The sequence below is a fragment of the Xenopus laevis genome, chromosome 4L, assembly GCF_017654675.1.
Source record: "Xenopus laevis strain J_2021 chromosome 4L, Xenopus_laevis_v10.1, whole genome shotgun sequence".
Classification (NCBI taxonomy): Eukaryota; Metazoa; Chordata; class Amphibia; order Anura; family Pipidae; genus Xenopus; species Xenopus laevis.
Window position 1 is genome coordinate 58,093,152 of NC_054377.1, and position 122,470 is coordinate 58,215,621.

At 38.3% G+C, this 122,470-nt stretch overlaps 1 protein-coding gene across 4 annotated transcripts; it reads right to left on the minus strand.

Moving 5' to 3' along the window:
• Positions 1–3,706: 3,706 nt before the first annotated feature.
• plcg2.L (phospholipase C gamma 2 L homeolog) lies at positions 3,707–92,412 on the minus strand. 4 transcript variants are annotated; one of them, XM_018257967.2, is made up of 33 exons: positions 92,174–92,410; positions 76,020–76,276; positions 63,968–64,111; positions 62,165–62,258; positions 60,908–60,955; positions 56,368–56,452; positions 56,201–56,284; positions 55,458–55,501; positions 52,156–52,228; positions 48,574–48,675; positions 46,151–46,269; positions 44,511–44,596; positions 41,584–41,704; positions 40,010–40,178; positions 36,881–36,982; positions 36,704–36,793; positions 35,527–35,699; positions 34,235–34,435; positions 33,134–33,253; positions 30,680–30,860; positions 29,285–29,359; positions 27,174–27,283; positions 24,722–24,818; positions 23,373–23,439; positions 22,573–22,730; positions 21,561–21,663; positions 19,282–19,491; positions 18,230–18,369; positions 16,878–16,992; positions 16,365–16,532; positions 14,224–14,312; positions 6,856–7,025; positions 3,707–5,555 (listed from the first exon to the last, which is right to left on the minus strand). In XM_018257967.2, the coding sequence occupies exons 2-33, from the start codon at positions 76,216–76,218 to the stop codon at positions 5,513–5,515; spliced, it is 3,780 nt and encodes a 1,259-aa protein (XP_018113456.1). In that variant the 5' UTR covers positions 76,219–76,276; positions 92,174–92,410; the 3' UTR covers positions 3,707–5,512. The 4 variants fall into 4 exon arrangements, with proteins under 4 accessions (XP_018113456.1, XP_018113454.1, XP_018113455.1 ...); XM_018257965.2 differs by lacking the exon at positions 3,707–5,555 and having other exon boundaries at positions 6,795–7,025; positions 92,174–92,411; XM_018257966.2 differs by lacking the exons at positions 3,707–5,555; positions 92,174–92,410 and adding an exon at positions 79,014–79,120 and having other exon boundaries at positions 6,795–7,025.
• Positions 92,413–122,470: the final 30,058 nt, after the last annotated feature.

Genomic DNA, 122,470 nt, shown 5'->3' on the forward strand with positions numbered 1-122,470 from the left:
GCCACAGTGGAACCGTTTTCCCACATTAGAAATGTCTGTGTTAATAAGTCACTCTTTTCCTTTGAACAGTTCAATGCAAACAATTAGAAAGACATTCTTAATTCAGGCAAGAGATTTGGGACCAAACTGCCTTGTTTGCATTTGAAATCCTTTCGCCTGACCTTAATTTTTAAGTAGGTTAATTATACTTAGGCCAATGACAGACCTGATGCAGTTCAGATGGATAAAGAGCATCAGTAACCAAACATATTTGTTGTCTGATTAACCTGTTTATTTATTTATTTTTCTATATATGAATTTATTCCAGGAAATAGAAAACCTTTGGCCCGCCCACTGTTGCAGAACTAGAACACCCTGCATTCCTCCTTCACTATAACTGGGTATAGTTTTGTGACCTGTGGCATTCTGAGCGTTGCTTATCCCTCATTCATCCTATGCAATTAATCATTCAACACTGGAAGTATTGGCCATGTCTATTTATGCTGCATAAACTCCTTATATAACCAAATATATTATTTTTCTAAACAATGGTAATGGTGTTTAACATTTTTGTATTTACATTGTGTGGACTGATAACCAATAAACCATGGTGCATCTGCACTGCTTTTCAACAAGTCAAATGTTTGTTGGCTCATTTCTTGTTATACAAAGATAGATGAAACCTCATTTTATGCAGCTACAAATAGCAGATACTATCTCCCATAATGTGAGGGTGTTCTGTTGAAGTGGTGCTTTGTGTGTCCCATTTAATGCTGGCTGTTTGTCATTTTTCCCCATATACAGTAGAAAAGGCTTATTTACAAAGCAGAATGCAATGGTGCAAAGTGCGAAAAATACTTTTTTTCACTGCATTCTGAAGGTCACAGACCTCCACACTCTGTACGTCAAATACAGGATAGGATTTTATAACTGTAAAAGGAGGCAGGACTGTTATGGCTATTAGTGTAGAGAAGCCCGTAACTGCCAGGACCTACCCCTTATGTGTAGCAGGAGAGCTCTACCAGCTACCGTCTTCACCGACACCCTTTTGGGGCCCCGGAACTTTCTGCTGCAAAGCAGGCATGGATCCTGCAAATGGCAAAGGTAGTCAGAAGCGTGGTACCAAAGGGATCAGGCAAGGTCAGAGTCGTGTCCAGGCAAGGGTCAGTGACAGGCAGCAAGATTTAGAAGTCAGTTACCAGGCAAGGAGGAAAGATAGAGGGTATATAGGGCAGGTGCTTTAATCCAAGGCGCCTCCCCCATACTAGAACCCACTTGCAAACCAGTGCCTGAGGAAGCCGTCTGCACGGCGAAACGTGTAGGGCAGCATAGGTGGACGGTGGGAGATCTAGCTCCCATCCGCTCCCCATGTAGACAGGCAGAATTGGGCCTAAGGGAATGGAGTTGGAGGGGGAGGGTGATTTGGCAACACATTTACTAAGCCTTTACCCATTTATGGTGACCTTCTCCATTTTGAAATAGCACTTTCTTTTCTAGTGGCTATTTCTCATTCTCACCGTCCACTTTGCTATTGGCTTTTATTTTTTAATGTTTTTTTAAGGCTAATGTCCTGCACTGATCACATGGTTTGTGATGCAGTGAGTCTGGTCCTGTGAGTGTGTTGTGTGCAGTGTGGGCTTGGCCCAGTGATTTGTAGTGTTTAATACTATATATTAAAGGTGAAGTTTTAATGTAGTTCTTTATTGTGTTTTATGTTACATAATTCCACTCTATAGCCTGAACTGGTTTGCAAGTGGGTTCTAGTATGGGGGAGGCACCTTGGATTAAAGCACCTGCCCTATATACAGTACCCTCTATCTTTCGTAGTTGTTTATAATTATTTTAAACCTGCGGGCAGATCACTATTAACCTTTATGGTTTTTCACTTTGCTCCACTTCCTTAATATACCAGGCAGGAGTCAAAACCAAATAGAGATGCAGAAAAAAACTTGAGCAGGATCAGAATACTGAAAATCAGCTTGGGCCTAAAAGTGACTTTTATTTAGAATTTTGCATGTCAGCATGTTTGGTGACGTCATGGCGCGCTTCGTCAATCCCGTCGCGAATGTGCGCGTCCAACTGCAATGACTTACGCCACCTTCCGGTCGTGCCTTCAGAGGAAGCCCTGGAACCGGCCTCCCGGGGCTTCTTACAAAGACAAGACTAGAACAAGATGAATTATGCTTATTTCGAACAACCAATAATGTACTGGTTCAGAAAATGCTCTCAGTAATCAGCAGAAATGTCCTTGCCAGTGCTATACCAGTACTACATCAACTTGATGGCAGTTATTTAATGAGATGCACATCACAAGGATATAAGTAGAAGATAGCCCCTGTTCCAAATGTACATGGTCATTTTACAGCATGCTTAAACCCCAAGTGATTGTAGCCTACTGCAAATGAATATTCAGATTGGATATATATATATATATTTATTAGGGATGCACCAAATCCAGGATTCGGTTCAGGATTCTCCTTTCCAGCAGAATTAGGCCGAATCCTTGTGCCTGGCCAAACCGAATCAGGGGCGGGAAGGGAAATCACATGACTTTTCGTCACAAAACAATGAAGTGAAAAAATGTTCCCACTTTTTCCTTTCCCACCCCTAATTTGTATATGCAAATTCAGATTTGGTTCAGTATTCTGTCTTTCTAATTTTGGTTCTGTACATTGCCACAATGAATTTTAAATGAAACAACTCAGATGCAGTTGAACTGCAGATTTTCAGCTTTAATTCAGTGGGTTAAACAAAATGATTGCATAAAAATGTGAGGGACTAAAGCCTTTTTTTAACACAATCACTTAATTTCAGGGGCTCAAAAACAAATTGGAGAAATAAAAAAACTGAAAATAAAATGTTCATTTCTAATACTTGGTTGAAAACCCTTTGCTGGCAATGACAGCCTGAAGTCTTAAACTTATGGACATCACCAGATTCTGAGTTCAACTGCATCTGAGTTGTTTCATTTAAAATTCACTTTGGTAATGTACAGAACCAAAATTAGAAAAAAGTTGTTTTTGTCCAAATATTTATGGACCTAACTGTATATCTATCTATCTATCTATCTATCTATCTATCAGGGATGCTCTGAATCCAGGATTTGGTTCAGAATTCGGCATTTTTCAGCATGATTCGGATTCAGCCAAATCCTTCTGCCTGGCCGAACCAAATCCTAATTTGCATATGCAAATTAGGGGCGGGGAGGGAAATCGCGCAACTTTTTGTCACAAAACAAGGAAGTAAAAAATGTTTTCCCACCCCAAATTTGCATTGAGCAATCTTTTGCGAAGGATTCAGGGGTTTGGCCGAATCAGATCTTTGCGTCTATGGCCAGCTTTATGCTGCAGCATTAATCTCAACAGGGGATATTACCAATGAAGTCTGCTCCCCAAAATGACATTACAGCACCCCCTGCCTCTATTATGGTGCAGGCTTGATCTAATGTTTAATTTGATCAGTATCAAGACAGTAATGGAAACAAGTGTCTCTGTTTTGGCCCTCTTTGACCAGCACAATGTAAGCACAACAGAAATATTCCAACAAACTGTTTCAGAATTGTTACATTAAAAATAATTAAATTAGGGGGCTGATTTACTAAAACTAATTTAGCATTTTTTGGCAACCTAACTCCATTCTACGAGCTGAACTCATTTATCAATACTTTTTCTTGAAGAAATAGAAGCAACAAAACGTCACCAAAAAAAATTTGTTTCGTACAACCGACTCTCCAAAAACGTGATTTTATCGTCTTTTCCGGATTATCGGACGAAACTCCCGGATTATTCAGTGCAAAACACGATGTGGAGAAACAACTTCAGGGACATGTGCCATTGACTTCTACATTACCTCGACAGGTTTGAGATGGCTGATTTTTACCAGCTTTGGAGTATAATAAATCTTCAGAAATTTTAGGTATTGCCCCTAAAAACCTCGACCAGAAAAAAAAATCAAGTTTTAATAAATGGGCCCCTACATGTTCATGATCGCTCCAGCTTGGATGAAATGGGACATGTGGGGTGCACAGATAATAAGGGGGTGAATAGACTTGTTGTGATGACAAGCATAGGGCACAGCTACAAGTAGCACAGACAAGAGGGCATGAAGATTTTCTCTCTACCACCCTCTATACCAGAATTAGCTGTAAATTTGGCCCCTTAAACTGTCAGATCTGAGTTTTGTTTAACCAATAACAATTTATTGAATTCCTGAAGTGTGAATTACACCGTTTTGAAAAAGACATTCTGCTATATTAAGCACACTCATTTTACACACACTGCAATTGCCTGTTGATTTCATGTGATACAAAACAAACACACACACACACAGATGCATAGGTAAAATTGTCCAAACATTTGAATAATTAATAGTCTAGAATAACATTAAAATGAGAACTGCAAGAGATTCCTTGTCCATGCTGCATTCAAACTAAACTTGGAGAGCACATACCGAGTCCTTTACACATTTCACGTGTTTTTGTTGATGCTTAAATCAATGTTGTGACGTGTCTTTCATTCTACTACAATGCATTTACACAGGCTCCTATATTTACTTTCTTCCCCTACCCCATGTGCATTGGGTTAGGAAGTAACAGTGAAATAACCAGTGTGTGGCGGCCCCAGAAAATCCTTAATCACACCCCAATAATGGGGTTGGCAGCCATTCAGCTGTACTTGTTGGGGTAGGGGGGATTGATAAGGTCTGAATTGTAAAACACAGTTACTTGTGTAGGTTGGCAGGTCTAGACTGCAGCTAAGTATCATGTAAAACAGTCTAGAATATAAATTCTTGCCCACTAACCTCATGGTTTCTCCTTGTAATGTCAGTGATATGTGCATATAAGAAGAATGGCATTCGAATGCAGACCAGTAAATGTACTATTTTCATTATCACTCATTTAGATCTGACGCTTAATTCAGACGTACCCTATGTTATGAATACATTTCAGGGGACACAACTGAATTATCTTTCAAAAGGCAATTTCCAATGTCACCCTGTTGGTTGTCGATGAAAATAAATATATCCTAGAGTGACCATGTACAAGGCTATTTGGATGAATATGAAGATAACACAAATCCTAATATCGATACCAGTGGAGAACATTTTATCATTGTAAGCTGCTAACAATGCTTGGCCTAGTAATGTAAGTAGGACGCATAACTAAGCTTATCAATAATGGTTACCGCTCCTTAAAATTGTAGCACCGGGAACAATGTAGAAAATGGAGATAATCCAGTGACTATGGTGACTACCTCATTGACTGTTGCTGATATATGTAAATTAAAAAGGCACCTGTCTAAACATAGGGTAAACAAGCCAGCCTGTATTCCAGCATTTTCTCAAGTAAGTTCTCAACTTAGAATGAACTTCAGAGGAAGGGCAGCAAAGCATTCCTCTGTGAATTCTGCACTCCAATTGTCCATAGAAATTGTAGAAAATCAGTATGAATCGGTAAACATCTTTATGAATTGTCAAATGGAAACTGCTCATTTACAAGGTGCTTACTGCAAAAAGACTTTCCATATACGTTCCCTTATGAGTAGAATTTGCTGTTACTGATCTGTCTTTCCTTTAATCTAAAGAAGAAAAATAAAACAAAATGAGTGACACCGAAACCAGATATTATACTAATAAATATCTGCACAGAGGAAATGAATACATACTTGAAAATCAATGCAATGCAATTATCAAACACTTTCACCAAAAGTCAAGGATATTTAATTCTGCCTTAAACCAATATATGATAATTGTATGGGCAGTAGTAGGCATTTGCCGGTTCGGATCTACTGCTCATGCGCCGAAAGTCACGAAGTTTCCAATTTGTTTTTCGGAAACTTCATGACTTTCGGCGCATGCGCAGTAGATCCGAACCGGCAACTGCCTCCTACTGCGCATGCACCACCAAATGCCGATGACTACAGGAAGAAGAGCGCTCGGGAGAAGATGGCTGCCGTGAACTCCACTGGAGAGGACCTAGAAGAAGGGGTAAGTAACAAGTTAGGGGCATTTGCCCGGGGGGGAGGTAGGCCGAGGGGAGGGGGCCTACGCAGGGGAGAGGGGAGGGATTTTTGCGCCTAGGGGGTTGAATTATCCTTTAAGATGGGTAGTAAAAACCTTCTGACACTGCTCTCTGCACCAATCACCAGATTTTTTTTATCCAGTGCCAGGTGCAGAGAGAATCATTTCCCGGAGTGAAAGTGCTAGTTAGGTTTTGCTTTTTGTACTTGCACCCTTGCTTAATGACATCTATGGTTGAAGTTGACTGCAGAAACTTAGCAAAAAAGAGGACTTTCCACATTTCCAGGCAACTATCGTCCGACAATGATTAAGTGCCTACAGGCACAAAATGCATAAGGCTATGTATTAATTTACTTTGTGGCCTAATATAAAGTTCTCTGTTCTTTTACAAGCCTGTCTGTGGGATCTGAGAGTACCTGCCATCTTCTGTTTTGGTTGGATACCTCCACCTTGAGCTGTAGGTTTGGGGCATGTGCACCCAGACCCCACATACTGCTGCTGGTGATACAAAAAACCTATTGGCCTTACTTTGGGATTTTTCCTTTTTAAATGCATTATCGTCTGACAATGCCTTGCAGGAAATTGGCATGCAAGTTAATAGGAACATTATGGATCTGTGATATAGGGTGCATAAAGCCACCAAACATAGTCCTCCATGTGGCACTACAAAAAGTTATCTTTTTATTTGTTCCTCAATGTAATACCAAGAACTTTAGACCAACACTAAAATGACTAGGATGACTAAAAGAAGACTTAGGTATACAGAGGAAGGCTTCTGTTTATACAGGCAGAACACTAAACTTGCCTCTGTATTAGATATGGATCATATATTCAACGTGATCTTTTCTCATGTTATACCTCCTGTTAGACACCTCTGGACTGGCATTCCCTCTACTGTCATTCAGCAGTGCCTCACGACTGGGGTGTCGCATGTTTTGGTGAGTGTCGTAAAGAAACAGTTCATTGCTCAGGTCTGCCTGGCGCTTGCGGAGTTGCTTTGATGAGGAATACAGTTCTTCTACTTTTTCCTAAAATATCAAAATATGAATCAAATGTTACAGTTTCCTTTCCATGTTTCAATAGCGATTATTGACTTTATCTCAATATAACAATATCACAAATATCCCATGCTTGACAATTCAAGCACAGACATTTCGTCTAATATATGGGAATAACTTCTTAAGATTGTTTTTGTCACTATGGTAAAAAGAAACAGATGCAAACAAACAAGGGAAGTCAACCAGTTAAAAAAATAATCAAAAGAAAACCCTTCTATAAAGATTTCTATAAAGATTATCCAGTTTTCCGTACGACATACTAAGAAGTGTAATTTAGACTTTGGCTATTGGCTAAAACAGCTTCCTGTTATTGAGACCCACAAAAGTTTTATGACCAGCTGCGTCCCTTTACGCTTTTATATTTCTCAGTGCCTGCAGATGTGATTTTTAGCAAAACAGACTTACTATAAAATTAGAGAACTTTATTGAGGATTTTTCAAGTCACAGAGCAGATGGATGGGCTTTGGCTTTCATTCCACATTTATATTAGACTGGCAAGCAGCCTTAATATGGTTTTATCATACTAATACATGGTTCAGTATACATGCGGCAACATAAAAACAGATTGCATTCTATTAAATAAATATATAAAAACATAACCCTAAAGAGAAAATACAAATATACTGTATATTTTATTAATAACATATTTATGCAGTGCCACCATATTCCAAAGCAATTTACAGTTTTCTGTTTTCATTCACATATACGTTTTAATGAATTAAAGGGGACCTGTCACCCAGATATAAAATATGTATAATAAAAGTACTTTTCAAATTAAACATGAAACCAAAATATATATTTTTTTTAATAAACACATCCATACCTGTTATAAAGGGATTTAAAAATCTCAGCTGTCAATCATATATTGCCTGCCCCGCCTCAGGTATAGAGGTGGGACAGGCAATTACTTTCACTTTCATTCTGCACTTCCTAGATGTCACTACACTCCTCACATTCCCCCTCCCTTCTCACTGTGGGGAGGAGCACGTGCATCAGGCCCCCCATTGTAGCACATAAACAAGATTTGGGATGATGCAAAGCTTCCCTTAATAATAGTGTCCACAAAATGTATCTCAACTATGTGCTTTAATTGTGGTTTCTAGAACAATGAAGGAAAGAAGATTATACATTTATAGTGTAGGTAAAGTATATTTTTCTTAACAAACACCATAGAATCACAATAGAAAAGAATTTGGAAATATATATTAGGGTGACGGATCTCCTTTAATGTCTACAGAAGAGCTTCTGTAATATGGCGTATTCATATACATTTCCAAGGTGTGTGCTGAAGTCTAAAGGTCTACATGAGTCTTATATACTGGAATTGTTCCAGAATATTACCCAAGATGACCAACTACCCCATCTCAATTCACAGCTGCTTTGCCAGAACTGAAAAAATGAACATACATTATGCTCGGAGAAGGCCATAAGGGCTGTTAATTTAACCAGTAGCCTACACACACCACTACCTAACAGTAGTGAGTAAATGAGAGAAAACAAAGTTGATCCAGAGACTCATTGAATTCCTTCCTCCAAGAAGGAAAGTACATTGTTTTTTTTTTTTAATCTCCTCTGGATCATGTAAAATCCCCAGCCCTGCTGATATAAAGCATGTGAAAAGGTAGCAACTTGTTTCTGCCCAGTGCTATACCAGCAGTTACAAGGCCTTTTCTTGAAGCCTATTTGTATGATTTTCATTTAGTCTAGACCTTTTTCAAAATCATTATTTATGTCTAAAGTAAAAATCTCCTTAAAACATGTTGGTGATATTGAAAGTCAAGTGGAGATACACAAATACCATCTTATTAAACGCTTTTAAAATCAAAACAGGAATCTTTACATATACTGTACATGGAAAGGTCACACAGTAAACATAATAAATTAGATTTTTTATTACATGTAATTTTCTTGAAATATATATATTTATATATCTATATATAACTCTGTATATGTGCATTGTGTTTCATCAGAATACTCATAATTTGGCAGAAGTATTGGAAAAGAAAGAATACCCCAATCATCAAAACTAAAAAATAGACACCAAGGAGATGATTCATCCAATTCTTAATTCAATGAAGATTACATGAATGTGCATGATACATTTATTACTCATGTACCAATGTATCAATACAAAGTTGTTTTCTGATAGAAGGGGTAAGTAAACCAAGATAAAAAAAATATGTGCAAAGAATGCACTTTAAATTCTGAGCAATGTTCAGTATACAGCGGTGCTTAAAATGTCATAAACTCTTGAATTTTCAATAAAATATCAAAAATGTGATCTGTTTATTATGCAAGTCCTAAAACCAGATAATAAAAACCCTAATTAAACAAATTAGTAAAAAACATATACTTTATTGAAATGAAAGACCCAAAGCTTCATATCTTAGTATGGGAGGCCCTTACTGAATAATAAGAGAAAGCTCCATCAGCCCACTGTCAGTCAGATTGTATATAAATGGAGACAATTTAACACCACTGTTACCCTACCCAGAAGTGTCAGCTAACAAAGATCTCACCAACAGCATGTAAACCCCAGGCTAATGTCTAAAGAACTAAAGGTTTCTCACCATCAGAAGAACATCAAATAATAGTGTTCATGGCAGGGTTGTAAGGGAAATCTACTAATATCCATATAGAACTTTGCTGGCCATCTATAGTTTGCTAAAGACCGTGTGGATAAGTTTGAAGGTCATAGGGAGACCAAAATAGAACTCAAGCTCAAGCGACAGCAAATGTATTGTATTGGCCAAAACTTCTAACCTTGATTCTATACAGCATAATATCCTATAGAAATGTTGTGCAAGGAGCTGAGGCTGGCAGTTCATGCAAGGGAGCCCACAAACATTCAGTTGAAGCTGTTCTATGGGAAGGATTAGGCTAAAAAAAATGACTGGAAACAGCAGTTACTGAAAGAACGGCTTCACATACTTTTGCCGCACGCAGATATGAAGCTCTGGATCTCAATTTTTCTAAATAATTAAATGAAACATTATGCTTTTGACTCATTTGTTTAACTGAGTTCTCATTATCTAGTTTGTGAAAAACAGATCATGTTTTAGGGCATGTTTTTGCAGAAGTATTAAAAACAATCTTTCAGGCAACACTTGTACATTCATTAAAAATGTCCAATGTCCTTCAAGTTAGTTCTAAATGTAACTGCAATTGAAAGCAGTATCTGTCTATCAAATGAATCTGAAGTGAGTTAGAGACTCACAATGCAATAGAATTACCAAGACAATGTTAATGTACAAAAGTTGTAATTGTACAAAAGTAGACATGCAGAACACAAGCAAGCCAGCAATGTAAAGCGTCAAGCTGCTTTTAGTGACGGGGCAGACAATCATTATCAGGAACAGCTGGTGGCCTGGGACAGAAGCAAGTCAGCGGTGAATGGGACTTAGCCTGGTAGGGCATGCAGCAAGCAAGAGTGTTATGAATTGCCACGATGAGAACAAGCATTTCATGGATGTTGACCGTGTCACCAGTACTGCAGCGTGTAAGCAGAATGAGGAAGAGCGGTAGCACAAACTTGTCAGCGATATTTTGTACGTGGGCGAGTCTGCAGCAAAAACAAACATATTTCAGTATATGAACTCCAACTCGCTAAACTCTAATGGGCTTCTATTTTGATACTACTTAACTCATAATACAACTTGTTATCCAGAATGCTTGGGGCATTGGATTTTCCGGATAAAGGGTCTTTCAGTATTTTGAATCACCATATCTTAAAGGAGAATTGAACCTGTGGGGAAAAAAACCTGTTCCCCCCACCCCAGGTAGACCTCCCTCCCTCCCTCCTCCCCCTCAGGCTAACTACCCCCCCCGGGAAATGCCCCATATTTTGTACTTACCCCTCAGCGCAGATTCTTCCAGCGGAGTTGCATGCATCCATCTTCCGGCTCCTCGGTAAGCTGACTGAGAGATTGGCAATTTCCGTGTAATTCCACGCATACGAAGTTGTCGCAAACCGGCAAACTGCAGAGATACCGATCTCCCAGTCAGCTGACAGAGGACACGGAAGATGGATGTGTGGAACTCCGCTGGAAGGATCTGCGGCGAGGGGTAAGTATGGGGCATTTCCCCGGGGGGTAGTTAGCCTGGGGGGAGGAGGGAGGGGGGTCTACCTGGGGTGGGGGGGGTACGGGATTTATTCCCCACAGGTTGAATTTTCCTTTAAGTCTCATTTCAGGCATTATGGACAGAAGCAGAATGCCCAGGACTTAAAGGAAAAGGAAAGGTTAAAACTAAGTAAGGCTTATCAGAAAGGTCCACCTAAATATACCAATAAACCCTCAAAGTAGTGCTGCTCTGAGTCTTCTGTCAAAAGAAACACTGCATTTCTTTCCTTCTATTGTGTTCACATGGGCTTCTGTATCAGACTTCCTGCCTTCAGCTTAAACCTCCTTGCCCCGGGCGTGAGCATGCTCAGTTTGCGCCTCTCCCCCCCCTCTTCTGTAATCTGAGCCCAGAGCTATAAGTGAGCAGGGAGATACTCAGGCAGGAAGTGATGTCACACCAACCTAATACTGCAGCTGCTATCCTAAACAAACACTCAGGTATGGTAACATTCTACAGAATAAATATAGCATTCTAGCTTGCACTATTGCAGCTTATCTATTGGCAATAAAATGCCTCAGTAGATTTTCCTCTCCTTTAACTTAATTTTAGATTATGTTTTTAATGAAAGATTGGGCAAATTGTATTGTAAATGGTTGTGGACATTTTTAATTAATAAAATGTTCCACTAGTGTTAATAAAAGTACTGAAGGATCCATTCAAAATTATATGGTTCATAGTTTACAAAGGTACAGCATAAGCCTCCAAGCTATCTATTGAATGTTTGATTTTGATTTGATTTAATCTTTGGCAGGCACTTACTGGAAGAGCTCACAGGCAGGCCACCATTAAATAGTAGCCCTTTATCCAGCAAACATGTCCAAAACATGAAGCAGTGATTATAGGCAAGGGTTGGAAAAAGAGAAGAAGCTGAATGGTACAATTTAAAAGATGAGGAGGAAAGCAGATGAAGAAATGCATTGTTGAAAGAAGAGGAGTTGGGGCTTGGAAAGCAAATGGAGAAAGGAAAGAGATGTAAAGTGCATGTTTGCCTTGTCAGTCAGCCAATGTGGAAACTGAACTGATTTAATCATAATTTGAGCATTATTTTTGCCTTGACAAACATGCACACATGCCACACCACACTGCGTGTCCAGGCAGCTGGGATCCCCACAGCAGTAACCCAGTCATGTCTCGTGCAACCCTGGTCTGGGCACTGATTGAAGAGTCACCTAGAAAGTCTCTGATGGACACTATCTTACCCAAAAAATTGCTAAAATATCAAACATGCAAATACAACAAAATGTCTGCAATAGTTAATACATTATTATCTAATTTATTTTAAAGAAGAAGTAAAAGTATAATCACTGGAGGGTGCCAAAATGTTAGGCAAGAGCAAAGGCAAGATTCTCAACTTGTCTCATGGCAGTACTGCCCCTGCCTGAGACAAGGATCTGGTGCTACTGCTAGGTAAAAACTGCACTGGCCCAAAGTCCTACTGCATAATGATACAACGTAGTCATCTTCTTTCTAAATCTTTTCTCCAATCTGGTCCAGGTGCACATGTGCAGTAGAGTAAAAAGCTTTTCACTTTACTGCACATAGAGGGCCTAAAGAAGGATTAAGAAGTGGATGAAGATCAAAATTATGTTCCTCCTACAGAAGTATCCTGGGCCAGTGCAGTTTAAAAAAAGGAGCACTAGCAGCTAAAAGGAGCACTAGCCTGAGGTCTCAGGTAATCAAAGAATGTGTAAGCAATAGCAGCATGGGCAACCGGACACTCCAAAGGATTCACAGAGAGTTACAAAAATATAAAGGTAAAATTATTTAATCAAAGTTGCATTAAAAAATCTCTTTCCAACCTAAGCGTTTCATGTGCCAGGGACACTTAGGGCAGATTTTCAAGGGTCGAATTGAAAAGGGTCAAAACTATCAAATTCGACTAGGGAGTTATTCAAATTCCCTTGGCCTTTTAAGAACTCGAATTCGACTATTCGCCAACTAAAACCTGCCGAATGGCTGTTTAAGTCAACAAGAGCTTTGTTTGCAGTCTTCCTGATATTCAATTTTTTTATTCGGAGAAAAAACTCGAATCGAATTTTTAAAATTCAAATCGGATTCCATTCAAATTCGATTTGCGTTTTCGGGTCAATTGAATTCATTCGAGTTTGAAAATTTAGATTTTTTTTATTTTTTAAATAAATTTCAATTGTTTTATTGGAGTTATGGGGAGTTTTTAAAAGCTCACATGAATTCGAAATTTGAACTTTAATAAATGTGCTTATGACCGTGCCCGTTTGGCACTGCTGCTATTGCTTACGGTTTGCCGCTCCCTATCGGGATCTGGCAGGTGCACCTGGACCATATTTCCTAATTGGCGAGTGCCTGTGAGCTCTCTCTCGTTATTTGGTGTATATAAGCAAAGAACATGCCCAGCATTTTAGCAGCCCCTCTTCCTCCGGTGATAATAAGGGATCCATAAAAGTGAACTTAAAAGTCTAATTTAAATCTGCTCAATGCAGGTTTACAGGCCTACAACTAAAATTTTGATTTTGCCTGGCAAATTCTGATAACATTTAATTTTGAAAAGGCTTCCATGGAAATTAAAGCATTTTATGGAGAATTCTAGAAGGGACCTGAGAGATACTGTCAGGATAGACTACCCTAACAGGTTGGGTTATGGAACAAGGAAGGAAGTTGCAGAAATAGGGCACTGTTCTGGAACAGTCCAGGAAGCAAGCCAGTAGAGTAATTAGAAGTAATCTAGAGTAATCAGAATGCAATGGAGCATTTGATAAAGGGTGGAGATGTATGAAGAAGTTATGATGAGAAATGATTTGAATGTAAGTAGTAGTATTTTAAATTTAATTTCTAGAAGTAACAGTGAACCAGTGGGGGCAATACATGCTTGTCTAATAAGGTTTTTTCTACAGGGTAAGGCAAGTATTAAATAAAATGAAAGGAAATAAGGCATCAAGTTCAGTATTTCTTTAGTACAAATAAAATATGTGACACTAATATGGTAGTTATGACATTCAATGGATGTGTATAACATTGGGTCCCTAACAAATACAAAGTCTTACGCTGCCAAATGTCTCTCTGCACTTACCAGATCTTTTTGTATTTGGCAGTAAACCAACAGAGAAGCAAGCTCTAGGTTTTCACTGTAACCATTTTTTAGTGGAACTGATCTGTAGCCTAAAAAGTAAACAACGATAAAGTATTAAATTGCAGATGCATATGGTGCATATGAGGCGCATGTCATTTTTTTTGCCACAAATAAAACATTTACTGTTAAAGTTTTTCAGCAACTATAACTGCAGGTTATGTGATTTTAACATTTATATCATCGACTGTAGTGTTATGGTAAATAAAAGACATATAAACAAAATATAAAAGTGATTAAAGGTTAGTAAAAAAAAAAAAATAATAAAATGAAAAGAACTAGGGACAGCCTTCCTATAGTCCCTCAGCAGTGCCATCCAACTGTGTGACCAAACCAGTTGTATTAAAAACGAAGGAAGGTTTTTTTTATCACGGAAAAACAATCAGTTTCAGTTTCAAGGGGCTAATGTACAATCAAATATAAAGGGGAATGCTGAAATTGGTTTAAAATCAGGGGGGTGAGGATAGGGAATGTTTGTTAGCAGGTGACAAAATGTGATCAAAGGATAAATAAACACATACAGTAGGACCCATGTTTCTCTGTCTTACTCCTGAATGAAGCCTACCCTACATAAGTGCTCTCATCACACAATGATATTTAAGGGTTCAAGCACACGGGCAGATGCGGGGAGATTTAGTCACCTGGCAACTAATCGCCTCTTCTGCAGGGCGACACTCTCCCCGAACTGCCTTCCCCCTGCTATAATGAGAAAACACCAGCGCCAATGAACTAGCAGCGCTTCGATTTCCAAAGTTGCCTTAAGTTTGGGCGAATTTGGAAGTCGAATCGCCGCAAGTGCATTGGCGCTGGTGTTTTCGCATTATAGCAGGGGGAAGGCAATTCGGGAAGATTGTCGCCCTGCAGAAGAGGCGATTAGTCGCCAGGCGCCCAGTCGTATCTACCATACATACACCTATATTTAAAGTCTTGTTAAGTTGGTTCTTTCTGCACTGGTTAATGCAACAGTGCTGAAAATTAGTTACAGGTACATCAGTTAAAGCATGAGATACTAAGGGGCAGATTTATCAAAATGTGAGATTTTACTTACTATTCATTGCTATGAGATTTTTAAAAATTATTAATCAAACAGTAAATTCTAACTTTCACCCATTGATAAATACACATTCCACAGGAATGAATAGAAAGTAGGTAACATTTTTCTGTGGTAAACGCTAATCCCACATTTCATAAATCTGCCCCTTGGCCTCATTTACAAATGCAAAGCACTAAACTGGATGTAAAATGTAACATTTGATGCTATTCAGAAAGGTAAGCTGCATCCAACATGCTCCTTTGCAACTTGCAGTGAGAGCCAATGCAACTCTTCAGTCAGCTCTGATGAATTAAGTGCATATGCATGCAATAGAACCCTGGGATTCTCCATTGTGTCCATATTGGTACATCACATGCAAGTTGCAGGGAACTGGGGGGTATTTATTAAAATCTGAATGCCAAAAACACAGAAAAAAAAACATTTTTTTTTTTTGAATCCAAATTTTTAGTGGAAAAATACCTCTAATTTTCTAAAATTACTGTATTATACCCTGAGGCTGCAAAAACTCAGAATCTGAAAATCTGCCATCTCAGACCTGCCGAGGTTGTATATAAGTCAGTGGTAGAGGTCATGATCCTATTTGGAAGTTTCTGTGGTCTGTGCTGGAATTAGCCCCAAAATTAGAATATGTCTGGCAAAAATCAGAAAAAAGTGGACTTTTCTGGGAAAATCAGAAAAAATTGTACGATTAGGATTTTCGCTAAATTTTATCATGTTTTTCTCCGATCTGATAAAATCTAGCTTTTTTTTGATAATAAACAAGGTCAAATTGTGAATTCTAGTTTGGTTGGAATTTTTTTAATAAAATAAGAGAAATTTGGATTTTGATAAATAACCCCCCCATGTGTCTACAATTATGCCGGAATTTAAAAAAAAAAATGCTGCAATGTAAATAAAAACATGGCAATTTAAATACAAATTTTGCACTCTGCAAACTGCACTGCATTCATAAATGAGGCTTATATCCAAAAAACTCAAAATAGAACAAAAGGTTTTTGCACAGCATTTGCATGACATAATTCATATTTACCTGTTTTCAAACATTTAACTGGAATGGAGCACTGAGCTAAGAAGTTGGGGTCACTGAACATATCTTCTTCATATACCACAAACCTCAGAAAGGCAAGCTCGGGCTCATGGATCTCAAATTCTGCCTGCTGAGGATTTGATGACCATACAGGGTTAAGGCCATTATCATCTGCAATTATTAACATGACAAAATGAAGTTAAAAAATCCATGATTGCTACAGAAGAACAGAATTCAGCAGAATATGTGATCTGATTAGTGTGGTAAGACGTTTGTTTACAGACCATTATTTAAGTCAGATGGACGTGATGTATGAAATAGGCACAAGAGCTTTCAAGCTTTTACACAAGTTACATCCTCAGTGTGCTGTTTTCTTTGTTGTTTAGTGAGGATTATAGCAGACAACTGGTTGGAAGGTTAATAGACATAACACCAAGTAGCACTGAAATAAAGTGTGCATAAGACTTTCTGTCCCTTCAGAAATATGGCATAAATGGCTGAAATTGTAATACTTACTCACAACAATCGTTCTGAACTTATTGTTGTCATATTCCCCACCGCATACCTCTACTTCTACAAAAGGGCATGCAATACCTCGCCCTGGTTTTGGCAAATGTCGAGCGCCTAAGATCTGGAAACAGAATCATTTTCAGGATTCACACTGATGAAGGGCATATTCAATAGACATTCGATCTACTTTTTAAATCTTTTATTTATTTTTCAAGCAAAGAAATACAATAATTAAGCATGCGGTAGTAATATTGTCATAGAAAAATAAATTCTTGCAATAGATTTGACCCAAAGTGCAATTGATATTTTAAAGATGTCTTGTATCATCTGGAAAATATATTTCCAATACTTAACAACCACGGGGCATGTCCACCAAATATGTTTAAAGTCTCTGCTGTGCAATCTCGAAAACATGTTGAAGGAGAGGGATCAAATCTGTGTTTGACATTGAGGGGCAGGTTTATTAAGGTTCGAGTTGTGTTTTCCACGAAAATTCGAGTTTTCAAGTTGCTCTTTTTTTGGTCAAAACTAATATTCTGGTTAAAAAAACTTGAATTTTTTGAGATTTATTATACCCTGACCCTGGAAATAGCTTGAATCCGAAAAAAAAATATCACCAAAACCTATCGAGCTCATGTAGGAGCCCTTGAATCATGTGAAGATGTTAACAGTCTGTATGGTGTTCAAGTTGATTCAAGCGATTGAAATTTTTTTCCCGCTGAAAACTCGATCGATTCAAGTTTTCGGGTTTCGCAACTCAAACTCACAGAATCAACTTTTTTTCCATTCAAGTTTTTTCTAAAATAAGATACCATTTGAGTTGTGAGTTCATTTTAATTCATTCGAGGTATAAAAATTCTCAACATTCGAACTTTGATAAATAACCCACTTGAAACTCGAATGGTATAAAAAACTCGAATGACAAAAACCCCGATTCTGCAAGTTCAAGTCATGCAACCCAAACACTCGAATTGATTGACTTTTCGAGGGAAAAAAACTCAAAACAATCGAATCAAGATCTCGATTCGAGTTTTTGGCAAAAACCCTCAGAAAAAACTTGAACATCAAGCAGACTGTTAACCTCTTTAAATGGTTCCACTGACTTCTACAGAACCACGACAGGTTTTAGGTGGTGTATTTTCAGATTTGAGCTATTTCCAGGGTAGGGGTATAATAAATCTTGAATATTCAAATTTTATTTAAAAAACATGATTGATTTGAGTTTTTCTTTAACCTGAAAATTTTAGTTTTGACCAAAAAATCAAGTCGAATACTCGTATATTCGTGGAAAAAACAACTTGAATCTTAATACATCTGCCCCTTAATCATGCATGTTATTTCGTAGTAAATATTCTAACCTTAATGGTCACAATCATTTGGAGCGGTCGCCTAGATTCACTGGCGTCATACGACTCTTCCCTCATACATTCTGGCTGCAAGATGTAGCCGCACTGTCCGTTGTAAGCGAACATTGCATTATTTATTTGCATGTGCCTGTCTGAAAATACAGTAAAAGGGAGGAATTTTATAGTTGCTTTAGAAGGTGAAAAATTACACTTTAAACTTCAATATTAGAAAAACAGTCACATAGAAAATAGTAAGTAATTGGAAAAAGTCTTTATTTCTGATAAACTACTGAAACCAACTGAACTGAAAAAGTGTTGGAAGTTGAACAACCAGTGGGCCAAAGAGAAACATCTCATTGGTGGGACCCAGAACAAGAAATGTGTGCCAGAACTATCCTAAAACAGAAGAACTGACATAAAAAACCTGATGTTCTTATATTTTGCTTATTGCAGGAAAACAAAAACAAACAAGCAGAGCTTCAGAACCTCACAACCCACCTCTAAAAGTTATTATAAATGGAAGGTCTAGTGGAGGGCCCCAGTCCTGGCTGGCCCTGGACAAAACAACCCTTGTGTTTATTTTTAAAAACACCACTGGTGATAGATTGGTGTGATTGAAACCTGATTTACAATCCTCACTTTTTTATTAAGGATAACAGGTTACATAGCAAACATATAGGCGTACATATTTGTGTGTAAAAGCAGCAGTAAAACATACATTTATTCTGACAATTTCTGTGGCTAGAGTCTCATTATAAGGGGAGGGGGGAGGAAGGACAACCCCCACTTAAACTGTGGTGTTTGACTGGCCTCTAATATATCTTTACTTTACCTTAGGATTCCAACCCAAAGTTGTTGTTTTTTAATAAAGGCATTACTTGTGCAACTGCTATGTATATTACTGTGCACTCCTATGTAGCAGGCACCCGTACAAAAATCTTTGTGCCTCTAATCCATTGTGGGCAAAAATATTGTGCCTTGTGTCTGTCTTTTGCATTTTGTCCACTTTATAAATGAGCCCTGTAATCTGGGCATGTGATTGATGCCGGCCAAAGCATGCTTACCTGGAGTCTGGTAATTAAGTGCAACCATCTGATCTCCACAGAGCCACAGAGGTAGAGGGTCATAGTTTGAAGAGTCAACTCTTGAGGACTTAGGGTAAATTCGTGTGAAGGATTTTCGGTTATAACGCAACAGCTCGTTGGGTTTTTGTCGAGCAATACTCTCTCCCTTATTCTCTGCAAATGACCGAATTTCCCGAAAATCTGGCGAATCTGTAATCAACAATGAATGTGTACTGTTTGTGTAAACAAAATGGGCAACCTATTAAAAACAGCAGTTAGCAGGAACAATAAGCAAATAATGTCCATTTTATCAGCCATGGCTTTCTTTCATTGTCCAGTCAATATAAGAGAAGCCTTCTGAGGAATATTGCCTGCTAGGCTATTATATTCTAAAACAGTTCAGATTGCACTGTGCAAGTGATAGACACAACCGCTTGAGCATGGCAATCTAACCCCATGATTTTTTCTTTGCTAGTAAAAGAGCAATATTATTATGACTTTAATGACTTATTAACCCTCGAAATTCGACCCTTGATAAATCTGCCCCTATGTGTCTATGCAATAGTGCACTGACATCCACATTCAAATTTAAAGTTTTGTGATTTATCACATCTATTAAATGAAGTTCATGTACACTGCTCATATAGTTTATTTGTGGAAAGGAGTTTCCCAGAGCTACACAGAGAAACTATTTTGACAATGAAGTCCATGTATGCTTGTAAACTGGCTTCTTCCTTCTAGCTGCTATACACACAAGTCACCAGTCATACACCACATCTGTCTCATTAATGCATTTTGTTAGGGGACAAGCAGGAAAATTATGCTTTTTGCTACATGTTGCTGAATGGAGCAATATGCATTCCTTAAAGGATAGTTACATAAAAAATAGAAGAGTTTGGTATGAATTTGAATATAATGCACCTTAACCATAGGCTAATAATTATGTACCTTCTTTAGGAGCTCTGATATAACTAGCAGGTCCACATTTGCATTAATAGATAACAGATCAGCTGTTTAGAATACAATAATTTAATAGTGACGATAATTAGGGACCATATGCCCAAAACCCTGCTTGGGCCTGTGGGTTTACACCTGGGTCTTGTGGGTTCAGGCTGAAATTTGGGTGACCATTGTGGGTTTAGTTGGGTGCAAGTCAAAGGATTTCCTCTCTTGGGGGCAAATTCCCTAACTGGGGAAAATCCGTTAGCAACGGCTTCGTAGCCATCGCAACACTTCACCAGGCGTAAATTCGCTAGGACAACGGTAATTCACTAAAGTGTGAAGTTGCGTCCAGGGCGCGGAACGCTGGCGAAGATGCGCTAGTGTTGCCTAATTTGCATACGGTGGGAAATGATAAAGTTACATGGACGTATATGTTGCAGCAAATACATTACATTACACAAGTCCAGGGAACCTTAATAAATAAAATAAGAGTCGTTATAATGCCCTACACATGAGCCCACTGTATAGTTTATGTTCCATATGTTAGAAAATGAACCCGGTTACCCAAAAAAGTTTTTATGGACCTTTGCAGGCTATCACTCTGAAAAAAGGAAAAGACGCCAGCCTTTTTTGGGACTTTTTTGCACTAAAAATTGAGGAAGTCCTATGCACTCAATTGCACTTCGCCTGGTCTGAGGTGGCGAAGGCAAGTCTGGCGAAAGAGGTAACGTTCAGTAAAATCCGCATCTTAGTGAATTTGCAGTTACGTCCATTCGCCAGATCGAAAATTCGCCTGGCGATAGAGTGCGAATGATCACTAGTGTCTGTCTCTTTCGCTAGCGAAGTTATGCCTGCGCCCATTAGGGATTCTGTGAAGCTAATAAATGACGTCACGCTGGCAAATTTTCACTAGCGTTAGTCACTTCGACCCTTTAGGGAATCTGCCCCCTGGAATCAAAACCGGCGTATAGGCAAAAAGTATTGGGGGTGTGGGTTGTACACTGGATGCATTTTGCAGGTGCGGGTTGATTTTTTCCTGACCCATAAATCACTACTTTGAATGCTCTTTGTACACAAAACGGCAACAAACAATAAGGACAGCTGTTAAGGACAACTGCTATTACTACAATATAATTGTATATTGTATTAGCTCCATCATTTGAATGTTTTAACTAATTCGCTCTCCACTTAATTACCCAGTGTGTTTTAAGAAAACAACACACAGCAATCCTACAATGTCACTTTCCTCTGCCTAGTTTATTGTTGTGATGAGCTACACAATATTCATCTCTAGCAGGAGACAGTAACATGCAGAAAATACTTATTATTAACAGTACCTAATTTTTCCTTCGCTTCACTTCTGGGCTTACAGTAAATAACCAGATCAGATAATTCTCGGGCAATCTCCTGTTGCTTCTCCAGTGTTCCCTTTTCAAAGTCCTGTTAAAACGGAAACCACATCAGGTATAGGTATCTTTAATTTTACTTAAAGAAAATAGAAGGAAAATTGTATACATTATTATGAAATGTAGCGACTGACATTAATAAATGTAGTTATTGTACATTTGTACCTTCTTAAGATACAAGCATTATCATGTACAGTAGGAAGAAGAGGGTATGTAACAGTGGGCCAGACAGGAACACAGTGAATAATGTTGTTTTACAGGTTCTTATAAAAAACTGAACATCGGGAGCTCTACTACATAGAAGTAAATACACATTTACAGACTCTGCTTCTTCTTTAAAAATACTGTCTCTAGTTTTCTCCTACGGTATACTATATTGCCACATCACCATCTTAATCATTGGTGGGACTAATAATGAACCATCTGTTCTGGCCCACAGTATGGCCCAGTTACAGTATATCTCTACCACAGTGAGACACCTTTCTTATGTAGCTATCTCTATTGAGAAGCTGCAATATAATCGTATCTCCTTTATTCAATTTACCCTTATACGGTTTTGAAGATCCAGTTCTCTGCTTCATTTATGTTACATTTGAAATGCGAGGATTTCCCTTTTTATTTACTCAGTGTTGTTTGCTTTGTGCAATTTTGGGAGTTAAACATAATTTTGATCAAAAGGCTCAATTGCTTTTTAAATTGTTTGTATTTGAAATAAATCTTATAATGGCCAACAACTACTGCTGTATGAACTGTAAATGAAAGAAACGACCATGATTGTCAATCATTTATTGAATTACAGCTAGTAAAACTATGCATAATTCCTATATAACAGTTGGCTCTTAACCTAGCTATACACATTGGTAATTGGTTTTAAATCCATTGCCACGTGGAGCCAAAGCTATCATACCGTATTAGAGCTTTGTGTGTGTAAATATAGACTTACCTCTGCTCCCTTTTTCTGTTCAATCTGTTGGATGTGTTTGTACCAAACAAAAAACTCTTCCAGTGTGTCTGCTGCAAAATCTACTGTTGGCTCTTCTGGATTCTTGGATTCCAGGGACAGAACAAACTGTTTGTTATATTTTCCATTAAGCAACTTCCCTGAAGTAAAAAAAATATTTTTTAAAAAAGTGCATTTAACCATAATTAATATTAGTTTGGCCTGGAGTCTTCCTAGGAGAAAGTCTCCAAGACAAGACACCAAGAAGAGTCTCTGACAATTTTTCATGAGAAAATCACTTTTACTTTTAATAAACAGGTAAGACATAATAACAGACTGTGATACAAATATGATGTGTGATCCAGTGTATCCAAAATTGCTCTTTAGTTGTTATATGGATGTATTAGCATTAGTTGGAGACAAGGGAACAGCAGGAGTTGAGTTAATTAACTCGTAAACATATAAACATGGTCATTCTCATGGTCACAGTTCTGGGCATGTAGCCATCTATTACTTTGTTATTATTTCAATATAATAACAAACAATATAATAAATAACTCAGTGAAGGGCGCTTCGGGACTTCATCTACAAGCAGACATATTGTGTAGAACCTTGCCCGATTGATCTGACTTTGAGAGTTTGCTGTACCAGGCCCGGGCTTAAGTTCCTCTCAAAGGTCTGCCAAGGAAAGCTCGGCTAGACGTTGCGTTGTGTTCAATCAGTGATATATTAATTTTATTACTTTATATATTATTCTTATCTAATATTGATTATTGTGTATATATTTGAAGGCATGTACTTACTGATATTATATGATCCCATTTCCAGGATACCTCTGCACATGGAGCCCAATGGACTGTCTTCAATAAGCTGTGCAGTGCAAAGGCAGTACAAAGGTAAATACAACTGATAATAAGTATTGATAATAAGATTAAAATACAGTCTTTCAGCTTTTAGCCTCTACTTTTCAAATGTACACAAAACTATTTCACTGGAATATCACATGTTTTAAATGGCACATGCAAAATAAATATCTGTACAATTCTACATTTTAATAATTATGATGTGCAAAACTTCTTAGGTAACCACAGGGGAGAAATGAAACAGAAGTTGCCCCTTTATGTTTGCTAAGCACAGGCAGAACTGCTGTTGTCAAAAAATGTTCCAAAAAATGTGAAGAATACAAGAAAAGAGCACAAACAATTGTTATAAGTTTGAACCAACTATTCTATATCCAGGATACAAAAAATATTTGCTAGGCTTCTTACTAAAATAGTTCTCTTTAATTTCCTATGAGATTTGGCAAGGGCTAAGCAAATATACATAAAGCTTTACATTTTTCCTGCAGTTATACCAGGTTATGTCAGGGCATGACCAGTCTAGGAAAAGAATTCCCTGAGGCAAGGAGAGGTTACGTCAAAGTTAAGAAAGCAAAGCTTTCAGTCAATAATATTCAAGATTTAAGATACTAAAATAAGGAACATTAAAAAAAACTTAAGCAATACACTCCCACAGGAGATTCACATTTCTTTTTTTTTTAAAAAAAAAAAAAAAAGAAAAGAGATCATTCTAATCTTCTTCAATGTCAATGTAACACTCTGTGGACTCTAAGGGGGTTATGTGCTAAAACTCTAATTTATCTTATATTTTTATTAAACTAAGCTTGACCAAACTGCAATCCACGGTTTTATCTTATTTATCAAGTCCAGTCGGGAAAAAAGTCAAGGAAATCGAGCGAAAATCTAAATTGTACACATTTTTCATATTTGACCCCAAAATTGCTCGATTTTGTTCAGGTTATCGCCCGAAACCTCCAAATTTTTCTACTTAGATAAAACCAAGAGCAGATCACAATATCTCCAAATTGTAAAAGGGACATCTCCCATTGACTTATACATGACCTCAACAGGTTTGAGATGGTGGATTTTCAGACTTTTTGCAGCTTCGGGGTATAATAAATCTTGGAAAATTCAAGGTTTTTTTCCTCTAAAACTTCAAGTTTGTGCCCAAAAAACCTCGACCAGAAAAAACCGAGTTTAGTAAATAACCCCCTAAGTAAATCCAGTTCCCTTTAGGATGCATTTAAGTATTACAGTATATACATTTAAGTATTACAGTGTATACATTTAATAGAATAAAGAGGAAAACATACCTGATTTGCAATTATTTCAGAAGCATTCATTGATATGTCCTCCACATAATTTGAGGGGAAAAAATATTGTACCTTGTCTCCATAATCTCCTTTCCACCTACAGAATTAATGATATTTTAACTGTGTATAAAGTGTTCAAACTGTTGTTAAAAAGGCTTACTAAGATATACTTTGTATTTACTCCTTGACACAGTATATGGATATATATGCCAGAAAAAGTTTTTATCTGACTATTGTCAGAGATAATAGTCAGATAAAAACTATTTTCAATAACATTTACAAATAAATCAAAGAATATTGGAAAGTTGATTGGAATTACATTTTCTAGCATTATGTATAAAACCCTTTACCACACTGTATTTTAGCATTTATCCTACAAGAAGGCAATACCATGTTATTTTAAACTTGTCCCCTGGTGGTATTGTGACTTTGAAATGGGTTCTGTTGTTGCTGGAAATTTCTCCCGTATAAAAATCTACAATAGGGGAGGAGCAGCCATTGAGACCAATTCTTTAGACATTATTCCTAAAATAATTTAACCAAGCAAAAATGGGACCAGTATATGAAAAATAAGACCAGAGATAAATAGTTATGGAATTTACCTTGACGTATTATGGTTGGCTACTAACTTTGCCAATTACAGGTAGGAACCACTGTTTTTTACGGTATGGGATCTATTATCCAGAAACCCGTTATCCAGAAAGTTCCGAATTATCCAAATAATCTAAATATTGAAAAAACTATTTCCTTTTTCTATGTCATAATAAAACAGTACTTGAACCCAACAAAGATAATTAATGCTTATTGGATACGAAACCAGGCTACTGGGTTTATTTAATGTTTACATGATTTTCTAGTAGACTTAAGATATGAAAATCCAAATTACAGAAAGATCAGTTATCTGAAAACCCCCAGATCCCAAGCATTAAAGGGATACTGTCATTGGAAAACATGTTTTTTTCAAAACACATTAGTTAATAGTGCTGTTCCAGCAGAATTCTTCACTGAGATCTGTTTCTCAAAACAGCAAACAGATTTTTTTTTTATTTAATTTTGAAATCGGACATGGGACTAGACATATTGTCAGTTTCCCAGCTGCCCCTGAGTCATGTAAATTGTGCTCTTATAAACTCCAGTCACTCTTTGCTGCTGTACTGCTAGTTGGAGTGATATCACCCCTCCCTTCTCCCCCACAGCAGCCTAACAACAGAAAAATGGGAAGGTAACCAGATAACAGCTCCCTAACACAAGATAAAAGCTCACTGGTAGATCTAAGAACAGTACTCAATAGTAAAAAGTCAAGTCCCACTGAGACACATTCAGTTACACTGAGTTGGAGAAACAACAGCCTGCCAGAAAGCAGTTCCATCCTAAAGTGCACGCTCTTTTTGAAAGCACATGACCAGGCAAAATGACCTGAGATGGCTGCCTACACACCAATATTATAAATTAAAATAAATACACTTGCTGGTGAATTATGTGCAGATAAACAGTGTAATTTAGAAATAAAAACTACACCATAAAAATCATGACAGAATCCCTTTAAGGATAACAGGTCCCATACCTGTATTAGTAAACCACAGGGTCGAGAAATCTGCATCTATTGATCCCTCTTTTGCATGTAGTTAAAAAGTGTACATGTTTAGATGTTTCAGTTATTGATGCAGTTAAAACCATAACTGGAAATCAAGTATACCATATCGAGTTAGTCCTTGTTCATAAAAGCAGAGGGAAGGTAGATGCATTGAAGAATTTTATAAAGGTTCCAGGGCAACATAATAGGCTGATCTCATTCTTTATTGATCTTTCAGTTATTTGATTTAGTGATCACTGGAAAAAGTTAACTGTTTTTTTTTTTAACAGGACACCAGAATTAAAATGTATTGCATTTCACATTAATATTTTAGTCATGTCCACCTATTTATCAGAGAGGATTGCCAAAACCTTATTTGTTCAGTCATACTAAATCTGAAACTTCAACTTGCTAGGCCCTGAATCGCAACTACTTATTTTTTTTTTTTTTAAATGGTTCACTTTGCACAAATTTGAATATATAATTTAGAATTCAGAATCTGCTTGGTATCTGAAAGCAATTTAAAATAAAACCATAACATATAGACATATTACTCAATGTAGTACTTTTTGAAAAAAAATCCATACTGTGTAAATTGAGCTGACTATCAAAAGATCTGGCCAATTTCTAAAAATAAGTATTTACTACATCCCTTGCATTTTGTGCAATTCATTGATATATAGGGTTTAAAAAAAAAACTAAGGTGTAGGTTAAACAAAACAAAGCATTACCAGTTTAAGTTGAATATAGGTATAATTTTGTAGGATTAATATTTAAGGATATAATTCCCTAGATTTACAGACATTTAGGAACGAGTGCAAAATACAAAATAAAAACTTAAGTTGCATAAGTTAAAATACACACTCGATGTGTTCTTACCATCCTTCAGAGACCCTTGAGACATTATGAATCAGGGCACCTGTACAGAAGCTCAGCTCATCTGATCTTACTGCTGTATAGTTGTACAAAGCTTTTACTGTTCCTTGAGGCTTTAAGGGAAAAGAAGAAAAAATAAACTTGGTAATGCAAAACAAATACAAAAACACAATTGTTATGTAATTATCACCTTTATATTTAAAACTTAACTTAGACTGGAAAAGTAGTACACATTTTTTTCAAACATTTTTCATATTCACACATTTTGAAGAGAAAGAAAAGTGCTATAACTAACATTTACCTGGCCTATGTGTAAAGCAATTCCATTTATCCTAAAGGGATACTGTCATGGGAAAAAACTTTTTTTTCAAAATGAATAGTGCTGCTCCAGCAGAATTTTGCACTGAAATCCATTTCTCAAAAGAGCAAACAGATTTTTTTATATTCAATTTTGAAACCTGACATGGGGCTAGACATTTTGTCAATTTCCCAGCTGCCCCAAGTCATGTAACTTGTGCTCTGATAAACTTCAATCACTCGTTACTGCTGTACTGCAAGTTGGAGTGATATCACCCGCTTCCTCCCCCCCCCCCAGCAGCCAAACAAAAGAACAATGGGAAGGTAACAAGATAACAGCTCCCCTAACACAAGATAACAACTGCCTGGTAGATCTAAGAACAACACTCAATAGTAAAAACCCATGTCCCACTGAGACACATTCAGTTACATTGAGATGGAAAAACAGCAGCCTGCCAGAAAGCATTTCTCTCCTAAAGTGCAGGCACAAGTCACATGACCAGGGGCAGCTGGGAAATTGACAAAATGTCTAGCCCCATGTCAGATTTCAAAATTGAATATAAAAAAATCTGTTTGCTCTTTTGAGAAATGGATTTCAGTGCAGAATTCTGCTGGAGCAGCGCTATTAACTGGTTCATTTTGAAAAAAAAATTTTTCCCTATGACAGTATCCCTTAAAGGGGAAGGAAACCTAGTCGGCACAAAAACCCTCCCCCCCTCCCGTGTGTTGCCCATCCTCCCTCCTCCCCCCTGGCCTACCCGCCCCGCTGGGCAAATGCCCCTAACTTGTTACTTACCCTTCTGCGCAGGTCCAGTCCAGGGAGTTCACAGACGACATCTTCTTACAAGCTATCTTCTTCCTGCTTTGAACGGCGTTTTGGCGCATGCGCAGTAGGAGCATTTCGCCGGTACGCATCTACTGCGCTTGCGCCAAAAGTCACAAAGTACTTTTGGTGCATGCGCAGTAGATCGTACCGACGAAATGCTCCTACTGCGCATGCGCCGGTCAAAGCAGGAAGAAGATCGCATGGAAGAAGATATCGTCTGTGAACTCCCTGGACTGGACCTGCGCAGAAGGGTAAGTAACAAGTTAGGGGCATTTGCCCAGTGGGACGGGTAGGCCAGGGGGGAGGAGGGAGGGTGGGCAACACACGGGAGGGGGGAGGGTTTTTGTGCCAACTAGGTTTCCTTCCCCTTTAAACTACCAAAGGATTGTAGGGCTCATTTACTAGCACAATGGTGTGAATGAATAGTACCAGTATAGTTATTAATAGCAGGTTATTACCTTGTAAAATATTACCGATCCTGCTAGATTCATGACTTTTTTTTCTTTACTTAAAGAATTCAGCACAGTTCAAAAAAGAGCTGTCCAAATCATTGGTTCCCTTTTGAGATTTGCATCAGGGATTAAGGATTTGGAGGGGTGTTTGAGGTGAGTGCTGCCACTGAGCTCCAATTTATTACTGAACAGAATGGTGTTCAACTTCTTAAAGCTTCTGACAAAATTTCACATTGATTATTAATCTGTATAAAAGTGATCTCAAACATTTCCTTACTCTCTACTCAGTACAGTGTAAACAATCCCAAAAATAGCACAAATCACACTAGATTGAGTTAAATGTTACGTAAAGTTACCCCATTGTTTTAGGGGCATATAACGTGGAGTTATATGCCCCTAAAACAACATAAAATACATTAACATTGTTATTGGATTAAAAAAAGCATTTATTTTGCACACAATCATGAATCAGTAAATTATGGAACCATACACCATACATAGGTGGTAGCTTGTCTGCCTAAAAACATACTGTTTCATACCATAGCTGGAGAAATTTCTTCAGGATTGACATACAGTTTACCCTTCACGTCATAAATGACACTTAAATCTTTTTCCTAAAAAAAAACACAAGTTGATTTTTAGCAATTAAAAAAACACGTGAATGAACATTAAAGGCTGCACTAAATAATACTTTTAATTCATAAGTATTATACTGTATTTTGTATGATATATTTTGTATATTTGTGTGTATTTCATGTCCTGACACACCAAAATTGTTAGTATTGTATGTGGTGTTTTAAGCAGCCAGGGGAACAAAGTTTTTATTTGCTTCTTGCCCTTTAGTGTTTAGTTAGTTTCATTGGCTCTGTGTTTGCACCCTTCAGAAAGTCAAGATATTAAACTAGTGATCTCCAACAGTGGCCTCAAAGCAGGTGCTCATTTTTGAGTTTCTGACATGAGGCATGTTTTGGAGGCATGTTTTGGAGGCATAAAGAACATGGGGCAGATTTACTAAAGGGCAAAGTGGCTGTCACTAGTGAAAATTGGCCAGAAATCCTATCTGCAGGGACATCTCCAATTTACTAACAGGCATAGAGGACAATTTGTTAGCGAAAGAGACCATCGATAGCACAGTTTTGTGCCCTATCGCCAGGTGCATTTCCGATCTGGCAAACGATCGTTACTCAGCAAATTCGCTGTGCGAATTTTACAGAATGTTACCTCTTTCGCCAGAATTTCCTTCGCCATGATAGACCTAGTGAACTGATAAGATGAAGCTACATCCTCCTCAGTCTTATGTCAGTGACATCATATCCTGTGTGCCGAAAAGTCATAAAAGTTCCATAAAACGCTGGAATTTTTTCATATTTTAGAGCAGGATTTCCTTCAAAAGTTCTAACTATTAAAGATTTTTGTGTTAACATTTTTTTTCCAACCATTTGAGGGGCATGCCACATTTGTTTTTAGGGTGGGCTCATGTCTAGGGCATTAGAGGATCTCTTTTGTCTTTATTTTGCTTCCTTGGACATTTGTCATAATAAGTGGCCACTTCAAGCATTTGCACCAACATCTCTAATAAAGACGTCTATAGGATTTAAACTGACCTAAGTGTAAGAGTACTAACGAAGTTTCGCTAGGCAGTTTGCCTGTGTTTGTCTGTGTTGCTCCCCAATTCTTTTTATATTTGAATGTGGCTCGTGGATCGTTGGGGATCCCTGTGTTAAGGGAATAGCAAATGGCCCATTTATGTTTTTCTATATAATGTAATGTCTATCCCATAGAAAATCAACAAAACATGTCATATGGCGAGAGTTGCTCTTGCCTTTGAACTCAACTTTATAAAGAAGCACAGTCAGGGACAGGGTAATGCATTTCATTAAGAGACAAATTACATTTATGATATGCATTAGAAGAAGAAATAAATAGAAACATACTGTGCTATATCTCTGGAGTAACCCTTCTGTAACTGGATAGCGTAGTTTCATTTTACGGTAAAGTGGGTGCTTCTGGTAATAGCTGACAAGTTCCACAAGATTTTCAAAGTATGCAGAAGTTCCTAGCACAAACATGCGGCCATCCCTTTGTATTCTGCAGTGCTTTACTTTCCCTTCCGCTCTAGGAAAAAAAGTCATTTGAAAGTCAAATTGAAATCTTCTTAAGTCTCATATAAATTTCTATATTTCTATTTGGTTGAAGTATAGCACTACATATATAACATAATGCAGTCATATGAGTTTATAATAAATCTCCTGAAATGCAAAAAATACAGATGCTTTTCTATGTTTCGTCCTTGAGAGGAAGATAATTAGATTACCAATGCACAGATAAAAAGAAGTCCAATATGCAGGGGGTTTATCTATGTTCTGTAATATAATTTTATACCTCACAAGGACCAAACTTGCCCTGTTTAGCTTGTGAAATAACAAAAAACATACATTTTTCGTCTTGAAAACAATAAGCAAAAAATATTCTCAGCACAAGCCCTATTAATTGTACTTGTGCTGAACAAGGTACTATATACTGCAGCTTTAACATTTAGGGGCCCATTTACTTAGCTCGAGTGAAGGAATAGAGAAAAAAAAATTTGAATTTTTTTTTGGCTTCTTCGACCATCGAATGGGCTACTTTGACTTCGACCTTCGAATCGAACGATTCGAACTAAAAATCCTATTCGATAGTCGCAGTACTGTCTCTTTAAGAAAAAACTTCGACCCCCTAGTTCGCCACCTAAAAGCTACCGAAGTCAATGTTAGCCTATGGGGAAGGTCCCCATAGGCTTTGGTAGCTTTTTTTGGTCGAAGAAAAATCGTTCGATCGATGGATTAAAATCCTTCGAATCGAACGATTCAAAGGATTTAATCGTTCGATCGAACGATTTTTGTTTGATCGTTTGATCTAACAAATATCGCTAAATCCTTCGACTTCGATATTCGAAGTCGAAGCATTTAACTTCGACAGTCGAATATCGAGGGTTAATTAACCCTCGATATTCGACCTTAAGTAAATTTGCCCCTCAATATCATATGGTGATTTTGAATATAGTAAGCGTTAGGTGGGAGGTGCTGCATGCATTTATTATTACTAAGTTAACTTGCTGTTAGTTTACTCTTGTATATTGTGATGTATTTTAAAGCGAACATTTACTGTTCAGCTCTTTAAAAACATACATCTGATTGTTATAGGTTACCAGTCCCATGTTAAATTTGCACCTTTAATTAGAGTACTCTGTTAGTCAAGAAATGGGATGTCAACAATATTGCCACTGCAATCTATGAATCCACCTTTCTTTGTCCTTTTTTCCCCTCCAATCCAGAGTTTACTGCACCAACCCGGGGGGAAACTAACAGACCTTCATTTTAGTTTACATACATTTTCCGAGAGTCTACAGCACTGTCAGAAACTCACGGATGCACAGTAGAACAAAATTGGATTGGGTTTCCTAGGAAAGATGGTGAACTATGTTGTTCGTTATTTCCCCAGGATGGTGCTATTTTTTCCTAAAAGCACTGGCCCTGGGAGAAAAATTAGCAATAATATTCACAGGAGGCTGCTTAACATTTTAGGTTATCCCAAGCAAATTCACCTTTTCTTTTTCCGATATACAGGATCAGGTTTTTTTCAATAAGTAAAAAGTTTGCCACGTAAAAACTTGGTCTTGGTGGGGAACAATTGACACCAGAAAAAGTGAGTAAGATTAAGATCGTTCTAACATTTTCTGACTTTGATATGCGTGAACCTGACGGTAACTAATAATTATAAATCTGCCACATATGATGACATATTCACACTGAAATTCACACTGAATTTCATATAGCTGTGCCAGTGCAGTTGTGAGGACATCATTGCTATGATTCCATCCTGGTTTGTTACATTGATCCAATTACAATTGAATTCATGCAACTGCAAGCATAAACAGTAATGGAGACAAAACATACTACTTACAGTGGAACTGTCAATATAATTTAAAAAATAAACACTAATTTGTTGATGTTGTTAAATAAGTCTGCTTTGGTATTTGCCTTTTTTTACTATTATTTTTCCATATAGTAAGAATGATAGTGAGCACTTGCAAACAAGAATTTGTTTTCCAGCTCTAAAAATTCAATCCTGCTTTGAGCCCCAGACTGACAGTAGGAGTAATTTATCAGTGAAGTAAGATAATGTAAATATTTCTGGCAAAAAGTATTCATACCGATAAACACTTTTTTATATTCAATATTTCAAAATCTATAATAAAAAAGATATTATGTATGAAACAATTTTATTACCTACAACAAGTTGTGTGAATTTTTAGGTAAAATGGAGGTCTAGGTTGAACGAGTGCCACAGGATAACAAATAACCAACTAAGGAGAAACAACATTTGCTTACAGTCATGTTTTACTCTACCTGAAAGTAATCGCATAAGAATCTTGTTCCTCTCTTCTTCGTATTAAAAAGGCCCCATCCCGAGGGATTCTCATTAACATATCTTCTGCCTCTCCTCTGCTCAGGTTATCATAGTACCAGCTGCAATGAAAAAAAATAACGCAGTTTGCATTAAAATGTCATAAAAATAAGTGATATATATAATGGAACAACAATGTCCGCACTCTCAGGTCTTTTTATTTATTGAAAGGTTGTTTATTGAAAAGAGCCGTCGTTTAGGCTATCACTCTAGTTTGATGTTATATATACATACATATACACACACACACACACATATACAGTATATATATATATATAAATATATATATATATATACACAGTATATATATATATATATATATATATATATATATATATATATATATATATATATATATATATATATATATATATATATATATATATATAGTGAATAAATACCCCTCTTGTAAAATATAAGGATATTATAAGTTACCGAGGAGTTTCATGACCATATAAAAACACGAGGCCGAAGGCCGAGTGTTTTTATACAGGTCATGGAACTCCGAGGTAAGTTCTAATACCTTCATATTTTACAACTAAGGGTTGCTAAAGACAACATGCTCAAAACTATTTGATGACAGGTTACCACTCTTGCACAGTAGTCAATGCTTGAGGATCAAAACGGCAGCAACAACAAAGGCTGAGTTGCCTAGGATCTTTAAATGAGCATTAATTAAATTGTGATAAAAATTATTGTAAATCGTTTGTGAAACGTAAGAAAAACACAAATAAATATTAGATTGGAAGGTCCATTTGGCTTTTACCAATTCATTTTAGGTTTTACCTGATTCATTGAAGGACATTATCTTGGCCTTCAACTATAGGTTAAGATTCGAGACCATATCTATAAGTCATAACTACATTTGACCAATGTTCTAAGCTTCTGCAAAGTTTCTTAGAATTTACAGCATAATAATTCTTTAAAATATAAAGACTTTTGTGACTAAAAACATTTGAACCCTTCTTATAAACATATTTTGTATTTCCTACAATACAATCGCTTTGAATAAAAATACAAGTTTTTATTTGCATTGTACATACTCTTTTAATAAGTGAGGGTTGGGCTGAGGAACAGCATCTGTTAATCGCAGCTCAAATTCTGCACAGCGCAATGAGTACTCTTTGTAGTGATGAATAAGATCATAGATACTATCAAACATTAGGTTGTCGGTCAGGAAATACTTGATGGTCTCTCCATCTGTGCTGGAACGGATACGGCAGTGTTGGACCCTGCCTGACCTCCTATCAAGGGAAAGCAAAGAAAAACACAATAGAGAGTCCATATAATTTAAGGATGAGTGGTTTATATATTGTTAATATTTCCCTATTAAATACAACAGTATTTGAAGCCCTAAGCAGTTTAGCTTGAAGCCCTAAGCATCTACATTTTACTCCATTATAATTCTTAAAGGGACACAATCAGAATATAACTTTTGCATATGTGCCTGAATATAATAATTAGCTTAATAATAAAGCATAGAAATAAATTTTACGGTGTTGAAAAGTGAGAAAAGAGTATTTAAGTGCATCAGCTTGTCAACATATGTGTCAGAATATGTTTACCTGGTTATAGCCAGTGCTAACCTCTGAATTATTAACACCCTAAGATTAACTACCTTTGCATTAAAATGAATGCATTGCAAGTTAACAGACCAGAAACACCTTTCTAACTGCGTTCTGTCAGTGGAGTTGTGGGGAGAGACCTGCCCAACTTTTTGTGTCACCCCCATCTCTGCCATATTTACATACCTTGTGTCCGGGGGCCGGAACTAGGAGTAGGCAGAAGAGTCATGTGCCTAGGGCACAACAGACCAATCTCTTTCTACACCTGGTTCATTTTGGGCCCTTCTGCACATCACCCAGCCAACTAAAGGTAAAGGTGTCATTTTTCACACAAAGCTAGGGAGTGCTGCAGAGTGGGGGTGGGGGATTGGTTTGAAGATTGGAAGGGCCTGCCTTGGACACCCTTGTTTGCTTGTCCAGGACTACTTGTAACCCCTCAAGCTCCAGCATACTCACTTTGAAGGCCAGCTGAAATGTTCATAAGAACAGGATATTTTATGATTTATTAAAAATTAACTTATAGGTGACCTATCCCTTTAAGAGATACAAGAGAATGGAGGAGAATCCAATCTTTTTTTTACAGATTTATTTTTTCTCTGTAATTAATACACTTGACCATGTACTTGATGATAATTAAGATAGCATAAATTTATACTGATGGCAAAATAATACATTTTTAAAAAATGTTGTAGCCAGAAAACCCCAGTTTCCATAAAATTCTGGATCAGTAATCCCAAAGATGGATATATATTTCAAAAATGCAATTTTACCAGAAAGAGAGCGTGTAGTCATTTCGAAAAGATTCACTTTGTCGTACTAAGAAAGTCCCATCTTTGCCTCCCACTTCTGCACAATACTCTTGAAGTAGCTTTTCTGCCATGAAACGCCCATTAGTCATTCTTCCATGGAACCATTTCTCTTGTAAATGTAAATCCAATGTCTTCTGATTTGCAGAATTTTTTTAAAAAAAAAACAGCATGAGCATAAGTGGGGCATAATTCTTCTACACTTTTTCTATTACATATAAAATTGAAAAATGAATACACCACCACAGGTAACACTATAAGGGGGTTAATTATCAATGGTCGAATGTTAGAGCTATGTGAGCTTTTTTAAACCTCAATTGATCTCACAACTCAAATGGTTTTCTTTAAGAAAAAACTTCATTGGAAAAATCGAGTTCAAGATTCAGAACCCGAAAACGTGAGTTTTCCACGGGGAAAAAAAACTTGAACATCATGAAGGCTATTCACATCTTCAAATGGTTCAAGGGACCTTTGCCATTGACTTTTACATGACCTTGCTAGATTTTAGATGGTGTATTTTCAGACTTCAACTATTTCCAGGGTCGGGGAATAATAAATCTAGAAAAATTCTAGTTATTTTTAACCAAAAAATAACCTCAAAAACTCACATTTTTCGTGGAAAACATAACTGAACTTTTGATAAATAACCCCCTAAATGTAAGGAGCACAGTTATCAAAACAGGCTCTGCTGTAGTAAAAAAGATTGCATATATTTGCAGTTAATCTTCATGACAACTATCTCAATGTGCTTATTTAAGAAAAATCACAAATGGGCGAATCCCGACTGCATTTTCACAGAAAATATTTACAGTAATTTTTTGCGAATCAAATTTTCCATGGATTTTCAGCCATTTAAAGATGATGATTTTTCACTTATTGCAGGGAATTATCCCCATAATTTACAATTGAGTTTTGAGGTATTTAAGGTCAAGCTTTTTCACACTTTTTTTATAATGCAAAAAAATGGGTATTTGGAATTAGGAAAATAAAAACTGTGATGCTTACATTTACATGTTACTTTTCTTACATTTACAATATACCTACAAGTTTAAGTCATTTGTGGCCATTGATAAATGTGCCCCTAAGTGTATCTACTATGTTGTTTTTGCTTGAACTGTTTATGAAAATAAGTCAAGGATACCTTAGGTTCTGAACTATCTTCACTCTGTTCAATTTCATCTCCATAAGATAATTTATCACCAGCAATCGCACAGTAACGAGAAGACCATTTCTACAAAGCAATAGTTCAAACATTAAATTTCAGCAAATTAAGTTATTACTGTATGTTCATTCTGATGTAATTAATAAGACAATTTACCTGGTCAATAGCATCCCACATGTACAGTTCACCCTGCAGATTTTGTTCTTCTTTATGGTTTTCAGTCTTTGTTATAGAATTCTTTGCTTCAAGTTTTTTATGCTATAAAGATAAATGTAACATTAATTGAAATAATTCATATTGGACAGAGATGACATAAAACCTTATTAAAACAGTCTCATAATTCTCAGATTTTAAGCCCTCTCATGAAGGCCCTCTTTACCTCCTGTACATTTCATCCAAATGCATGCAAGTAATCTTTTATTATCCACTTGTGTTACAGTCTGGTTTCTTTACTTTCCATACTATAATTCTGTAGATTTTTTAGACTTTAATTTCTTTTGGGCAGGGACCACTTTACCTCTTGTACCAGTTACTGCTTGATTTTGTTTGTACATATATATGTTCATTGTACACACCTATTTATTGTACAGCACTGTGAATTAGGTTTAAGCTTTATAAAATAATAATAATAATTCTGTAGCCAGTCTTAGGAGACAGCAAAGGAGAAATGCTGATAAGACTGCTACTTTTGTATCAGACCTGTGCCCCTATTTCTTTTTTGGGGGTTGAAGACAGGTTTTCAGATTTGGTTGACTACTTTTGAGGAACCATTACACAATGATAGATACACAGGTATCTTTGTAGATACACAAGTATCTAAGGGGACTATTTACTAAAATATTTACTCATATTTTTATTAAACCAAGCTTGACCAAACTTCCATCCACAATTTTATCTTATTTATTAATAAAATAACTTGAAAAAGTCGGGTCAGGACAAAACTCTATAAAATCAAGCGAAAACATGAATTGTACACATTTTTGTATGCCTGAAACGCTAGATTTTTTTCTGGTTTTTACCTGGGAAGAAACCCAGGCCAAATCACGAAATTTTCAAATTGTAAAAAGGACATCTGCCAATGGCTTATACGTGTCCTCAACAGGTTTGAGATAGTGGATTTTCAGATTCAGACTTTTTGCAGCTTCGTGTATAATAAACCTCTTTCTTTCCCACAAAAAATTTGAGTTTTTGCCCAAAAAACCCCTACCAGAAAAAAAAATAGATTTTCGGTTTAGTAAATAACCCCCTTAGATTGTAAACTGCACTGGGGCAGAAACCGATGTGAATGAAGAACAGTCTCACTTAAAGTGGACCTGTCACCCAGACATAAAAATCTGTATAATAAAAGTTCTTTTCAAATTAAACATGAAATCCAAATTATTTTTTTTATTAAACAGTTCATATCTATTGTAAACGCATTTAAATATCTCAGCTGTCAATCAAATCTATGCCTTCACTTTCCATTCAGCACTTACCAGATGTCACTGCTCTCCCCACATTCCCCCCTCTCTCGTTACCATTTAATCGTGTAACCAGTGCATGGGGATGTACATCAGATCCCCCATTCTAGTGCACAAGCAAGATTTTGAGATGATGCAAGGCTTGTCTTAATAACAGTGTCCACAAAATGGCTCCTGCCTGTTTGCTATAATTATGAATTCCCAGACTGAAGGAAACAAGCTTCAAATAATTTATATAGTGTAATTAAAGTTTATTTTGCTTGAGTAATTTAATAAAATAGGATTTGGAATATTTTTGCAGGTGACAGGTCCCCTTTAACACTGTTACATGGAACTATGATAATAATACACAAACCCATGCATCCAGCATAAACTGCTTAAGTTGTGGCATATTACAGACTTACAAACACAACATGTTTCGAGCCGCTTAGTGCCTATTTTTAAGGGGCCTGCAACATGTTTTGTTTCTCTGTAATAAGAACAGCACATTTTATAACATACTAAAAATTAACTTAAAGGTGGCCTACCCCTTTAAGTGCTAAGAGACACAAGAGACTGTAGTAGGACCCAAGTAATTCTTATTATTTTTATGGATTCATTTTTTCTCTGTAATAAGCTTTAACTTAAGCAGTTTATATTGTGTGATTTGTGCTTTCCTCCTTATTGAGCCAGTATTGCGTTTAAGTAGCTACCCTTTCAAGGACCGATGCATCAGGCCTAAATCAGCTTAGCCTTTGTGCCTAAGCACACTGTGATTCAACAAAATTTTATATAGCCTGCAGTATATTTCTAGATATTTTGCAAATGTTCAACACAAAAGGCAACATACTAAGGGGTTATTTATTAAACCAAGCTTGAGCAAACTCCCATCCATGATTTTAACTTTTTTATCAATAAAAACTCGAAAAATTTAGTGCAGGAAAAAAATCGAGTGAAAACTCGAATTGTACACATTTTTGGGATTTGACACCCAAATTGCTTCATTTTGTCAGGTTATCGCCCGAAAACCCTGAATTTTTATGATTAGCAGACGAAACCCAGCACAGATCACTATATCTCCCTTTGACTTCTGCATGACCTCGGCAGGTTTGAGATGGCAGATTTTCAGATTCAGACTTCAGACAGCTTCAGGGTATAATATATAAATTTTAAAACATTGAGTTTTGTTCCCCAGAAAAAAAATCAAGGTTTGGTAAATAACCCCTAAATGTCTCATAAAACTTTCCCCTATAATAATCGTAATTGATACTCATGTGGTCCATGTCCCACTTCTGTCCCCTCGCACTAATAACTCCTTGGATCCTAGGTGCAGAATCCATTAAAATCTATTATGCAGGCCCTGGATGTTGCTAATTTTATAGAGCACTGCAGGGCTCAGAGTGGCAAGCTGACTGCATGGAGGGCGGGGATTCTGGTGCACAGGTAGGACCCTGGTTCCAATTTAGCCCTGGGGCCAGTAAGCCTTTAAGGCCCCAATACATGGGCCGATAAAAGCTGCCGACAGACTGAGTCTGCAGCTTATTAGCCCGTGTGTGGGGCCGCATCTCTGCGTCTATGCGGTCCCGCGATTCGACCACCCGTATTGGATCCATTTATCCAATCATTGGGCCCTAGGGCCCATGATCAGATCAGCCTGATATTGTCCACTTCAATGTGGGCATATTGGGGAGAGATCCGCTAGTTTGGCGACATCTCCAAATGAGCGGATCTTGACGTCTATGGCCACCTTCAGTAACGCTACTGAATAACACATCACATACGTCTGAAGGAATCATTGCACATTGTACACAGTGCACACCACATAACAATGAATATTGCTGTTAACCTTAATAATGATCCTCCCTTTAAGTTGTGTGGGAGAGGGCAATTGATCAGCAGTAGCTTCTGTTGGTTTTGTTAAAAGAAGGTCTCCTAATACTTCTTTAAAAACTCTGGCCATGTGTCTCTGTTGTTCAACACAGCAATGTTCCTCTATGGAAAGAATTACTGGATACCTAAAGAAGCACAAAATATACAGTTATACATTTATACCAAACATATATTACATGTAAACACTGTTCTACTCAAACCCCCTTATTGCATTCATTTGTTTATTTAAACATATTTATATCCTATATTTTAGCTAGTTATTCACAGCAATGTCTGAAATTCAATAGAGCATCATCTGTTTTAATATGCTGCTAAATGCAGGAAAAGTAGCAATTACACAATATACCGGTGGCCATTCAAATTGACTTCAATGGCTGTGGTGTTTTCAGGTGTTTTGTTGTGCTAAAACTTCAGCCCTGATAACAAAACATCCAAAAAAAAAAACCATTGCCATCACCCTAAACAATTCAGTTAATCAGAGATTATTACCGGACACTACTGAGCCAAAATTAATGTAATTTCTGTGGAGCAGCTTGTACACGCGAGCCATTTATTCATCACAAGAAGGCAATGGCAAAATCATACATTTAAAGGCTGTATGGATAACTTTGTGTCCCCAGCATCAACTTTTGGGAGCTTAAGACTCCACACTTGAATCTTAAAATTAGTAGCAACTACTATTAACGTTGTTTTCCCAACAGAATGCAGCACCTCTTTCACTCACAACTTGCAGTCTTTATTGAAAAGTATTTGTGTGTGTTGTGTGGGATGCTCCAACAGGCCTGCCCAACTGATATCTGCCCAAAAATCGGGCAGATATTGATCAGGCCAGTTTGAAAAACCTGTTAAGTGAGGACTGCAACGGCTTTCCATCGACCCGCATTTACCTCCGTTGCGATATGCTCATTAGCCCAATATTGTCAACTTTAAAGTGTTTATATCAGAGATATTCAGTGTATGGTCAGCTTAAAGGAACAGTAACACCAACAATTAAAGTGTTTTAAAATAATGAAAAATAAATGTTGCACTGCACTGGTACAACTGGTGTGTTTGCTTCAGAAACTCTACTATAGTTTATATAAACAAGCTGCTGTGTAGCCATGGGAGCAGCCTTTTAAAGCTGAAAAAGGAGAAAAGGCACAGGGTACAAAGAAGATAACAGATAAGCTGGGTAGTATACAATGGGATTCTTCAGAACTTATCTGTTATCTACTGTGGAGGCTGTGCTTGAATGACTGCCCCATGGCTACACAGCCGGTTGTTTATATAAACTATCATTGTGTTTCTGAAGCAAACACACCAGTTTTACCAGTGCAGGGCAAAGTACATTATATTGTCATTCCTTTAAAACACTTTCATTTTTTGGTGTTACTGTTCCTTTAACTCTTAATACATTGTTCAGAGCTATGCTGCATGCCACATATTCATATAAATATATATTTTATGTGTATATCTGTATCTTTCAACAGACAGGTAGATATACCATGCTCATGTATGTGTTAGGAGGTTGAGTTGAAAGTAAACACTTACTCAGATGTAGCAAATGCATGGTCCCTAATAGCCTGCACCACATCGTCAAATTTAATTTTTGTAGTTCTTGTCCATCCATGATAAATAATTGGCTTTCCATCAGGTCCATCCCAGCAGTCCACTGGAGAGATAAGAAAAAGAGAACTTGTATGATTGTAAAACAGCTAAAGGAACAAAAAGCACACTCTTTGTGCTTTACCATATAGTTTTTTGGAAATATTAGCTATTTGTGTATCCAGCAAGCAAGCTAAGTTAATCAGTAATTCAATAAGGTCAAACGGATATCTGTTCCTCTGTTAAAATGTCTATGTGGGAAAGCATCCAAACGTGAAAGGTGATGTTCAAGAACGAGCTTTATAACTGCATGTTTGCATTCGCACAATTATTCTTTTATAACTGATTATCAATAAATTCCTCCTATTCTGTGGACGTTGCTAAACTTTGAATTATCTTTCACAAAGTTTGAATCTAATCCAGTTGTATGTATAATATTTTGTTTCAAGTATCAAAAATGTATACATATATTACAACCCTGTTTCCAAAAATGTTGGGACACTGTGTAAAATATAAATAAAACATGATACAATGATTTGCAAATCATTTAAACCATATAATGTATTTAACTGCAAATAGTACAAACATGTCAGATATCTAAACTGAGAAAATGTATTGTTTTCAGAAACATATCTGCTCAGCAAAATGTTTCAAAAAAGTTTGGACAAGGGCAACAAAAGGCTGGACACAAGGGACAAGCTGAAAGCCAATATTAGATGGCTATGATCTTCAGCCCTCAGATGGCACTGCATTAAAAACAGAACGGATTCTGTAATGGAAATAACTACATGGGCTCAGGAATAATTCCCAAAACTATTGTCTGTGAATAAAGTTTGTTGCTGCATCCACAATTTATACCATGCAAAGAAGAACCCATATATAAACATGATCCAGAAACACCATCACCTTCTCTGGGCCCCAGCTCATTTAAGATAGACTAAAGCAAAGTGGGAAATTGTCCTGTGGTCTGAACAATTAAAACTTTATATTCTTTTTGAAAATTATGGATGCTGTGTCCTCCACAATAAAGAGGAGATGGACCATTTGGTTTGTTAGTGCACATTTCAAAAGCCAGCGTCCGTGATGGTATGGGGGTGCATAAATGCACACGGCATGAGTAACATATCTGGGAAGGCATCATTAATTCTGAACAATACATATAGGTTTTGGACAAAATTATGCTGTCATCAAGACTGGCTAAACTGGCCTGCCTGCAGTGCAGACCTGTCACCCATTGAAAACATTGGGCACATTATGAAATTAAATATACAACAAAAGAGACCCCAACTGTTGATCAGCTGAAATCCTTTATATCAGGCAAGAATGGAACAGCTTTTCACTATAGCAATTGGTCTGCTCAGTTCCGAAACACTTATGGAGTGCTGTTAAAAGAAGAGATCATGCAACACAGTGGGGAAACATGCCCCAGTCTCACATTTTTGAAATGTGTTGCTGACCTCAAATTTAAAGCATATGTTTTTCACCAAAAAAATTATATTTCTCAGTTTCAACATTTTATATGTTGTTTATGTACTGTTTGCAATTAAATATAGGGTTTGAAAAAATTAGGTTGTACTTGCAGACCTACAAGAGTGACAGCAGAAATGGCATCTAAATCTTCTCCATAATATATTGCATGTGCCATGATCAAGGAATCTAACTTTACATTCTTTCAGATTGTAATTAGTGGAGAAAAGTCTAAGAAGGGGCAATGATTCTGCTTTGTAAATCAAATACATCTGTAGATGAACAGCCATCCCCAGTTAGTACATTTTATCTAGATAGAGACACAGTTGGGGAAGAATTTTTCAGAATTCTAAAATTGTGGATGCAAATGGGGGATTTTCTTGATGCAGTTGCGCTGCAATTGGGCTAAATCTCATCAGCCAGAATGGACAAATCTTTTTTTTTATATATAATCTGTTACTTACCCCTTTAACTGAGTTTATAATGCTAGGCAGACAGGCAGAGTCTGTCCAAAGTTTCTTATACAATCTTTGGCTTTTGTACCTTTGTTATCACATGACTGCAATTATATTCATGATCACTGTTTTTGCTTTCTAGATTACCTTTGTCATTTCTACGTGTGCAATTCCCTATTATATATTTGTATATATTCTATATTTTACATATGATAAATATAAAAATATAAATTTTTAATATGGTGCAGAGATCAGAATTCAATGAATGTTTTATATTTTTAATGTACATTTTATTTTGAAGCTCTCAGGCTTGGAAAAGTTTAAGAAGGGGCAAAAATTCTGCTTTGTAAATCAAATACATCTGTTGATACAAAGCCATCCCCAGTTAGTACATTTTACCTAGGTGGAGACACAATTGGGGAAGCACAACTAAACTGCACCGATTGATGCAGGGCTCTGAGCTACTGCCACATCTTTTCCTTTAACTTTGTATTCCTCTGGTTTCTTAATAATGTGCCATATTTTGTGTATTTCTATTTTATTGAATTTATTTTTACTTTTTCTATAATCTGTTACTTACCCTTTAACCGAGTTTATAATTCTAGGCAGACTGATGTCGAGTCTGTCCAAAGTTTCGTATACAATCTTTGACTGAGACTTGGCTTTTGTACCTTTGTTATCAAATGACTGCAATTATCTTTATCATCACTGTTTTTGCTTTCTATATTACCTTTGTCATTTTTACGTGTTCATTTCTATATTACAAAGAACAGAATTCAATGACTGTTTGCAAATGGTCATATATTTTTATGTACATTTTATTTTGAACCTCTCAGGCTTGGAATAATTGGTTATCTGGTTGCTAAAGGTTAATCAATGAATAAATTAGAAAAAAAGCGAATAAGTATATAATGGCAAAACAATCCCAGTATAAGGTTAGCCAGTGCTTACATTCAATGCACCTGCATCCCATACGCAGGCACCGCACATATGCTTCAGTGGAAGATTCACTGCGCAGCTGGTCCCCTGTTAAATACCTAGGAAGAAAACAGAGCTATATGTGAAAACAGGTTCTAAAAGAAAACAAGAATACTGTAATTATGACTAAGTGCCAGAGGGTACGAAACTCGTAATGCGAACCATGTGGGGTCAGTATGTATCTGTTTTTTAATATGTGAGTACTAATAAACAAATTGTTTTTACTGGATTCAAGCCTTGGGACATATATCTTTTGATATAAATATTTTGTGCTGATTGCCTTTTGAACCGGGGCATGTTCCTTTGGCTGAGTTAGAAAATATATGGTAAGCAGCTGGATGGACTCCCAATCACATAATGATTTAAAATATTCTTGGGGGGGGGCATGGTTTTTTTTATGGGTGATCAGAGACAAACAAAGCTAAGGTCACCATGACAGTTGAAGGAATGTAAAGGTCACAAGCATTGGATTCTGGACTGGTGATATAAATGGTTTTCATCTGGCAGACAGAAAAATTGGCAGATGCCAGGAGAGCACTACCTGTCTGCATAATGCCACTTTTTTGCAGAAGGAATAATGGCGATGGTCTTTTTTTGATGGTTTGGGTTAGGGTGCCTGTATGCCTGCTACAGCATGCCATGATTTCTGTGCTTAATACTTGGGACAACAGTTTGGGGAAGGCTTTCTTCTGTTTTAGCATAACATCCCATGTACAATAAAAGGTCTATACAGAATGAGTTAGGTCCCAAGTGAGCTACCACAAGCCAACTGAACACATGTGGGATGAAACTGAACACAAAAGCCAGGCCAGATGGCTCACTGTCAGTGGGCCTTTGCTAATGTTCTTGCAGCTGAATGGAAGCTAATCCAACTAAAAATGTTGCAAATCGCAGTGAAAAGACTTCCAAGAATAGCAGAGGTTTTTATAGCAGTAAAGGAAGGGCCAACTTCATATTAATATTCTTGGTTTGGGGGTAAGAAGTTGGACAGGCAGGTGTACAGATATTCTTGGCTATATAAAGTAACACATATGCTGAAATGTTCTGAAAATACAGGTATGGGATCCGTTATCCGGAAACCTGTTAACCAGAAAGCACCAAATTACAAAAAGGCTATCTGCCATATACTCCATTTTATCCAAATAATTCAGATTTTTAAAAACGATTTCCTTTTACTTTGCAATAATAAAATAGTACTTTGTACTTTATCCAAACTAGGATATAATTAATTCAAAAAGTAGCAGGGCTGAACTCTGGCAAGTTGTATGATGTGTTGGTGGTACTCCTGCAGGGTATCCTGTGGTGATGCCCTAATAGATCAATGTGATAGAAAGGAGGTAATTGCAGGAAGTCCACGGCAGCAAGCTGAGTCTGCAAGTGTATCTTTATTGGGGTAGTGAACAGCACACTACATGTTTCGGGCAAGGCCCTTTATCAAGTTAATTAATTCTTATTGGAAGCAAAACCAGCCTATTGGGGTTATTTAATATTTACATGACTTTCTAGTAGACTTGGTATGAAGATCCAAATTACGGAAAAATCTGTTATTCGGAAAACCTGAGGTCCCGAGCATTTATGACATATATAATGTATATCCAAAATCTAGTACTTACGTATTATGTGAAGAAGAAATCCAGTAATGCGAAAGAGGATTATTCATATTTTGAACACAGATCTGGTCATATTTCTCATCCCAAATGCTGTTTTCTTTCGAAAATAAGTAGGTCAAGAACTGAATAAACACAAAGAGCGACAAGAAATTAAAGTTTTCTCATTGAAGAAAGGTTTTGGTCTCATTTAAGTAATAGAATAATCAAATAATTGTCCTAAATAGTGTTCTAGTACTGTCAACTGTATCTTGCTCTCTCTCTATCTACATGATATTCGGCCATAGATGGTGCACACTCTCAGGTTTGGTGCCGAAAACCAAAAGTCAATATACATACAATAAAATCTAGTATCTATTCAAATTTCAAAGTCATCATCATCAATTATTTATACAGCATCAACAAGGTACTTTAATTTACAGACAGGGGTCTTATAACAACTTAACAAACAAGGATTTTAGTGTAATAATAGATCAGAGGGCATTGCTCGAAAAGTGAAAAGTGCATTTATGCCATATTGTTCATGCAATGCATATACATTTGTAATAAATGGCTGAAAAAGTGCTAATTTTTATTATAAACATAGATTTTCTTATTGCCAAAACTGAAAGCATTTTCTATTTGTCCTTTGCTATCTATGCCTTTCTACGTTTGCCTGACTACAAAACCAATGTATACAAAATCAGCTCTCATCTAGACAAGTTTTGAGTTCCTACTATACATTGCACTGCTCTGTTATTTTCAGGTTCAATAATCACAGAACATGTAAGGCAATGAGGGAACTAGAGTCTTAGCCGTAGGTGAGCTGATTACCAATACAGTGCTAATGTGATATAAATAGTAGGGCAATAGTAAGAGATAGACAGAAAATACTTTGTTATGGGGGGGTTGTGGATGCACACCTGAGGCCAATTTCAAAAAGTTTAAAGGCCTGTCTAAATAATTCAAGTAAATATGCAAGTGCATGTAATTTTGAAATATTTTTTTTTATTTTTTAATTTTTTTCTCTGAAATGGGCGTTGGTTTAGGCAGTCTCTCCCTCTTAAAAGCCGCTCAGCAGTTGGCGGGGGAGGATTTAGCACACAGTTTGAAACCAAAGCACAGGAGATGTTTACATAAAGAATTGTTACTAAACAGAGGTAAAATTCCTTTTTTACTATGATTAGAGGTTAATAAGTTAGGGACCACCATGTGTGGTTTTACCTTGACGTGGTATGGTGGCTTATCAATATTATGATCATAACTTTGTAATAAAAAAACCCTGTTTCAAAATTACATGCACTTGCATTTTTACTTGAATCATTGAGACAGGGCTCTAAACGTTTTGAAATTGGCCTCAGGTGTGCACCCACAACCCCCCATTTTTGTAGAAAATACTTTGAATTTATACTTTTACAAATAATTTGAAAATCATTAAAATATATACGGTATACTTAAAGTTGCTTAGTATTACATTTTCTTTTGTTTGGGCAAAAAACATTTTTTTTATTATATTATTATTTCTCTAGAAAATAATATCTATCTCAGCTTGCAATTAAGTATTAAACTGTGTATGTAAAATATTATTAAAAGTTGTAAATCATCTACAGACAGTTATATTACAAGATCACACTATTTTCTAGAGTTTCTATATGACATATCATTATTCCAAAAGGACCTTAGTTATTTGAATTCCAATATCATAATTATCCTTTTGGTTATTAAATATATGAACATGAAGGGTCCCAAAACGTCTAAAAAACTTTCATGTACAGTATAAAAAGGATGCCATTTATATCTCTGTCTCTTGGTGGCATTGGTATACAGTGAATTAGCAAACATTTAAATATTTTAGAAGTTGGCTTGTAGCCAGTGTTATGCAATGAATTGTTTCGAAATGTCCTGCTTGGTTTCCTTCCCTGGATTAGGATGTTGTGCAGCACTAATGTAGGCCTAATGCACGCTAATTCTTTCAAAGTTGAAGGTAAGTTTTCTTATTGTATATAAACCCAGCAGAACATTCTGAAATGATCAATTGCACTGGCTTACAAGCCAAACATTCAAACATGTATGCCAATCAACTGTATACACTTACAATAAAACATTATAAAATCATAGTCCCTACAGTTGTGGTGTAGCATTTCTCGAGATCTTACGAAAATATACTGGATAGCTAAAACTACCTTAAAAATACATTTAAGGGCAGCTTTGTTATTATAGATCCATAATAATTATTGGATTTACTATTGCAAATAATATTTATCAAAAATCTGATTCTAATTCTCAGAATGATTCAGAACAACCATGTAGGAAAACAAATGAATGCATTCATTAAAGCAATATTTAAATTAATCAAATGCAAAAATACTGAATGGCAGAGAATCATGTTCAATTATCCTTGTATTTTATAAAAGTAAGTGTTTTCATGTAATGGCATGAACTCTGCTTACCTCGTCCACGAAAAGAAATGGCTCAGCTGTTTCCCTCATAGTATCATCAACAAATTTTGTCATTCGTTCACGAGCCTTACTGAGATCTTGAGCTTGAGATTCCTTTGTAGAATTTAAATGATTATAGGAGAAGGTAAGAAAATAAATGTATTTGAATTGTCAGTATCATCACTTAAATGCTGACTAATAAGCACTAATGCATTCAGAACAGGATCCTTGCTGGAGCAGTTAGTGGGTAACACAGGAAGTGCGAGAAGAGACAATGATTGATCTAATCATGATCCACTTATAGTTTGCTGCTTCGCATAACATTTTCCAAAATGAGTTCCGGCCCTGAATCTGATGCCTACCCGTAGCTAAAGTTATGACAATATTTAAAAAGATACAGTCATATGAAAAAGTTTGGGAACCCCTCTTAATTCTTTGGAGTTTTGTTTATCATTGGCTGAGCTTTCAAATTAAAACTTCCTTTTAATATATAACATGACAGTGACAAAGTTTATTGGATTAACAGAAAATATGCAATATGCATCATAACAAAATTAGACAGGTGCATAAATTTGGGCACCCCAACAGAGATATTACATCAATACTTAGTTGAGCCTCCTTTTGCAAATGTAACAGCCTCTAGACGCCTCTTATAGCCTTTGATGAGTGTCTGGATTCTGGATGGCAGTATTTTTGACCGTTCGTCCATACAAAATCTCTCCGGTTCAGTTAAATTTGATGGCTGCCGAGCATGGACAGCCTGCTTTAAATCATCCCTTAGATTTTCGATGATATTCAAGTCGGGGGACTGTGACGGCCATTCCAAAATATTGTACCTCTCCCTCTGCATAATTGCCTCTGTAGATTTCGAAGTGCGTTTAGGGTCATTGTCTTGTTGGAGTATCCAACCCCTGCGTAACTTCAACTTTGTGACTGATGCTTGAATAGTATCCTGAAGAATTTGTTGATATTGGGTTGAATTCATCCGACCTTCAACTTTAACAAGGGCCCCAGTCCCTGACCTAGCCACACAGCCACACAGCTCCACAGCCCCACAGCATGATGGAACCTCCACCAAATTTGACAGTAGGTAACAGATGTTTTTCTTGGAATGTCTTTTTCTTCCGCCATGCAAAGTGCTTTTTTATATGACCAAAAAAAAACAAAATTTTTGTCTCATCAGTCCAAAGCACTTTGTTCCAAAATGTCTGTGGCTTGTCTAAATGAGCTTTTGCATACAACAAGCGACTCTGTTTGTGGCGTGAGTGTGGAAAGGGCTTCTTTCTCATCACCCTGCCATACAGATGTTCTTTGTGCAGATTGCGCTGAATTGTAGAACGATGTACAGATACACCATCTGCAGCAAGATGTTCTTGCAGGTCTTTGGAGGTGATCTTTGGGTTGTCTGTAACCATTCTCACAATCCTCCATATATGCCGTTCCTATATTTTTCTTGGCCTGCCAGACCTGGGTTTTACAGCAACAGTGCCTGTGGCCTTCCATTTCCTGATTACATTACTTACAGTTGGAACTGACAGTTTAAACCACTGAGATAGCTTTTAGTAGCCTTCCCCTAAACCATGATACTGAACAATCTTTGTTTTCAGACCTTTTGAGAGTTGTTTTGAGGATCTCATGCTGGCACTCTTCCCATGCAAGGCTTAACAAATTAATCCAACCAATTTGGTGTTGCCAGTAATCAGTATTGAGCAGTTACATGCATTCAAATTAGCAAAATTACAAGGCTACCCAAATTTTTGCACAGCCAGTTTTTCACATTTGATTTAATTTCATACAACTGAATACTGCTTCACTAAAAATCTTTGTTCAGAAAACACCCCAGTACTGTTATCTTTTTTGTTGAGAGTAAATTATGCAGGCGGAGAGGGGTTCCCAAACTTTTTCATATGACTATATATAAGGCTATCATTCACCAAAATGTGTACTACAGAGCAGATGGCTTGCTTTCACAATTCTTAATGCTTATCAGGTCAATCACAGTTTGACGTGTTTAAGAAAAGGCCAGCTCTCTTATAGCCATCTGTCTATGACCTACTACACACAGTAGAGACGTTTGCCATCTCAACTCGAGCATCAGCAAATTAGTAAAATTTGTATGCTGCCTGGTTGCCATTGGTCACAAGGTTAGGGCAATCGTTCCCTGTGTTTGTGCATAAAAATGCTATTTGGGCTGTTGATTCCTGGAAATAAATAATCAGCAGCCATCCTGCTGTTGTAGCACAGACATAGGTGGCATTGTATAATAAACAGGAGAGTATGCAATTGAAACAGCATTTTAACATTTTAGTTAATATGTAATAGTCACTTATCTTGGGAGTCACTTATCATTACGAAAAAAAGGAACAGTGATGATCACTGATAGTAGTGTTGCCAGTAAATAATAATAATAAAAAATGTATAAATAAAGCGCATATACCAATAGAGAAGGTGCAACATAGATGAGAACAAAGGCTGACCTACAATGTTAAAGAAGAAGGAAAGGCTTTGTGCACTTGGGGGTGCCAAATTAGGAAGAAGAAGAAGCCGGAAGAGGATCACTCCATGGTGCTCACTGGTATAACCCCAGGCCGGTGCAGTTTTCTGCTGATAGGAGCACTGGCCCGGGGTTTCAGTCAATACAATCACTTGCAGGTGCCTTACATTTGGCACCCTCAAGTGCACAAAGCATTGTATAATAAACAGGAGAGTATGCAATTGAAACAGCGAAAAAAAACTACAGATCTGCAAAGAATGTATAATCACCATTTTAGTTAATATGTAATAGTCACTTATCTTGGGAGTCACTTATCATTACGAAAAAAAGGAACAGTGATGATCACTGATAGTAGTGTTGCCAGTAAATAATAATAATAAAAAATGTATAAATAAAGCGCATATACCAATAGAGAAGGTGCAACATAGATGAGAACAAAGGCTGACCTACAATGTTAAAGAAGAAGGAAAGGCTTTGTGCACTTGGGGGTGCCAAATTAGGAAGAAGAAGAAGCCGGAAGAGGATCACTCCATGGTGCTCACTGGTATAACCCCAGGCCGGTGCAGTTTTCTGCTGATAGGAGCACTGGCCCGGGGTTTCAGTCAATACAATCACTTGCAGGTGCCTTACATTTGGCACCCTCAAGTGCACAAAGCCTTTTATTATCCTTTAAAAAATGTATATAAAATGTTGAAGCACTAAAAAATGTCACTAGAATATTGAAGCAAGAAATGTATCTTAATAATAAATTGGTATATAAGTTTTATTTATCAATAGTAACAAGAGTAACAAGGGGAGAAACTTCCATATTTTTTCAGTAATAGGCTAATAAAAAGCAACAAAAAATTGTTATGCCATGCAAATACAAGTAAACTGGGTGTAAATTAGCTCATCCTATAGTGAAAGCATCCAATTTCCCTATGCAAAATGGCATAATAAACCATAATACACATTACAATATCAGTAGGTCTACAGTGTGAATTATCTTCAACACACAACAGCTACCTTGCATAACCAGATCCAGAGTAAGATAAAGGAAGAAGATTTTATCTGCTTGTGCACATATAAACTGTATTTCTAACACTGCTGTTTAATCTCACCTGCTGCTCATGCAGTAAGAACCTTTGAAAATCATGCAGGTGGACAGCTGACCCATCTGGACGGTCAACATTTCTATAACAGAAAAGAGACCCAGTTAAAAGTGACAATTTGCCCCTGATAGGGTAGCTAAGTGCTAGATGTTTTCACACACAGCGTGAGGCGGCTGCTACAATCCTACAATTTTGCTCCAGAACAGCCGAATTTCCAGTTTAAAGGAGAAGGAAAGCTACAGAAGCAGTTTATTGCCAATAGAATAACCACAAACGTGCAAGCTATAGCACTATTTGTACTCTGCAGAATGATTTATCATACCTGAGAGTACTACAAAGGATAGCAGCTGCCATATTAGCTTAGCAGCTGCCTGAGTCACTCCCTGCTCACTCATAGCTCTGGGCTCAGATTACAGCAGGGAGGGGAGGAGGGAAGGGGGGAGTGGGAGAGAGAAGCAAACTGAGCATGCTCAAGTCCTAGCCCTGGAGCAGGGCCGGAACTAGGGGTAGACAGAAGAGGCATGTGCCTAGGGAGCAAAGGTAGAGGGGTGCCAAGCACATCTCTTCCGACGCCTTCCCCTAGTTCCAGAGGCTGTGGCGCTTGCTCACTCTCTTGTCCTTTGCATATCTGCGTATGTGTGTCCTCTGCATATGGGCCGCGCATGCGCACTCGCGCGTCCTCGGGGCATGTGCAAACGGTGGGGGCGGCGTAGTCGCCGGGTTGCCTAGGGCAACCCGGCTGACTTGGCCTGGACTGCCCTGGAGGCTTATGCTGAAAACAGGAAGTCTGATACAGAAGCCCCTGTGTACACAATAGAAGGAAAGAGATGCGGTGTTACTTTTGACCAAGGATTCAGAGCAGCATTACTTTGAGGGTGCCTTTCCTCCTCCTTTAAGATACAGAAATTTGGCTATTAAAGGTACCAGGAGCGTCTTTTTTCCGCCCCTGGTAACCTGGTCAGCACTGCCACCTGAGGCTAGCTTTCCAACTGGTCTCTTTGGGGCAGAGTCCCTGATTAGGATATATTTTTTTATTATCTGTCTCGCTTCATTTTTTGTCCCAGTGGACAGCAGGGCAGGACCATGAGACTTAAACTGGATCCATTAGGACGTTAAAGCAAAACTATCATGAAGGTGAACATTGAATAAAAGATTTATCACATCGTAAAAACAAACTTTATCATAATTATAATCAGTTAAAAATTCTCTAGCGTTTCTGACATAACCAAGTTACTTTTCACTATGAACCTCTCACCAGTCTGTCACTCTACATGCAGCTGTAATAAATAGTCAAGGCTAGGGAAGTACGTACACACCACTGATGCAAATGGCCTGTCCATCAAAATTTGACTGCATGAAGAGATATACTGCTGAGAGGGGGATACTGAAGAGTAATTAATTATTTCAGAATAGTAGTTTAGGTACACAAATGTTATTTAAAAAAAAAAAATGGAAAAAAGGGATATTAAATATAAATAGTTTCTTGCATAATTCTTTAGCTTTGTGAATTGGAACACCAAAGTTCTACCATCTGCAAATTATGAGCTCATTTAATAGTTGTTAAAATTGCAACTATGGGTCATTGCAATTTCAGAGAGATTTGGGATGTGCAACCACTTGTCAAGGCATGCCACGTTGGCTTCCCTGATGTCTTGTAGAAATAATGAAAAGCTACCAGAAGAATTTGTAAATTAATATTAAAAATCATGAGAAGATAGAGCACAACAGGGCTCATTTATGAGTGCAAGTGCAGTGTGAATAGGAGAATTTTGGGCACAAGCATTTCACCCACGAAACAGCTTTTTCCCCACTATTACAGCACAACTGCATGGTGTAATGCACCTGATATAACTGTGGGCAATATGTTTAAACAAGCACAGATACAAGTGTGCTTTGTCGCAGTTGTGCTAATAATCTTTGATGTTCAGAAGTCAACATTACCAGCACTCCACAACAAATTTACATCTATGTCCAATTCTTTAGGAAAAAGTTCATTGCATGCAGGCCACTGTAGGAACCCTGGAGCTAACACTACCATCAAGGGTGGTGGGAGCTGCAGGGTGCCCTGTGTCAGTAGGTGCACTAAATGCAACTACCTGTATATAGAATGCAAGGAGCATCTTTAGATGCAAGTACATCCAAAGAATTGTGTTAACGGAAAACCTTATCCCCAAAATGAATATTTAAGCAACCGTTTATATCATATTAGGTGCCATATTAAAGAATCTTACCAAACTGGAATATATATTTAAGTAAATATTGTCCTTTTACATCTCTTGCCTTAAACTACCATTTCTTGATGGTCTCTGTGATGCCTTAGAGATCACCTGACCAGAAATACTACAGCTCTAACTATAACAGGAATAAGTGTGGGAAGAAAAAGACATAACTCTGTCTTTAAATTGGTTCATGTGACCTAACATGTATGGTTTGTTTGTGTGCACCGTCAATCCTAGGATCCTAGGGGGCAGCCCTAATTTTTTAAAATGGCAATTTTATATTTAGGATTATCCAATGGCACATACTACTAAAAAGTATATTATTACGAAAATGGTTTATTTACATGAAGCAGGGTTTTACATATGAGCTGATTTATGCAATATATTTTTAGAGACCTACACTGATTAGAGGGTATAGTTTTCCTTTAATTTGTACAACTGTGCCTTAGGTTGTGTACTTGCAGGTTTAAATGACCCCTAATGTAATTTTTGAAACCACATAATATACCACATTAGAAAAGCAGAACCTAAGCACAGCCAATAACATTTTTGTAGATGCTAGGGGGAGACATGCAAAAGGAACATTTCCATACATTAATCTTTTATTATTTCATATTACGCAAAAAAAATAAAAACATTTTCTCTTTGGTTTCTGCATCCTGTGCATGAATGATAGGTATTCAATGTGGTACTTTATAATGTGGAAACACAGTTATTTCAAAACATTTAGCATTCTCCATATAAACCTTCATATTATCAGCACCATGTAAGGTCAAACTACTTAAGTATAAGTAGTTTGGAGTGCAATGTAAAAACATGTTTATAAATAAAATAATGCAGAGTATGAAAAAAGGAAAAATGCACTTCTAAAACTTTAATTTATTCCTTGTGGAAGTAGCTCATTTAAATATAACAGAAGAACAAGAAATGAAGCGAACCCCTGCCAAAAGTATATAAATATAAACTGCAAATCAGACTGTGAGGAAATGCCCTCTTTTTCATGGAAAAGCTACATTTGGAGATCTCTCTTAGAAACCAGCCCACATATTGCATGCATAATGACAAAGAGGAAGGTGGAGCAGCAAACCTTACCCCAAAATAAACACTGAAGAATCCTTCCGAAATTCATCCAGTATCTGAGTGGAGAAGAGTTCATCAGTGAATAGAAATGTTACAGAGCTTGTGTTTGTAGCAAATCATTAATAAATAATAACACCAATAATTGTTGTTGAAGGTTTCGGGGGTAACTAGCTAAACCTCAAATTTTTCTGGTAGGGCTTTTTGGGGCAAAAACTCATTTTTTGTGGGAAATTTGTTTTTTTTAATTTTTCAAGATTTATTATATCTGCCATCTCAGACCTGTCAAGGTCATGTATAAGTCCATGGGAGAGGTCCCTATTCATTATGAAGATATCATGGTCTGCGCCGTGTTTAGCTCGATAATATAAATTCTGTGTTTTTGGGGCAAAAATCCGAAAAAAACTAGCGGTTTGGGAGAAAAGTCCAAAAAAAGGTATGATTCGGGTTTTTGCTTGATTTTATCGAGTTTTTTACTGATCCGATTTAATCTAGTTATTTTATTAATAAATAAGGCAAAATCAGGATGGCAGTTTGGGCAAGCTTTTTTTATTGAAACAAAGATAAATACGGATTTTAGTAAATAACCCCCTTCATCTCACAACATGCTAAAAACAAAAAAAGAAAGAAAAAAAACAACTTCCTTTTGATATAGCTAAAAACGCAATTATTCCCCTCATTATTCCCCTTAATAAGCCACGGAAAATAAAGAAAAGAACAGTGCATCCTAAGAACATAAAAATGCAGTATGTACTCACCATCTTCTGCTGTTCAAACATCAGCTTTTTGTAGAATACATGAAAATGTTCAAAGCTAATATCATCTTTTTGAATTCCAATCTCCTGTGGAGAGAAATGAGATTTTTTTATAACCCCAATTTATCTGAAACAAAACAACAACAGAGCATAGTACATTGCACATTTACCGTTAACTTGTCCTTCAGCAATCTCACGCTATTAGCTTTGAAGTTGGCCTGTGCAAGAATGGTCTTCAGTTCCCGAAAGCTAATACTTAAAACAGCGGAAACAACAAATTATTATTTCAAATAGTTTATACCTTTTAATTCATAAAAATCATATGCCACAGACAGATAAAAGATAGAAGATAAAAGAACACCTGCAATACTTTTATGTTCTGGATATATTTACACATACATTATGGGGGTAGAGTTTTTCGAGAGTATCTTTCAGCCAAAACTCGAATTTTCGGGTAAAAAAAAAAAAAAAGATTTATTATACCCCAAAGCTGAAATAGCTTAAAACCGAAAATACACCAGCTAAAACCTGTCAAGGTCATGTAAAAGTCAATGGCAGAGGTCCCTTGAAGCATCTGAAGATGTCTGTTGCCTTCATGATGTTCGAGTTTTTTCAGTGGGTTTCCCTTGAAAACTCGATCAATTTGAGAGATTCAAGTTTTTTCTACCGGAAACTTGATCAATATGACTACACTAATTCGAGTTTTTTGCATTCGAGTTTATTCTTAAATTGGAAACCATTCGAGTTCATTGGAGGTATAAAAAACCTTGCAAACCTCTAAAACGTGACCTTTGATAAATAACCCCCTATAATCTTTGAATTTATAGTCTTCTTTTCTTTTTCAAACAAATACTGTACATATTAAATATATATTAAAACATGCAACTGCCCCACTAAGAATGATGTACAGATATAAAGGACTGAAAACAGATCAAATGGATCCCAAAGTACCCAGAAGTAATAATGCAATTAAATCCAGATTAAGAAGATATTTGACACTAGAAATAGCCCAGAAGATTGGTGTGTTGAAAATGCAGTGGTAAAAATATTCTCAGGCAGTAAACTACAGAACGTTTCATTTCAAATTGTTTCAATTTTGCCAGCCAGACCCAAAAATGTTGCAAGCTTTAGTAAAACATGCAACTATGCAAATTATCCATGTTGACCCCTTTGTAGCAGGTTTCTACAGTGGTTTGTTTACACCATGGCCAACTAACTTTTTGCAAATTAAAAAATCCTAAACGGAAATATTGTCCATTTTGATATCATTTAAAAGTGCACCGAAACTCAAAATATTTTTATGTAACAGCTGTAGTACAGTGGTGGACTAGGTCATCGGCCCTCCTTGCAACCTCCAGGGCCCTCCTCTATATTTCTGTTGAAGGATAAGCACACTACACTGGCACACCGTATATTTTATTCACAGATAGATAATAGATAGATAGATAGTCACCTTGGAGCATTATTACCTGTATAAAAGTACTTGTCCTACGGTGTTGTTCGTAATATGTATAAGATTTGTATAAGATGACTCTAAAAATTGTGTATTATAAAAAAAGAGGGATGCACCGAACCCACTATTTGGGATTCGGCTGAATCCCTGAATCTTTTGGCTGAATACCAAAACGAATCCTAATTTTCATATGCAAATTAGAGAGGAGGAAAAACAGGAAAAACATTTTTTTACTTTTTTTTTAAAGAAAAGCCCTAATTTACATATGCAAATAAGGATTGGAATTTGGTTCAGCCAGGCACAAGGATTCAGCCGAATATGAAATTCTGCTGAAAACCTGGCAGAATTCAGGACCGAATCCTGGATTTGTTGCATCCCTTATAAAAAATTATTCTGCAGGTATCGATTACGGAAAGTTTGCATTACAGAAGGTTCAGAAAATGTTTACCTCATTATTTTATTCAAGGAATGTGGACTACTTTCAAAATATAGTTAGGGGCTTATTTATTATGGTTCGAGTTGTGTTTTCCATGAAAATTAGAGTTTTCCAGTTGATTTTTTCATCAAAATTCGTATTTTTGGGTTAAAAAAAGATTCAAATTTTTCAAATTTTTTTAAAAAAGAAACTTGAATTTTTCAAGATTTATTATACACCCGACCCTTGAAATAGCTTAAATCCAAAATTAAACCATCTAAAACCTTTTGAGGTCATGTAGGAGTCAATGGCAGAGGTCCCTTGAACCATCTGAATTTGTTAGCCTGCATGATGTTCGAGTTTTTTCAGAGGGTTTTGCCAGGAAACGCAAATAACTCACGCAATTTCAGTTTTTACCCAAGGAAAACTCGAATAATTAGAATTTTTGGGTTTTGCAACTCGAACTCACTGATTCTAGTTCTTTTCCATTCTAGTTTTTTTCTTAAATAAGAAACCATTTGAGTTGTGAGTTCATTCGAGTTTATTTGAGGTATAAAAAACTAACATTCGACCTTTGATTGATGTTTGCTTGCATATACGTCAGCATACAGATATAATACTTGGTTGTCTGTTATTCCTCTTAACTCCCTTTCCATATCTGAAGGAAATGTGTATTAGAAAGCAAATCGTTTATACCAATAGGATCATAAAAGATATATCAATGATAGATATACTTTTATACAATTAGCAGATTTCTATAATACAGGGCAACCAGATGTTTATTGCAATGTTTTTGCTTACCGATTATAGCATTACTGCATTGTAAATGTACAGTGCTGTTTATACACATAAAAACTATCGTAAAGTTACAAGGTCATGTGAAAATCATGCAAAATATCATAGCAGTCTGTAGCATGCATCTAAATTAATTGCCGATTAGCCATGTAGCACATATATTACAACTGAACCTGAATTTTCAAGTTATCTCATAACCTACTTTCAAAACGTTTTAACTGAGCATTATTTCTCAAACATACAATAAATTACATACATTGTTTAAATACTGTCAATGGTGTTAACATTATTTATAAATTAAATTGCTATATAAAAAGAATCTGTCTAGCTGCAGAAGCCAGATGATCTGGAGGAAGACATTTGCTACATTGGTTTAAAGGGATAAATACATACTGTTTTCAGTTGGAATCACATTAACAAATAACATTGAATCATTGAAATGTTTTAATTCATTTATTTGTTAAAGGCTGTTTAGAATTAAAGTTTCTTTCCTTATGCAAAAGCTTTTTTTAGGGTAGAAATGGCTGGATTGTAGTCTAAAGGTCCTGGTTCAGATCTTATTGTTAAAACTTCCCTTGACTTGATACAGGTTAATATTGAAGGGCTGGGTAGGAGGCAGGGGACATCTTTGAAATGAGGATAACTGCTGGACACATTTATGTTGGCATATTTCTTCCCTTGTTTAAGTGAATATAAATTGTACTGAATCTACTTTTCACATATTTTTTTAATAGTAAAAAATCTATTACATTTGCAAGGGCCATGGAGAAGCTTCAGTTTCCCCAATTGCCTGGTGTAGCTTAAACTAATAACAATAACCATACATTTTCTGTAATGAAAGCTATTGGAATAACATTTGAACCATGTTGAAAAGGGGGTATACAGTCCCTTTAAAGGAGATCTTCACCATGAACTTGTAATTATAGGCAAGTTTACAGTATAAATGAATGAAAAAAAATGGTGATTTTAAAATTATTTATAAATGAAGTGGGCACTCCTTTAGACCATGAACAAGTCACAGTACTCTTTTCCTATAATGTAGCCAAAGATATTTGCCCTGACGCATTCACACATTTAAGTCATGCAGCATACAAGGTGCACAAAAATAAACCGCTTGTTAACAAAATGATACAATCTATTACCTTATATGTGTGTTTTTCTTAACATAAAGCTACTCCAAATGGTAAAAGTGTTACTTGAGCACAGCCAAGGCTAACAGATATTTAAATCCTCAGGGCACTGCATTATATTAACTACACAACCATGGTAAATCAGATTTGATGTATTCAAAGTACATGGATCATTTACCCCTCTGGCTCCGGCAGGCTATAAAACCAGTAACTGTAGGTTTGGGAATATGGCAATTACCTATTAGAGAGCAGACTAACAGAATATATTACTTGTACATTGTACAGTTAACATGATAGAAATCATTTGGCCCTGTGATGGATTTCCTGGAACACACAATACAACAATTAAAAATTCAACATTTCGGAGAAACATAATTTAGCTTCTGGAATAGCTCATAACAAAAAGGCCCATCCTGTATTTCCTTTGAAAGAATGGCTGCCATAGGGGACATAACAAAGCAATTCCACTCTATTTCAAATCTCTATGGGTTGCACGTCTCAAACAATTAAATATAACAATCAGATTTTTTCCAATTGCGAAAACAAGCGCAGATCACAATGTCGTAAAAGATCTTCAAATTGTGAAAGGGACATCTGCCATTGACTTCTACATGACTTCAACATTGACTTCTCTTTGACAGGATTTAGATTTTTAGCAGCTTCAGGGTATAATAAACCTCAAAAAAATATGAGTTTTCCCCTTTAAAAACTTGATCAGAAAAACCTGAGGTTTAACAAATAGGCCCCTTAGTGTTGATTTTGTCTAAATGGCCATGTAGGATTGATCACTCCCAGATTATATTTGTATAGAAGACATCTGGTGTGTATTATAGTGATAAATATATTATTGTAAAACATCTTTTTTTCCCTTAATGTTTCAAAAAAACAAACAAAAAAAAACCAAAAAAAAAACTTACCTGTTCTTTCTTGTCTGATCCACAGAATATATCTGCTTTCTCAGCCAACTGTGAACAAACACAGATAATGACATGGCAGTAAATGCAAAGCATTACTAGTTTAATGACTTGCTGCATTTATTATGATTCTATTATCTCAAAGGAAAGTTAAAGGGGACCCGTCACCTAAAATAATTATTCAAAATCCTATTTTATCACATTAGTCAAGCAAAATGAACTTTAATTACACAATATAAATTTATTGAATCTTGTTTCCTGCAGTCTGGGAATTCATAATTATAGCAAGCAGGCAGGAGCCACTTTGTGAACACTATTATTAAGGTAAGTCTTGCATCATCTCAGAATCTTGTTTGTGCACCAGAATGGGGGACCTGATGTCCATCCCCATGCCTTGGCTACACAATTAAATGGTAAAGAGAAGGGGGGAATGTGTGGAGAGCAGTGACATCTAGGAAGTGCTGGATGGAAGAGAAAGTAATTGTCTGCCCGCCTCTATGCCTAAGGCATAGAGGAGGGGCAGACAATATTTGATTGACAGCTGAGATTTTTGAAATGAGCTTACAACTGCTATGAATGCTTTAATAAAAAATAGAAATTGGATTTCATGTTTAATTTGAAAAGGACTTTTATTATACAGATTTTCGTGTCTGGCTGACAGGTCAACTTTAAGGGATTCTTGAAATTTTAAGTGTCAATGACCTCCTCTCTCGAATCACTTTTTAGCCACACGGTTTCAGTACATAATCAGCAGCGAGTTGAAATAATATAGATGTAACCTTTGCAATTACATTGAATTTAACAAGTCATTAGTTATCTTAATATATTACCTAAATAAACAAAATATACATTTCCATTAATTCAAGTATTAAAAAAAATCCAGAACATTCTGCATAGTATCTTGATGCTTAAAAATATTTTTTTTCCTAATACATGTAAATAAAATGTAGGCTTAATATATTTTTCTCATAGTAAAAGCATAAAGGAGTGACATTTGCCACATTTGCACATACAGCACCAGAACCCAGGTGAGCATGTTACATTTTGGGGGTTGTATAAAGTACAATGGCTTCAATAGGAAGCATGCTTTCATTAGTCTGACAATCAAAGTGCTTTATTTTTTCACACAAACCAGTTCTCGAGGTTCTGATTCAATTCTGCTCAAATACTTTGACTTTAAGGGGTGATTAGTGCCTTGGTTTCTATGTATAACTTGAATGACATGAAACATTGCTTTTATAATTTTAGAATTATAATTACCTTTCAATAATTGCTGGTGTTGAAGCTGAAGCAACTTCTTCAAGTAAGATACTTAAACCACATCTCCATTTTTCAGCATCGTCAACTGAATCAGCTGAAAAAAAACCAACGATCGCACAGAGATTGTAGTTTTAAAAACATTTGAAGTATACACTGACTCTAACCTAGATATCCAAAGCAAGGGAGTAGGTCAGTTAATTCTAGGCAGTCCTGTCAGCACCCCTCACTCCCTTAGGGTGGAAAATTCACTGAGGAAATTCCATTGGAGCTGAGGACTTGGGTTGCCCAATAGTTTTGTGGGAGGTACGATAACTACGCTAGGCAGAATAGGGTTAAAAAATTGTACAGGATTCAGGTGGTGGTTCAAGGAACAAAAGTGTTTGATGTGAGGTGTTACAAGTTCTCTGTTCTGGTTGTTGTGAGGTCAATGGCACTGTTAATTGTATTATAAGCTCACTCCTGTCTCTGTAAGGAGCTCATAGTTACAAAAACTACTAGGAATTAAAGTCTTTTCCATATATGCAGGTTATTTCTCTGAGGTAGATGTGTGCACATATTTTCAAAATAAAAACTATATAAATGCAATTTTGTGAGTGTGTAATTACTTTAAGAATACTGACTTTCTGAAAGTCTGTTTGTTTCCCTTTAACCTGTCTAGGATGCATTTGCAACATAAACACATGTAAGGTGGCCATACATAAGCAGGTTTAAGCTGTCGATTCGACAGATTCAGAACAATTCAGAAGTTTGTCTGTATATGGGAACTTCTGATGGGCCTAACCAACCAATATCTAGATAAAACTCAGTCAGATGTTGATCAGGCAGGTTTGTTTATATGGCCACATTTTCCTACTCCCCCATTTAATTTCCCCTACATATCTGTGCCCTCACTATATCCACTAACTGCTGATATTTAGCATTCCATTCATTACTGTAACTATTCACTTATCACTGTTAATTATTTGCCATTCTACCCTCAATATATTCACCACCACACCTTCAAGTTTGCATTACCATGTCTCCATCATCGTTTTAACACTTCACAACACCTCTCTTGCCCCTCTTCTACTTGCACCTCAATCTTTGCCATAGTTTCTCCTGCATTCCACTGCCCCAACATATTTGTCAGCCGCCCCAATCTATTTGGAGTGCTGTCGTCTCTTCCATCTGGGTGGCACTGGCTCAAGACAAATGTGAACCCAAATGTGAAGTTTTTCACCTTCTTATATTTTTATAAAGCAGCTCTGGGAGGGGGGTCCAACGCTGTAACTGTTCTAAGTTGATACATTTAGGAGGTCAAGTTTTAGAAGTTTGTGATTTTTTTTATACCTCTAATTTTTTCTAATTTAAAAATATACTGTGAATATATATTATATATTTAAAGATTCCACAGATGCTGCTGAGAAATGTATCAACTAAACAGATCAACTAATGTAGCAAATTGTAAAAGTTGAGAATCTGCACCTAAATGACTGAGCTGCCAGGCTGAATAACCACAGACAGGAACAATAAACTTTAAACTTCAATTTTGAAAAATAAAAGATGGAAAACATTAGAAAAAAGTCTTTATTTCTGGTGAACAATCTGAAAACAATGCAACTGAAAAAAAAGTGTTTGGAAGGTGAACAACCCCTTTAATAAAGTTCAAAAATCTAAGGTAGGTGAAAAATATATATATATATACGTGTATGTATATATATATATATATATATATATATATATATATATATATATATATATATATATATTTATTATAATTAATTAGAGGTTAGATGCAAAGAGGGAAGCCATACTCTACATTACCTGCTAAACTCAAAGTATTCAGGGTAAACTGGGTTCCATAAAAAATTGTGAAGCAAAAGTCTTCTTTATAGCGATCACATTTGCAACGCTGAAAATCTTTAGAACTTTTCCCTGGACGAATTTCCTTTATTTCCATAAGGTCCACTGCAAAACAATAAAATTGAGGTAACACAAGAAATCTAAGACATTAGGGTCAGTTATGTTCACAAGCACAGTTTGCAACATGCACTTTTCCCCACAGTGAGTTACATCTAAAACCGCTTTTTATTTAAAGTGGACCCGTCACATATCTCAGCTTTCCAGAGGAAGGGTTATAAATCTGCGGTAGCTAAACATATTCAGGAGAAACATGATGGGGTGCTGAGTATACAATTTCATATTATAGAGGAGTTGAAGTTCAGAATAAGGAGAGGGGATTTGGACAGAAAATTATTGTTGAGAGAAGCATATTGGATTCATCAACTGAAGACTACGGAAGCCTTTGGGGGCATGAATAGGGAGTGGGAGAGGAAGTTGCTCCCAACTTTTTCCTTTATACTACTGTATTTGGGTGTGGGCCTCGAATGATTTCATCCTTTTTCTCATCAGGGTGGAAATTGATCGAACACAATGAAGCTAGTATAATTGCAGCTTTGGCTGACCTAATGTCGATTTTTAAGCAACATTGTATAACTTTATTATCTGGAGTGGAGGATAGGTAACAAGTGTTTTTAATGGACAGTTTAGTACTTTATATGTTTTGTCATTGTGTTAATTGCCCTGCCAACCAATGTATGTGGGATTATCTGTAAGGGTTAATTTGTTTTATGGGAGGGTTGTGCTTTTTTAAGGAAGATGATGGTAGGCTGCTGTTAGCTTCAGAGTTAGTGGCGGGGAGCCACTAAACATGTAAATCGGGCAGCCTACGTTTGGTCCAGGGCATGTGGATGTGATTTTTAATGATTGCTTAATAAACTTGAATTTTTTAATGGACGAATATTGGCTTCCTTGGTGCTCCATTTTCTGCTATACCCTATTTAGAAATAGTATTCCGTTTTATCATTTTTTTTACTAAAAGTCAAGAAAAACAATGTGATTTTTGCACAGAAAGCAATAATTATGAAAACACATACTGTTTACTTGGTTTATGTAACGTGAAATACCATTCAAAAACAAAACAGGCCCATGCAGAAATGGTTTAGGAAACTCTCTCTGCGTTTTTTTTTTGTTTGCAGAGGAAACCCAGTTTAGTACTTAATCTGTATTTTCATGAAATACACTATAGGCAAAAAGGGACGTTCACTTTTTCTATGCCATCTCCAGTCTATTGGCTATGCTCACCGACACCACACCTGGGTACAAGGTATCTTAGCACTACCATACATTCACTTACCACATGGTAGAGGGTCAAAATATTAACAGCATGTGATATTAAAGGTTCTCCTTTTACTTCCTTTCTACAAAATCCTGAGTTCTTACCTGGACCTCAAGAACCTCAAATGCAACATGCCCTAATTACAGCAAATCTGTAACAGCGCACTCTAGAACCACCTCAAAGAGCCCTGATCACCGGTAAAAGAAAAAAAATCTTTATTTCCACATCTGATTCACACACATAGCGTCTGAGGTCTGATGCGTTTCGCGGCTACGCACTTCCTCAGAGAGTAGTGCGTAGCCACCAAACACGTCAGACCTCAAACGTTATGTTGAACTTGCTGATGTGCTGATTACGTTCTTCTTAGTGACGGACTCAAGATGGCTGCACGCGGGTCACAGCGAGGTTGGGGTAAGACTCGTCCTTATATACTTTATATATTGTCTCGTTTGTGTGGAGATTAATTGGATTATACCGACTCCCAGTCTTGAGTGAGGGGTCCAGGGCAGTGTGCACCCGGACCAAAAAGTGTTAAATGGTGAGCCTACTAATGTGGCTAAGATGTTAGCCATCAATGTAGAGGAACAGAGCACCGCAGAGCCAGAATAATATGTTAAAAAAGTCAATATTTATTATAAATCCTTTAAAAATTACAGCAGCATCTCTCCTATGGGGCTGCCTGCTTAACACTTTCGTGGCTCACTGCCACTTCATCAGAAGCTGCTGTAAGATGTTAGCCATGAATTATGCAATGCTGTATGTCACTGAACGCTACCTTAAATTAAACCTCTCTAAAACTGAAATGGTTCTCTTTCCTCCAACTAACACCAGTAACATCCCGGAAGTATCCATCATAGCAAACAATTCCACTATCACCCCCTCTCCCCAGGCCCGGTGCCTGCACCGGATCCACTATTTGGGATTCGGCCGAACCCCTGAATCCTTGGTGAAAGATTTGGCCAAATACTGAACTGAATCCGAATTTGCATATGCAAATTAGGGACAGAAAAGGAAAAAGTGGGAAAATTCATCTTTTGCGACGAAAAGTCATATTTTCCCAACCTGCCCCTAATTTACATATGCAAATAGGATTTGGATTTGGTTCGGCCAGGCAGAAGGATTCGGCTGAATCCGAATCCTGCTGAAAAAGGCAGAATCCCGGCCGAATCCCGAACCGAATCCAGGTTTCGGTGTATCCCTAGTCAATAAGCACAGCAGACTTGTGCCACAAGAATCACATGATAATGATGTTTTAACGCCACACTCATGTATGCATTTCCACCTCAAAAATGTTAGGCTGGAGTACTATTTATATAACGCTCCAGGGTAACTTCACACCTGTCCTAGCCTAGTGTTGATAAAAAGAACCTTTTGATCATCCATTCCTAGTAACACTGGCATGTTCCTATAGATTTCTGGAGCACCATGTCAGTATTAATGTAATACTAACAGTACTGGAGAATGTTAATGTATTTTGCTGAATATTTGTAGAAAACAATAGATCCTTTCTGTATTCTGTTGTGGATTGGCCTCAGGTCCATCTATATAAGAGTTTATATGCTACATTTTGATAAAGTTCTTTTTATGAGCAAGGTGGAGGAAGTGGTTTTGTACCACATATAATGGACAGACACAAAACACTTCCTCTTTTAGAAAGTCTACAGTGTTTCCAGATAAAACAGAGGAAATACATGAAATAAGCAATGTAAGTGCATACAGTTCTCATCGAATGCACCTTTTTTTTTTTTTTTTAATTACATTTGTTTAGATGGATAGATAGAACCCAGGATTAAAGAATGCTGTCACAAAAGGCAATAAATATTCATCCGTCTATGTGCGTAGTTCAATAAACGTGAATTCAATGAAAACCATATTATACAATAAAGTACAATGGATACAATGTCATTGGTCAAACAGATTGGTGGACCTGTCCAGTATTGGCCACTCTGGTTTGCAAGCAGAACTCATAGCATAGCCAAGCCCAGTTCCTTTGAAAACCATAATATATATAGCTTATAGCTCTCTCATATACTATGAATTTGAAATGGAGAATTGCATTGGTCAGACAGACAGGCGTGTAAGCAACTTCGACAACCCCATGGTACATATTTTGTTGCACTGGGTTGTACCCTATATAGTGCTGAATCTGGTCATATAGAATAGTCACTAAGGTTCAATCTGCTGTCCAGGGCCGTAACTTGGGGTAGGCAGAAGAGGCACCTGCCTAGGACGCAAAGGTGTGGGGGTGCTGGGCAGCTACCTGTTTAAAAGTCTTCTGCCTACACCTAGTCTGGATGGTCCGCTCCCCTGCTGCTTTTGCCTCCCTCCTGTCTCCTCCCCTCCCCCTTTCACTCTCCCCTCCCCCTATCTCCCCTTCACTTCGTTACTCTCCATCCCTTCTCTTCTTATGGCGCATTCGCTATCACTAGCGCACGCCAACGTGGGGCAGGGGTAGCCGAACGGGTGTCTAGGGCACCCTGCCAGCTTGGCCCGGCCCTGCTGTTGTCCATATACCTCAAAAGCACATGCCTACCCTTATCTGACCAATCACAGTGCAGCCTTCCATGGTACCGGAGAACTATTCAGTATGTAATTGGGGCAATGGCCAAAACACAATCTATGAGCTTTCAAAGGTGCTGAGTGTCACTCTGCCATCTGTTTAGACCAAAATTAAATATTGTCCACTGGACCAATCACATTATACAATTTCATAGTACTGAAGCAGGGCACTGTGGCAATTGGGCAATGATGGATACAGGCTCACTGACTTACACTGTGGCATTCCATATCACTGTGTAAGAATTGCCATCTTGGTTTTGATATTTTCTTGTACTGTATCTATTCATGTGGTCATGGCAAGTGTGTTTTACCCAGAGTATATTGTAATGTATTCTTAATAGGGAACCAGTTGTCCAGGAATCTTACATTCCAAGTCATACCCTTACCCAAATTATACATCTCAAAGGGTTTCTTGGGGATGGAAGGAGGCTGCATGTTGCTACTGAAGCCATATAACTCTTTTCTGTATGCGAGAAACTTGCTCAACTGGATGTGGGCGAGTTGTGGGTTTTTATCTCCGCATGCGATCAGTTGGGACATGAGCTGTGGGGGCAGGTATCACAAACCAGGATAAAAGAACAATGGACAGCAGCCTGGGAGCATGAGGGTGATGCAGCCTGGGACAGAGATGAAGATAAAAGCAGCCTGGGACTAAAGCTGGCCATAGACGCACAGATCCTATCGTACGAATCGATGATTCATGCGATTTTCGGATTGTGTGTGGAGAGTGCCGACATCTTTCGTCCGGCGGAGATCGGTCGTTTGGCCGATCGGACAGGTTTGATTTTGACCCGACCGATCCCACCTGAGCCCATTGCGCATCGTAATCGGATTGTTCGGCCATATGGCCAAACGTTCAGATTACCCCCGATATAGCCATGCTCATTAATGGCATATTGGGGAAAGATCCGCTCGTTTGGCGATGTCGCCAAACGAGCGGATCTTTGCGTCTATGGCCACTTTAAGCAGACTGGTGTGAAGATGGGAGCAGGAGCCATCAGATGACCAGAAAGAAACTATGATGGGCCTGGTGGTAACAATGTAGACTATATAAAACATCTGAAAATGTAAATATTGTAAATACTGTTTAAATCTAATTGTAATCATTCATGTGTACCAATCCATTGATTATTATACAATATATAATACACAAAAGACATGAATATCTTGTAAATTATATCCTTATAAACGGTGAGTTCTGATGTCATCAGTTATAAACGGTGAGTTCTGATGTCATTTCTGTCACATGACTCACTGAAATTTGTGTATTATAATAAATAAAGTACCCCCAGTTGCAAAATATGAGGATATTAGAAGTTACCTCGGAGTTCCATGACCTGTATAAAAACACTCGGCCTTCGGCCTCGTGTTTTTATATGGTCATGAAACTCCTCGGTAACTTATAATATCCTTATAATACACAAAAGCCATGAATATCTTGTAAATTATATCCTTATAAACGGTGAGTTCTGATGTCATCAGTTATAAATGGTGAGTTCTGATGTCATTTCTGTCACATGACTCATTGAAATTTGTGTATTATAATTAATAAAGTACCCCTCTGGTAAAATATGAGGATATTATAAGTTACCTCGGAGTTCCATGACCTGTATAAAAACACTCGGCCTTCGGCCTCGTGTTTTTATAACTCCTCGGTAACTTATAATATCCTTATATTTTACAAGAGGGGGTACTTTATATTTTACAAGAGGGGGTACTTTATTCACTATATATTTTACAAGAGGGGGTACTTTATTCACTATATAATCAATATACATCTTATTGGTGTGGATTCTTTGTCTGCTTGCTTAAAGGGATACTGTCATGGGAAAAAATAATTTTTCAAAATGAATCAGTCAATAGTGCTGCTCCAGCAGAATTCTGCACTGAAATCCATTTCTCAAAAGAGCAAACAGATTTTTTTATATTCAATTTTGAAATCTGACATGGGGCTAGACATATTGTCAATTTCCCAGCTGCCCCAAGTCATGTGACTTGTGCTCTGATAAACTTCCATCACTCTTTACTGCTGTACTGCAAGTTGGAGTGATATCATCCCCCTCCCTTTTCCCCCCCCAGCAGCTAAACAAAAGAACAATGGGAAGGTAACCAGATAACAACTCCCTAACACAAGATAACAACTGCCTGGTAGATCTAAGAACAACACTCAATAGTAAAAGCCCATGTGCCACTGAGACACATTCAGTTACATTGAGAAGGAAAAACAGCAGCCTGCCAGAAAGCATTTCTCTCCTAAAGTGCAGGCACAAGTCACATTTACAATATGTCTAGCCCCATGTCAGATTTCAAAATTGAATATAAAAAAATCTGTTTGCTCTTTTGAGAAATGGATTTCAGTGTAGAATTCTGCCGGAGCAGCACTATTAACTGATGTGTTTTGAAAAAAAAAATTTTTTTCCCATGACAGTATCCCTTTAAAGGAACCGTAACCCTAGTAAGACGGGTGAGGTTTATTATTATTAATATATCATAATGTTACAAACTGGATGACATAGCAAGAACTTGCAATGCAGAGAATTTTTAATTATTTTAGAGATGCAACAACAAAAAATAACTGCTGTTGCAAACTGGATAAAAAAAACTATTTAGATATTTCATTTAATCAATGTCATTGTCCTCAACTGGGATCTTGATCAATTTGAGAATTCCATGAATACAAACCAGTTTATGAACTCGGTTCTGCACAAATCACACACAGTACATACCAATTACCTCAAGAAATAAAGCTTGGAAACAGAGGAAAGAAAAGAAAATTATTGGATGAAAAAAGTGCAATCTGTAATACTGTGCAAAAAAATAGAAACATAAGAATGTATCAAATACCTTCCCAACATCAATTCAGTATACATGTAATATCAATTTACCCTAAAAATCATAACACCCATTATGAATAGCTATATATAAACTTCCTCCATCTTAAAATTGTACAAATAAATAATATTTGTCTCCTCAAACCTATGGGACTATCTCATCAGTTTGAAAGTATGCAGTCTGTGTCCCTTTAGAAAATGTTGTACCAAACACAACTCAACTTCCCCTCTCATGTAAAGTGCTATGGGGCAAATTTACTAAAGGGTGAAGTGACTAACGCTGGTGAAAATTCGCCAGCGTGACATTTCAGTACTACGCGGATTTACGGGCGCAGGCGTGACATCGCAAGCGAAAGAGACTGGCGCTGGAGCTCATTCGCACTCAAGCGACAGGCAAAGTTGCGCTCTGGCCAAGGGACATAACTGCACAAATTCACTAAGATGCGGATTTTACTTAACGTTACCTCTTGCGCCAGACTTGCCTTCGCCACCTCAGAGCAGGCGAAGTGCAATAGAGTAGATAGGACTTCCTCAAACTTTAGTTGAAAAATTTTCTAAGTCCCAAAAAACGCTGGCATCTTTTCCTTTTTTCAGGATGACAGGCTGCAAAAGAGCATACATTTTTTTGGGGGTAACCGGCTTCCCCCTACATTTCCTAACATATGGCACCTAAACTATACAGTGGGCTCATGTGTAGGGCAATATAACAACTCTATTTTATTTTATTAAGCTTCCCTGGGCTTGTGTAGTGTAATGTATTTGCTGCAACATATAGTCCATTCAACTTTAACTTCCCGCTGTATGCAAATTAGCCAACACTAGTGCAACTTCGTTCTGCTTGCCGAATTAAAGGACCAGTAACATAAAAAAAAATGTTTAAAAATTCGTTAGTGCAGAACAAAAAATAAACACTAAAACAAAAGAAACTTTTAAATAGCAAAGCCTTTATTAAAAAATAACTTACAGAATGTCCACTTCCTGTCTGCTTCAGAAACGGCGAAAAGGCGACCATCCATCCTGCAACGATCAATTTCTTCTCCCTGGCTAGTCACTGACAGGCATCGCTTTCATCCACCTCCTGGTCTCCCGACGCACACTTATTTCTGCTACTGTTGTGGGGAAGTGAGTTCTACTGGAGGGGACTCCAGTTGGTGAGAACTTGGAGCCGGCTGGATCGATGTGCAAAGTCCTGGGGTAGGAGCTGTAGTCGTGTCCCCGCTTCATGGCTGCTGCTTCGTGTCTGTGGCTGCTGCTCCCGCTGTGTGCCCGTGACTGGCTGCTGACACTGTGCTCCCTGCGCTGCCTCTGCCAAGCCATCTCTTTCCCATGGTCCCAGCGCAGCCGACACTACAGTACTGGTGGCGGCGTAGTGCAGGAAGCGGAGGGGTAGCGGCTGGGGCAGGGAGTGGTGGAGGCCCGGGCAGTCTGCAGCTCGGCGCTACCACCTGTGACTGCCCCAACTGCCATGGAGCTGAGAGGTTGGGTCCCGCCGGTGCCGGCGATTCATGTGCAGCTGCTGCGCCAATGAGTGCGCAAAGCTTTCTGCGGCCAATGAGTCACTGTTGCATCAGCCTGGCGCTGAGTGTTTATTCCCGTAAAACAGGGATTAGTGGAAGCGATGGCCAGGAACATTTTGGCATCTACGGAACGTAGTGCTTCCTGCACTACGCCGCCACCAGTACTGAAGTGTCGGCTGCGCTGGGACCATGGGAAAGGGATGGCTTGGCAGAGGCAGCGCAGGGAGCACAGTGTCAGCAGCCAGTCACGGGCACACAGCGGGAGCAGCAACCACAGACACGAAGCAGCAGCCATGAAGCGGGGACACGACTACAGCTCCTACCCCAGGACTTTGCACATCGATCCAGCCGGCTCCAAGTTCTCACCAACTGGAGTCCCCTCCAGCAGAACTCACTTCCCCACAACAGTAGCAGAAAGAAGTGTGCATCGGGAGACCAGGAGGTGGATGAAAGCGATGCCCGTCAGTGACTAGCCAGGGAGAAGAAATTGATCGTTGCAGGATGGATGGTCGCCTTTTCGCCGTTTCTGAAGCAGACAGGAAGTGGACATTCTGTAAGTTATTTTTTAATAAAGGCTTTGCTATTTAAAAGTTTCTTTTGTCTTAGTGTTTATTTTTTGTTGTGCACTAACGAATTTTTAAACATTTTTTTTTTATGTTACTGGTCCTTTAACGCTAGCGCTACTTCGCTGGCGTTCGGCGCCCTGGATGCAACTTCGCATTTTAGTGAATTAGCATTGTCTGAGTGAATTCACGCCTGGCAAATTATTGCGCTGCCTGCGAAGCCGTCGCTGCCAAATTTTCGGTGCTTAGTAAATTTGCCCCAATGTGTCCTACCAACATAAATTAATTCACACTGGCAAGATATAACATCAATAACACAAGTCAATATACAGTACATGTAATGCAATGTCTGATTAATATTGTATACAGTTATTCATAAGAGGTTTTTCTTATATTTATGATAAATTAATTTTTGATGTATACTGGATTGTCAATAAAGTATACTGGGAAAGTTATACAAGATATTTTCATTTTTACTATTCTTCGTATTACTAGCCCTATCTTTACCGATACTAGCCCTATATCCCAGTCACTTTTCTTTCATTGCCTCTGGTTGTAATAATAACACCCAATGACCCATTGCCAACCCCCCCCCCTCTCCTCGTTTCATGCTGGGTGCGATTGGCTAAGGCCAGATGAGAGCTAAATTTTCCTGGGGTTAACAGTCATTGGTCAATGTTACTTTTTAACAGCCCAGCCAGCATCCCTCCCCTTCTTCTGGGCATGTGTGGGACCTAGCATGGTTAACAGGGGAAGTTCCATGGGAGCTTAGGTCAAGGGAGGCCTGAGAACTTGGTGAAAGGTACAGTAACTCTATTAAACAGATACGGCCATGGGAAAACATGTTTATTTTCAAAATGCATCAGTTAACAGTGCTGCTCCAGCAGAATTCTGCACTGTAATCCATTTTTTAAAAGAGAAAATACATTTTTTTATTACATTTTGAAATTTGGCATGGGGCTAGATATGTTGTCCATTTTCCAGGTGCCCCCAACCATGTAACTTGTGCTCTGATTAAAATTCAGTCACTCTTTACTGCTACACTGCAAGTTGGAATATCACCCCCCCCCCCTCTTTCCCCAGCCACCCATCAACAGCGGGCAACTATCCAGTTAGCAGTTACCTGATACATAGCTTTTTCCCACTACTCTTATGTCTACTGCTAGGTACGGCTAGGGAGCACAACTTGAGGGCATATTGAAATACAATGAGAAGGTGAGAAAGTGCTGGCTCCTTCTCAAAGCTCATTATCAGGCAAAATGCACTGAGATGGCTGCCTCCACACCAATATTACAGGTAAAAAAATTAATTTGTTTGTATGTTCCCCGTGCTTCAACAAACATACAGGTAGGTTATTTGGCTTCTAATGCAATTGATCACTCTCTATAGGGCCTACTTACTAACTGTCGAGCCTATGGGTTCGAGCATTTTGGTACTAAAATCACTCTCATCTTCCTTAAAGGATAATTAAACCTTTAAAATAAGTGACTGTAACATTGATGAGAGTGATATTCTAAGAACATTCGCAATTTACATTCATTATGTATTTTCTTTTTATTTCAAGATATTAAGAGATACATGTGCAGTTAATGTGAATGAAATTCACATGAAAGTTTGACCACCAAGTAAGAAGGAAGGAAGTTGTCTTGGTGCTTAGGTAAAAAATTATAAACCTATCTCAAACCTCAAACAACAGAGCAGTCTCTTTCTTTCTCCTGACAACTTTCTTGACTACTTGGTGGTCAGACTGGTAAGAAACGGACCAGCAGGTTGTGCTGTTGAAACAAAATTCATTCATATTAACAGCACATGTATCCCTTAATATCTTGAAATAAAAAGAAAATATATAAATAAATAATGAATGTAAATGACAAAACTGCTTAAAATAGAACTCTCCTCAATTTTATATTAACTTATTATAACGGTTTACTTATCCTTTAACTCACGCATGGTTTCTGCATTTGAATATCCCCAGCTTGCTGCCAAATTACTTTTTCTGCCTGAACAAAAATATTAAAAGCCTGGTTTTAGGTGCTGAGAGTTTATTTTTTGGAAACCCACTCGGGCTGGGGGGGGGGGTGAATGATCAGCAGCTAAGAGCGCAGCACTTATTTTGCTTTATATACGGTTTGGTTCAGCCAGGCTTTTGGATTCAGGTGAATTGGAATCCTGCTAAAAATAAAAAAAACTTGCATTTGAGACAAATCCTGAACTAAATATGTAATTCGATGCATCCCTACTTTTATTTGGCATTTGCCACTTCATTGGGTCTGAGGCATTTTCTGAGGAATATCTGAATATACTTTTGATAACATAAGAAACTGTGAACTGATGCCAAAAAGTCCCTTGACACAGTAAGATGGGAATGTTTAGAACCACTAGCAGTTCCAACCAATATTTTTCTCATGTTAGAAAATGGGGAAGGGACCTGAACATTCAGCTCAGAAGCAGACATAATTAGACAAAACAACGTATTCATTACTGAAGCAGTATTAAAGGGGTCCACTCCCGGTGGCAGCAGCCATGTTGTGCAGAGTGCATGTGCATAATGAGCAAGTTGCTGCATTTCCTCTTTATGATTGTGCCCCAACATGGCCGCTTGAACAGGGAGCTCCCTCCCGGTGCGGGTGTCCTAGTGCTGACAGGGGGTAAATTTTTTAAAAATAAAACCACTGTTACCCCTAACCAGAGTGTGGGTTCTTTTAGCCAGCACCTTTGGTTGGGGAAAATAGGTTTGCCCAACAAGTGCCCTTTAAGCAATTTTAGCTTTGGTTTTCACAACACATTTTCTTTTTCTTCGCTGCACCTACCCTCCCCTGATACCCAGAATACTTGGGCTGCTACCATTCTGCACTACTTTCTACTCTACTTATTAATTAATTAAATTTTTTTGGGTATTTTACACAGGATGTCAAAGTATTTTCTATGCATAGTCTACATTGAAGTCCCACCCAATGCATTTCTTCACTGTACATGTTTTTTTCAGGGACCACAAAAAAACAAGATCCTTCTTGTTACTTAAATAGCAGCTTTCTGGTGATGTTTTAAAGCAGAGGGCATGGATATCTCAGCCACCAAATAAATACAGGGATGTACCATTTCGGATATACTCATACCGCAATAAAAAAAATGCACACAGATAAGACACAGTCTAATTTTATAAAAGACAATTCTTTTCTCGCTCTTCAAAAATGTAAAAAAAAATAATTATCTTTAGAAATTACTCACAGAATCCTTCAATCTTGTCATTCGTCTTACACCAAGCCACTTGGCCAGTTTCCATTATCACCTGGATCGTCCTTCGATCAGGCTGTGACTTCTTGGAGTTGAATACAGTCATGACTGTGCCCAGCTCAAGGGTTCTCTTAATCTGGCTCTTCTCATATTCAGGGAGACCTCTATACTCGGAACTCCCCCTGCGATCCATTTTTCACACTCTTCCAGACCAAACACTCTTCAAGGCCAAACTCTTTCCTTTATATATGCTGTAGAAGATTAAAACCATTTATAAACATAACATTATTAACATGTATTTATAAAGCGCCAACATATTGCGTAGCACTGTAAAGTAAATGTGATTATACAACTAAATCACATGAATTATATACATAAAACATATGGAGTTACATACATCACAATCAATACCGGTACAAAAAGGTGAGGAAGGCCCTATGCATAGGCATACACTCTAAAGGGAAGGGAGTAATACACATAATTATACATTTATCACTGTACACTTTTTCCAAGGTCTTAATTGTATGTGCTTTCATTATACCCACAACAAATCCATGCTCCACATAATGTGCAGTACAGTATTAAGATGGCCATATATGGAGAGGCCATCAAACGAGCAGATCTCTGCCTGAATTAGCCACTGACATACTGTTCCAAATCAGCCTGATCGTACAGCCTACGGAGTTTGTGGGATGAGGACCACAGCAACAATATGTCAGATAGGCAACACATTTAAAGGTGTCAAGTGATATCCCAAGCTGTGGACAAAGTTAAAAAAAGGCAACAATCTGCCATTGTCTTGCACTTTGCACATGGGGAAGTATGTGAAGTATGACTGCAGGCCTCCGTACTTCTTTTCAGAGTGCAGAGAACTGCAGCATTCATGGATCAAGCACTGACTAATGCAGGAGCTACAATGTAAAACTACACAAATATTCACATGTAGGGGAAGACTTATAAAAGCTCAAAATAGTATTTGATTTGTTAATTATTAAAATTGTCAAAGCTTTTAAACAGTTTACCTATTGGTTTATTTTTCCCCAATAAAAACTTTTTTTAACAAAATCCATTAAAGGGGTTGTTCACCTTACACTTTTGAATTCAGTTGTTTTCAGATTGTTCACCAAAAACAAAGACATTTTTTCAATTGCTTTAAATTTTTTAATTGTTACCATTTATCCAAAATTTAATTTTAATGTTCATGTCTCTAGTGTCAGTCTGGCAGCTCAGTGTTCCAGGCGCAGATTCGGAACTGTTACAATTTGCTACATTAGTTGATCCATTTCTCAGCAGTATCTTTGGAATACTAGCAACTATTGCATCAATTATAACAGCTGCCTTTAAAGGGGAACTCTGGCTTCCAAACCAAAATTTGATAAGGAGGCCCACATAACCCATAAACCCCTAATATACCAATCACAGTTACCTGTTTCTTCAAAAAGTATGAATAAATACAATTTTCTATGCTAAAAATTCAGCTGTTTAACAGTTCTTTTATTTCTGCATAATTAGAAATCCTGGTAGGGAAGGAGGGACTAAACACTGATGTTACAAATTAAAAAAACTTCTCAACAGCTTACAGACAGCATGCAGGAACTACATAACCCACAATACATTGCACTGTGATGTTCTGTTCCTTATTGAAATCTCGTGTGCAGGGAATTGTGGGGCTAAGGACAGATGGCTGTTGATAAAAAGTAACAGTAGTCAGACAGCTCAGTAAAGTAGCCAGACAGATCAGCAGGAGAGCAGGGGGCTAGGCTTAGGGAACTGTTCCAAACCATTAAAAATCATGAAAAGTCTGCATATATTTTAATTGATATATATTGAAAAGTTGCTTGAAATTATGTTTACTTTTCAAAAAGCTTAAGTTATGTTTTAATGTATTAATTTAGAACAGTTACAGAGTCAGTGACCCCCACCCAAACTGCTTTAGAAAGACATAAGAAGGCGAAAAATTAAACTTACACTTCAAAAACAGTCACAAATAGTAAATGGAAAGTAATTGAGAAAAGTATTTATTTATGGTGAACTATCCAAAAGCAACAGAATTGAGAAAAGTCCTGTTAAGTGAACAACCTCTTTGTTCGCCTTCCAAACACTTTTTTCAGTTAAATTGTTTTCAATTTAGAACAGTTAGAACAGTTTACAGGGTCGGCAACCCCCCCTGAATCAACTTAACAGTAAAAAGTGTTGGAAGGCGAACAACCCCTTTAAAGGCAATCTAACTGCCACATGCCTAAATGTTACAATATAAGTTCCTTCCTCTGGATCAACTAGAACCTAGGCAGGCACAGTAAAAGCATGAACCGCTATGTAACCATGTCTTATGCATAATACGTTCTTGTGCAATTTCCTATCTGTGATAGCCATATTACATATTACATTACATTCATTGCAAAGTATTTTCTATGGGTACTCGATCAGCTTGTCAGCTTTCTTCTAAAATGGGACATACTGCTTACCATACAAGGCATGATTATTCCAAAGCAACTGAATGTTAAAGCAACAGTCTCACCATAAAATAAAATATTTTCGTTTCTTATATAAATATAGTGCACCGTGTCCCTTCACTGGTGAATGTGTTTGCTTCAGAAGCTGTGATATAATTTATATAAACACGGTCATATCTAACAATTCAGGTTCCAGTCAGGCTGTGGGTGCATGTGGAATAAAGCTGTCCATCATGTACATCAACATTCACTGTCATATTGAACAATAGTAGCAAATCCACTTTCTAAACCACCAACTCTTACAATCGTCAGGACAAACGGATTCGGATACAATGAAACAATTCTACCACATTTCGTCAATTCAACAAACGCTAATCCAGAAATAGAGCAGGCTCTTAACTTGAGCATTGGAGAGGGTGGCCGTAAAATGAACCATAAAGTGTTGCTGGCTCATTTATAATGTTAAAATTGAAAGCTTGTTTAATACATGCCTACAATACAGTCCTCCTGCTGTGAACCTGTCCCCAATACTCACCACCATCCTCCTCCTAGGCCTGAGTGTCATAGGTAGCCTCTCTGTTAAAAGACACATTATGTTCATGCAGAATTCACTTAACTTCTTCCTTGTTGTATCTTTGCTTCTGCTTTTTTGTATTCCCCACGGCCCCCACCCCCAACTAAGGCGCTGTGCTCTACTGCTTCAACTTCCTTCCTTGTGCTTCAAGCTTACACAGACCTTCCCCTTCCCCATTGTCACACAGACATTAAAAGCCAAGAATAAAGCTGATTCAGAATTAAACAAATACAGCAATCAGATGTGATTTTTTCTACTGAAATTGCAAAGAATATTTATCTTCACATTTTAGCAAAAGGGAAGACTTCACCGGAAACAACTGCATTCACAGGCCTAGGAATTACCCCAGAGACACTGTTCCAATAGAAGAACATACAGATGACATCTGAATCTATTTTATAGGGACAGGATCCGCTCACTATAGTTCAATTTCTGGTTACATTAGGACCACCAAATTAGTAAGAAAATTGATATACATTACAGCAAAACAGTAATTACAAGTATAGCCCATTTCTCCTAATACAAGTTCCAAAGTTTTGGCCCGAACAGTTTGGTTTTTCTAAGGCCTGTTCGGGTGTCAACTTTCTGTATGGTTTTCAGCCTTATGAAACCCAGCTTAGTTATTATCAGGTGCAGTTAATTTCTTGTTATTACCGAAACAGAAATAATCAAATCAATCAAAAATAAGAAAGTTTTTCTAAATTAGCATTGCTGTACTGCAAAGCTTTCTAGATAACTGATTTCTGTATATTACATGATTGCAATGATAGAGGTAGGGTTTCCAGCCGTGTGGGTTTCAACTGATCATCTCAGTTTATGAAAGGGCTGTCCGTTCAAAACTGTCCCATTTAAAACATTGCGGAAACTGGACAGAAATCCAGCCAGTTGCATATAAGTTATGCAATAACCCTGACCCAGCATCATAACTCCACAACATCATCTCTGAAGTCATCATGCCCACCCAAACATCAATGCACCACCCCCAATGCTATCTGCCCCACCCCGTTTGTTCAGGTTTAGCCACTGGCAAAGGTGGCAACCCTAATAGGTATGGGATTCGTTATCATTGTCCTGAAAGCAATGGACTATAGGAAGGCCATCTCCCGTAGACTGCCATAATCACATTTCATTTTTCTCTGTAATAAAAGAGCAGTGCCTTCTATTTGATCCTAACTAAGATTATTTAATTTGTATTGGATGCACACCAATCCTATTATTTTTCATTTTTGTTTAAAAGATTTTTTTTTGTATATCTAAAGGTACAGACAAGCAAATTACAAAAAGAGCCCTTAACCAGAAAATGCCAGTTCAAAGCACTATGGATAACATGTCCCATACCTGTATATAGCGTAATAAAAGAAGAACCGGCACTCAGAGCTCGATGCATGCGGGCAAAGCCCTGCGTGTTTATTACAATGTAACGTTTCGGGGGCGGGCCCCTTCGTCAGACGTATACCTGTATATACCCCACTTGACTAACAGGAGTCTAATGGGAAAATGTAATCAAAGTCCCTAAAGCAGTGATTCCTATCCAGTGGCTCCACGCACCATGTTCATTTTGAGAGTAACCAGAGGTAGTGCACAAAAGACTATTCTGTTGTTTCCCTATATGTGATTAAAATAACTTTTCCATCTGAAAAAGAAACTGTTAATTTTTTGGGCCATCTCAAATGTCCATAAACAACTTTACAGTTATCATTCCACAGAGTTATTCTATCCACATACATCATAAATGTAGAGCATGAACAAAACAACAGAAACAACATTTAGTTTTCCTGTAACAACATAATTGAGTAAAAAAGAAACAAATACTCCCAGAAACCTCCAACATATTAAAAAGCAACCAGTCATGTCCAAATCCATGAGCTGGTTTTACAAGGGAACCTTATCCAAATGCAGGTATGGGATCTATTATCTGAAATATTTGGGACTGGGGGTTTTCAGGATACAGATATGCAATCTCGATCTCCATATCTTAAGTCTACTAAAAAAATGTATACATTAAATAAACCCAATAGGATTATTCAGCCACCAATATAGATTCTTGTACCTTAGTTACCATGCAGTAAAAGCACCTTTTATTATTACAGATTACATTTTTTTATTTGCTTAAAATAATATTTTATTCTTGTAATTCAGAGCTTTATGGGTATCAGATTTTATGTATAAGAGATTGTATACCTATTATAAACCAGTACATTTTATTTCATAAAATACAAAAAAGTACAGTGAAACATCTCCTTCCTTTCTATAACATTCTCTCTGTGAGTTCCGCCATGACAAGGCACATCTGCAATTGTCTTTCTTCCTAATGTCAGTCACGCACTGTGTGGCTTTGATAATATCACCCATGTACTTGTATTCTCAATTACACAGTCAGAAATCCAGTTTTCTGGTGCAAGTAGCCATCTATTAAAAAATGAAACATTATGTGGCATAGCTAAAATCTCCAACAGGACACAGCGTATTGATCTCAGGGATCTCTATATCAACATTTATATAATCATTTTCAATCCCTAAACTAAAGTATTTAAGCACTAGTTTCCACTGAATGTTAGACCAAAAGTAGTCAGATGAAATCAGTATGTACCTTAGCTACTCGTCTAAACCCCAATGGGTGAGCAAATGGTTCCATTAGAGTCACCAAATACGGGATTCAATCGAATCCAAAAGTCATGTGAGTTTAAAGCTTTGGACAACAGTGGCCATCGATTTTAGTTTATAGATAATGCAATGCAGATAATTTTTAAAATTTAAATAAACAAATTAGCATTCCGATTAGGTTTGGTATATGTCCAAACTTTAGTTGAGGTTTTATAATTGTAGCCCATTTGTGCTGATGCACATAAATCAGAGTTCTTATGGTTTTGTATGCATGGGCGTTTTTACTTGCATTTGTCATATGGTAAATTGTCATGCTTACCATCGCATGACAATGCAAGTGTTAACTGATTTTAGTCTGCCCTGTGAGTTTGTGCCACCCAGAAAGGGTATCAGTACTGCTTAAAAAGACATTTTTGTTTTGTTTTTTTTGCATACCCCGTTAATGTACACTCCTTTACGTAGAGATCCACATTTGTTTTGCCATCCTGTGGAGCACAAAAAAATCCATGGCTTGATATACAATTAAAACGGTCCAAATAATTTTATCAGACAGGTCTATGCAAATACACCCAGTTACACTGACAGTGCTGCTGTCCTCCTATTATTTACACATGGGCTTCGGCATCAGATTTCCTTCTCTCAGCTCGACAGGAGCCTGAGCAGCATCTTCCTCCCCTTTCCCAATCCCTTCTGTAATCTGAGTATCTTTCCCTCTCCTTTAAATCGTGCTTTGCATCTTCAGCCTGAGAAAGCACTTGTAGCACCCTGGTGTCTACCAAACTAGTGCAAATGAGGTTACAAAATGACTGAAGTAGCTGGTAAAAAATAGTAGAAAAGTGACATTTTATGGTGTTAGGACATTTAGAACTGGCATCAATATTAAGCTTGTTGTTTGCATCTTTGTGGGCTTTAAAATATTTCACAAAAAATGGCACTCAGGGATGATCCTGGAGCTGCTGCCACCTGAAGCAGCAGCTCTGATTCTCCCTCCCCTCATCCCTTATGTTTACCTGTTTTGCGTCTGGGCTGGGGGAATCCACATCACAATGGTGCTCTCTCTACAATTTCAATTTGGCTCTTAAAGATACACTGATACCAGAAATTAAACACTTTTAAACTTTTATTATAACATTTTATTTACACTCTATTTTTATTTTACATTTGTCTGATGCCTTTACAATACCTATAGGATCCCCCATGTTTCTCTATGAGGGGGCTGCCATATTTGTGCAGCAGTAGTTCATTAGCATCAGAAACTTTAACTGAATCTTGGGAACTTCAAGTGACAATTACAAAAGCCGACCTATCAGGGAAAAATGATCAACATGACCTATAGGTAACTTTTCATTGTTTAGTGTCAATATCCCTTAAAAGTTACCAGTCAGCTTTTTGTTGCCCCTGGTAACAAGGCCACTTAAAGGAAAACTATACCCCCCAAACAATGTAGGTCTCTATTAAAAGATACTGAGTAAAACAGCTCATGTGTAAAACCCTGCTTCATGTAAATGAACCATTATCATAATAATATACTTTTTTAGTAGTATGTGCCATTGGGTAATCATAAATAGAAAATTGCCATTTTAAAAAATAAGGGCCGCCCCCTGAGATCGTAAGATTCACTGTGCACACATACAAACCACATGTAAGGTCACATGAGCCAATTAACAGACAGAGTTCTGCCTTTTGCTTCCTCACTTCTTCCTGTTACAGTTAGTGTTGTAGTATTTCTGGTCAGGTGATCTCTGAGGCAGCACAGATAGAGTCACGAAATGGTGGCTCAAGGCAAGAGATGTAAAAGGGCAATATTTGTGTAAATATATATTCCAGTTTGGTAAGATTCTTTAATATGTCATTCAATTTGATATAAACTATCTGTTGCTTAAGTATTCATTTTGGGGGTATAGTTTTCCTTTAAGACAGGGTTCTCTTCTTTCTCATGGCAGGAGTACAAATTGTCCTATGTGCCAAATTTAGCTCAAGGTTATTGTACGAAACTGGAAGAATGCAGTATGACATAGTTGCAACTGCACTCCTAGATGCACTGAGCTCAGCCCACCAACAAGAGCTCAGGTGCAGCCAAAAACCCAGGAAACCCTACAGCCACAAGAAGCAGTTTCTTAAAGTACTATAAACTAAATGCAAAATGGGAAGCAAAAACACAGTAAGCATAAAACATTTTTTGTCGGGTAATGTACAATTGTAGCAACACCTAGATCCCATTTATAGGAATTGTTAAAGGCTACTGCATTTTTAACACATTTATAACTGAATGAATGCATGCGAGTGCAGTTACACATTTCGGGGCACATTTACTAAGGGTCGAATATCGAGGGTTAATTAACCCTCGATATTCAACCATCGAAGTAAAATCGTTCGACTTCGAATATCGAAGTCGAACGATTTAGCGCTAATACTTCGATCGAACGATCGAACGATCCTTCGATCCAAAAAACATAGGCAAGCCTATGGGGACCTTCCCCATAGGCTAACATTGAGTTCGGTAGCTTTTAGCTGCCGAACTAGGGGGTCGAAGTTTTTCTTAAAGAGACAGTACTTCGATTATCGAACGATCGAATAGTCGAACGATTTTTAGTTCGAATCGTTCGATTCGAAGTCGAAGTGGTAGGTCGAACTAGCCCATTCGATGGTCGAAGTAGCCAAAAAAACACTTCGAAATTCGAAGTTTTTTTTATTCGAATCCTTCACTCGAGCTTTGTAAATGTGCCCCGAATGTTAATTGGGTAGTTAACCTTTAGGGCTCATTAACATGGGCATTCTTACCTGCAGTCCCCTGCAGTGAATTTGTCATGAGTTCCACCAGTGGAGAATCACTGAGCTGTGCCTACACTCCAATAATGCAATTATATCCTTTTGTCTGTTGTTGAATTATAGGGGTTATGTAATATAAAGTGCAAACTTTACTATAGGTCTAGCCACCTATAGCAAGCCTGTTATATAAATGCAGCTTTTTAGAAACAGACACACCTTATTGGCTACAAAGAGAATATTTACAGACGAACGGGAGCCATAGCTTAGGACGACAGGATGATCAGTGATTCGCCGAATAAAATCTACACATACAGAGTGCTCAGAACACTGCCAGCTGACTAGAAGTCTTAAGTCAGCAGCAGCCGAGTGGCAGCATTTTCCTAACTCAGCAAGGTCACATGGAGAGGTTTTCTTTTTGATTAGATGTGAAGGCTGAATGTATTATGTTAAAGGTGGAAAACAGTGGCAGTCAAAGTGGTAATTATAAACATGACTGTAAAATGCTCAAGTCAATGTTTTGGTGCCAAGTTCCATTTGACAGGTGGATAGGGACTTGTCTGCCTCTGGTTACACACAGATGGCAGAGGTAGGCTAAAAACCCTGTATGATTTCAAACTTAAGTCACATTCTTTAACTCTCTTTAAAAGGGACCTGTCTGTAAAAATATAATGTGCACACTAAGGGGCACATTTACTTAGGGTCAAATATCGAATATCATGATTTTTACCCACAATGGAGTCCAGAATTCCAGTGAGGACACAGCAGTATCACACACACACACACACACACACACAAGTTGCAGCACACACTATTTTCACTGTATTTTTAAATAGCATCATTTATGCTGCACAGTATGAGAGTCCAAAGCACTTACAGATAAGGGATAAGAAACACTACACTATTCAAATTCATCTTTTTTTAAATAAGTTAGGGAAGCCAATTATTTACCATGCAATTTTTTTTCATAAAATGCAACAGGATAACCCTCCACAAATACCATTGACCTGTGCATTCTGGTAGTTATTTTTTTCCCTGCATTCAGACAGCACTTCGTTTTCAGAAGACCAAAAAGGCTCAATGGCGACTAGTGTAAAAAAATTTTATTGAACCCATATGTTTCTTGGATTTTGTGAGAAGAACTGGGTGAATTTATCTGAACACCAGCACTCAAAAGTGGGTGTTAACCTTACACTAGCACATCCCTATATGTGAATACGAAGGCAGAGGCTCAAAACAAATTTACACCAGCAACAGTGACTAAAAACCTAAAAAGGCTGCTTCAAACATATCAAAAAGCAACCACATTTTTAATCTGGGAAAGAAAACTTGAAGAGTACAGAGGTAGTACCGAAAGCAAAGTACCAAAGCCCCATTATGGCTGGAAGAAACACTTTGAAAATAAACAATTTATATGCAGGGTCTACACACAGTATTGGAAGAATTTTTTGCTAATACAAAATGTGGAAACAGAAGGCTGCCGTACAGAAGCATGTGAAATAGTATCCAGCTCCATCTTAAATATATCTAGTATATTAGCCAAGGCAGAGGCACATGCCTCTTCTTTGGAGATTTGCAAATCTGGAGTACAACTTTAAAGGGGTTGTTCACCTTCAACACTTTTTTCAGTTCAGTTGGGTTCAGATAGTTCACCAGAAATAAAGAATTTTTTCAATTACTTTTTGTTTTCTAAGTGTGACCATTCTTCTCATATTGAAGTGTAAGTCTAATTTTTCACCTTTCTAATGCTGCTCTGGGCGGGGGTCGCCAACTCTCTAAACTGTTCTAAATTTTGATAAATTTCTTACCTTTGTCCCTGCTGAGCAGAATCCCTGAGTTTCATTAAAGGCAGATGTTAGAATTGATTCAATAGTTGCTAATATTCCACAGATACTGCTGAGAAATGGCTAACTGTTGCAAAATTGTAACAGTTCAGAATCTGCACCTGAATTACTCAGTTGACAAACACCAGAGACAAAACCTTAAACTTTAAACTTAGATTTTGGATAAAGAGTGAAAAGTATGAAAAAAAATCTTTATTTCTGGGGCACAATCTGGAAACAACTGAAAAAAGTGTTTGGAAGGTGAACAACCCCTTTAAGCTACACTGAAGTTGGTGCAAGTTTTTTGTAATTGGTCTTCATTTTTAATTTTTTTTGGTTTTTCAGTTACTTAGCAGCTCTCCGGTTTGGCATTTCCACAACTATCTGGTTTCCAGGGTGTTATTTACCCTACCAACCAGGCAGTGGCTTAAATGAGAGACAGGAATATGACTAGGAGAGGGCCGGCATAGAAAGATAAGTAATAAAAACTAACAATAATAATAAAATTATAGGCTTACAGAGAAATTGCTTTTGGCTGCTGGGACCAGAAGGAAAATAATATCAATAATAAATAATGGAAACTAATTGCAAAGTTGCTAGGAATATGGCATTCTATAACATACTAAAAGTTAAAAAAGGTGAACCAACCTTTTAAACTGGAAAAATTGCTTTACTCCAACTTTTTGAAGTAAATAAAGTTTAGTGGAGGGGCAAAACCCTTTTCAGACAACTGTGAATTTCTTGTTTAATGTTTTTCTGGAGTAAACTAACATTTGAAACCAATTTAACTCTACTTTTGTGAATCCCCATAGTTAGCCCAACCTGAGGGTTATTTAGAGAGTGAGAACATATTTTCTGTCCTAGGCATCCTCTGATTTACATGCACTCACACATATACTTCTATTCAGACATTGAAATGATTTTTTTAGCAACACTTAATAGATTTAAAACATGAAAGCAATTTGTTTGAAAAAGTACAAATACTGTATAGTCCCCTTGAAACCACATGTGCAGTATCAGTTTAACACTTTTTAATGCTTTGCACTAATACAGCTGCGGCTTTAGCTCTTCAGAAGAGTTATGTGAAACAAAAAGGAAATTAAGAAATTACTGCAATGTTAAAACCAATACAGGTCAGTTCTACTGTAAAAAATCAGATGGAGAGCTGCCTTACTCTTGGACTTACTAAGACATTACTTCTTTTCCACATTGAAAGAATCCAAGTTTTAAAGGGTATTAGATTCTGCATAAGCTCTCATGAAACCGCAATCAAAACCAGTTTTACTTTTAATGTGCAGCTTTTCTATTGGAAGCAGTAATTGATGACAGATGGGCTTATGTAGTACACACAAGTCTTTTTCTAAAATGATGTTGACACATTCCTACCACTGCTGTTTTCCTAAATTGGACCTTAATCCACACCTAGTTTAACAGCATTTAACTCCTCCTAAAATAGGTCAGGTTTAAGTTAAAGGGATACTGTCATGGGAAAAAATTTTTTTCAAAATGAATCAGTTATTAGTGCTGCTCCAGCACTGAAATCCATTTCTCAAAATAGCAAGCAGTTTTTTTTATATTCAATTTTGAAATCTGACTTGGGGCTAGACATTTTGTCAATTTACCAGCTGCCCCTGGTCATGTGACTTTTGCCTGCACTTTAGGAGAGCAATGCTTTCTGGCAGGCTGCTGTTTTTCTTTCTCAATGTAACTGAATGTGTCTCAGTGGGACATGGGTTTTTACTATTGAGTGCTGTTCTTAGATCTACCAGGCAGCTGTTATCTTATGTTAGGGAGCTGTTATCTGGTTACCTTCCCATTGTTCTTTTGTTTGGCTGCTGGGGGGGAAAAGGGAGGGGGTGATATCGCTCTGACTTGCAGTACAGCAGTAAAGAGTGATTGAAGTTTATCAGAGCACAAGTCACATGACTTGGGGCAGCTGGGAAATTGACAATATGTCTAGCCCCATGTCAGATTTCAAAATTGAATATAAAAAAATCTGTTTGCTCTTTTGAGCAATGGATTTCAGTGCAGAATTCTGCTGGAGCAGCACCATTAACTGATTCATTTTGAAAAAAAAATTTTTTTCCCATGACAGTATCCCTTTAACTAAGTGCAGGCAGCTAGTAGTCAGCAGGGAGGTCCTTCCATAGGCTGGAGAACTTTTAACATTTGTACTCCAGTCTATGAGTGATCATACCGCAGGAGCGCGTATTAACACCTGTAACAATAGTGAATGGAGTTTTTCATGCAATTGTCTGAGGCCAAACTCAACATTGATGCAGTAAGTAAATGACCCTTAAAATGTTCTGTGTCTGATACAAAAAAAAAACTGAATAAAGTTCATCTTTCAGCAGGACAATCATCTTTCAATAAAGCTCCCGAGTATGCATAAGTGACCTATTTCCAACCTGAAAGTCCCTACCAACTGTTAGCATTAAATAATGCCACATAAAATAGCAGGAAGTGTGAAAGAGCTTGAGGTCTCATACAGACATTTTCGGATGCATCCTACCTGCCTGGTACAGTGCTGTTTTAATATTGGTGGTGTAAAAATGATAATACGCTCCAATAATACAGTTTTTGAATGCAGACAAAAACAGGTATCCATGTAAATGTAGGACACATTTGCCCGTTTCCAGCTGAGATTACATATTAACTTCATCAAATGGGAACAAGCCCTAAGATGGCACAGGTTTACACATAGAAGGTTTTTGTTCCACCCTATGTGTGCCGTGTTCCTGTTCGCTGTTTCACTTGTAAGGCTGGTTGTTGGATGCAAATACTGGGGGGGAGGTAGGGGGGTCATTTAAGTAAAAAATTTCATTTGTGTAAACAAGGTCTCCTGTCCCATAAAGGCTTCATTTTCAAAGCAAGTACAAAGTTCAAGATGCAAATCATCATGATTTTTACCCACAATGGAGTCCAGAATTCCAGTGAGGACACAGCAGTATCACACACACACACACACACACACACACACAAGTTGCAGCACACACTATTTCCACTGTATTTTGAAATAGCATCATTTATGCTGCACAGTGTGAGAGTCCAAAGCACTTACAGATAAGGGATCACTGGAATAACAGTCACTTCCATAGTCGCCATCAAGACCCAAGTAATGTTAAAGTGTGATTTGCGTAGGGATCAGGGTTTATGATGGGCAGCCGGCCCTGGGCAGTTTATGGACATAATGTGGGTAGTGTTTGAGCAGATCGGAGGTGACCATACATGCAGGAGGGGGGAAAAATTTGTTTCACAAAGAAATCATTCTATTTTCTAGCAGGATCCGCTGCTTAAAGGAGCACAGGTTAAAGGTGAGCTAATATTTTGGGCCCTGCCATGGTTCCCTAGTGGCCAAGAAAGCACTTGCTCCACAAGTTGCTAGGACCATGTATGGGTGCTAGTGCTTTTAGTCAGTTTTGCATTTAACTATCACTTTGCACTCCCATTAATTAATAAATGCATACAATGACAAGAAAAATGCTACTTCCAGTTGCAAAGAAATTTTACAAATACCTAAAACCCCTTCAATTTTCTTTAACAAGGAAAAATTGCATTTAATCCCATTTAATCATCTTCAATGGCTTAACCTCTAACTCTAAAAAACAAGGAAAAGTTGTGCTCACCACCAATTTTTAAAACCATTAGACGAGGGTTATAGTTTATACAGGAGCAGTGGCCAACTCATTGTTGTAGCTCCCACCCTTCCCAGCTATAGTCAGGTGATCCCACTGGTGTCTAATAAAAGGGCAGCCAAGTTTGGGAGTTTTACTTTGAAAGCAGCAAGTAAGTTGCAGGTAAAATGAATCCCTGTGTAAAAATGTATAATGAAGTAATAGAATTGTTAAGGGATCCGATAGGACTGGCCAGATATGGGATGACTTTGAAGTAGTTGGCCAGATTAAAGGAGACATTTAGGCTAAATGAAACCCTATTTTTGTAGGCAATTATGAGTAATATATGCTGTTGCTTTTAAATGGTGCTAAAAATTAATATTGTCTTTAAAAATAGCCCCTATATTGGAGCTCCCTATGGATGTTCTCTGGTCCCTGTCTGTGGTTCAAATAAGGGTTGGGGTGTGTCCTAACGGTCCCTGCCAGAAGCAAAGAAGGAGGGGGCAGCCAATCACAGCCCTGCTGTCAGACCCAGATTTGTGGAAAGGCCACAAAGGCCCGGGCCTAGGGCGCCAGAATTTTAGCGGGGGGGGGCGGCAAGGTGATTGATTTCCTGAGCATCAATCCCCAGTACTCCGAACCCGATGCTGAAAATTTGCGCATGAAGAAGAGGGGTCAGGAGCGATAAACACCAGAGGGCCTAGGGGCACCTGCTATGTAAATCCGGTCCTGCCTGCAGTCACACAAACACAGACAGACTTCAGTTCCCTACCAGGTCCTGATAGCTGCTGATTCCTATCCTACAGTGCAGTGAGCGTAGAGCCTGGGAATTCAAGGAGCAGGAAGTAGAAGAGAAGGGAGGGATTATTATGGTTTTTGCAGAAATATTAAAAAAAAATCAGCCTGAAACACTACTTTTGAAAGTGCAATTCTTCTATATCTAAATGAGTATAACGCACTGGTACATTCTTATTTTTACACAAAATGTCTCCTTTAAATTTATTGCAATATATGGACAAACAATGCCTGTTTTGTTTAAAGGGTAAGGTGTTTTTTAGTAGCTGTATGCACAAAAATGTCCTAGGGGCAGATTTATCAAGGGTCGAATTTCGAAGTGGAAAATACTTCGAAATTCCACCATTGAATAGAATCCTCCGACATCCGAAGTCGGAGGATTTTATACATCGTACGATCGTATTTTGATCGTCGTACGATCGTACTTCGAAACGTACGATTTGAACTATTTTATCGTACGATTGTACGATTTTCCTTTGAATCCAAAAAACTTAGAAATATGCTCTGGCAGGTCCCCATAGGCTCAAAGAAGAAATTTGCCAAACACAGAAGGCTAGTGTAGCGGGGAAATCCCCTGCACGTTTATTTAGTCGTATGATGTAACGTTTCGGGGGCGTGCCCCTTCCACATGTCTGAGGAAGGGGCCCGCCCCCGAAACGTTACATCATATGACTAAATACACTAGCCTTCTGTGTTTGCCAAATTTCTTCTTTGATACAGTTGGGAGAGGTGCCGACCCCTCCAGCCAACACGAGGCAATTACAGACAGGAGAGAAACAAGGGGAAATAGGACGTTTTTGCAGGTCCCCATAGGCTAACATAGCACTTCGGCAGGTTTAAGTTGGCGGAATTTTTTTTTTTAAAGAGACAGTACTTCGATTATCGAATGGTCGAATAGTCTAATGATTTTTACTTTGAATCAAAGTCGAAGTAAATTCAAAGTCGTAATAGCCTATTCGATGGTCGAAGTATCCAAAAAACGAATTTTTTTACTTTGAAAATTCCCTCGAATTCACTTCGACCCTTGATAAATCTGCCCCTTAATGTCTTAAATATATTGAGAATGGGTTGAGTGCAGAGAACCTCTTGTATTAACATATACTGCTGTCAACAGCAATCTCGTTTACTTTAGAACCACTGAAATGCATGAATAAAAAGTTGTGTAGCATTGTATTTGTGAAATATTGCAAATATACAATATGAGCTGGAGCAGGCTGGTCTGCACAGACTTTGGTATGTGAATAACTCCTGAGGGCAGGTGGAACTATGTACTTATCAGACACGAGAGAGAAAGAGAAGCAACATATTCAAGTTCATTGAACAGCACTTTAATCCCATGGGACAAACAAGAGAGAGAGAGGCTAAGGAGAGAGGCTAAGAAGTTCATGTAGAAGAAATGAAGCATTGCTGATATGAGATATTGCTGAAGACAGTCTGCCCCTTGTGTCTGTTCCACCCACCGCACCCCAGGCTGCTACAACATAACAGGTGCCTGAGCGCCCAGGCAAGAGACACTTACTTTACACTAAGAGGGGCAAAGGCCACTGTGCTTCATCTCTGCTCCGAAGAAATGTCCGAACGTGACAGGGAGGCGGGAGACTGCACTTTTATCTGTTGTCCACCGTGCAGCGCCGAGCACATAACTGTACAACTTACTGGCGGATGAGCTGCCTTCCAGCGCTCGTACAAGGAAGTGACCCGCTCATCTGCCCGGTCTTTGTACGGAACGCTGCCCTTCCGCTTTTCACTTTTTTTTCTTCTACAGGCGTTTATGACGTACTATCAGCTAAAGGCACGAACGCTTAAAGGTGTATTTGACAGGGGGGGGGGGGTTATAACTCGTACAAAGCAGATTATCTGCGGATTGTTCTAACAGCCCCTTAAACAAAAACTTTCTGTTTGTGTCTTGAAAGTGGGCTGGATTTTTTTTCCCTTTAGGCTAGAGTTGGATCATTTAAAAGCTGAATTTCCACTTTTTTAACTAAAATGATTGCTCTTCAAGTGTAGAAACCAAACTACTAGTAGCGACCCAGTCACCCAGTCCTCCAGCCCATTTTAGCACTCATTCCAAGATGGAGGGGGTTGAGGGAGGCACTGTGAGGCATACCTCCCAACTGTCCCTTTTTCGGAGGGACAGTCCCTCTTTTGACAGCTCAACCCGCAGTCCCTCATTTGTACTGGAAAGTCCCTCTTTTCTCTGCACTGAACAGCTAACAGGTGCAAAAAAGATACTTTGTAACAATTTTGAGACACAAAAACACAGTTTAGATAAGGAGAAATATTTTCAAACTTTCATAACCTGCCAAATTTTGTAAGACAAACATGGTAATTAGGGGGTGTGGCCACATAAAGGGGTGTGGTCAAAAAATGCTGCGCTACATGCGGAAAAAAATTTTTTGTCCCTCTTTTTACTTCCAAAATGTTGGGAGGTATGCTGTGAGGTTCTGGGACATTTAGTCGACTAATCGCCTCTTCTTTCCCCGAACTGCTTCCGCCTGCTACAATGAAAAAACGCCTGCGGCATGGCACTCGATGTGCTTCGTTTTCCAAAGTCGCCCGAAGTTTCCTTATGAGGCAAGAAGGAAAGCTACAGAGACAGTTTATTGCCAATAGATTAGCCACAATAATGCAAACTATAACATTGTATTTATTCTGTAGAATGCTCTAGACACGCTAGACACTTTCTGTATTTGTTTAGGATAACAGCTGCCATATTAGCTTGGCGTGACCACTTCCTGCCTGAGTCTTCCCCTGTTCACTCATAGCTCTGGGCTCAGATTACAGGGGGAGAGAGGAGCAAACAGCATGCCCAAGCCCTGGAGGTATAAGCTATACAGAAGCCCATGGGTACACGATAGGAGGAAAGAAATGTGGTGTTTCTTTTGATAAAGGACTCAGAGCAGCACTACTTTGAGAATTTACTATTGTATTTATATAGATCTTTCTGATAAAGCTTACTTAGTTTTAACCTTTCCGTCTCCTTTAAACACAGGGCTCCATCAGAAATCAGGGGCCCCCTACAGTAAAAGTTTCTGGTCCCTGCCCACCCCAGATCCCGCCCCCAAGCCCCACACCACAGTAAAAACTCCCCACCAGCGCTAAAAACAGTAAACCCCCTCACTCACAGGTTCTAAAAAGCCATAGGTGGTCAGGGCCCCCTTATAATTAAAAAAAAAATTTGATGGCCAGGGTCCCACATACTGTATAAGTTTTTAAAAAAAACATTGGCGGTCAGGGCCTCCCTACAAGTTAAAAAAAATCATTGGTGCTCAGAGCCCCGTATAAGTTGAAAAAAAAACTATTGGCGCCAGGGCCCCCATAAAAGTTTTTACAAAAACATTGGTGGTCAGAGCCCCCTACAACTTTAATAAAAAACATTGGTGGCAGGGGCCTATAGAGTATTAAAATAATACATTGGTGGCCAGGGGTTTAACAAAAAAAAAAAACCACACACACACTGTTTAAAAAAACGGACTTCAACTTTGGCTATTTACATGCCTTTGGGTCTTTTCGGCGCTTCGGGACTTCAACTTCGTCTATTTTTGTGCCTTTGGGTCTTTCCGGCGCTTCAGGACTTCGGAAGAGGCACCACGGCTTCGAAAAGTGCAGCACAGCCGGGCTCCCCTTGAGGCCCAGTGTAGGAGTACCCGCTGTGCCCCCCCTGATGGCGCCCCTGCTTAAAAATACCTTCCAGCATTTGAAAAAATGGAATGTGAAAGAGAAAGCAAGGCCATGTTATAGCCACATTTCCCCAGCTTACAACATTTTTTAGGTTATGGAAAGTTTGAACACATTTCTGACAGTTTTAGGGTCATGTTGTTGTGTGTTATTAAGCTGGCCATAGACGCAAAGATCTGATCGTACGAATCGAGGATTCGTACGATTTTCGAACCGTGTGTGGAGAGTCCCGACATTTTTCGTCCGGCGGAGATCGGTCGTTTGGTCGATCGAACAGGTTAGAAAATTTCTGTCGGCTGCCGATAATATCTCTGCGTGTATTGCCGATCGTACAATTTTCAGTGGGAGACTGTCACTAGCTTTGGTTGGACATAGATATCGTACGATTGCTGTCAGGGGCAGAACATTGCTGATCTGTTCTTTAACTAATCTGACTGGTAAGACTTTGATCTGAATGGTTAGTGGCGGGTCGGGAGATGGGAAAGTCCGATCGTACGATGATTCGGATGATCGGATCTTTGCATCTATGGCCAGCTTTACAGTTTTGCTAATAAAGGTGAATTCCCCTTCAAGCTGTGAGTCACAGTTTCCCCAAGAGACCTGTTTATCTTAAATAGTTACAAATGTATCTAAGTGCAGGTGCTGAGTATTCTGGGGTCTCTGCCAAAAGCTTCTTGATTAAGTTTCAAAAGCATTCTATCTTTTTCTGGCATGAGTGCAGGCGATCAAAGGGAAATTCGTGAAATTTAAGTAAGAAAGCTGTAAAAATCATGACTGTCTCGCAGAAAACGGGACAATTGGAATGTATGCTGCATGGAGTCTACAGCCTCAGTCGGCATGACTATTTCTTGAAGTTAATTGAGGGTGTACATCATAGGGTTTCCCCTTTTGATGTTGTCGTGGAAATTCAGTTACCTGGAGACCACTTGAGATAAAAGACAGAAAGTTTATTTGACACAAACTCCATGGATTTTGAACTCACAAAGAGTCAGAACCCTGAACAAAGGTATCACTGATTTTAATAGAATTGGGAACGTATGACATGAGAAAATACGCATAAACAGAAAGCTCAAAACTGTTGGCAATATCATTGCACTGGCAGCACTTACCTGAAGGATGTATACAGAGTCATTTATTTTTCTGTCCCCACCTGAAGCCCACAGCTTTGGAACAGACAAAGCCTGGAAATTACGTGTACTTGATTGCTGTTTTTAAAAATATATAACAATATGGTAATTTGCACTTTGTAACAACAAAGATATTTGAACAGATCCGCACACACACAATTATTTGCAGTTGGGGAGCTTACCCCTTTTATTATGCCAACAGTATCAACATTTCGGGGAGGGAAAAACCCTCCCTTTATCAGGATTTGCACTTTAAAGTGCTGGATTGTGGTAAGGGCAACTCTTGGATGTTTTTTAATTTGGCATTTTTTAACCACAATGCTGTAAGTTTTTCTCTAGAATTCCAGTGTAAAAGCATTACAATTTGCGAACAACGTGTGTGCTAAATAATATGCTACATTCATTAATTACACACACGTTCCAGCAAAACGTTTCTGAGCACTTCAGGAGCATTAAAACAGTTTATTGGTGCAAGTGACTATTGAAGTAACTCACTTAGAAAACATTGGAAATACCACTGTCTGTTATAGAATCACCACATTATGCCATATATACTAGTAGTGCCCGTCTTTGCAAAATGGCTGTTAATTGAAAGCTGATTCCATTTTGTTGACTGCTTGAATGCACATTTTAAATTAGCAAGGCAGCAATAAGAGCTACGTTTGTACCATCTAGTAATCTATAGCAGCCAATAAAATCCTCGTGTTCAGTTGATAGACGAATGCATTGATTTGTCGATTGGGTACTAGATCAGAACAAACATGGCATCATTTGTTACATTTTCCCTGGCTTACCCCATTGTTCTGTTCCACTCTACTATTTGTAAGAAATAAAAAAGAATATAGGTGATCAAGACCCAAACATGAATTTGTGCTAACACCTATAGGTTCCATAGGCAGAAACTTGAACACCTTACTGGATTTATTATGTCACAAGTGCTCATTTTATTAAAAGGATTTTTCACCTTTGAGTTAACTTTTAGTATGATGTAGAGAATGCTAATCTGAGACAATTTGCAATTGTTTTTCATTTTTTATTATTTGTGGTTTTTGAGTTTAGCTTTTTCTTTCGCAGCTCTCCAGTTTGCAATTTCAGCAATCTGGTTGCTAGGGTCCAAATTACCCTAGCAACCATGCACCGATTTGAATAATGAGAGGCCCTGAATAAAAAGATAAAAAGTAACAATAACAATATATTTGTAGCCTTACAGAACATTGGTTTTATATGGGATCAGTGTCCCCCATTTGAAAGCTGAAAAGGGTCAGAAGAAAAAGGCAAATAATTATAAATCTATTAAAAAAATAATTAATGAAGACCAATTCACCAAGTTGGTTAGAATTGACCATTCTATAACATACTAAAGGTTAACGTTAAGGTGGACCACCCCTTTAACAACTATTTTGGGTTCCATGATATATTCCATGAATCTGTGAATAATTTTATAGACATTCTAATTGAGATACACTTTGCAGAGGTAGTTATAATCTGTATGGCATATATCTTGTTTTGCTTTAGTGGGAACCTTTCACTGTTCTGCCAGACCTGACACATACCAGGTCTGGTATTATGGTGAATTATTTACAGAACATGGGAGTATGTCTGCAGTAAAACTATTATGGAGTACAGATGGTGGAAACTGAAGTATTTGTTAGGAGGTCCAATGACTATCGTTAAGTCCACGTTTGAGTACTTTGGAAGAGAGTTTGTGATTCTAACTTCATAGTACAGTTATGGGATCCGTTATTCAGAAAACACTTTTTCCAGAAAGCTGCAAATTATGGAATGGCCATCTCCTATAGACTCCATTTTATCCAAATAATCCACATTTTTAAAAAAATTATTCCCATTTTCTCTGTAATAATAAAACAGTACCTTGTACTTGATCCAAACTAATAATTACTCCTTATTGGAAGCAAAACCAGCCTATTTGGTTTATTAAATGTTTACATGATTTTTAAGTAGACAAGGTATGAATATCCAAATTGTGGAAAGATCCATTATCCCAAAATCCCAGGTCCTGAGCATTCTGGATAACATACCTGAATTCAAGTTTGTTTTTGAGACTGAGAAAGTAAATAACTTTTAAATAAGTTAGGTAGAACATCTTGTTTCCAGTGTCTGCCAATGAATAGTCTGACTGGTTAAGATATTAATGGCTAGTAGCCTATGAGTTAAGTTTAAAAGGGAGAGGTCCATGTTTACTAAAGCTGTGCTAACTGAAAATGTATAGCACTGAATTTACCAACAAAGTTTCCACAGTTCCTCCAACATAAATTGTTATTGGATTAGGAAAAAAATGTATTGGAGGAGGCCAATAATGCCAGTAATGGCACCAAATTTTGTTGTTGAAATTAGAAGCGAAAAGGCTATGTTCCAGTCAATTTAATCAGTGGTTACTTTTAAAGCATCTTGCAATTTTGCAAGTATGGCATGAGAAGGGAAAATGTTTATTGAGCAATATTGCTTTGAGAATACAGCTGTGATGTTTTGCTGGAGTACAGCAGCCATTAATGCTTTTAATAATATGTTAAATTATGCTGGGATTAGTAGTCCAACAACAAGTAAAGTGTAGTTTAGCAGTGCAACAGTGTTTCTTTAAGAATATTATTCTATTTTAACAGCTGTCTTTCTGTTAGGATCACTTTGGCAACCAGAAATAGTTTAACCACAGTTTATTTGAATCCCTCATTTTCTTATCATGTTCACTTCCTTTTTTCTCCTTGCTAGCATTCAACAACTATTTGCTTGTGAAATAATTTGAAATGAATTGTAACACGTAGATATCCTGCTCTGTAGAAGGCTTCAACCTGTAAAGATTAACTCAAACAATAAAACCATGACAATGTAAAGGAGAAGAATCATCAAAATTGGTAATGGTGGGTTAACTTAAAAGCCCGGGATCTTTTGCTTCCCATTTCTGCTTTTAACAAACCCTTCTTTTTCTTCCTGGGGATTTTGAATGTTTTCTCCATGTTTAATTTGATAATGATAAATGAAAGTTAAAAAAAAATGCTTAATGTATTTAATATAAAGAGAAATTATAGTTAACGGTTTACTGCTGTGTATATCACACTGGAGGCATGTTTTTGCAAACTTCCTTCTTAAAGAAATAGTTCAGTGTAAAAAACTAAAGTGATCAAATAAATAGAAAAAATAAAAATGTTTTCAATTTAGTTAGTTAAATAAAAAATGGAATCTATAAATGTAGTCAGTAACCAATCAGTGACTTGAAAAAGGGCCGTGTTTATATACAGTATAAGTATATGGATAACAGCCTTACGCATTTTGAGCATTGCTCAGAGCCTATGATTAAGTGTTGTGAGTACACGAAACATGTAAGGCTGTTATCCATACTTGTACTTCAATAAAGACCTTTTTACTACAACTGCCTGGAGGATTGCTCTTAGAGTGCCTGAATACAATAAAATACAATACTGAAGGCTCGGGGTAGAGTACCTGGGCCTCCTCATATATGCAGTGTGTCTTTTTATAATGCTTTGGTGATGATAGTAAATACAGCCCTGACTTGAAGGGGGCATATGGGGCATAAATGTTCAGTTAGTTTGCTTTTGAATCTGACCTGCATGCTAAGGATCAAAAGCAAACTAACCAAAGAGTTATGTTCCATGTGCCCGTCCCCCTTCAAGACGCTGACTAAACAAGAGGTTAAAGATCTGCAAAGGAGGAAGTTGTATTATGGCTATTATGTTAGACATCTGTTCACTCCGGCCTTTATAGACTAACTAAACTGAAAACATTTTTATTTCACACAAAAACATTTTTATTTCACACAGTGTACTTAGTATTATTTTTACACTGAACTGTTCCTTTAAGTACATCTTGGTTCTACAAAATCTGTGGCCGAAGCATGTTTATTTAAGAATTCTTCTGAAATATGTATATTATGCATGAAAATCATATTAGAATTTAGGTATGCTTAAAGGACCAGTAACATCAAAAATTTTTACAAAAAAATTTGTTAGAATACAATGAAAAAAAAAACACCAACACAAATTAAAATTTAAAATAGCAAAGCCTTTAATAAGAAATAACTTACAGAAACTCCACTTCCTGTCCTCTTCAGAAACGGCGAAAAGGCGACCATCCATCCTGCAGCGCTCGATTTCTCCTCCTGGATATTCACTGACAGCATGCAGCTGGGAGAGTGTGCTTCCCCTTGTCAAGCAGCGGGCTTCTTGCGGCTCTGTAGGATGGACACGGTGATCAGCGCAATTTACCAGTTGAGGGATTCACCAACGTGCTCCTGCCGACCCTACCCGACCCCTTGTTCGTGTCTTTGGTGGAGGAGCAGCGCCTGTGCTTCTCTGCAGCTCCTGCTGGTGACCGCACAGCTCAGCGCACAGCGAACGATGTCAAGCCTGTCCTATGGACCCCTGGAAGACGAGATCCTTGTTGCAAACAGCAGGATCCAAGTGCCCTTTGGCAGGACAGTCTTCCTGGATGATGGATCCCATCCACGACCTGCTGATCCCGGGAGACAACGAGCACCTGTCTCAGAGGCCGGGCCGCCTGACCCCCAACAAGTTCCAGTGCGAGTTCCCAGGAAGTGAAGTACTTGCACCTGGGCGCCCGCAGCCCCTCCAGAGACTGAGTGAGGTTGCTGCTGCCCTATGACGGCCCCACACGCCCCCCCTTATCGCCTCCTTCTGGCGTGTTCTCAGTCCCCGCGCCTGGGCGCTCACACCGGCGCTATATCTTTCTCCAGCTCTCGGCAATTGCGCTGCTCCTCAACCAAAGACATGCTCGGTCTCTGGAGGGGCTGCGCTGCAGTAGACAAATATAGGCAGCAGTTACTGTAAATGCTCATAGTGACAATCTGCTCATAACATGGAAACTGATAAACTTTCAGGTGAATTTTTTATCAACTTGCAAAAGGTGGCTTAGTGGTTAGTGCTGCTGCCTTGTGGCACTGGCCTTCCTCTTTCATTTAGAGAGGGTCAAGGTGGGGTTGCATCTCTGCACTAAAAGAGACATATTTACAGACAAATTTACAGAAATGTCAGCTCTTAAAGATTCTTACCTTGTCCTAGAAAAAAATAGCACCATTTATAAATAAAGAATGCATGTGAATGATAAACAATCTCTAACACTGCTGAGTAACACACTGGCAATATATGAATAAAGGGTAATCATAATAACATGTTATGCCAGGACATGTTACTTGTGAATCTTATATTTCACCACTATATGTTCTAAGTATTCATGTCGAAGATGTCCAACATGAGTTCAACAACAGTGTCACTGTCACAGGTTAGACATCCAGGGTTTTAATTACCGTATATACTCGAGTATAAGACGAGTTTTTCAGCCCCCAAAATATGCTGAAAAACTCAACCTCGGCTTATACTCGGGTCAAGCGCAAAAACGATCGCCGGCGCTTAAGAATAGTCGCAGGCTTCCAAGAATAGTCGTAGGCTTCCAAGAATAGTTGCCGGCGTCCAAGAATAGTCTCCAAGAATATTCGCCGGCGTCCAAGAATGGTCGCCGGCATCCAAAAACTAGACGCCGGCACCTCCAATGGGAGCAGAAACCCTCAATTTTTTGATTGAAACTTACCAGAAACTGCTGCATTTCTCACCCTAGGCTTATACTCGAGTCAATAAACTTTCCCAGTTTTTGGAGGTAAAATTAGGTACCTCGGCTTATACTCGGGACAGCTTATACTCGAGTATATATGGTATGTTTCCTCGAAATCTTCCAGCATTAGCAAATTCTCTAACTCCACCGAGACCTACACTAGCTATTATATTAATGTTTCTTTCCTGCATTTGGACAGTCCACTGTTTTGTTCAGCCACTGTTTAAAATTACCCTAGCAACCATGCATTGATTTGAATGAGAGACTGTACTATGAATAGGAGAGGGTCTTAGTAGAAAGATAAGTAATTAAAAGTAACAATAACAATTGTAGCATTACAGAGCATTTGAAAGCTGGAAACATTCAGAAGAAACAGGCAAATAATTCAAAAAACATAAAAAGGCCATTTGAAAAGTTGATAAGAATTCACCATACTAAAAGTTAACTTAAAGGTGGCCCATCCCTTTAAATTATAAGCCTTTCTATTCTGCTTCTTCCTAGCCTGCAACTTAAAATACTATGCGCTTGACAGTGTCACTGACCAGACTGTGATGCAATGTTATGTGTATTCTTATTTTTTTATAAAAAGATTTCTGTTTCTATTCAGGCCCTCTAGTAGTCATCCTGCATTCTGACTTTCTAACTGCAGCTTGGTTACTAGTGTAAATAAGCCCTAGAAACCAGGTACTGTAGCTGTTAAAATTCCAAGTTCTGCAACAAAAATTGTTAATAATCAAAAAAACACAAAAGATTAAGCCCAACAGCAATTTGTGTTTTCTTCACATGCCTATGTTATTTTAAGCTTGGGGAAAAAATAATTCCTGTAAAGCTGCAATGGGTGTACTGTATGAGGCCTTCAAAATATGTTGAACTTTGATATCACTGAGTCCTATATGGAGGAAGAAAGCAGTGAAATATCTCAGGAATACAGGAAGTCTGTTTCACAACAATACAATTTTTGCAAAAGCTGCTGTAGGAGAATTGTATGTTTAATTAGTGAGAGGAAGTATGGGACTAAAGACTTCCCCCTCAGTATATATAGGTATTCAATCTATTATCTGGAAAGATTGGAACCAGGGGTTTTCCATAAAATAGATATTTCCCTATTGTGAAGCTCCGTGCTTCAGGTATTCTAAAAAAGAAATTGAAACCACCAAAAAAAGTGTTGTTTTGTCAGCTTAGTTAACATCAAGTACAAGACACTGTATGTAAGTGCTTAGATAAAAGCAAAATGTAATGTAAGCAAAACAAGAATAATGTAATTGGTCACTAAGCTACATGGAGACATGCAGGGAATTGTCACTGTACCCCCCAGTGGTATCTGAAATTGAAAAAATAGCAGGAAGCCATTATACACTACATGGTAGGGGAGCCTCTACGTGGTGCCAGGTGTCTATGAGTTCCCTGGAAATCAGTCTGCATGGATATAATTCCTATATAAAGCAATGAACCTAAGGCAGGAGTGCCCATACTTTACTAATGTGAGGTCTACTTTTTGTCATGATTTCCTATTATTATCTACATCCATAAAAGCTTTGTTAGCATTCTGCTACATGGAAAATATGAATTCAATTAATTGATTTATACCTTTGATATAAATGATTTATGAGAAAATATTTAACAACAGCAATTTCTTATGTAACCTTAACATAATAAATATCTGAATGAAAGGAATAAAATATGAGGGTGATTTTAAACAAGCTGTTTGTTGACAGTGTGTTGAGATCTACTGATCACCAGTTAAGCTGGCCATAGATGCAAACATCCGATCGTTCGAATCCTCAAGCGATCGGACTTCCCCATCTCCAGAACTACCACTAACCTTTCAGATCAAATAAAGTAGAAAAAGATCAGCCAATGTTCTGCCCCTACAGCAATCGTACGAAAGATATGTCAGACTAAAGCTAGTGACAGTCTCGCACTGAAAATCGTCAGATCGGCAACACAGAGATATTATCGGCAGCCGACAGAAATCTTTTAACCTGGCCAATCGACCAAATGACGATCTCTGTGGGATGAAAAATGTCGGGACTCTCCACACATGGTCCGGATCTTTGCATCTATGGCCAGCATAAAGGTCTGCTGGTAGATCCCAGGGGTGTCCTTTTGGGCACCCCTGACCTGGGGAGAATATGTAAGATAGGACATTCAAAGTGCAAACTCCCTGTTCTAATCTTAGTTAACTCCCTTACATCAGTACTGCCATTTTACAAACCTGCTGATGTCTCGTCTCCTCTCCATTCTGTGAAGCAAATCTAAGCTCAAATAATATCAAATATCCAGTAGGATGTTAAAATTGCTAATTAGGGCCTCATGGGGCCCCTTGTACTTCCTGGCCCCCTGCAGCTGCAGGGTCTGCTTCTTCTGTTGTTGAATTGAATGGTCCACTTCCTGTTCACAGGGCCGCATTTACAAACGGGTGCCTCTAGGATGTCTCCACTCATTGACCCCTTCCTTTATGCATCCCCTCTCCGTCTGTGTTACCCACCCCTTCCTCGTCTGTATCCCCTCCCCTTCCTTGTCCATGTCCTGTCCCCTTCCTCATCCATGTCCCCCTTCTCTTCCTATGTCCGTGTCCCCCTCCCCTTTCCGCATCCACATCCCCTTCCCCATCAGCATCTCTCTAGTCTCTACCCTTCCCTTTCCCTCCCCTTTTACATTCCCCTCTCCATCCCCTTGTGCATGCATGTATATGTGCTTGCGCACTTAAAAAAGTGCTTCACTTACTTTACAACTGCGCACAGCTTGAATATGCAGGCATGTGCAACTAACTTGAATGCAGCTGGGCGGCATGTCGCCCCTGAATATCTGCCGCCCAAGGCCCAAGCCTTTGTGGCCTTGCCACAAATCCGGGGCCTGCCTGTTCACGACCAATTGCATATTCCTATGTGAAGCTGACAAATGCATCATAATGTACAGCCCAAGATACCTGGGATTAGCTACAGAAACATCTGGGTGATTAACTACCCTAACACCTTGCCAACTGATGAATTCCCAAATACATGTGATGTAAAGATAACATATGTTGACTACTGTATACTGTGGTCAGGGCCGCCATCAGGGAGGCATAGGGGTGACAGTTGTCCCGGGGGCCCGGCCATGCTTCACTTACTTTACAACTGTCAGTGTGCTGAAAGCTTCAGAGAAGAGCACAGGAGCTCCAATGCGTGTATGATCAGTCTCCTATTCAGATCTCTGTACCCTCATTGGTCGTTTAAGTCCCAGTAAATATGTACATGTACAGGTATTGGATAGGTTTAGTAGAATCTTCCACTCCAGCATATCCCATCCCAATGCATCTTTACCGTGACTTAAACTGAATCGACCAATGAGGGTGCAGAGAACTGAATAGAAGAAAAATCAAGCACGTATGGGAGCTCCAGTCCTCTCTTCTGAAGCTTGCAGCACACTGACAGCAGGGGGGCCCGGCTTATCAAGTAAGTGAAGCATGGCCGGGCCCCTCTTAAGAGCCAAACCCTGGCAAGCAATTTTTTTGGGGGGCCTGTTCACCAATGTTCTTTTTTAAGTTAAAGGAGTGTCCTAGCCACCAGTGTCTTTTAATAACTTTTGGGGGGCCCAAACCACCAATGGCTTTTTATAAGTTGTGGGGGGAGCTGGTCATCAATATTTTTTTTACTGCCAGTAAAAGCTGAACTAATGGCAAAGAGTCCTTTGAGTACAGGGGTGAGCCCAAACCTGTGTTTTGTTTTGCTGGTAGTCCACAAGGGGCCCAGTCTAGTCAGGGACGTCTTCAATTGTATGAAGGTAGTGCCCAGTGGGCAGGGTTTCATTTTATGATTAATGTTTGTATGCTGCAATGCTCACCCCTGTGTATGATTAAGTGACTGTGTCATTTAAAAGCTTGAAAATAAACGGGAGTGGGCAAATTTGCCCTTGGTCAGTTACCTATAGCAACCAATCAGTGATTAGCTTTTTAAATCCAGCTGCAAGTAGAACAATGAATTCAGCAATTTGATTGGTTGCCATGGGTTACTGCCCAAGGGCAAATTTGCCCAGTATTAATAAATGACCCACTGTCTTTATGCTCCAGATCTTCTACTTACCTGCCTACCATTTGCTAATTCCCCCAAAAATAGTATGTACAAGCAGCCAGCTTCCTTTTTTTAGATTTCTCTATAAATTTAACCCACAGAAATATTCTATTTTACCCTGTAAAAAGATAATTAAGTATAAGCACAGAGAATTACCTTTTTGCATATAAATAAATATGCGAGAAGAGTCATGTTGCTTCTTTGGTCAATAACTTTTGCATGCAAGGTTCAGTGACAGTCTATGGAGAATGACTCACTGGTAGTAATGTACTCGTGGTTACATACATAAATGCACATCAAAGGAAGACGAGTACACAAATATACTGGTTCATCCCACATACCCTTTGCTTAAGGCAGACGTGTAAATAAACATAAAAACTATCTATAAATAGGTTATATGTTCATTTTAAACACAATACAGGACTGGTGCAAGTCGCGGATGGTTGCAGTCAGGCTCTTTTTAAAAACAAGCAGCAATGACTAGGAAGAGAAAAGTTACACCACTCTGGGCTGATGTAATGTATCATGAAGGTTGCTATTTCACAAACACAAGATAACAAGTAGTCACAAAGAATAGATCACACAACAGAGCTATCCATAAAGGGTTACCTTTACTGTAAAAATATGCCCTTTATTAAAGCTGGTAATTATACTGTAAGGCACACAGGCCAATACAGGGCTACTCAAGGAATTCAGAGGTAACAGGATAAAGATGGCAGCACAGCACTCAACTACAAAGTACCCGGGCTGGTCAATTTTTTCTGTGAATATGAGTGCTATCCCAGGGTCCAGGGTTCGTGACTAATTGCCACCACCCCAACCAACCCCCCATCCCAATGAATTGGACTTTTTGGGTAAGTCCACACTTACTTGGTGGCCTGGCGACTAATCGCCTCGTTTTTTCGAATCGTTTTTCCCTGCTCAGCAGTTAGGGACCATCTGACAATTCCTATCCACAGCAGTAAATGAAGGGAGAATTTCACTGCATACAGTAAGGTTTCTTATAAAAACGGTACACATTTTTTAATTAAAGTATATTGGAGATAGGGTTATTTTTCATTAAAGAAAGTAAAAACGGGATTTTATTTTTTTGCCTTTACATGCCCTTTAAATGATTCCGATAGTATCCAATTTACTCTAATCTTGGCCGTGGGTACGGTATATATAGAGCCATCACTTTGGCTACAACTGCTGCTTTTTTTTAGCACTTCGTTGTTAGACCCTTAATATGTTTTCAATTATGTACTGTTTTTACCATTCTCTCTATATAATCAGAGCAATTACCTTGCAGCATTTCTGCATTCCAGCAGCATAACTTCAGTTTCAGAAAACACTGCTCTGGAGTTTCAGTGGAAAGGTGAAGGCTGCAATATGAGCGTTACATGGAGAAGCTAAATTTTACACTAATATATACTATAATACTGCTCTGTATCTTACCAGGCAAACATATTTCAGCCCAAGATGTTAGGGGTTATTTAATGTGCTACAAATGCAATGTGCAAAGTGCAGTTTGAGATACAATCTTCATGTTTTTTACCCACATTTTCCTCTATAATTCCAGTGCCATTGAGAGGTTGATTCAGCTGAAACAATTTTTGCCATTGCATTACGATGAATACAGTTGTGTGTGGGCTACACCACAAATCAGACGCAGTTATACTAACTGATACCACTTCTGGCATTCACTGTTGAAATGACATACAGTGCTTGATTTTTTGGGCACAAGTTTACTGCAGCAATTGGTGCAGGATGCCATGGGAACCCTAGAGCTACTGCCATCTTATCAGAATGTATAAAACAAGTGAACTATGTGAAAGTGCAAGGAGCAGATTTCGATTTTTCACACAATGGGACAGTTTCTATTCAGTGAGAAAAAGTTATCTCACCGTTATTACATGAAAAGTTATGGACAGGATTGAATTTGAGGAGAAAAAACTTTTCTCCAAATTCGGTTATATTTTTTTCGCATAGACTTCAATAGAGTTTTCATGTGATAAACTGTGAGACAGGTTTTACTGAATTGAATTGCATCTCAAATTGAATCTCATCCATGACTTTTCACATCTCTTTGGTTGCCTCAAGACTCTCCCCTTGAATCCCTACTTTTCTGACTATACTGAGTCAATTCTTCTTCTTTTTAGTTCCATCTTTATGCTGATGACAATTAAATCTATATCTCTTGCCCTGATTATTCCCCTTCTCTTAAATTCTAAGTGTTCAACAACCTCTCTGTTCTATTCTCTTGGATACTCTAAAACAGTGATCCCCAACCAGTAGCTCGTGAGCAACATGATGCTCTCCAACCACTTAGATGTTGCTCCCAGTGGCCTCAAAGCAGGTGCTTATTTTTAAATTCCAGGATTGGAAGCAAGTTTTAATTGCATAAAAACCAAGTATAGGTCCAAATAGAGTCTCTTGTAGGCTGCCAGTTCACATAAAGACTACCAAATAGTCAATTGAAGCCTTTATTTGGCACCCAAGGGACTTGTGTTGCTTGTGTTGCTCCCCAACTCTTTTTACATTTGAATGTGGCTCACGGGTAAAAAAGGTTGGGGACCCCTGCTCTAAAAGAACATATTGTACTCCGACCCACACTTACCCCCAGCCTATCAGTCACTGTAAAACAACACTAGCACTAATTTCAGTACACAGGTTCAAAACTTTGGAGTCACATTTTTCCTTACATTCAATTCCTCACAAATTATTGGCATTTATATAAAGAAAGAAGAGTAAGCACCTACAGTACCTATGAAAGTATACCCTCTTTATACTGTAGATTCCAGGTAAGGCCTCATCTTGAGTATGCAGTTCAGTTTTGGGCTCCAGTCCTTAAGAAGGATTTAAATGAGCTACAGACATGCAACTAAACTGGTTAAGGGAATGGAAGATTAAATTATGAGGGTAGACTGTCAAGGTTGTGGTTGTTTTCTCTTGTGAGAAGTCATGATTACAGGGGATCTTTTTTCCTGTAGAAAACAACTAGCTATCATTTACCATGCCCACTTTGAATACAAAAACCTCTTCCTTACTGGTCTACACTTTCACTCACTTTATTTCCCAATACAAGGAAATTATGCTGCAGAATCTTTCTCACCCATCAAATAAAGCCGCAACTTCTGCATATCCCTATATTTGATACATTAAGGGTGGTGACACATGCTAAGATTCTGGGGAGATTAGTTGCCCAACAACAAATAGGCTCTTCTTCGGCAACTAATCTCCCCTAAATGCCTCACAAGGAAACTTCGGACGACTTCGGAAAACGAAGCGTTCTGGGCACCATCCCGCAAGTGATTTACATTCTAGCCGGCGGGAAGGCATTTAGGGTAGATTAATCGCCCAAAGAAGTGGCGATTTGGAAGAGAAGAATAGCAAAAATGAGACACATGACAACCTTCCTAACATCATAACTATGGAATAACTAAATGGTATAGAACAACCTACTGAGATACATGAAAGCTGTAAACCTAGGACAATATGCTACACATAAAAGCATAATGACGCTTTAAAACACATTACATGCACCTGTAAAAAGACTTTGTGGATGTTTATACAAACATATGAAAAACTAAAATAAATGTATGGAAAATATACGTGTTTCTGCCGTATCGATGAGTCTAAATCTCCAGCTGGGTCTTTCGGGTTTTCATGTTTCTAGCATAAGGACTGTCACAGGGAAACACAATATTTTCTGTCAGAATATATCCATTGATAACACTCAATCGAGCAGAATTCTATGCTGAAATCCATCCTTTTTATTAAAATCCCCTACCCTACATAGACCCAACTCCCTGCTCCCCCCCAGCCTATGTGTTACCCTGGGTAAATGCCCCTAACTAGGAATCGGAGTTCAGGGGTTCCATCTTCTTCTCTTCGGTAATCTTTGGGAAGAGAGCAACGTATCGCCACATGCGTAGTTGGCGCAATCTTCTGGTCCCAAACAACTGCAAATGCATCGAAAGCCAATGAAATTGCCAAATCGCCAGAAGAAGACCGGAAAATTACAGAAGAGAAGAAGATGGCACCCGTGAACTCCGATGCCCTGAATCTGTAAGGAGGGGTAAGTAAAGAGTTAGGGACATTTACCCAGGGTAACACCTAAGCTGGGGGGGAGCAGATAGGGGGGTCTATGTAGGGTAGGGGATTTTAATAAAAAGGGTTTGGTTCTCCTTTAAGCACAGGTAACAGAACAAAACAAAAAATGTTGAACGTCGTCGCACGGCGAGGAATCCTGCGCACATGTGCGAAATCCTGTGCACCGCGCCGCACATAATTTTTTCTATTTTCACCCCATCAGGGAGTTGGTCTGGCCTGGCGGGGGCCCATACAGTATGTTGCTATATAAATAAATAAATACAGACAAGAGCATTGCCATGCAGTTATGCAAGAAGTCCGTTTTACCCACAGCAATTCACATAGGAAGCAATTTTGTATTTTGAGCAGGAGATTGATTGCAACACAGTGCCTCAAAATACCAGTCAAGGCCAGGCCTGTATTACAAATTTACTTGCCGGTACATTTGTACTCTCTACTTGCCCCCAATCCAGCTCAGATCCCCTATTTCTGCTCCTATGCCCCAGAGGCGTATCTATATAACTGGAAGAAACAACTGGAAACATTTGTTAAAGATAAAGCCTGTGAGGGATGCAGGTCTATGAGTATGGTGGGGCGGAAGTGATGTCATGCGCACTGGACCTATATACAGCCCTGATATGCCCTTAATCCTGCCTACTCAACAAATCTGTCCTGCTTCATCCTTTTATGGTCCTGTCTAACCCACACAAATTCACAACTTCGCCCCCCCACAACCGTCACAATATACTTGTAATCCCTGTTTGCAGGGGCCCTGTGCCAATAAATTGCCAAAAAACAATTGTGGTCAAAATGGCCCTGTCTATCACAGGTTCTAATAATATGAAATGTAGGGTTGCCACCTTTCCTCCCGACTAACTCCGGGCAGGTAGGCGGGGCTATGATGTTACAGGGCAGAATGTGACATGGAAGGGGTGGAGCTATGACATAGTAGTCAACGATTGGTCGATCGTTGCATCAATCGCATGGAATCTATTAATTTGGAAAACCGGGCAGGCAGTTTTGACCTGGGCAGCCTTTCAAAAAACCAGGCTGTCTGGGTCAAAACCATCCGTACAGGTTGCAACCCTAATCAAATGTGCTTAGCTGATACACAGGAAAAATTCACACACGGTACTCCATATTTGTGGTAATGAGGCATTTTAGCTGCCAGGCAGTTTCAGTTTACAAAAATAGGAAGTCGCATGAACTCAGAAATTGTAAGCATTGCTAAAAATGTTCCCCCTAGTGGTAGATATTGGAATAGTATCCAAGCAGGAGAAATAGACGTAAAAGTCATCCTTCTACTGTGCAGACACTGGCCATTTATACATTCTTGTATCTAGGATCAGACTGAGCCGGCAGGATACCAGGCAAAAACCTGGTGAGCGCGAACCTTCATGGGCCCCACTGGCCAGACCTGCTCCCTGTGGAAGCTGGGGGCCCATGAGTTTGCAGCCCCAGTGGGCCCCATACACCCCAGTCCAATGCTGCTTGTATCTTCTGACTCTAACAAAAAAAAACTCTCTTTAACAACAAGCCACTTACACTACAAACTTTATCTCCAAAAACAGTCCAAATCAACCACTTTGTTGCTCAAAAGACGTCAAATTCCTACCTGGTCCTTATCTATGGAATTCATTGCTCCACAACATTAAACATTCCCCTACCCTGTAGTATTTCAAATGTCTCCTTAAAATTCACCTCTTCTGCTAAACCTATACACTAACCTCTTAACTCCTACCAGCACTGCGAAATATATACAGTATGCTATATAAATACATGTAAATAATAACAATATCAGCTCCTTTAATTCTAACCAGAAAAACAGCCTTCTTACATCAACTGTTAATTCCAACAATTAGTTTTTCTCAAAGCCATTAACTTAGTGACAACCAAGCTATTTCTATCATTTACATACTTTTATACACACCTCAGTTATTTCCTTACTTTCTCCATAATGTTGATTGTTGCCATGTAACCTTTGTTTTTTACTAGATGCAAAGATTTTTTGTTGGTGAATGATCGATTTCAGTGCAATCCGACCAATCCGTCAAATTAACGTGAGGTTAGTGGGATTGGACGATCGTACATTTTACAATCATCGGCCTTATTTGGCACACCCAGGAACATTTTTCATGCTTGTGTTGCTGCCAAATCTGTTTACATTTGGATGTGGGTCACAGGTAAAAAGGGTTGGGGACCTCTGGGTTAGAGTATTAGTTGATTTACAACTTTTTGGAAGACACGGTAAACTGCTTGTCATGTCAATAGAAATGTTATGCACCTATAGGGAGAAAGGTACTTAAACAAATCAACTCACAAATGCATCTACATTTACATTGTGCGCTAAAATGCCAGTTGCATTTGATTCCTAGATAAGATGCAAAATAAAGGGGCGTAGACCCAAAGCAGCCCTGGAATTAACACCTTGTGGAGGATTCCATGATCTACAATAATGCTGATAATCATTACCAAACCAGAATTACATAAAGAGACCAACAAAAACAATGAGCACATTACTTTGTGCAAGTTGTGTTGATGCTATGTTAATTAATTATTGATGCCAGCAGTTATGTTCAATCTTTAGAAAATAATACTGCTTTGTGGGTGAAAACGTGATGGATTGCATGTGAATCCTTGTACCTTGCCCTCTTATGTATCTATAGTGCTGTACTGTGGAGCAGTGATAAATGAGGGCTGTAAAAATACATATATTTCTCACACATCAAATCTCTATAACAACAGATTAAAGCAAAGAAACTTTGACCTTCAGCTTTGTTAACTTTTTAGATAAACTTTAACTATAATCTGTGTTGGACTACTTTGCTCTCCTGATTTCTGTGGCTGCACCTTGTTTTTTTTTTTACACAGCGATGCATCTGTTTTGCCTCTCGTAATCATCATCCACTAAAGAAATGTTAAATTTTTTTTTTTCATATTTGTGAAGTGCATTTCTCACGAAAGTATTTGGCTGCCTGGGTGTATCCTTGTGGTCATTTTAGGTAAGAAAGAAGTGACTCTTGGCTGGAAAGAGTGTCAGAAAACATGGGCATGCAGAGCTAGATTAAGGCAAAGTAGGGCAGTGTGCAGAGCAGTACATAGGGGCCCCATTGTCACATTTTGCCAATTTGATGTTATTCACACACACATACAGCCCTCATTTATCACACACAAATGTATGTTTGTGTGTATATATATATATATATATATCTGTGAAAAGAGAGCTCAGGTTCTGCAGGTCATCAGTTATTTCTGTTGAACAGCAGCTCTGTAGTTTGCATCAGTTATACTTTTTAGTGCAACTCCCAATACCCACAGTCCTTTCCTTACGCAGGGCCGGAACTAGGGGTAGGCAAAGTAGGCACGTGCCTAGGGCGCAAAGCGGAGGGGGCGCCAGGCACGTACCTGCTTTGTCGCCTACCCCGTGTCTTTGCGTAAATGCACTTCTGCACATGCACAAAAATACGCACTGGAGCAAAGTTTTGCGCATGCGCGCTGGATCGAAGTTTCGTGCATGCACAGTTGAGCGTGCACTAAGCCAGCGCCGTGGTCCGCCAGGTTGCCTAGGGCGCCTGGCCGGGTTGGCCCGGCTCTGTCGGGCCAGTAGGTATTGGTAGGTAAAAAAAAAGCTTTCTGCAAAGGTGTTTATCATCTATTGGACATACTGGACCCTATAGTGTCATTCCCAACCACAAGTTCACTGTGCTAAGTACAGGTATAGGACCTGTTATCCAGAATTATCTGGACCTGGAGAATTCTAGATAAGGGGTCTTTCGGTAACTTGCATCTCCTTACCTTAATTCTACTAAAAAATAATTTAATCATTAAATAAACCCAATAAGATGGGTTGGCCTCCAATAGGGTTGCCACCTTTTAAATAAAAGCTTACCGGCCAGTGGTGGGTGCAGGAACTAAAGGAGCGGGGGCGTGATGCAAAAAGGGGCAGGCCAATGGATCATCCTGCAGAAGGGGCAGTGCCCAGAAGATGAAGAAAAGGTAAGTTTCCACCGAAGGCCAAGGGCTTTTCTTAAGGGTATTACATATTACCTTGGCAGGTGTTTTACCGGCAAGGCTGGTAAAATACCGGCCAGGTGGCAAGCCAGCCTCCAATAAGGATTAGTTATATCTTAGTTTGGATCAGGTCCAAGGAACTGTTTTATTTTTACAGAGAAAAAGGTAATCAGTTTTTCAAATTTGAATTATTTGATTAAAATGGAGTCTATGTGAGATGGCCTTCCCATAATTTAAAACTTTCTGGATAACAGATCCCATAACTCTACAAGTTCAGATACAGTTCTCAATGTTTTTCCGAGGATTTCAGCATCATTGCTGCCACAAGGGGGGAGTTACGCGTGGCATTGTCATTACTGTTAGGAGAGGAGTAGGTAGTAAAACAAATTACCAATCCACAGTATGCCCTGTGAATAATTCATTGTTACTTATCTCTTAGCTCAACACAGGATAAAGTTGAGGGAACTGATGTGGTTTGTTTTAGACAGAGTTAATTATCTCTGTGTAAACAAATATTTACAGGGGAAGAAAATGGGAAAAACATAACATTTTTAATTTATTAAAATTTCAACAAAACCAGATGGGACTTATCCTCCAATAGTATGGGCCCAATTATTTGCAAAATACACACATAATCGTATTAAGGAGTAAAGATAAAAGGCAATATTTATTTAACTACCATGCCACAGATACTTAAAACCATTTAAAATAAATAAAAAACAGCGCTGCGCTGGGTTCAGGGATCCCTTTAACCCCAAATAACCACTTATAAAGAGGACTCCTCTATGTAGGATTTGGTGGAAATTTGATTATGTCTAGGTGGCTCAACAGCCAGTATTCCAATCAAGCGTTAGTAGATACACATGTAAATCCAATTGTTCATGTGAGGGAACGAAAGTGCATCCTTATAATTCACATCCGCAAGATATTGCAGAGAAGAAAATCCTGGTTATATAACACTGAATAGCGTGCTGCAGCTTAGTGAAGGTTACTATCTCCCGCGGGTACAATAGTCCCCGTGATGGTTTGCGGTGCAAAGCCAGTATATCAGGTTTAATGTCTTTGCGGGTAACTGGATTTGCCAATGTCTACTGTCCCATCCATATATTTACAGCCGCCTATTGCTCTCAGTGGCCAGCTGAGAGGTTGCGGCTTCGTGATACTGCGATCACTGACAGTCACCGTATTGTGCCAGCCCAGGTGTAACAGTTATCCCGGCTATCACCAGACCCGAAAATAAAGGTATACAGACCACGTGTCTTTGAGAGTTTTTCACCCGATAATTTCCGCGTTCCATCAACTGGCAGGAGATCTTCTGTCTTCTGGTTTTGTTGAAATTTTGAAAAGTATATGTGGACACCTCCAATTAGGCCATTTCAAATTGGAGAGACACCTTGCGCAATCAATTTAAGTATATAAAAATTTTTAATTTATTGCCTTATAATAGCAATTTTTTTTTTTAATTAAAAGAATAGGCACAAGTGCTATTTATTGTGCTCTTGTTGAACAAATATTTATATATAGGTGTATACTGCCCTTTTGACAGTTAAATTATTTATTCTCCAAGGCTAAAGCTGGCCATAGATGCAAAGATCCGATCGTATAAATCACCGAACGATCGGACTTCCCCATCTCCCGACCTGCCACTAACCATTCCGATCAAATAAAGTACAAAAAAACAGATCAGCCAATGTTCTGCCCCTGACAGCAATCGTACGAAAGTTATGTCCGACAAAAGCTAGTGACAATCTCCCTGGGAAAATCATACGATCGGCAATACATGCAGAGATATTACCCGCAGTCAACAGAAATCTTTTAACCTGTCTGATCGACCAAAACGACGAAAAATGTCAGGACTCTCCACACATGCTCCAAAAATCGTACGAATCCTCGATTTGTACGATCAGATCTTTGCGAATATGGCCAACTTTAGCATCACAGCTTCAAAGTATAATTTTTCTGCTACCTTCATCATTCTTACTGAAGCTGTCTGTGTTGCTGCAGATAACTAGGGCTCGAACACGTACCAAGTTAGACTATGTGATATTTCCTTCTATGCACTCATGCATACCTCTTAATCTCTTAGAAGGATTAGTTTTATACACTTGTAAATTTAGTGTTAAGGCACAGGCTCAAGCACCATGGACAGAGTATGACAGTATCTGATTACAGACACCTTACAAAGAGCGTGATAGAAGAAAATGAATAACAATAAGCAAATGCCTTAGGTTCTAGCAAGATATGTGAATGATACAGGATAGAAAAGCCATGGGAAGAAAAAGGTACACAGGGGGGTGCAGCTGGGGCTGGAGGGGCTTTCTGGCTGGAGCAGGGGGCCCGGGTGTGTGTGTGGGCCTCTGAGGCAGCAACCCACAGTGGGCCCGAGGCCCCCCAGCATTTATCTACTATGTGGTCTGGGATTACAAAGACAAAACATCATAAATATACATGCACTTTCTTGGATACTCACTACTGTGTAGCAGCATCATATTTTCCACAAACATTAAAATAGAAAGACACAGCCAACCTAAACTTGGGAAATTTCAATTTACATATATTGAAACTGCTTATCGATCAATGTCTTATGGGGTCCCCACACATCAAGGGTGCCCCAGCCCCTGCTTCTAATGTAAATATACACCTTCCCCTGTTCCTGTCAGAACCAGCCCTCTGAGGCTGAAACTGCAGCATATTATAAATATATCAAATGTTACCTTTTTAGGTTTTAATCTTCACAGTTCAATCTGCCTTGAGGTGGCTGATATAAACTTTAAACTAGAGGCTCAAGATGGCCATAGACATGCAGATATATCCTTATGTACAACAAACTATTGTTGCTATCTCCTGTCCTACTAACCATTCAGATTGAATAAAGTAGTAAAAAGAACCAATCAATGTTCTAGACATTAATACACAGACAGCAATCATACGAAGTTATGTCTGACAAATAGCAGTGACAGTCACCCAGTGATATTGACAGATAAGCAATACATACAGAGATATTATTGTTAGCCAACAGAAATCTTTTAACCTGTCCGATCAACTAAACCACTGATCACTATGGCACGAAAAAATTACAGGACTCTCCACACTCAAAAAATTGTACAAAACGAAGATTTGTAAGACTTTATCTTTGCTTCTCTGTTCTGTTTTTTTCTGTCTGTGTGTCCCCTAGCCTGCCCAAGGCCTTTATCGTATTAGAGAGATGAATCTGCAGACTGTCAAAACATTAAGGGATCAGATCTGATCATTTTTAGCCTAGGGTAGGCATTGATGACACGGAAGATGAAAAGCATCAGGGATATAGTTATATTACTGTAATAAACTGAAAAGTTTTATTCTGTAGTTGTTATTTGTCAAACTGTTGTCTCTTCAGGGTTATAAAGTTACATCCTCAGTTAGCTATTTTGTATATATAAACTGTGAGTATCTATCTATCCATCTATCTATCTATCTATCTATCTATCTATCTATCTATCTATCTATCTATCTATCATCTATCTATCTTTCTATCATCTATCTATCTATCTATCTATCTATCTATCTTCTATTTATCTATCTTTCTCTCTCTCTCTCTCTCTCTCTCTCTCTCTCTCTCTCTCTCTCTCTCTCTCTCTCTCTCTCTCAAGCTCCCCATAGGCACGACGATTCTTCTTGCCGACGACCGACTTTAGGGAAGTCCGACCAATCCTTCAAAATTATTGTGCAGTTAGTGGGATTCAAACGATCGTACATCTTACGATTTTTCGGCCGACATCTGTCAGGAAATTGATCGGCCAGGTTAAAAAATCTTTGTCGGTCCCAGTGCAATCTATTTGTTTGCAGGGCCAAGCAGGCAGCTCCCCTTTTTTTCCTGGCAAATTGGTGTTTTTAGTTGATGGTCAATTCATACGATCGTACGATCGTTCCGAGAAAATCGTGGTCTCACGATGAGGATTGGATCTTTTAAAAATCTCAACATCTATGGCCAGCTTTACTCTCTCTTTCAATCAATCATCTCTCTCTCTCTATGTAAGGAAACCTTACCGTGGTGGTCTAGTGGGCGGCAGGGTACCCCATGTCTCCGGCGGGGACGCCCGCCGCATGTGTCTTTTCCCCTGCAGCGCCGGTTCCTCTATGACGCTCCCTTGGTTATGCGCCGGCATGATGACGTCATCGGGCAACGACTATTTAAAGGGGCCTTGTAGTTTTACTCATTGCCTGTTGTTAGGTACTATTTGTAAAGTTCCTAGGTGCCTGATTCTATCTGTTATTACTGGTTTGATCCTTGACTGCCTTTTTGACTATTCTGATCCTCTCCAATCCTGACCTTTGCCTGCTTGATTACTCCGACCTCTCCAATCCTGATCCTGCCTGCTTGTGACTAATCTGACCTCTCCAATCCGACCTTTGCCTGTCCACTGACTATATTGAAAGGCCGCGGTTATAGGCAGAAGTGAGAACCGTGACCAGGGAGCTTAGCTTGGGTTCTGGATATAGGGTGCCGAACGTGACTCTCTCTCTCTCTCTCTACCAATCTATCATATATCTGCATGTCTGTGGAATAAAGCAGAGATCGAGCCTTAACTTGAAAGCCAATAACCAACCCCTATAGCATCCTTGAAACCCAGATTCTGGACTCTCTTTGCAATCTGACCATCTATATTCCATTTCAGTACATAATTTCAAGTGGATTAAATATTAAGCAATGTTCTTTTTTAACATGAAGGACATGTATGGCTGATAAGCTGGAATGTTTCCTCTAGGCTTTAAAATGCAGGCCAAGGATGCCACCAACTGGGCCTCTTTCGCAATAGCAACTTTCTCTCCCTAAAGGTGGCTTGTTCTGTTACAGATGAAGTGACATGGGCAATGGGATCAAATGTCCCTACTCACTGTGCTAATCTTTTCATGTTTGAAAGTGAACAACAGAATCTGAGCTCTGGGAACATTTGGTTTTATCACCATTAAATTGTTCCTGATAGTGTGTAGTGGAAAAGAATGCTTCTTGGACTGAGTTTATCATCTTAATTCTCTCAAATCCTGCATGAAATCAGTTGATCAATCTATCACTTGGTCACTAAAGATGGGACCCAGACTTGGCACTAACCTGTTCTGCGCAACACTCAACTAAATGCACATAGTAGCAATCTTCCTGGTACAATGATGGGTTCCCTACTTGAGGGTAGTCTGGAATAACTCAAAGTCAACCAAAAAGGAGAGAGATGTATGATAGAATTGTTACACAGGGTTGCCACCTTTAAGCCCTGCAGGAAAATATTTTTTCTTTTTTATTTAATAAATTTTACATAAATAGTGTATTGACAGAAATATAAAAAGATAAAAAGTAGATTAAGAATATTTCAAAAGTAGATTAAGAATATATAAAACAAGTTCTTCCGCGTAGCAATGCACATCCAGTGTTCCATATTAACGCGACAAAAAGCTTTAACATTCATAACTGCATAATCCAACTACAATTTTGTTGTTCTGGCTAGTTAGCTTGCCAGACCCACAGATAGTTCGTAATTATACTCAGTAAGATCCTCCATTTAATCCTCTTTCGGCCTATCCACCCAGTTCGAACTATTTATTTAGAAACCTAACCCATGGTTCCCATATTTTCCACTATTTTTTACTTTTATTGTGAATAATGTGTGTTATTTCTTCCATCTTCCTAGTATCTTCCACTACCTGCTGCCACTCCATGTAACTGGGAGAGGCCGACTCCTTCCAGTGTCTTGGGATTACTGACCTGGCCGCATTCAATAGATGCAAGGTAATCTAGGCTTAAAAGGATTAATGGAGCAGCTTCCACCAACATGTTAATATTCGTTACTTCTGTTATTGCTTTCAATATTTTACCCCAATAAATGTTCAGATCCTTAGACTTACACCATATATGAGCATGTGTCCCCTTGTCTTTACCATATCTCCAACATATGTCTGTGAGTTCTGGAAACATCCTATTCAACTTAGCTGGTGTAAGATGCCATCTAGTAACTATTTTATAATTCATTTCCCTCACTCTTGCCGCTCTAGATGATTTATGAGCTAGTACCTGAATCTTGTTCCACATTAAAGGAAAACTATACCCCCAAAATGAACACTTAAGCAACAGATAGTTTACATCATATTAAGTGGCATATTAAAGAATCTTACCAAACTGGTCTATATATTTAAGTAAATATTGCCCTTTACATCTCTTGCCTTGAACCACCATTTTGTGATGGTCTCTGTGCTGTCTCTGAAATCAGCTGACCAGAATTACTACAACTTAACTGTAACAGGAAGAAGTGTGGAAACAAAAGACACAACTCTGTCTGTTAATTGGCTCATGTGACCTAACATGAATGGTTTGTTGGTATGTTTGTGAGTACAGTGAATCGTACGATCCCAGGGGGTGGCCCTTATTTTTTAAAATGGCAATTTTCTATTCATGATTATCCAATGGAACATACTACTAAAAAAGTATATTATTATGATAATGGTTCATTTACATGAAGCAGGGTTTTACATATGAGCTGTTTTATGAATTTCTTTTTATAGAGACCTACATTGTTTGGGAGGTATAGTTTTCCTTTAAGGGGGAGATATTAATGTTTAATTCCTTTTCCCACTCCCTGCGTGCTATGTCTTTCACCAAAGAAATATTTGATAGTAAAAGTTTATATATATTGGAGATTGCTTTATTAAGGGTCTCTTTGCACTCCTCTTTAATAATAATTCCATGAATCTCTAGCATATTTACCCCATTTCTTTTGAATTTCTTGTAATGATATTATTTTATTATTTTCCAGAAAGTCTCTAATTCTCGTGGGTCTACACTCTAATACTTGCCATTCCTTAAAGGCTCCTTGCTCTAGACTAGGTATGAATGAGCTATTATTCACTAGGGGTTGTAGAATGAAAGGGGTTTTAGACAAATTCATTTATTCTATTACTATACCATATCTTAAATGTGGGAGCTATTAATGGGTGATCCTTCACCCTTTCCGATAAACATTTGGGATCACTCCAAAGAAAATTTAACAATGGTTTCGCGGCCCACTGTTGTTCTAAAATTACCCACTCTTTCTTCCTATCCTGTGCTGACCGTTGTTTTATGCAAGTTAGATGTATTGAAATGTGATATAACAGTGCGTCTTGGAGAGCTAACCCACCTCTTTCTTTTGGTAGTATTAATTGTCTATATTGGATCCTGGCCCGTTTGCCATTCCAAATGAATTTTATGAACAACGATTTAATTTTCTTAAAGAAGGCTGCAGGTAAAATAATTGGCAAGACTTGTAAATAGTAATTCAATTTAGGCATCAAGAACATTTTCAATGCTTGTACTCTACCCAGCCAAGACAGGTTTATTTTGTTCCAGTTGTTTACCTTTTCTTGAAGTATTGTCAGTAAAGGGACAAAATTAATGTTATAAAGATCAGACATATTTGGAGTGATATTTACTCCCAAGTATCTAATACTATGGTTTGCCTTTTTAAAGGGAAAGTTTATTATTAAACTTTCCATTATATTTGTTGGGGTATTGATATTCAGAATTTGAGATTTTGTGAGCTTAACCTTAAAATTTGATAGAGTTCCAAATTGTTCTATGAGTGTTAGAAGACCCTGCAGGAAAATATTAACAAGACTTCCATACTGTCATAGGATGAATCATTAATTGGCTCTGAGACTGATCTCAAAAGATTGGCTTTTAGTTCCACATTCTACCCAGGGTATATTACACACACACTGTATGACAATTGTCCGCACTAGAATCAGATAAATCTCTTTCACATTGGCCACATTACTTTTAGCCATCACTTATAGCACAGTTTGTTTGTAGGTTACCAAGATTGGCAAAATCAAGAGAGAGGTTCCTTCTCTAATAAACCTGCACAAATTTTCTCTACCTTCTCCTGTCTCTCTGTACTCCATTTTCAGTAGCACCTCTAGGCTAAAGATACTCAGATCTATTTTCTCTCTTCATCACAAGCCAGAACTCTTTACTTGGGTCTTTTCCTTATTGTCTGCTATGGTCTACTTGGATGTCCCAAGGCTGCTCTTAACAAACCTTTAAATCAAACATCTCTAAAACAGATTTGGTTCTCTTTTCCCCATCCAAAACCTATAACATCCCAGTTGCCAATTCCACTATCAACTCTTCGGGCCAGTGCCTTGGAGTTATCCTCAGTTCTGCTCTGTCCTCCACTCATCATATCCAGTCAAATAAGGAATATTTTCTAAACACGATCATTTATCACTCAAGATGCCACTACTATTTTAATTCATCCTCTCACCATATCACACATTGAATTATATCACTCTCTATTAAAAATCCTTCCCCTCCCTGTCACCATTCCAGTAATCCAGTCCATAATGAATACTGCTGGCTTATACACCTCATTAACCGCTCCTCCTCTGCCAAAATAACCCTGGCATTCAAGACAATACTTCCCAACCTTACATCTCTGAACTCATCTCTAGATACTCACCCAACTGCTTGTTATGTTTCTCTACTGACCTGCAAATGTTCAAAAAGAGATCCGCACACACGGAGTAATGTGGTCGGGGAATTGACCCCTATTTTTTAATTATGCCACCAATAACGTCAACGATTCGGGGGGGGGGGAACACAGGATCCTGATGAAGGGAGGGTTTCCCCCCTGAAACGCTGATGTTACTGGTGGCATAATTAAAAAATATGGGTCAATTCCCCGACTGCATTACTGTGTGTGTGTGCAGATCTCTTTTCGAACATTTGCTGTTGATGGGGGACCTGGCCGGGTCTGCAGAGGACCAGCACCACTATTGCAGTTTATGTAAATTACAGGTGTGAAGTGGAACTATCACATTCTCTACTGACCTGCTCCCCAGCTCTTCTCTTGTTACCTCCTCACATGTTCTCATTCAAGACTTCACAAGAGCTGTACCCCCTCTCTGGAATTATCTCCCATGTTCGGTTTGATTTTCTCCCAATCACTCTGCCTTCAAAAGGTCTTTTAAAACATATTACTTTTATAAATATAAGTTAATTGGTGGTGGTAAAGTGGTGGTTGGGGGAGGCATGAAAGTGTCCTGTCCTGCCCTCAACTCCATTCAGAGAGCAACAACAGACACAAAAATAAAAGGGGAATCTCAACGTACTGCCTGCCCTTTAGAAACCATTCAGTACAGAGACACATTGCACCCACACTTGCTTCAAGGGATACGATCAAGTAAACCTTAGATCAGTAAAGATCAAATAAAATGAAGTTCTGTACGTTTTTGGCCTTAGAAGTCCAGGAAGGACTGTATTTTAATGCAGCG

What these genes read in the sequence shown, in the direction of transcription:
- plcg2.L (XM_018257965.2), bottom strand. Translation starts at nt 76,218, where the DNA reads ATGGATCGCAGGGGGAGTTCCGAGTATAGAGGTCTCCCTGAATATGAG. An exon ending in AATGGGATCATATAATATCA is followed by an intron (nt 22,731 to 23,372) that starts GTAAGTACATGC and finishes TTTTTACTTCAG; the next exon opens with GGAAGTTGCTTAATGGAAAA. An exon ending in TGAAGCGAAGGAAAAATTAG is followed by an intron (nt 19,492 to 21,560) that starts GTACTGTTAATA and finishes TGTTGATTACAG; the next exon opens with ATTCGCCAGATTTTCGGGAA.